Source organism: Centroberyx affinis, unplaced genomic scaffold (assembly GCF_046629955.1).
Source record: "Centroberyx affinis isolate AG114_WGS23_722 - 3 ecotype Tasmania unplaced genomic scaffold, CSIRO-AGI_Caff_v1 ptg002014l_1, whole genome shotgun sequence".
NCBI classification, from domain to species: domain Eukaryota; kingdom Metazoa; phylum Chordata; class Actinopteri; order Beryciformes; family Berycidae; genus Centroberyx; species Centroberyx affinis.
The window spans coordinates 306,388-440,000 of record NW_027280356.1 but is presented as its reverse complement, the minus strand read 5'-3'; the positions used below and the strand labels follow the sequence as shown (position 1 = coordinate 440,000).

The window sequence follows — 133,613 nt, the reverse complement described above, 5'->3', positions numbered from 1 at the left end:
GAGAGGGAGATATAGAAGGAGAGAAGGGGAGAGAGGGAGAGAGAGAAGTAGAAGGAGAGAGGGAGAGAGACAGAGAGAGAGAGAGACTGGAAGGCAGGGAGGAAAAGAGAGAGATGGAGACAGGCAGAGTGAATGAGAGATAAGAGAATAAGAGACACATAGAAGGGGAGGGAGAGGGAGAGAGGGAGATATAGAAGGAGAGAAGGGGAGAGAGGGAGAGAGAGATGTAGAAGGAGAGAGGGAGAGAGACAGACAGACAGAGAGAGAGAGACTGGAAGGCAGGGAGGAAAAGAGAGAGAGATGGAGACAGGCAGAGAGAATGAGAGATAAGAGAATAAGAGAGATATAGAAGGGGAGAGAGTGAGAGAGAGATGTAGAAGGAGAGAGGGAGAGAGAGAGACATAGAAGGAGAGAAGGAGAGAGAGGAGAGAGAGGGAGAGAGATATAGAAGGAGAGGGGGAGAGAAAGGGAGAGAGAGAGACTGGAAGGCAGGGAGGAAAAGAGAGAGATGGAGACAGGCAGAGAGAATGAGAGATAAGAGAATAAGAGAGATATAGAAGGGGAGGGAGAGGGAGAGAGGGAGATATAGAAGGAGAGAAGGGGAGAGAGGGAGAGAGAGAAGTAGAAGGAGAGAGGGAGAGAGACAGAGAGAGAGAGAGAGACTGGAAGGCAGGGAGGAAAAGAGAGAGATGGAGACAGGGGCAGGGAGAGAATGAGAAAGAGAGGGAGAGATATAGAAGTAGAGAAGGGGGGAGAGAGGGGAAGAGAGGGGGAGGGAGAGAGAGAGATAGAAGGAGAGAAGGGGAGAGAGATAGAAGGGGAGAGAGAGGGAGAGAGAGATAGAGGGAGAGAAGGGGAGAGATATAGAAGGGGAGAGAGAGAGGGTGAGAGGGAGATATAGAAGGAGAGAGAGGGAAAGAGAGATAGAATGGAGAGAGAGGGAGATATAGGAGCGAGAGGGAGAGAGATAGATGGGGAGAGAGAGAGATAGAAGGAAAGAGGGGGAGAGAGAGGGAGAGAAAGAGATTTAGAAAGAGAGAAGGGGAGAGGGGAAGAGAGAGGGAGAGATATATAGAAGGAGAGAATGGGAGAAAGAGATAGAAGGGGAGGGAGATATAGGAGAGAGAGGGAGAGAGATAGATGGGGAGAGAGAGATAGAAGGAAAGAGGGGGAGAGAGAGGGAGAGAAAGAGATATAGAAGGAGAGAAGGGGAGAGAGATGGAAGGGAAGAGAGAGGGAGAGAGATAGATAGAAGGAGAGAAGGGGAGAGAGATAGAAGGGGAGAGGGAGAGAGGGAGATATAGAAGGAGAGAGAGGGGGAGAGTGATAGAAGGGAGAGAGAGAGGGAGATATAGGAGAGAGAGGGAGAGAGATAGATGGGGAGAGAGAGATAGAAGGAAAGAGGGGGAGAGAGAGGGTGAGAAAGAGATAAAGAAGGAGAGCGGGGGAGACAGTGAAAGCAAAAAGAAAGAAAGAAAGAAAGATGGAGACAGAGCCAGGGAGATAATGAGAAAGGAGAGAGACATAGAAAGAAAGAAGGAGAGAGAGAGAGAGAGAGAGAGAGAGAGAGAGAGAGAGAGAGAAAAACAGACATGATAGTAAATTTGTATAGTATCCCATAAATCGTCTTGCGACCCCATAAAATCATGGCCTGGGGCTCGGGACCCCCTGAGGGGTCCCGAGCCCCAGGTTGAGAACCAGTGCTGTAAGGCACATTGTTGTCATCATGTGTAAACATTTGTTGCTCCAGTTTTGATGAAATTCATGCAAAGATGACATGCTCCTCCATGGGTTGAGCAGATTTTACGGCTATTTAGTTTATGAAACCCTTTCAAAACCTATTTCATAATACCCAACATGCATTGTCATCAGATGAAAACACAGCTGTCTCTCTTAGTTCCTGACATTTTAGACAAGTTGATATTTTGGAGATACAAGGTTTTCACCTGACAAGTCTCATTCTCATCTCAGATTCAGGTAGATAAATAACAAATTCATGAGAAATTTACATAATTATAATTAATAAAACATGACTATTAACATGTTCAAACCATAACTTCCATTGCACTTGCAATACGCGGCTAGGTTTCATTTTTCTCATTTTAACCACACTGAAAAATACAGAAAAATATGCAGGAATTATAATGAAATCAGGCGCCGAATGGAAAAAACAAAGCATAGAACAAAAGTAGAGTCTGAGTCATAGAACAAAAAGAGTCTGCACATTGAAAGCTGCTGCCAATAATATAAATATATCAATATATATGAAGCTATGTACTGGTGTTAATCAATTTTTACACCTTGGGAGCAGCTTTCACCGTGTGGACTCTACTTCTGTTCTAAACAAAACCAATTAACCATTAATTAACCAGTAATAAGGGAGGGCTGTTTCCATAAGTTTATATTATCTTATCTCATTTTTGTCATTTTCTTTCCAGCGTTAGCGTTTCAATTTAACATTTCAACCACATTTCAGCAGTTATAGCATCAGTGTTTTTCCAGTTTGCCGCAGTCCGGAGAACTGTGACATGAATACAAGTTGTGCTGCGTCATGAGGGGCTTCAGATTAAATTTACCGTGTGTCATCGGGTTCATTAGTTCCACAGACAGAGAGGGAACAGTGGGCGTGGAGGAGTCCAGGCACATCAGAGCAGAGCAGAGCGAGTTAACCGGCCAGCACATGTCTGCTGTGGTCAATTGATTCACTGGTGGAGCCAGGCAGACAAATCCAGAGAACTTGTGATCCAGCTGAAACTCATGATAATTTGCTTTTTTTTTTATGTCAGCAGAAGGGACTATGGGTGATAAGTGTTGTGTCTGGCTATCTTATGTGAGAGCTAAAGAAACAGAGGATCAATCCTATCCGGTTGTATTGTTATGTGACAAACAACTTCTAGTTTTGCATTACTTCCATATATGATTTCTACCAGTGGTTCTTAAACTGGGGTAGTTTCCAAAATGAGGAATAGTTTAATTTCACTAGAATTCAGTAGAAATTATCACAACCAGAGAAAAGTGACTGGCAATCACAGGTTTCACTCTCACACATTATTATCTCCCCATGAGAGGAAAGGAAAGGAAAGGAAAGGAAAGGAAAGGAAAGGAAAGGAAAGGAAAGGATGGAAAGGAAAGGAAAGGAAAGGAAAGGAAAGGAAAGGAAAGGAAAGGAAAGGAAAGGAAAGGAAAGGAAAGGAGGAACTTATCAAATCTTATCAAATCTTATCTAATTTTGGTGTGTTGACACAAAAATGAGAACCATTGCTTTATACTGTGTTTTACTAAGGGAAGGAACAATTCACTAAATATTTATTGTTTTATGTCTAAATTTGCTAGCTTTATGGTATCTTCTTAGCTGATAACAGAGCCCCAAGCCATATTCTCCACTTGCCTGTTCCCTGGCCTTGTATTCAATCTAAAATGTGCATATTCACCACCGTTAACAAGTTTTTTCTGTGTTAACCACAGTGAACAGCAACCTGCTCTTCATTCTGCCATGTGTGGCCGTGTTTGTAGCGACCTTCTCCTTCATCACGATCACTGCCTGCCGGCCTCGCCATCAGGACAAGCCACAGGTAAGGACCTACTACAACCTATAACCTAACCACACGAATATAAAGTAGTATTTTATATCATAATGCAAACTGTCATTGTCCTGGTTTTATTGGGATAAGCAGTGGTGCGCTGATTAAATGACATGAAACAGAAAATAAAGAAGTGCCACATTATAGTAAGAAACTGGGTTCAAATCCATGCTGTTGTGCTGTTTGATTCTCTAATCACCAGCATAATGCAATTCTCTACTAATGCTACATCCAAGTGCTGTTGGAAATATCATAATTATGAGTAGAGTACACATGAATGTCCTAACAAAGTGGTAAATACGACTGGAAAAGCCACTTGATGGCAGAGAGCATGGAAGCTGTGGCAAAAGTGATTAATTTTATCATCATACCCACAGCAATTGTTTGGCATTTCTTTGTAAATAATTAGTATTTCTGTTTCCATTTAGTTGTAACTTTTTGAGGTCACACATTTTTGTTTTTAGTAAATAAATAGAAAACATGAGTTCTCCTCTTCATTCTGCAGCTGCAGCACAAAGTAGCTCTGTGCTGCTTGTCTAAAATAAATCAACAGCCACAAAAAAAAAATGCTTTTGTTACAACATCCATTTTGTTATGATTTCCAACCAAAAAACACTTGAATGTGTGGTAAGTTGTAAATCATGAGGTTATGAGGAGCACTTGAAGGCAACCTATGACCACAAGGAGGTAGTCTGCGCTAAACAATAAACAGCTGAGGAACAAACATCCATGTGGCAGAAGGTTTTTTAATAGTATTTTCTAAGTATTTCAACACAGTTACAGGCATTGATGACTTAACTTTCATTAGCTAATGGAAATGTATTTAATTTCAATGCATTTGTTAAAAAAGAAGCAACGTTAAACTGATTGAATTTAATTGAACATAAGTGTTTGTCAATTTGCAGATTGCTGCTTCCAGTAATGCTATATTCCTGAAGAACGAAGACTGCGACGGTCCCAGCAATATTCATTTCAGCTTCTCCACCGCAGAGAGAGGAGAGAGCCAGCCGCTCCTCGTGCAGTATGGGACTCAGTACTCCACTTAACCCTCACATCGCTCCTCCTGCTCTCTCTCTCTTTCCCCGCTCTCCTCCTGTGCTCCAGCACACTTCAGTTTCTGCCCGTTTACTCTCAAAGGCCATAAGAGAGAATGTATGCATGTATGTACTTTACAAATTAAAATGTACAGGTATTTGCATGCAAGTGACAAAGACAATCAATCTTACATTATATCTTTGCAACTGTGAACTTGACAATATAGAGCCTTATCCATGATATTTGTGTAAAGTTTGTAATCAAGCTAGAAATTAAGTTTGCCCACTCAAACAGGGCAAGTGATTTTGGAAGTGGGTGAGTCCAGAAACAGAAGAACTAGCCCAGATAGCCCACAGTTCCACCTTAAAAAACAAGATATAAAACAGATGAGCACAGTTTCAGTGAGTAAATCACTGAATGCTCACTCACTTCACTTGTGTGCCATCAAACTTTGCCATAGTGTACAGCACAATCTTTTTCAACACATCATGTCCGTTCCATATTTAGCAGCGTCTAATTAATAAAAGGAAGTAAAAGTTATATTACTGTGAAAATTTAATATTAACTATGAATCTTCACACACACAGCAGTGAATTTTCACATAGCTCCCACAGTCCTCTAGGTGAAATTTGCACGATGTCTCACACTGCAAGAACTTGATGTGTGCCGATGTACATAGTTAAATGTTTAAATTAATTAAATGTTTTAATGACCGTAACACAACACATGCTCTGGAATTTTGTAATAAATCACATTGTTGTATAAAGAGTGCCATTATGTATCTAATGTGCTATAAGCTGAGCAAGCCAACCAGCCTGACGTTACTGTATTCTCCACAGAAGAGATGAAGTTCATCAAATAATGAGTCACAGAACTTAGACTCACATTCAAATAAACTTATAATCAATTATTAACACAATGATTAAACAATGAGTGTTAACTTATGTATGGAAATGCTTGCTGTCAGTACGCATAACGACTTAGAGAGAGGCTCTTGCAGTGAGTCAATTAGTAAAATGTGGTAAAGTTTATTTAATAATCCCCCCATCGCTTCATGTGAATGTAAAACACACAGACATGATGATGTGATGGCTGCCAGTCTTTCCCACATCCAGCATGAGACAGAAACACAGTCTCAGGTTTGTTTTGGTTCCTCTCTCTCTCTTTCTCTCTCTCTCTTTAGGCGATGCCCCAGGCCTGTCTTTGCGATTTTTCCTTGTTGGATTTACCAGACAGAAACAGAAAATCCTCAATCTGTTTCCTTTGGGGAACTTTTGCCTGCAGGCTCAAACACATTTTAATAACTGTATAAATGCATTGATTTTGTGCCTATATGAAGAAGAGGAGTGGAGTGGATTATTAGAACTGGGACTTTGTTTATTGCCCCACTGCTAAATTGAATGAATTATGAATTGTATAAAATTGAATTGTATAAAAGAAAAGTAACTTTGTGATGCTTTTTATATAAATATATCTGTTTATTCTTTCAAAGGATGGCCTGCCCTGTTTAACCCCAATATTACATTTTTAATATGAAGAAGATTCTCACTGTGAGGACAGCAGCTCCCAAAGACAGACTGCAACACTACTTCTCTTAAAATAACTCTCTTTATTGTTAAAAACTGTTTTGACATTTGGGAGTTCCTATCCTTACTGAGTGAGACTCTTCTTCAGGTTGTTGAGACTTTTTTGACGAGCACCCCTATCCCAAGAAAAGACGTTTTGTTGCGCAGGAACAATACTAGAAACTACATTTTTTTAACCAGGCTCATAACAATTTTGGAAAATGAGAACAACACACACATTGTTCTAAAATACGGAAAACATCCAAAGTGAGGCTTACATTGATGCAAAAAAATATTTATTAACAAATTGTGCTCCAATGCAAAAAAAGAGAGAAAAGAAAAAGTGAGATTAAGAGAAAATGATTCAGTGTTACATCGTCCTCAGTTCAGAGAGGCACACACACCTGAAACATGATGACTAATTAGTTGTAGTACAAAAGGCACTAAACAACAGGCACTAATGATTCAATGTGAGAGCTAGCAAGTATCAGGAGGAAAAAAATAATCATAAAAAACAATTCTGTTGCATTTTTTTTCATTGAGAACCAAAGGATGTAGAAAATCCCTTTACATTCTGCTTTCTCAGTACCTGACATCTGGATCTGCTCAGAATTGACACTTTACTCACAGTTTCAGTGAAGAGACAGATGGACCAGCCTCCCTAAATTATAGTTTGCAGTGGGAGATTTCTCATCATCTCGTCTAACTGTGATCTTATCCTCGGTAATATAAGGTTTCTTATAACAATTTGGCAATGCCTGTAGAAATTTAATTCTGCTAGCCCCAGGATCTAGTGCCCAAAATCCATAAATTCCACCGATGCTTTTAATCCCTCTCAGCAGTGAATGGCTGCATATGAAGAATCACATTTTTATTTTTTTGCATTTTAGCTTCATTTGATAGTTCACAGTAGAGTGGAAGGGAAAGTTTTTTAATTTTTCCAATAAAACAAGCTCGGCACTGACGTCCATGAGAATATTTTTATACCACTTAATAGCTTGACGGCGGTTCAATAACAGTGTTCTCCTGTGTTAGAGGTGTCACAGCGTTATTAAGTGTGTGTCTCCTGATGAATGCCAGCCGTCAGGGAGCCTGCGGTGAGCGCTGGGTGTTGGACGGCTGGCTGCTACACCTGAAGGCCGTCCCTGGAGGCAGCTGCAGCGGTGAATCCTCCACCCATCCACCTCCGTCAGGACCTTGAGCTCCAACAGAGGGACTGCTGTGTGGAACGTGGCCAACAGCTGTCCACATTTTGAAAGAAACTGAGTTGTGTGTGTGTGTGTGTGTGTGAGTTCCACAACTGTCTTTGTTTGACTTGCAGTGGTTCATTGTTTAAGGGAAAATCCACCATTGGATTCTGTTAAATCTCAACAATCTGTGATATTCAGTACATTCCAGGAGTTATTTTTTTTTTAAATCATGAAATGTTGTAATTTACATTTTTGGTGTACCTACTTTCCCTCAACCTGCGTCATCTACTTCTTCTTCAGTTAGTGAGTTCCTACGTTTCCCAGTATGCCTTTCAACAACTCCCAGAGAACGGGGGTGAACTTGTTGCATTCAGATGTGGGTTATACATGTAGAGAGAGTGATAGCAAGAGTGAAAGCAAGACTTTGGGGTCACAGCAATAACACACACACACACACACACACACACACACAAACCGTCCCACTCATTTCCAATTTCACTTCCCTTATGATTTCATTTTCTGCATCAAAGATTTTTTTTTTATTTTGATTTCCCTTGACAGTGGATGCATCTTTTTTCTTTTCCCATTTTCCACCACATTGTTATCCAATCCACTTGTGTCTCAGTTGACATCTTGTTTCTTTTTTTTGTTTTTTTTGTTTTTTTGTTTGAGATGAAGAATTTGAGATGCTTATGAGAATTCGTCATTGCATCTCTGCTTGTCTTGTCTACTAGTCTTTTATCACAGTATTTTATCATTGTATTTTTTTGCTTATATGTTTGTTGCTGTGCAAATAAGCAAAAGCAATGTCTCTGTTTTCCAGGAAACCAGATTTCTATATTTAACCATGTAGCTTGCCAGGGTTGAGGAATTAATTTAGCAGTAAAACCAGACAAACAGGACAAGCTGATAAAGAGTGAGCAGACACAGACAGGGCATGGCCATCTTCTTAGCAAATTTCAAAAATTCACGAATTTTTAACTCCAGCTCTGACTAGCTGCATGAAAACCTTTATGCTCTTTCTTTTCCTTTCAGCCCACATGAAAGGCTGCGACACACAGAACATCCTGTCTCTTTAGAGAATGATGTGCCACGGAGAGAAGGACAAAGACGCTTGTGGTGCTTGGGTCAGTTTACAATTCGCCTATTAATTAAAAAATCCTGGATGTGGAGTATAAAGTTTACACAGAGTGATAAGCAGCAGACTCTGAGGACTTGAAGCAAGGCCATGGCCAGCAGCTACAAACAAGAATCCGTCTGTCTTTCAGGGATTGGTCTCCAAAACCAACCAACCAGGTTTTGGGAGACAAATTATACAACTTCATTTGAGGACTTTACAGAAGAGTAGAGAAGTGTAAAGGATGCAACAACAAAACCAGATTCCTGTCTCTAGAGATGGGGGTTAGACCCATACATCGGTTTGCTGATAAATCAGGCTGATGTTGGAATTTTATTAAATCTTAGATATCAGTCAGCCATGTTGTCCATCTCCGATATGATTGAATTTCTCCCTGACCACAGCTACATAAAAACAGTCTGTAAAACATCAGCTCATTTTATTTATTCATTTAATTATATAACAGTTATGATTTTTGTTTGTTTGTAAGGTAATTGTTCATTTAAAGGTTTAATGTATCCCATATTTTACCTACCTATTGAATAGGTGCTTTAACAGCTTTAAAGAGCTGCTAACCTTAATATAATTTCATTTGTCTGGGTTTCAGTGGAGTCCCATGATGGTCTAAAAGCTGTTTCAGAGACTTTTCCACCCTGACAAGAAGAAAATTCTTAAAGAAACATGAATCCTTCTCATTTTTTGGCATGAAAACGATCAAATGGACAAACTTAACAGTATTGAATATTGGCACAAAATATCAACTATGAGCGACTTGAATCTGAATATATCTGTATCTGTAAAAGAAAATCAGTTGAACCCTACTAGAGCCTCGTTCAGACCGGTGTGTGGGTGGAAGGAGCTGTCGGTCTGTGTGACGTCACCTCCGACCTTTTGGCCTCTCTCATCCATTAAGCGTCGCTAATGCCACCAAGGACACCTGCTGTTGTGTTAGCTCAAGCCTTCTGAGTCAAAAGATCCTGAGCCTGTCGTAAACCGCTCCTGTCGCTCGTGATGTCACTCAGCGGGCGGACGGGTACAGCGGGCCGGAAACAGATGAGTTGATTTTTAAGTGATGTGGATCTGACAGTTCACCCTGATTTATTTCACAGGACCCTTAGTTCCCTAAGTGGAAATACAACATATAATCAAAAACTAATTTCACTGGAGGAATATAATGGTTAAAGATATGAACCACAGACATTTGTAAATTAAATTTGCAGCAGTTTATTTTTTTATTATTTTCCTTTATTTTCCACATTTTCATTCATTGGCAAAGCAAATAATCTGCAAATCTCAGAAAGCACTTAATGGCACTTTATTCTTCATTAGAAGGCCACATGATAAGGTGGAATTTGCCTCAAAAAGATACTACAACAACAGCATAATTGCACAAAGATTAAATATATATATGTAAAAAAAACTAGACAATGTGGTTTTCATGGACACTAAGTGATGGAAAAATACATTACACTTACAAGTACATCCACAAGAGATTTTTCGAAGGTTTTGACTTTAGAATAGCAGACAGGTCAACTAGTCTCTTACATTTCTCTCTTGAACGCTTGGTCAAAGTATCCGCTGCAACAAATTTACAAAGCAAGGCTAAAGTTATGCAACTAGAACGAAGCTACGAATAGACTTTCAGTGTGATTCTCCAGTTCACACAGGGTGTTGCTCTAATTTAAAAGGCAGAAAAAAAAAGCACTGTGATAGACTTTGGGTATTAAAAATAATATGAGCAAGCAAATAAAACCCTATTTTTTTGGTATTACTGGTGTTTGTTCTGCTTGCAAGGACTGTAGGTTTTCAGTCTCTCCTATACTGTATATCTAATTCAAAAGTGAGCAGTAGAATTAGATGAACGGCAGTATTTCTACAAGAGAAACGAGTTTAACCAACTTCTTCACTGCCATTACACATTCTACATCTACCAGCCAGTGCAACATAACTGGTAAAACCTCAAATGCTATTTTTCCCAGTTATTTCCCCCTGAAAAATAAGTGGATAACTACTTTCCGTGTGAAGAAAAGACCAAAGACGTCTGGATAAGGGGTTTGGGGTTGGCTCTAAGCCCATTCTCTAGTTAAGGAAGAGACACAACCTCAGACAGACTTTTAATCTGTGCCACGACTCACGCAACACCAGCTCACATGTCATCACCCAACTGCCGACTAGTCTAGCCCTCAGTGTGTGTGTGTGGTAGTAGCAGTCTATGTGTGTGTGTGTGTGTGTGTGTGTGTGTGTGTGTGCAAGCAAACGAGTGTTGAACCAGAGTGGATTTTTGTTATTTCACAGCTTCATACACAGCTTTAGGAGCTGTGTGTGGCTTCTGTGTGTGTGGGGACGGATTGATTTGCGAGGTAACGTGTATTGTGTGTGTGCGTGTGTGTGTGTGTGTGTGTGTGTGTGTGTGTGTGTGTGTGTGAAGTACGTCTTTACAATAGCAATAATACCTGAGAGGACATTCTTTCTGATTCTGATGTAGTAAGTAAGAGGCAGAAATGAATGCCGTCAGCGGCACTGAAGTACCCATAATCAAGGTTAAAAAAACACCCCTCCTGTGTATTATTAGCTTTTATACAATGCTTATCAGTGCATGTGTGTTGATTGAAAAGTGTTCTTCAAAGTAGCGAACACAGACAGGAACAAAAACCAGGAGGAAGCCAGAAAAATTGCTAACTAGCTCTCTGATTGCCACAGCAAGGGGAATTATTAGTACAGCTGGAAAATATCTTTGACCGCTTAGATTGCTTGGATGAAACTATCTGTTGTATAGCATGTATATGTGCATGTGAATGTTTGTGTGTATGATAGTGTGTATTTATACGCATCCACATAACAGTTTGCACTTTGGTGTGTTTCCACGTCCGATGCTACAAATCTATTACTGTGATTGTTAAAAGACAAAGTGAATGTCTACAACTGTAATATTCATTTTTGAGAGATCCCATTTCACAAAACGGATGAATCAGATTTCTCTCTGTGCAAAGCAGGCAAAACCACGGCTTTTTCTTTGATAGACACCCATACATAACACATAGTCCATAACAACCACTTTAAAGTCAGAGCACACAACTCAAAACACTGAATGGATAGAAATGACGAAGCTAAGCAGATGAGAGAGAGACAGACAGAAAGACAGATAGACAGACAGACAGACAGGCAGATAGACAAAGAGAGACAGACAGGCAGGCAGGCAGACAGAGAGAGAGAGAGAGAGAGAGAGAGAGAGAGAGAGAGAGAGAGAGACAGACAGGCAGGCAGACAGACAGACAGACAGACAGAGAGAGAGAGAGAGAGAGAGAGAGAGAGAGAGAGAGACAGACAGGCAGGCAGGCAGACAGACAGACAGAGAGAGAGAGACAGACAGACAGACAGGCAGGCAGAGAGAGAGAGAGAGACACAGACAGACAGAGAAAGAGAGACAGGCAGGCAGGCAGACAGAGAGAGAGAGAGAGAGGGAGACACAGACAGACAGAGAAAGAGAGACAGGCAGGCAGACAGAGAGAGAGAGAGAGAGAGGGAGACACAGACAGACAGAGAAAGAGAGACAGGCAGGCAGACAGACAGACAGACAGGCAGACAGAGAGAGAGAGACAGGCAGACAGACAGACAGACAGGCAGACAGACAGACAGACAGGCAGGCAGACAGGCAGACAGACCCTTTCTAAGCATTGGGCAGCCGGTCCTGACACATCTCCAGGGGCCGTTTGAAGGCTCCCCTCCCGAAAACCTCCACGTTGCTCGCCAGCCAGGAAACCACGTTCCCGGGGATGTAAGCGGTGCAGTTGGCCATGTTCTGGATCTCCACGGGCTTCAGCACCCGGTCCCAGATGTTCACCTGACTCAGCTCGCCCACGAAAGCCTGCCCGGCGTCAAAGCGCCCACCCACCACGTCCTGTAAGGGCCGTAAACAGCAGGCATTATTAAAAAGCAGCAACAACAACAACAACGCAATTAAAGGCAGTTATCTTTCTGAGGTGAAGGAGGCAACGTGCAACTCGAGCTGCTGCCGACGCTACGAAAAGAGTTCAGTCACGACTTCTTCTTTAAAAAAAAATACAAAAATATAATTTCTAAATTTCGTTTTTGTGTTTAGATTGCTCGCCATCATTCTCTAGTATCATTTTCTCTGCTTTTAGGTTTGGTTGTTTTTATTGTTTTCCTCTCTGCTGTTCTGTGAAGTGCTTTGTGACTTTGTCTGCAAATGTGCTCCATAACTAAAGTCTTTTGTTGTTATTATTATAAGTAGTAGCAGTATTACTTGGCCTTGCGATTTGAAGGGTTTGCTTGTGATTATGTGAGCTAAGCTATACATCCATCAAGGAAGACTCAGTGGTTGTACAGACAAATATTTTTCCACTTTCTATTACATTGTTACTGTACTTCACTGGCTGTACGGGTAAAAAAAAAAAATCAATACCACTTCACGAAGAAGAGAAGCACAGGATGATGCAACTGCTGATAAGTGGCTGTGTCCTTTAATCTTGCTAAAAGAGGAAGAGTAATGACTAAACCCACAGACGCAGGTATGTGGGATATGTGGGTACAGTAGTCTGATAAGATCGGCATGAAGGACACTTGCAACGCTCTTTTCCTCAGAGATTTGGGGTTCTACAGGGCTTCCCCACCTGCTCCTGCCCCAGGATGATGACTCCCCCAGGTTTGATGGGGTGCCAGGCTGCCAGGTTGTCCCCGGTTCCCAGCTTCTCCCCGTCCTGGTAAGCGTCCCATTGTCCGTCCCGCGTGGTCCAGGCGATGCAGACGTGGTGCCACCTCCCATCACGCACCGACAAGGGCAGCTGGGCCACCTAGACCCATGGTATGGTGTACTTAGTAGCGGTATAGTATAGTATGGTTACTGCATGAAAACATACTTAGAAATAGAAACAGTAGCGCGACCAGAGCATTGTCAGTGAGGAAAATATAGAGATAATGGGGTAAATATTGGACTTTTGGACCCATTGTGCAATCGTTTGGCTACAGAACAGTTGAATCATGCTGCATGAACTGTTCGGAGAAATTTAATGGACGTTTTGTGCTATTTTTGGGAGCTGTAAACAGATGGCTCCATTAACTTCAATAGCTTGGAAGAAGGCTGAGATGGAACCATGGGGGCTAAATTGCTGTGTGTTTGGTGATCCTACGAATTTCAAGTTTCGACTGACATGGGGGTGAGTAGATGACTGAATTTTCATTTTGGAGTGAACTGTTCCTTTAATATATAGATATGAAAGTTATCTAAGGGAGGGAGATTCAGGAAAACGACAGTTGTATTTCTGAGATTGTTCTTGCCTTGTCATTGATGAGCAACTCAATCGGGTTGTTGCCCCATTCGATGAGCACGATCTCGTTCGCTTGTCCCGGCACGCCGTAAGAGAAAGGTGTGCCGATGCCGGGGCTGGCGCTGGACTTGATCCACATGCAGAGGGTGAAGGCATACATCTCTGGCAGGCTCTTGGTGATGCGGCCATACAGGTAGTTGGTCCGCTGGGGGAGGGACAGCTTAAACTGCTCCGGGGACTTGAAGTCTCCTCCACCTGGAGTGAGGGAGACAGAGAGAGAGGGAGAGAAGAGACAGAGAGAGGGAGAGGGAGAGGTGAGAGGTGTCCCGTAAGGTCATGTCCTTTATTTAACTTGTTAATCACTGCCTGGAAAGTCAGGAAGGGAAACAAAACTCCTCTCCCTTTATAGTTAATCCACAGACAGTCGGGATGTGGGCTAAAAAGAGGCTCAACAAAGGGAAGACAGTCCCTTTTATGTATATGTGGAAGTGACAGTTCAATCAAACTCAAACTGTGTGTGTGTCTGTGCAGGTGTGCATGTGTGTAACCGCTGTTTCACTTTCTCTGATCCATAAAACCCCCTCACAGTGCCTTTGTCCTTCAGTCCTCCCCCTCTCTCCCTCTCTCCCCCTCCCTCTCTCACTCTCTCTCTCTCTCTGTGCTTCATATGTACCTCTCCCTGGCTCCACTCCATTAGTGTAGTGCAGGTACATTATGTTGCATGCTCCATGCACTGTTGTATGCTTTCAGCCTCTGTGTGCCATCCGCCATTTCACTCATCCTCTCCACTAGTGCTGTGTCTGTGACCTAACTCTATATATAGTGCTACAAACCTTTCTCCAATTCACTGTCAGTTGCTTAATCCTTTTAAAAAAATGTTCAAGCTCATCTTAACTTCACCTGTAAAGGTTAGATGATGTAAATCTAACACTGGAGCAGTTTCTGAACGAATACGCACTTTGTTACAGTGTTTTTGTGTCGATTCTGTACCCTCATCCTCCATTTAGGGCCCCGTACCTTTCTCCAGCTCACTGATCCTCTCCACCAGGGCGTTGAGCGTGCTTTCCGTCTTCATCCTGTAGGCGGCTGTGGCGTTGGACAGCATGCTCTTCTCCTCCTCCAGGTTGCTGACTTTCCTCAGCAGCTGTTTCTCCAGCTCCCCCAGCCGACGCTGCAGCAGGTTGCGCAGCTCGCTGGGGAACGAGGCGCCCGAGCTGTTGGCCCGCAGCTGCTGTTGCTAAGAGAGGAAGGACGGGAGGACAATGACAGGAATTGCTTTTACATTGCTGATCAACCAGCCATGATGTTACTGGATGATTGGTAGAAAGATATAATTTCAGGATTCATCTATCAGAAGAAGTCTTACAAAAGTGAATTCTTTGCATTGCTGGTCTTCTGTGTGTAGACTAGACAGCATTGGTCAGGTTTCTAAGCCTGTTATTAGTTAATGAGCTGCTTACTTTTGGCAATTGTGTTAATTAACTCTGGCAATAAGGCTGAAGGAACACAGTCAACTAGGCCTCCTACTGAACTCTTACTTACAGAACCAGAGTGGATTAACCATATGGTGGTTTACCATATGGTACTAGATTTTGGGATATAGGCCTACTTGTTGAGTCTAAGTAGTCCAGCACTGAAGTCTCCACTGAACCACAAACATGTTGAAAATCAAATGACTCATTTGCAGACTTTAGGACTGTGGAGAAGATATTATTGAGGCTAGCTAAGGCGCTCTGTTGATCGGACAAGCGCACTGAACACAGGCTACATAATCAGCGCTGCGTAATACAGTAGGTTGGCCAGTTAGAGTGTTAATCTCTTTCCCACCCATTACACCTCCGCGTAATCTCCAAAATACCCACATGATTCTCAGAATTGCTCGTCTACTGTTGAGCTGTGAACATGGGAACATGATCAAATTTAATTTGTTGAGAGCATAAAACCACACTGGCAACCAAGCATTACTTTTACGCATGCCTTTGGCACACTGGTTAAGCCTTGCGCAGTCGGTTGCCTTACCTCCAGGTTCTCCAGCCGGTCTTTCAGCCCCTGCATGGTTTTCCCAAGACTGTCAATGGTATCATTAGGATCTCTGGGAAGGTCCCCCATTGTGTTTTGCTTATCTTTGGTCCAGGAGACCCCATTCTCGTACTTCCCATCATCGGAGGCTGAGGCGCAGAGGGAGAGTTTAGTGGTCAGCTCGTTGATGGTACCGAGCTGGTTGGAAATCGTTTCTTTCTGCTGTAGGATTGTCTCCCGTAGCTGCATCACAGTGTTTCTCAGCTCCTCTTCCTGACCCCCGGTGTTTAGCTCGGGTAACAGAGTCACCGGGCAGCTGGCATCGCCGCTGATGGGGACGGCCCGGCAGATGTACCGCTTTCCGTCATCAGGCTGGCCGCTCGCAAGTTGACGACAGCCCAGCGAACAAAAGCACAGCAATCCGTACAAGAGTGAAAACATACCGGCGGCTATTTACCGTTGAGGACAATCTAGTGAAACGTGAAAATCCTGACACTTAAACCTGCCACTCGAGTCTCAAATTCGGTGCGTAAAGTGTTCCCCAAAAGTGGAGCGCTACACTAAATACCATCATGAATAACTATCGACAAAGCCGCGGCATGTCAAACAAACTAAATCAAGAAAATTCCAAACAGAAAATCCGATCAAGGGAGAGTTGTCGACCGTAAGCCCGGCTAATGTGGCTTGGTTAACGGGACTATTCCTGGCGCAAACTGAGTGCGCGGTGTGGTGCTGATCGGACAGCTCCCGTCAGGAAAGAGGATTACCAAAAAAGGTGTTTCTAGAAGCTACCGGATTGGTTGTAGTAGGTTGACGTCACCGATCAGCTAGGTCAAACCTGTTGTGTATTGTTTTTTTGTTTTTTGTTTTTTCAGAAGGCTAATTAAACCCAGTCAATTAAGAGTTAATCATTTCATAGCAATTATTCCAAGTACATCTTAACTTGTCAACAGGGTGCCATACATGCCATTTTATTGCCTCCTAGTAACATTTCATAACCACACATTAATTCACACTCCTATTTATTCCGATGATCTTCTTCTTGTTCCCTAATATGTTCAATGACTTAATTTCCCTTTCCTCTCCCTGGGTAGATATGTACTCTCCAAATACATCTCACTCTCTCTCTCCTTAATCTACTGTACATTTGTCTGTCTGTCTAACTGTCTGTCTGTCCAACTGTCTGTTCTCATGTTGGTCTGTCTTCCTCTGTCTGTCTATCTGCCCTTTTTTGCACTGGCCTAATAGCTATGAAGTTGTTTTTGGTGCAGCTTCAAATAATATATATATATATATATATATATTGTAATGCATAAGAATCAAGTTTTCCTCACGGGGCAGTGGTGGGCTAAAAAGAAAAACAAATCAGAGAGAGGCCTTCTTACAGGAGTTTAGTCATGGTGGATGAGTCTAAAAACACAGGATTTACACCACAGGACTTTCATCATTTCAACAAAGATCTACAGGTTTAACCATGCTCGTGAAAATGTGTGAGACAAGTTTAAGTCTTGCTGTGTCTATCTGGATCATGAATTAATAATAATTATACTAATAATAAACTTTATTCATACAGTGCTTTTCAATAACAGTTTACAAATTGGTCAGCAATCAAATTAAATGAAACAGCAGTATCATAAAAACAGATCAATCAAGTAAAAACAAGGCACCACAGGATAAAAGGTAAGAACACAGAGTAAGGAGGGTAAAAAAAAAAAAATTGGCAGAGGCATAGTGGGGTTAAGAAGTACTGAGATCTTTTACTTCAGTAAAAGTAGCAATACAACAATGTAAAGATACTCCATTACAAGTAAAAGTCCTGCATTCAAAATCTTACTTAAGTAAAAGTACATATTGCCAGCAAAATGTACTTAGAGTATCAAAGTAAACGTACTCATTATGCAACTGTCCCCATTTAGAGAGTTATATTTTTCATAAATTATTGGAATATTAATACTGATTTATTAACATACATGTACATGTAAGCAGCATTTTAAAGTTGTCGTGAAGCTAATCTTAACAATTTAGCTATACTTTTGGGTAGTCTAATCTATAACAATGCTATTTTATAGTTATTTTATAAAGATGATCAAATGTTTTAAATATAAAATATTGATCTGAAAAGTAACTAGTAACTATAGCTGTGAAATAAATGTAATGGAGTAAAAAGTACAATATTTCCCTCTAAAATGTGATGGAGTATAAGTACAAAGTACCTCAAAATTGTACTTAAGTACAGTACTTGAGTAAATGTACTTAGTTACTTTCCACCACTGCGGAGGCATTACATAAAAGTCTAATGATGGGTTTAAAGAGGTGATATAAAAGATTATTGCACCTAGACACAAGGCCAGACTTGAGATCATTTCCAGGCAGTAAAAAAACATGGATACAAATCATTCTCAACCCAAATGAGTCTTTTCCATAAACCAGGCGGTGAGGAGACGCAGGATGTGGCGGTAAACAATTAGCAACAGCTGCCTGCCTGGCTGTGAAAGGTCAATAAAGCGTGGTGCGCAGACCGGAAGGCATGCCACTGGGCTTTGAACATGGCCTCCCACGGCCCTCCCTAGGCACCTAAACACAGCTAATCAGGGCTTTTCTATGACACACAGGCATGATAAAGTAAACAGGAAAATGAGTTCTATTAAAGGCAAACACATGCTTCAGTTTTGGGATTTAAAATAACAATTCTCTGTTAAAGATGCCATATTCTAGGAATTCAAATGTGCCTCTATTCAGATACACATACGATCAAAGATGTTTAAAGAGGACATTGTTAAAATTTGATTTAGTTTGAGGCGTCAGATTTAATGTTATTGCATTTTCAAAAATTCATCCTTTTTCTTTTTACAGGCAGTTTCAGACTAATAGTCAACGCATCACAACTGGACTTGGCCCTGATTGGTTCCCTCACTAAAGAATGACTGAAATCCGTCCAATCAGGCCAGTTTGCAGCATTTCTACTGGAGAGCCTCCATTCAGCAGGTTTACCTCATTTGAATTAGAGGAGTTGCTGCTGTCAGCCAATCAGAATCCAGGATTGTGACTGATTCTGCCTTCATTCAATAAATTCCCCTTTATACTAATCAACATTTATTTGCAAAACATCATGAAGACCATTATTGTTATCCTGAGCCATAGTATCTTCGAAAACAAAATGAAAACTGAATAATATGGGACCCTGATTTCACTGATGCATAGTATTTAGGCATATCGTTTCAAATTTAACAATATTATACTCATGCACATAGACATTTCCTTCACTCTGTGATTAGGAGGGCAGCATGTTAATTAAATTCAAGCAGACTAAGCATTCAGTTTTATTGCTGTGATCATGAAATCCGCTATAGCCTCTGTTGACACTACATAAGCTGTTTAATGTCATTTTACATACAATATGTTTTTTTTTTGTGTGTTTTATGTGAAGCGTATTGAATTTTGTGTATGAAATGTGCTATACAAATAAAGTTTGCCTTGCCTTTGCCTTGCTTTGCATGCATACAACACAAAGACTCGACAACTGTAAATAAAATAAAATAAATTAAATTAATGAATAAATTCATTTTTTAGAGAGCACTAGAGCAGAGAGGTTGCATGAGTACTTAATTTTGAAAGAGAAGACATGGAAGAAAGAAAAAAGAAAGAAAGAAAGAAAGAAAGAAAGAAAGAAAGAACAAAAGGCGGGGAGTAAAGGAAATCGAAAATAATAATTGATAGGAGCAGGTTCTGGCCACAATGATTAACCATCAACACCTCCGGTTTGCTCAGTGTGAGTACGGGGCTCTGAGCCTGTTCAGGCCAATTACTGTCTGGCAGACTCCGACAGTCTCTGCCCCCCCCCCCCCAAGCCTCAAATACAATATCTGACTCTGACATCACACCTGCTTTCTGGTTACCAGGTGACACAGACAAAGTGGCCTGCCAGTCCACCTTACACTCTAATTGATTAAAAAAAAACAGCTCCTGGGAATGGAAAAATCAACTTTTATTAAATTGCAGGCATCATAAAACCCTCATCATAAAATTATAGTTTGTAGTAACAACCATTTTAATAAAGCTGGAAACCTGCCTCATGAGGAGAAGTGTTGACCTGTGGAGTGCATACAGTGTGAAAAGCATGGGAGCTTTATAGGCAAATGACTAGTTTTTCATGGTATTGTAAAAGATCCAGGCTTATAATCCCATAGAGAGTGCATTTCTCTTTATATTAGAAATAACGCAGCGCTGTCCAGGTTCATCGTCATCCAGGCATCGGCAGAGGCAGTGCACTAAGAGAACACAAATCTAATGGACAGACAAGTGGTTTTGGAGAACTAGTGCGACATCCGGCCTCTCCTCTCAGGGTAAAAAAACCCCCAAAACACTAATGAAATGAGCAGGAAAGTCCAATAAGCCTGAGAGACAAACATCTTTCAACAGATCATTATTACTCAGGGAACAGGGAGCGAGGCAGAATCAGAATATCACATTATATGTCACATTATCTGTTACATTATACGTGGCATTCGGTGAAAGAAATATTTAATTTTGCGAGTCTTTTGCCAGTCTATTCACTCTCCGTGGAAGAAGCAGGCTGTGAGGGAGGGAGAGAATCGTGAAGTAAAAGCCATTAGCAAAGCATGTGGGCAGGAGACAGGCAGCAGATAAATAATGAACATCTTTCAACAAGACAGCATCATTTCCAAAGCTATTAAAACAAGCGTAATTAAAAATGTATGTGTGTGTGTGTGTGGGTGGGGGGGGGAGTGATTTTGGGGGATCTGGATTGTGAGGCCTACTGCTCTTCACATGTGAAGTGAGATGTGACACCCCATGCTCAGGGTGATGAAGGCGGGATCGGCCCACAAACCAATCAAGCTGATACACAGATTGTTTTTGCTCATGCGGGTCATGTATTTTTTCACTCTCAAAGTTAGCTCTACCACTGAGGTGTTGAGATGTCTGTTACAGGGATAAGGGGAAAGAGAGCGAGGAGGTGGCGGGCGACCTAGACCTACCACTGAACACACTTCTTCTTCTTCTTCTTCTTTTTAATGGGTATAGTTTGCTGTGACCAGAAGGAAGCTGTGCTCAGATTTGTGAAGAATGACCGACTGATTACCTGCTGACTGAACCAACAAATTAAAGAAACAACACACCTTCAAGAGGATAGATAAGTAAAGCATGAGGGGCCAATGCAAATCTCATTACATCTACGAGTCCCAAGTCAGTCTCAAGTCTTGAGGCACAAGTCTCAAGTCAAGACCCAAGTCTAAATGTATTACCAAGTCAAGTCCAAGTCAAGTTCATGTCACTAATGTCAAGTCTCAAGTCTAAATGTAGAACACAAGTGAAGTCAGAACAAATCAAGAGTCCAGTATCAATTTAATATCTTAAAGAAAACTAAATATCAATGCAATACAATATGGTTTTAATAGGATAAAAACTTGGTAAGAGCATCATGAGTTTGATTTCTATAATCAGTTTCAACTTCAATAAATTAAATCATTCCATACAAATTCAGAAAACAGAATTTAAATTCAGTCGTCTGCTGGAACAAAGACTTTGGAAACCTTTTCAAGTCATCAGAGTACAAGTCAAAGTCAAGTCTCAAGTCTTCTCTTCATGCATCAAGTCAAGTCTCAAGCAATTAAAAATGTGACTCGAGTCTGACTCGAGTCCAAGTCATGTGACTCGAGTCTCCACCTCTGCTTCCTTCCGTCAACTGTGATGATTTTATGACATTTTTGATGGATGAGTGAATAAATAAATAGTAGAAAACATCAGAACATGACAATGCATCTTAACCGGGCCGGATCAGATAGTCTATCTCATTTTACTCAAATGCCGATGCAAGAGTCCCCCAAGCTGGTTATGTGATCTAAATTATCTATTTGTATTCTAGACACCATGCCCAGAAATTTATTGAAAACACTATACTCCCTGCCACAGGCTCATCTCTACTTAATGCTGTTAATAGTCTGATTCTGGTCCCATCGAAAGTCATCAAGCCGCTATTAAAGAATCCCAGCCTCAACTCGAAAGATCAGACTGATTTCCAATCATCTGTTCATCTCAAAAACATCAATTGAAGTTTTTAAACAGCATCCTAGACCTCCTCCAGTCCGGCCTCAAACCTTAACACAACACCGAGGCAGTTTGAATCAAAATAACAAACCCAATTTATTATTATCCTAGACCTGTGTTTTTCAGTCATGTGCCATGCAGGGCCAGGACTCTGCAGGCTTTCATTCCAAGCAAAAACTTCAGCAGCAAATTTCATTGATTTGCTCAACTTCAACCAGACAGAGGGGGAAATAATTAGTGTGAAATCAGCCGTTGTTGGGGCGGGGGTTCAGCTAATTTTCCAACATAACACCAGTCATCAGACATGAAGGTAATGTGTCAATGCAACATTTGCAGTGCAGCATCTCTGGCAGCCTGTAACACTTCTGCTCTAAACGGAAAAAAGGCCCATCCAGGATCTGTTCAGGAGATGAAACACTGCACTCAGATGCCATAAAAGAAACACATAGGGATTTTTTGTATTATTCTAAAGGGGATATCATCAAAGGCATGCTTTTCTTTTTGTTTTTTTGGGGGGGCTTTTTTTTTTTTTTTTTTTTTTTACAATACAAGGCCAAGGATAGGCTTCAGTGGGCTGCCATCTTGTGGTTAAAGCAAGCAACGCTCAGCAATTCATTTGAACACCATAATTAGTCCAAGTGGAAGGGCCTATCTTATAGACCAGTGGTTCTCAACGTGGGGTCCGGGGACCACCAGGGGTCCTTGAAGGGGTTCCCCCAGCAAATTGATGGATTGTTTAACTTAAGTTAACACAATTAGAGAATGTAGAAGAATAACTACTTTCAGAATCAGAATCAGGTTTATTGCCAAGTAAGTTTTCACAATACAAGGAATTTGCCTTGGTATGGAGGTGCATACAATAATAATAGGAAAATAATAGGGATAGGTTAAGAGGAAGTACTGCAAGTCAAAGTCATAAATATAAACATAAATAATACAGAATATTAAAAAGAATACAATAAAAATATAATAAAAAATGTGTGCAATATATCTGTTTTTTAAAGTGAATGAAAAAGATGTACAGTTTGTGCATCATAGTTTCACTGTTATCTCTCTACAATACAGATAGTCATGGAATTCTGGACAAAATCATATCAAACAATAAAAATATTCTCAGATTTGGGCCCGAGAGACAAAATCTCATCAATGGGGGTCCGTGGCCCTATGATAAGGAAGAGGTTGAGAATCACTGTTATAGACAGTGGTGAGTACTAGAATGCCCTACTCAAGTAGAAGTAGGCAGTTACTTTGCTGATATTTTACTTAAGTAGAAGTAAAAGTACTGGTGTAAAAATCTACTCAAGTAAAAGTTAAGTGTATTTTTTTTTTAGAAAAGAGTGATATTTGCCATGTAATTCTAAAATGATGAGAGTAGGCTACAGAGTCGCCTATATTATTTTAATTGGAAAAATTAGAAACCACAAAATAAAGCCAGATTCACTGGTTCACTGGCTTCACAATTTGCCAATTTAAGATTGTCCAGTTTCTTTTGCTTATGGAGAGCCACAAAATGTGTACTCTGTCATGGATGCGATTTAAAATGTAGCCTACAAAATTTAAGTAGTCTAAAAGTAAAATTACTGACTTTAAAAAATATTCCAAAAAGTACAAGTAGGCTACACAAAAAAGCTAACTAACTCCCACCCTTGATTATGGGCATAATGAAGTTGGCAAGGCGAAGTCAGTCTATTGGCCTGTGTAAATCCTTGCCTAATTGTTGATTGTTTTTTAATTGGAGCAAAGCAGATACAATCAAACAATATCTGTCTAGTCTACACATTTATTATATTTTCCATAGAAATAAAACAATATTGCGTTTCTACATGCACTGCTGCGCTCGACAGATGGCGCAGATCGCTTCGATTAACCCTCAAACTGTTCCTGAGCGGTGGGGCCGCCTGCGCAGCTACCCGCAAAATTACTTCGTCTACTAACAAGCCTTGGGGCCACAAGACCATCGAAAACGATGGTCTTATAACCATTGGATTATACTGTGTATCCTTCCACTGGTACTAGAATAAGACTATAAGCCATTAAAATACATTTTCACAACACTAAACGTTAATTTTGTCGTTCTAATGGATAGGCTCATGTAAATAAAATATATCCCTGCATTATCTATATATTCATAGAAAAAAGATGATGTGCATTACGCGGAGGGATATTGTACCTTTCTGATTGTCGCGAGCCCGGAGCAGCAGAGCGAGTGTTTCCTGTCTGTGGTGCTGGGTAAGTCCAACTGAAATGCTTTTTCTTATAAAGTATTGCTTATATATTCAGTAGTTGATGCTTTCCGCTACCCCTTGCGTGCATTTAACTTTTGAACAGGCCTATATCTGAGAAAAGTTGCCTTACCTCTGTGGTTAATGGGTTTTTTTTAAACTAGAGTTTAGGAGATGCGCGAGCGCTTTCTTTCTTTGGGAGTGCTAGCTTGTTAGCTTAGCTAACGGTAGCTAATGAAGTATACAGGACAAGATTTGTATCACGCTTGATTGTTTGGCTTTATGGATTAGGTGGATTATAGTTTAAGACCTTTTGGGTGATAGATAGGTTAAGACTTTGACGTCGGAAAAACAGTTTTTAATTTACAATTTGCACCGTGTTCTGCAAAAAATGTGCTAGCTGATGCTTCTAGTGATGTCATCATTATGCGCCCACTATGCGTTAGAGGCATGTTGGTGGATTTGTTGCCAATTTGTTTGCGAAACACCTGCCATTATGTAACCCCCCTGTAATAACACTGATTGCTGCCTAAGTTTTTAATAACATACAGTTTGTATTTAGACATTTGGGTGTTTAAAACTGCAAAACTACTCTCATTGCTTTCAGTGCCAGTGTTTTTCATGCCAGTTATTTCCTCTTTCCTGTCATGTGTGCAGTGCACATGAATTCCTTGTAAGAGCTGTGCAGACTGCTGTCTGCCCCTCGCCCATTGCAGCCCTGTCTCTCCCAGCCGGCACCATGGCCTTTGTGCCAACGCCCAGCCCCACTGTGGTGGACCAAACCACACTGATGAAGAAGTACCTGCAGTTTGTGGCAGCACTCACAGACACCAACACACGTACGTTCAGAGATTTTAAACTGTGTTGCCATGGAAAATGTTTAAGACAAGATTGCACTGTATTTATCCCCTGGGGGAAATTCAGGTAAAGTAGAAGTAGAGTAGTAGTAGTCCCATTTCACACTAACATTCACTAGAAGTCTTGACAAATTTCTGAAATATGTTATCCCAAAAAAGTTGCAATTATATCTGCTACACCTTCTGTTGCATTGACACCATGAAATGCAGGTATAGTAGTTGCAAAGATTACTATGTTAGTGTAAATAAACACTAAAGCAGTACTTGGTCCCTATCAGACTCACAATATGTCAATGTGCGTGCTGACAAAATGTATCTGATTCACTGATACGTTTTTATTCTAGGACTAATGGAAGGATACACAGTAAAACTGAATGGTTATGAGACCAAGAGTCCTATTTGGACTCTTGAAAATGTTGTCAGTCATTTCACATCACACATATAAAGACCATATTTCTCAGTGTAACATATTGATTAGTACACAAATCTTGCCATAACTAGTTTGAGTTTTTATCCACTCATTATCAACAAAATAAATTATGGTGTAGTTTCCAGGATAGGCAGCTTTGCTTAGCATGGGCGATGTGATGAGAGCGATATGCTTTAGTCCAGACAAAGGTACGTGTGTGTGGGAGAGTGCATGTCTGTGAGTGTGAGAGTGTTTGTTGTTGATGTACCTTTTGATCAATCTGGGCGCTGAAAGTAAAACTGATAAGATCTGAGAGTCCCTGCTGAGCAAAGCGAGATGGCCATGAAAAGAGAAACTGTATCATTAGCAACTCTGATTGATGACAACGCTCTGTCCTTCAACCTCCAGCTGATGAGACCAAGCTGAAGATGATGCAGGAGGTCAGCGAGAACTTTGAGGTGAGTTTGATGAATAGTACTCTGCCTGTAATGGACAGGAGTCATTTCCTTGATGGATTTTGAAGGCTTTTATGGATTTCAGCAATGTGCAGGGAGATCAGTTCTCTAGGATTACCTGACAGTTTTTTTTCACAGTAACTGAAATTAGGAAAAAGGTGAATGTAATGCATTGAAATAAACCTGTAGCAACAAAGAAAAAGACACAGTTGATATTCAGATTTGCAGAATATTGAAACACAACCTTAGTATACTCAGACTTGCTTTGTGCATGTGTCTTGCGGTTGTCCATTTCAGAATGTGACGTCGTCGCCCCAGTACTCCACCTTCTTGGAACACATCATCCCCCGCTTCCTTACGTTCCTTCAGGACGGAGAGGTGCAGTTCCTGCAGGAGAAACCTACACAGGTATGCAGCTAAAGCAAAACCTACTTTTCAGTCAAGTTTCAATAGAAAAATCCACCCTAAAAACTGTAACACTGTTTTTGGCGATGTACCCCTCATATCTTAGTCAGTTCAGCTACAATGTAGTTTGATAGCAGATAATTTTTCAGTGATCTGACATCAAACATCAAATGTCAGGTTTTGGTGTCAGTCGCTCCGAATCAAAGAGCGAGGGCTTCTTTCTAGAGCCACCATTTTGCACCAAGAGATGTTCAACAATCATACAGGGAGAAATCCATTGTAAAAGAGGAGAGAGACCAATTTCTCCATCAACAGTAGCTTCAATAGACCAGAATGCAATGCGGCAACAAGACATGTTGCATTTAGACATGTTCCAATGTTCACAAACTGGTCAGCTAGCTACCTATAATTATACGGCCATACACCCACCGTTGATTGAAAGCAACAAGTTCACACCCCTTCTCTGGGGGTTGTTGAACGGCATTATGGGAAATGTAGGAAGTCACTAACTGAAGTAGAAGTAGGGAAGGCAGGTTGAGGGAAAGTGGGACACCAAAAACAATAAATTACACAATTACAAAATAACTCCTGGAATGAATTGAGAATCACAAATTGATATCTAACAGTGTAAGAGTATCCTAGGGTGGATTCTTTGCTTTGAAAGGTGTACCCATGCTTCGTCAAAGGAAACTAATGAATATTGGATTGTTTCTTGTAGCAACTGAGGAAGCTAGTGCTGGAAATCATCCACCGTATCCCAACGAATGAGCACCTTCGCCCACACACCAAGAACATCCTGTCTGTGATGTTCCGCTTCCTGGAGGTACACACACTCTTCTCTTACAACGCCTCAGACACACTCTGTTACTTTGTGCTTTTTCACAACTTATGACTGTGCATTAGTGTGTTGCTAGTAGCTGAAATTGCCTTGCTTTCTAACCACTGAGCAGTTTCCAAAGCTTAGCATAGGTATAACAAAAGGGGTGGGAAATTAAAACCAGCCACCTGCCAAATGCTGCAAAATTTCCAATTTTCTACTTTATCAGCCACTTTGGCAGGTATATGTAACCTATGGGATTTATTTTCTGTTGTAAAAGCAAATTTGTATGGTAAAGTAGGTTGCTATTAACGGTTGGAATTTACAAACCACTTTGGGTAGTGGGCAAAAAAACGTAGTTCCCTGCACTGAATATAAATGCTTAGAGATACAGTTATTCCACATGTGTATAGCTGGAACTAATGTCTGCCTTCTTACCTTGTTTTTCCAGATTGAGAGTGAGGAGAATGTGCTGATATGCCTCCGCATTATTATTGAGCTGCACAAGCAGTTCCGCCCTCAGATCTCTCAAGAGGTGAGAATGTCAGCCTTATTGCTTAAACAGAATTATGTGTTTTGAAAGCGATATTGAATACTTGTTATGATGCTGTGACAGGGAATTTGTCCTCCTTGGCTTAACCAGGCTAAATTAAACTAAGGCATAGATGATTTTTCAATTTTCCTCTCATTCTTTATGCTAAAAAAAGAACGTTATCTTGAGTGTTGGATTAACATGTTTGCCATAATCCTCTATTCTCAGATTCATCACTTTCTGGACTTTGTGAAGCAGATTTACAAAGACCTTCCAAAAGTTGTTGTAAGTACGACCTCCTTACTGGAAGCTGATGACTCCTTGCACCATGTTCCTCACAATTTTTTTTTCTTTTCTCTTGCATTTGTTCTCCCATCTTTTTTTTTCTTCCATCTGCCTTTCTTCCTTTCCACTTACATCTGTGTCTTTCTCCCTCTCTTTCACACTCCCTTTCTCCTGTCCAACTTCTAATTGCTCTCTCTCAAATCCTAATTTTTCCTCTCTGTTCCATCTGTGCCCCACCAGGCTCGGTACTTTGAGAACCCCCAGGTGATAGCGGAGAACACGGTTCCCTCTCCAGAAATGGTGGGGATGATCACCTCGGTGCTGGTGAAGACGGCCCCCGAGAGGGAAGACAGCGAAACGCGAACAGTAAGCTAACCGGCAGATTGTAACAGTTTGTGTAATCACTGTTAAATCCCCGTACCTCACTGCATCCTATTACAATACTGTCTGTAACCACTGGATGGTAGTAGTGCACCTTGTTTTCACAGTTACAGAAGAAAGCAGAAAACTGCAACTCTTCTCAGACAGAAAATACATAATGTATTTTTTGCATTCTTTCAGCAATGCCCTGCTTCACATTCATAGATGCATACACATTCAGTCCAGAGAGCTGACCAGTGCAAATGCAGTCTCTACTGTTTGTCACTGAGCAGCTCCACTAGACCAAGTCAAGGTTCTTCCACAAGTCTGGAGTGGAAACGAAGAAGACAAAGCTGTTACAAGCACATGAACCTGACAGTGACACAATGGAAAACTGTACGTTTTTGCGGAGAACAGTCTTAGTGACCCTAAATACGGAAGGTGGTTGTTGAGGGAGGCTAAAATGGACAAAACAGCTAAATTGGACAAAATGGCATTTGGTAAATTGTGTAAGAAGACATTTGATATATCCATTGGGTCGTAATACCTCATTATATTCCAATCAAAAGACCAATGGCCAATGAGGTTAATGTTTCACTACCTGGGCTGGACAGGCAAAATAAACAGCTCAGAGTCAGTTAAAATTTCTATCCTCTGTGCGCTTTTGAGGTTTAAACATGATGCTGCAGTTCATTCTGTCCTATTGAGGAACTTGGTCCTCTATTGATCTGTCTTAGATAAGTTTCTATAGCAAACATTTTATTTTGAGAACCTTTTCTTAAAAATTACTTCTGGACTGTTTGAAAACTGATAATGCACTACTGCTATATAGCAACCATAGACTTAGATGGGGGGAAAATATCTGGAAAAGCCTGGAATTTTGAAGGGGAAAATGTGCAAGATCCCTGGCAGCTGGGGATAAAGTGCCTTACTCAAGGGCATCCCAACAGTGTTTTTTGAGGGAGAGAAGAGTTCCTCATTCACCCAGATTTTCCCAGCCTGACTGGGATTCAAACCAGTAACCTTACAGTCACAAGCCCACTTCTCTAACCTCTACGTTACTGGTTCCCATTGTACACCAGTGATATCTGTCTGTCAGAATCACTTTATTTGCCAAGTATAATATATGTGCCGGACTTTGTCTTGGTGGCCTTGATGCCGAGACATTTCCACGACTAATATAGTAGAATAAGCACACACAGGCACCGAGGTACAGGGATGTCACATTCAGTGCAAGAGGAAAGTGTAAAACATACAACAGATAATATATACAGTATATGTTGCATGCTATCACTGTGTATATCCAGGCATCATGTCAGACAATGTGGCTGCAGTTGTAGATGGGGATGCTGAGTGTCCGGCAGTTCAATCATTCAATCTTTGCTGTCGTGTTCATTTTGTTTGTGACTTTCTTTCTGCCTCCAGCACACCATCATCCCACGAGGGTCCTTGTCTCTCAAGGTGCTGGCAGAGCTGCCTATCATAGTAGTGCTGATGTACCAGGTTAGTGATTTACTCCCAGAGTACACCAAATAACAACTGCACACAGAGACGTATGGTAACGTATGGTTCAATAATTGTTGGAATAAGTTGAAGAGATTAATTATAAAAAATGAGATCTACAGGGATTCCACAAAGTTCTGGAAAGTATGGAAATGATTTAGAAAATTTCCATGTCTTGAAAGGTTTAGAAAAATACTTGGAAATGCAACATCACATTGCTTGAGCCTGTGATATATTATGTATATTATTAAGGATTGGTGTAGTCGGATATATAAAATGAGAGACAATGCTGCATTGTCTAAAAGTAAAGGTCTTGTGGCATTAAAAAGTGGAAAATGTGTCGGAACCCTATTAAAAAGTGACAACTGCTGCAAAAAATGAACCTCTTTTTGTGGGGAAAAACATGAAAGTTGTTGGCTATTTAAATATTTGCACACCAAGTGTTAACATTTTTATGGATTGACTCATCTGTATTTCTAAATGATGGGAGTCATGAATTTCTAGTAATATTTCTTTTCTAAAAATGCATGTAAAAAGTATGGAGTTTTGGAATTAATCCCTTCAGCTGTATAAATGTGGCCAAAATGAGAGTAGTTTATCATCAGTGGACATGATGTGTGTGCTCTGTCCCTTCAGCTGTACAAACTGAACATTCACAACGTGGTGTCAGAGTTTGTCCCGCTCATCATGAGCACCATCATGCTCCAGGTCTCTCCACAGGCCAGGTGAGATCCGTCTGTGTGTGTGTCTGTAAATGTATGTGTGTGTGTGTGTGAGTGTGACATTTTTCTGTGTGAGTGTGTCTGAAATAGCAGTGTGAGTGTGCCTCTAACAAATTTCATTTTCACTTTACAGCCTCCAAAATGAGTTTGGGCACGTTTAAGAGAATTGATTTTTTTTTTTCCTTCCTCCCTCGCAGTAAGTTTGTTGATGGTGTTGCTCGGCACTTTGCCTGCCAAAGCCCAAGTTAAAATCCATTTGGGGAAGTTAAAATTGTAGAAATTGGCTTAGCAGGAGGTGAAACCTCTCAGGGTAGGAAGAGGGTTGCGTTAAGCATTCCGAACAGGAAGGAAATGGAGCAGAGTTAATTTTAAAAAATGCCTCGGCAGGCGCTGGCAGGTATCGGGAAAGTTTTTTCCTGACGTGCGATAACAGCTCTGGCGCAAATAAACAAGTCAGCCATGTAGAATCGACTTCACTATGTATACACTCATAATTTCAACCTCATTAATTGCAGCCTAACTGCAAGTATACAAAATCATAATTGCATTTGATGGGACTCGCGAAATGGTTTTTGGATTTGAACAACACTGTTTCCATTGCAGACAACACAAGCTTTACAACAAGGAGCTGTATGCCGACTTCATCGCTGCTCAGATCAAGACTCTGTCCTTCCTCGCCTACATCATCCGCATCTACCAGGTAACCTATCTGACAGCTGAGTCGCTTCACTGATGCTCTTAAGCACAAGCTAGGGGCAGATTTGAGATTCTTGAGTTGAAATTGCCTTGAAAGTGTTTGCTTTCGGATTAGTCCGACATAATGTTTGGCCTTTTATTATATGGTGGATCTTGGCCAGTCAGTGTCGTCCACTGCTGATATGATGGAGGTTTATCCCTGACCTCTGTCTTTAAACCTGCAGTGAAGTTTTACTTTCTTTTATAATCTGCACATGTTATTTATTTGCTTAATTCTTAATTCTTCATTTAATGTCTGTAATCTATCCATTTCCACTACCATTGAACAGTTGTGGTGAGTCACCCTGCCTTAAATGAGAGTACTGGTGTCATTTAGAGTTACAGAATACTAAATACTGTCTATGTGTAGTTTCCCCAAACAGCATGCATTGCAAAATGTTTGGGTTTTAGTGTCACATGATGGTGCAAATGCTGTTTGTCACCCTGCCAAGAATAAAATTCTGGGGAAACGCTGAATATTTGAAATATTTGGCATTAAAGTGATCAAATAAAAAAAATGTATATATTGAGTATTGGCTCAAAATATCAGACATCAGCGGCTTTAGTTCTGTGTCGGCCTTTAAAAACCCATATTGGTCGAACCCTAATATGCTCTCATACTTTTTATGTACAGTAATTTTCAAAAGTAATTGCGCCTTTAATCATATTGTGTGTGTGTGTGTGTGTGTGTGTGCACGCCCTGTCAGGACCTGGTAGGGAAGTACTCTCAGCAGATGGTGAAGGGCATGCTGCAGCTGCTGTCCAACTGCCCTTCAGAGACCGCTCATCTCCGCAAGGAGCTGCTCATCGCAGCCAAGCACATCCTCACCACTGACCTCCGCAGCCGTACGTACACACACACACAAACTAGTGTGACACCGGGTAACAGTGGGGCTGGGTGATATAGCCAAAAATATTATCCCAAGTACATTTTTCATGTTGGTCGATAGGATAGTTATCATGATATACATCAGATACTTTTTTGAAGCTTTTTAAAGGCTGCTTTTTGGTCCTGAGTGAAAGCTGAAGAAACCAGAAGGTTAATTTTGGTTTTATGTATTCAGTCAAAACATGACAGACCTAGGTTTTCTTGCCTTCATTCTTCACATTTCACACTTTATCTGAAATAACATTTGTCAGCTCTCCAACTGTGCTGTAGAACCTCCATTTTGATTTGTTGACTCTGAGTGGTGAAAAGTGAGACATTGAATGAAACAATTAAAGCTTAACCATCCATCAGTGAGATCTAGAGGCGATGCTAGGTACTGTAGATTAATTTCTGCATGATTCTTTGACTTTCTTATAATTTCTGTGGCACAAATCATCATGTGATCAGCGATTCAACTCGTTTTCCGCAAAAATATTCCATGATCGAGAAATCACAGAAGACTGAGTGACTGTCTAACCATGATTGGCTGTTTGTATGACAGTTAGTAGCTTGTTGCCAAAGCCTGAAAAAGAAATATATATTTTTTGTAATTATACTGAAGAAAAGTAATTCTCATTAGAGTTGTATCGCCCACACCTAGGTAACTGTATTGAAAATGTACCGTGGCAACTGACCTGAGAAATGGTACTCGCACAATATTTACTATGGCCAGTTTCCATAAAATTGACACCAACACGTGCACATCTTGTTTAAAAACTTGTGCATTTACACACAGATTAATGTACTGTACATTGGGTGGAAGGCAGGGAGAGGGGAAAGTTATATGTGAGGAAAAAAAAAAAAAAAATATATATATATATATATATATATATATATGTGTCCCACAGGAAACACTCTTTGTAATTTCTCTTCCCTGACTTCAAAAGAGCTGTAAAAGCAACATTTACTTGTGCTTATTTTGCAGTCCAATTAACCTTAAGTATTATTTTATGTTACTTTATTATTCCCTTTTTTGCCGTGGTATTAATTTAGAAGTGAAACCTTATAGTGCTACAGCATGTTTTGCTACCAAAGTTTATTTCAGTATCGTGCCAACACTAAGTGCGCACGTTTTTAAAAGTTTTTTCTTTCTTGCCCGTCAACCTCTTTCTCACAGACATTTTAAAACATTTTTGAATCACGCCTTGAAAGTTTATCTCCCTGTTTTTTTGCAGAGTTCATACCTTGTATGGACAAACTTTTTGATGAATCCATCTTGATCGGCTCTGGCTACACCGCTCGGGAGACTCTCCGGTAAGTGTGTGTGTTCACGGTCACTTGATCTCATCGGTGTCAGCACCCCCTCTCCCCTGGTGGTTGATTGCTCTTCCAGGTGCAGGATAAATGACCTAGCATACTAATCAACCTGTTCTCGGTGCTGTTGAAGTGCTCAGGGAGACCGACTGGAACGCTGCACCACAGCTCAGGTTGTCATCCTGTCATATTCACCCTCATCTCCAGGGGGCAGGCTGATCGCACGTCCTCCCACAGGTTGAATTGAAAACCCCCTTGACCCTCCTCAGTTGCCAAACCCCCCCCCCCTCCCCGTCATCAACACAATAGCTGTCATTTCCTGTTAGTGCTACATGGGTAACGAGGCAGCAGGATGAGACCTGGCAGGACTATCAGTGTCAGTTATTAACTCACTCTCTCTCTCTCTCTCCCTCTCTCTCTCTCTCTCTTTCTCTCTCACATAAATCTGTTTGAATTGCATCCCAACGCTACTTTCCAAATCTGTCAAGCTGTTCCTGTCTTCTACTTTCCCCCTCTCTCTCTTCTCTCCATGTTTGTGAAAATGTTTGGTGGAGCACTGCCCAAGTTTTCAGCGCTATAAAGCAATGAAACTTGATGCACATTTTATTCTAACGTGACAGTCTTTTTAAAATCTCACCATGTCTCCCCTCCTGCCCAGACCCTTGGCCTACAGCACACTGGCAGACCTGGTGCACCACGTCCGTCAGAACCTGCCCCTGACGGATCTGTCCCTAGCTGTGCAGCTCTTTGCCAAGAATATTGATGACGAGTCGCTTCCCAGCAACATCCAGACCATGTCCTGCAAGCTGCTGCTCAACCTGGTGGACTGCATCCGCTCCAAGTCGGAGCAGGAGAACGGCAATGGACGGGACATCCTGATGAGGATGCTGGAAGTAAGTGACATAGAATTGGGGTATTTGGAAAAATTAGTGTAGGACGATGATGGAGTATAATTTTCTCTTTTCCCCTCCCTGTATAAAATCAGGTGTTTGTGCTGAAGTTCCACACCATTGCGCGCTACCAGCTTGTCACCATCTTCAAAAAGTGCAAGCCGCAGTCGGAGATGGGCGTGGTCGACCCGGGGGCGTTACCCGGGGTCCCGGCCACTCCCACCCCATCCACCACCCCTGCCCTCCCGCCTCCTGCTCCTCCCACACCCGTCGCCTCCACGCCTGCCCCCCCATCCACGCCCTTCGACCGGCAGGGGGAGAAGGAGGACAAGCAGACCTTCCAGGTGTCGGACTGCCGCAGCCTAGTCAAGACCCTGGTGTGTGGGGTGAAGACGATCACCTGGGGTATCACCTCCTGTAAAGCCCCTGGAGGTGAGAGCAGAGCACGGCTTCCCTGGTTCTATGTTATGAAAGTCCACATGAACTCTCAACATGTGGTTGGTGGTTTTGGTCCTGTGTAGATCAGTGAATAGAGCTGTGACACTGTCAAATGGCATATCCAGCATATAAAATGGCATATGTATCAGTGATCACCTGATGAAATCTAACTAACTCTAATTCTAACTTCTCTGTTCTCTGTTTGTTTTCAGAGGCGCAGTTCATTCCTAACAAGCAGCTCCAGCCCAAGGAGACGCAAATCTACATCAAGCTAGTAAAATACGCCATGCAGGCCTTGGACATCTACCAGGTACGGCCAGCAAAGAGCTACACTAAACCATCAGGGGCTTTCTCTAACAGAAATCGGCTCGCTTTGGACTTGTTGATTTTTCAAATAATTAGTTTTATTTATTTGTGCAGTCAGAAGTGAAATTATGAAGCATGATGATAAAACACAGAAATAAAATTACAAATTTGTGCAGGTGACTCATATGAAAAACCCTAACAGATACCATATGTCAGCAAGATGTGTCTCTGATAAACAGAATGGGTTTAGATCCAGTAACAGCCCGGTGTAACAGCGCCCCATCCCCCTCCTGGCTAGGTACAGGTTGCCAATAACCAACAGACGTACATCAGGGTGGCTAACTGCCAGACAGTGCGCATGAAGGAGGAGAAGGAGGTTCTGGAGCACTTTGCCGGGGTCTTCACCATGATGAACCCCCTCACCTTCAAAGAGATCTTCCAGACCACCGTGCCCTACATGGTGGAGCGGATCTCCAAGAACTACGCACTGCAGGTACATGCTAGCCCACATACAAGCAACAAGAAAATTGCTATCAGTTGACACATTTTTCTCACATATTTGAATGATGCAAGTCATTAAATAACAATTAAGTGCATACGATGTCTTCGGCTTTAATTCATTAGCTGTGCTCAAATTCCATTTCTGGTTCTCTGTTGTGTCCTAGATTGTGGCTAACTCTTTCCTGGCCAACCTGTCGACGTCCGCTCTTTTTGCCACCATCCTGGTGGAGTATCTTCTAGAGAGGCTGCCGGAGATGGGCTCCAATGTCGAGCTCTCGAACCTCTACCTCAAGCTCTTCAAACTGGTCTTCGGATCGGTGTCACTGTTCGCTGCTGAGAATGAGCAGATGCTCAAGGTAAATCTGCAAGTTATAAGACGGATATCTAGGTGTTAACTTTTTTTTGCAAGGCAATATTTTTTTCTTTACCTTTTTCACTCTTTAGTAATATTCCTCTCCCTGTTTCCCTAGCCTCACCTCCATAAGATAGTGAACAGCTCCATGGAGCTGGCCCAATCAGCTAAGGAGCCCTACAACTACTTTCTGCTTCTCCGGGCTCTCTTCCGCTCCATCGGTGGAGGCAGCCATGACCTGCTCTACCAGGAGTTCCTGCCCCTCTTACCCAACCTGCTGCAAGGTAAGACCTCACACTTCTCTTTGATTTAGAAAGAGGTGAGATGAGTTGTGTTTGACAAGCTGTGTGAGAGCGTGTACAACTCTATCACCTCCCAATCCCCTCAGCAGTGCCCCTCTGTAATTGTTTGAACTTCAGCCCAACTTTCACTCTTACCTTTTTTTGTCCAATCTCCCTTCATCCCCCCACTAGGTCTGAACATGCTGCAGAGTGGCCTTCACAAGCAGCACATGAAGGACCTGTTTGTGGAGCTGTGTCTGACAGTGCCGGTGCGTCTGAGCTCCCTGCTGCCCTACCTGCCCATGCTGATGGACCCGCTGGTGTCCGCCCTCAACGGCTCCCAGACCCTGGTCAGCCAGGGCCTTCGCACCCTGGAGCTGTGTGTGGACAACCTGCAGCCCGACTTCCTCTACGACCACATCCAGCCTGTCAGGGCTGAGCTCATGCAGGTAGGGGGGGGGGCTGCTTGTTTTGCAGTTCTCATTATTATGATCGGTCACCTGGCAACCCAATGCAAATACTGAACAGCTTAATAAAATCAACAACACAGAAATCATTGTAGTTGTATGAGACGATATACAGTCTCATATCACGATATCGATACTTTACGATATATCGCCCAGCCCTAGGCGGGACACAATTTTTTAATCCACTAGCCCATAATTAACAACCACTTTGACTGTTTCACCAGCCAAATTAATATAAATGAATATAAATGATGACTGCTTATCTACCAAAGTGGCTAGCAGCCTGGAGCAACTTACCAGCCACTGCCCAACTTTTTTGGCTGGTGGCTGTTGCTAATTTCCCACCCTGTGTAGCAGTAATGATTGTAATCGGTCATCGCAGTTTTGGCATTGATCAGCAGTTCTTTTAACTTAAGCCGCTTCATGGCCTGCTGCTCTTTCTTCCCTCCAACACTCAAACTAATTATCTGATCTCTCCTTCTCACCGTGTGCTCCAGGCCTTGTGGCGTACCCTGCGTAACCCAGCGGAGACCATCTCCCATGTGGCCTACCGGGTCCTGGGGAAGTTCGGTGGCAGCAACAGGAAGATGTTGAAGGAGTCCCAGAGGCTGCAGTACGTAGTGACTGAGGTCCAGGGGCCCAGCATCAAGGCCGAATTCACCGACTGCAAGGCGTCCATACAGCTACCCATGGAGAAGGTAGGACCAGTTAGTTGTGGCTTAGTTATTTAGCCTTTGACTTGCTGTTGAAGTAGCTGTTTGGAAAAAGTTTAGTATAGATGCATCTGAAACGGTGAACTCGTACTCGGCGTTCTCCATTTTATTCAGTCAGTTGCAGAGCTCTGAAGAGGAAAGTTTTGGGATGACATCACTCTGTAACACAGCTTGAACACCCTTTATCCATCCCCTTTTACCTTTGTATTTCAATTTGAGCAGGAAAGAAAGAATCGAACAGAAAAGAGCTAGATATTCCCTCGTTATTGTTCCCTAGAGAGAGCAATATATCCTTGTCATGGGTGTGTGTGTGTGTGTGTGTGTGTGAGAGAAGATGGTTTGTGAGGAGACGGTGTGTTCCTCAGGTAATTAAATTCATCTCCTGTTCCTCCTCCTCATCCCCAGTCAGTAATCATCAATCTAGTGCGGGCCGCCATGACGGCATTATTTACTCTCACTAATGGCTGCTCCTTCTTTTCTGGCTCTCCATCTGTGTGTTTGCCATCAACATGGACGCAGGCAACACACACACAAACACACACACACACTCAGGCATTCACACACACACGGTAACTGCAGTTAGATGCACACAAACACACCCCCTCAACCTGCAGCTACACACACACACACACACACACACACACACACACACTTACCATTGTCATGTCATTTCTGCAATTGTGTTTGCACTCCAAGATGGATGCCACTTACAGCATGCCTCCAACTTGACTTGCTCTCTCTCTCTCTCATTTCCTCCCTTCATGTCAAACTGAATGTGGCTTAATGTCATTAGCTTGTCATACACCTGTCCCCTCTCGCCTCTTTCTGTCACCTTAAATAACATTACAACTTATAGAAGCCTCACACACTCTCACTGTGCCTGTGTTGCATAGGACACAGGTGCATTGAGTTGACTTTGGGAATAGTATTCAAACTTGTTCTCTGCTTATGCACAAGAATGGAAGGAGATTCACATAAGAATATGTTTAGGATTGGAGTTTTTCCAAAATCTTTATCTTCCTCTGTCCTCCAAATATTCTCACCCCCTCCGTTTGAAAACAGAACTCTGTCCCTTTTCGACCTGGACTCTATTTTCCCGTCTTTTTCCATCAAAAATCTTATCGATTGCTTCTCTATAGCACTACTTGCTTGCCTGGGTGTATGGTTCTCCAGTATAGTCCTATAGTGAATAGAATGGGTACAGGTGTGATTCCTCGCAAAAGGCTACTTTATAGCTGGGTTCTAGATTTGAATGACCAGAGTGTTGACCAGTTTCAAATGCCCAGTTTCAAATGAAAAAAGCAGCACACAATATTATAATGAAAAAAGATGCAATCTCATTTTCACCAGTTTTTCACCGGTTTTGACCGTGTCCTACAATCCTATAGGAGCAATGGATAATGGCCAATATCACTCTAAAAACAAACCCTGAAAGCACCCAACGCAAAAATCTTATTCAGCTTATTGATTGGTCACTCTGTAATGGGACATGTTGGTAAAAAGATGTAAATGAAAATGGGCCCAAGTCTCGTCTTGCCTTTCTCATACAGTTTTGTTGCGGCCTTGATATTGGAGAATTGTGCACCCTTACAAGTAAGTCCTAAGTAGCTTTACAGTGTGAATTGACAAGATTTTTGTCAGAATTGTCGGTGTGATGGAAAATGGGGGTGAAATAAGGTCCAGGTTGTCAATTTCCCTGTTTGAAAGGTTGTTTGAGAAGTGACTGTTACAGAAAGGCCTCATCTAAGGGATTTGTGTGTGTGTGGGAGAGGGAGAGGTGTGCCTATGCGAGGGCTAGCACTGGACTTAATGGGTGAAGTCATACTGGCAGGCTCTTAATGCAGCCATACAGGTAGATGGTGCGGTGGGGCAGCGGCAGCTTAAACTGCAGTGACGTCGAAAGAGAGAGAAATCAAATGACACTGATTAGAATAAATTGCCTCTCTTCAAGGCAGTGCGGCGGTTAAAAACCCACTCAAATGGGAATCAAGCTACACAAATCTGAGATGAATTTTCTTGCCCCCTCACGTTTCTGCCTCTTTTTGCCTTTCATGTGCCTTTCCAACTCTTTGCATTTCCTTTTTAACTCTTCATCTTTTTATTCATACTGACCACCTTTAGAAATATTTTCCAGTAATACAGTGCTCTTCAAAGGGCGGAAGAAAGAAAGCTGTATTTGGTCAGCAGTGTACATTCAAAATCTTTTCTCTTTACCCTTCGATTTTATGTCCAAGTAGGTCCTGTTAGATTTACTGAGTACTTGTCAGAGGCCCAGTCCTTTTAATATCCTGACAGGTCTACAATTCAATTATGCAGTGGCCTCATCTCCTCTCTTCCTCGTCGTGCTCTTACCTCCTCCTCATCTTCTCCCTTCTGTTCTGAGTGGCGTTAATTAGTTCATTTTCTCCCTTTTTAAGTGCCTGGCTGCCGTGGCTTGTCAGCCCATAATCTGGCAATCATAATGGCCTTTGCTCGGCCAGATGGAGCTCAGTGTGCCTTCCTCTTAAGGCTGCAAATTAATCGTATATATACGTATATCGAGATTTTAGCCTCCACATTGATAGTGTTGATAGAATATCGGCATATCGCAATATTGAAACATTTAATTTCACAAAGAGTTCAAGCTGTATTTGAAAATGGTGAAGATATGAAGTCAGATTTAAAGTGCAAAAAAAATATGTTCCTCAACTGATCAATATTAATTATTCTGAATAGTCGGGATCACAATATCTAGCAAGATTATTGTCATTATTATCATAACTTTAGCTATAATCATGCATCATTTTCTTTCTAAAAGTCCCTCTGAAGCTTATCTTGGTGCAGCACTCAGCAGGCTCACAGAGATGTTAAAGCTGTTCTCTGCTCAGCATCAGGCTATAGAGGGACCTGGCTTTCTTGGTATGCTATCCTATAGCTGAAAGTGGTGACAGATTGTGTTATCATTTTGGGAAGGGGGGCCATGAGGTGGCCTCAGGCAGTTTTACGTATTTGCATATCTAATGGACAGCAAGATCCCCTTATGTTGGGATAGATTTTGCTTTGTGTGTGTTTTGTGAGCTGCAGGCTACACTGTTGCATCTGAAGAGTTTTATTCCAAAATTAGATATCCTCCATTTGAAAATATTGACACTTTACAAAATGATTGTTTGCATGACAAAAAGTACAGCACATTATGGCTTACTATTAAAACTGTGAGGCATCTTAAGACCTTTGCAGCTAATAATGTTTTTAAGGATAGAATCATGTGTGATTTTGAAGTATTTTGCTAAATGTTAGTTACATATTTGTGTTTCCATTCCTCTCAAGGCGATAGAGACAGCGCTGGACTGCCTGAAGAGCGCCAACACGGAGCCGTACTACAGGCGACAGGCCTGGGAGGTCATCAAGTGTTTCCTGGTGGCCATGACCAGTCTGGACGACAACAAGCACGCTCTCTACCAGCTTCTGTCTCATCCCAAGTAAGGAGACACATAAATTTGGATTATGACTCAAATATTGTTGAAAAATGTGATTGACCTCACAAAATATTTGAAATGCAATGCTCGAATAGTAGAAAATCAATGTGTTAGATTTTATGTCAGAACAAAACAATCAAATGTATTTTTTAATTGGGTCAGAGCTGCTACAATTAACCAACCTGCCAAGAGTGACATGCACATACAAACAAACATAAAATCCTTTCTAGAACTGATTTTCTCATATAAATCAGTTGGTTTCAGTACATTGATGCATTGTATTTACACACATTCAGTATAAAATTGTATCCAGGTTAAATACAGGACATAGTTTGACAGGGGAATTGGTTATTACCTCCGGCAAGGAGGTTATGTTTTCGGTGCCGTTTGTTTGTTGTCAGCAGGATTACGGAAAAACTACTGGGCCGATTTTCATGAAACTTCGTGGAAGGGTGTAGCATGGGGCAAGGAAGAATCCATTACATTTTTGAGCGGATCAGGATCCGACTCACAGAATTTGCATATCATAGCAGACTGGACTATTGGCCTTGGCGGAGGTCTGCGCTCTCCGAGTGCCCTTCTAGTTCAGTATAAAATTGGTTCTCTAGAACAAAACTTTTTTTGTAATTAAAAGGACCATGATGCTGCACCAGCATTGCTACACCGCACACCAATAATAAACACTCGCATACAAAACATCGGTGACATGAACTGCTCAAATTATGACTCACACCCTTCTTCCATCAGTCTCCCCCCTCCTACTGGACCACCACCCACCCACCCATGACCTCCACTGCTCCCCTCTCCCTCTCTCTTTCTACCTGGCATCTCCCCACCCCACCCCACCTCATCTGTGTATGTCGTCCCACTACCCCCCCCCCCCCCACACACACACACACACACACACACACACACACACACACACACACACACACACACCCCACACCACACCACACCACCCCGCCAACATGCCAGGCGCTCAGTGTCTCGCATCACAGCTTCCATACTCTCCCCACCACCCGCTGCCTCATCAACTCCGTCTCTAGAGTGGGAGCGGCTAATTACACACTCGCAGTCTCCCACCCTCTCAGGCTTCACTGCGAGGCTGAGACAGACACATGAACAGACAGACAGGGGGGTGGGGGTGGTGTTGGGGGGTGCTGTGGGGGGGGGTCGGGTGGGTTAGTCACATTACCATCATTGATCCCCGGGCAGGGGCTAATTGACTTTCCCCTGTCTGTTTACACTGCTCCATGCCCCTTCCACCCTCCTGTCGGTACACACCAACGCACGCACACACACAAACACACACACGCGTGCGCACATTTCTGCGGAGATAATGAAGTGTGTCAGTTATGATCGGGGGGGCTGCGCCTGCCGCCTGCTCTTGTCAGATGTCTTGATTCATGACGTCCCCTCTCCCTCAACAGACTTTTTCTCTCCTTTCCCTCTCACCTTCTCGCTCCCTCCCTCTCTCCTCTTCCCTTCCTCCCTCCCTCCATCTCTCTCTCCTCCTCCCACCACCTCTCTTTGTCTTGGCGTTCGGTCACTGTGAAAAGAGCCTTTCAGTAAAAAAAAAAAAAAAAGAAGTCTAGAGCGTTTCTTAATATCACCAAATGCCAAGCAGGCAGAATGGAGCTGCATTGGAGTGGCAGGCCCCTGAATGAGTGAAGGGCAATTGATCTGGCATTCTGTCAACCATCGCCCCCTCTCCTCCTAGCCCCCCTCCTCCTCCTCCTCCTCTTCCAAAGTGCAGTCTTTTAAATGGCGATAATGAAATGAAGCGATCCATCAGGTTGGCCCCTGGCGTGTGGCATTATAAAACACAAGCTCAAGCATGGAGAAAACAGCTGCTCAATCACACCATGGCCCAGTTGCCATCAGCCGCAGTAAATAACAAAAATACAAAGAGGGGGACGGAGAGGGAGGCAGAGGGACAGAGAGATAGAAGGAACGAGAGAGAGAGAGAGAGAGAGAGAGATGCACAAATAGTGTGGGGAGGGGAGAGGAACAGGGAAGGAGGGTGGCCGATTGCCAGGGTTTTAAATGTGTTTCAAAAGACAGATCACTGTCCATTGTCTGTCTGCAGAGGGAATAGGCTCACCAAAAGCAATTAAAGGCATATTATGCAGGATTTCCCCCATGCTACATGTTGTTTTGCCTCTGTGTGTCCATTCAAATTGCCACCGCCTCCCTGCACCCTCCCACCACCAGCGCGAAGGACATTCCTCCACAGGGATCAGTTGATAATTTGACACGGGGGCTAACAAGAAAACATTAGCTAACTAGCCATTTGGTTAACTTACCTGTCCAACAGAAAGGCAAACTCTGAATCACTCTAAATCCCCTTCTGCTATTTTAATTCTCGCCAGTGTGGAAAAGCCAAGTCAAAGTTGAGCTCTGTCTGCAGCTCTTTTTGCTTTACTTTGCTTTTTTTCGCTGTACGCTACACTGTTTCGAAGAAATGTGGTGTTAGATAGCCACACCTACACTAATACAGTTAATACAGGCACTGATCGACAGAAAAAGGTTACCACCCAGAAACGTCCCGAACACAATGAACATAGGCAGAGGAGGCAGGAGGAGAGACTCGGCAGTCATGGGTTTTTATAGACTGCCAGTCCAGTGAAGTTCTTATAAAATGTGTTCATTTAAAAAATATTTAAAAAAGTAAAATTTTACCATAAAATGTTGTCAGGCAATTTTTATCATCCAATTTATTGTTTTTTCTTGTTTGTGTTTGTCCCCATCAGCTTCACTGAGAAGTGGATCCCCAATGTCATAATCTCTCACCGCTACAAGGCGCAGGACACGCCTGCCCGCAGGACTTTTGAACAGGCCCTGACAGGGGCATTCATGTCTGCGGTGATAAAGGACCTGAGGCCCAGCGCGCTGCCCTTCGTAGCCAGCCTGATTCGCCATTACACCATGGTGGCTGTGGCCCAGCAGTGTGGTGAGGGACTGGCGCTCTCTGGCCTCTCCACATCTAATATTAGCTTTCTGTTTCGCCCTGGCATTGGCTCTCTTTTTCCCAGTTGTGCAAGAAACTCACAGGCATTTAAGTGCTTGGTTTTTAATGTTGCACAAAGCAAGACATTTTCAAAACAAAACATGTAAAAAATTGCCTGTATTACACAGCTGTAGTTCTCACCTCTCACACTTAATTCATATTAAACATAATTATTTTTCCTTTCTCCTGTGTCTCTTTCTGTCCTCCCTCCCAGGGCCGTTCCTGCTGCCATGCTACCAATTGGGCAGCCAGCCCAGCACAGCCATGTTCCACAGTGAGGAGAACGGCTCCAAGGGAATGGACCCGCTGGTTCTGATTGATGCCATCGCTATCTGCATGGCCTATGAGGAGAAGGAGCTGTGTAAGATCGGAGAGGTGGCCCTGGCCGTCATCTTCGACGTGGCCAGCATCATCCTGGGCTCCAAGGAGAGGGTCAGTGGCCTGGGGGACGGGGAGGGGAGGAGGGAGTTCAGTTATAAGTGGAAGTAATAACACATTGATGTTGTAATCCTCATCTCATCTCTCATCATTTCTTGTGTAATTGTGGTGATCTGCGCTGGCCATTAAGATCATTTAGGAAAGCTTTCACTGTCAATCTTAGGATTACTTTAGTATAAAATTGAACGGTTGCATTCCGACCACATGAAAGATCGACCATTTGAAAAATGGGGCAGCTACTCTGACAAAATGATTGCTTGCATGGACGATGAAGTTATTTGTCTAAGGTTATGGAACCCATTACTTACTAAAAATTGCTAAATAGTAAGTTAACAGAGAAAGCAAGCATCTGCATTTTGTACATATTCAGGTAGTAATTCTGTTTTCAAAATGGATATTTACTTTTGGAATTCAACTATTAAATTGTTTTGTTTTTTCTCTGTCAAAACATAAACAATTATGCCAAAATGTCAAAAGTTTCCTTAGGTGGTTTTATTGTCTATTTTTCTCTGTGTTTGCTTTAGTTGTATTATTTTTTAATAATTTTTCAAATGGGAACCAATTAATCATCCTGGTCTCTCCTCTCCACCTCCAGGCGTGCCAGCTGCCCTTGTTCTCCTACATTGTGGAGCGTCTGTGCGCCTGCTGCTATGAGCAGGCCTGGTACGCCAAGCTGGGCGGCGTGGTGTCCATCAAGTTCCTGATGGAGAGACTGCCTCTGATCTGGGTGCTGCAGAACCAGCTCACCTTCCTCAAGGCGCTGCTCTTTGTCATGATGGATCTCACAGGAGAGGTGAGGGGACATTAGTATCATGTAAATAATCCAGGAGAAGGAGTAGGAGTAATATTCACTCCCTTTAGTTGATGCAGTTGTTATTTAGTGCATCGATTCAAGGTCTGCCTGCTCCTATTTGTTTTTTGTCCTCCCTCTGTGTTTTACAAAGGGTTGCAGCAGGTGTAGTGAAAAAACTCGTCCGTTTTGTTGTCGTACCGCTGCACTCTCACTGCTATGACATGGTACTACCTGTCTTATTGATTTTCACATAGGTGTCTAACGGAGCGGTGGCCATGGCTAAGACCACGCTGGAGCAGCTGCTGGTGCGCTGCGCCACGCCTCTGAAAGATGAGGAAAAGACCGAGGAGCTGCTGGCCGCCCAGGACAAATCCTTCCACATGGTCACGCACGACCTGGTCCGAGAGGTGACCTCCCCCAACTCCACCGTCAGGAAGCAGGCCATGCACTCCCTGCAGGTCCTGGCCCAGGTCACCGGCAAGAGTGTCACCGTAATCATGGAGCCACACAAAGAGGTGGGGCCTCATAGAGCTGCACAATTACTGTTTTTTACACAATTAACCATTATAGACTTTGGCTATACTGAGAAATTTTGAATGTCTGCTGTAGTTGAAAGCAGTCAGGATATTGACTGTTGGAAAAAGTGGTAAAATAATACATGTGAGGCTATAGTTGTCACCCGTCTTTGTTCTCTCCAGGTTTTGCAGGACATGGTTCCCCCCAAGAAGCACCTGCTGCGTCACCAGCCGGCCAACGCCCAGATCGGTCTGATGGAGGGCAACACCTTCTGCACCACCCTGCAGCCCCGCCTCTTCACCATGGATCTCAACGTCATGGAGCACAAGGTCTTCTACACAGAGGTATGCAAGGCTCAGGAGACGCGGTTATTCCTTTAGTAGCTCCAGGGCCCCACATCTGGAAAATTGCCCCTAACAACTAGAAAAATGTAAATGTAACGATAATTCATTGTTTGGCCTTATTTCCTAGCCTGCCCCTCCAAAACACAATTACATTTGCAATTACAGTTGTCTATATATTATACTGCCCGCAGCATTTTGTAGCGTTATGTATTTATTTTTCTTTTAACCTATTGTTGAATGTTTTATTTTCATCTCAAATTTGATCTATTCTTGTTTTTATGCCTTCCTGTAAAGCACTTTGTAAACCTGCTTTTAGATGAGTTAGATGTTTGTTTGTTTTTTGTTTTTTTATGCGTTTAGATGACATCATACTGTACATTGCTATGCATATGGCACACAGGCATCTTAGATCTTAGGTTTAGATTTAGTGCATTTGCACTAGTGATAAAAACTTGGAGAGAGGAAAAGAAGAAGGCATCAAGCAGTGTGTCACCGAAAATAGAATCAAATGAATCCTGTCACTGTGACATTGCCTTCTATTTTGAGATGGCTGTGTGCTTCCCCCCTCAAAGTTTTATATGCACTGTGCTGCTTCAAGCCGAAATGTCGACACTTGTAGCAAACTGATTGTTGACCTCTGACCTGTATTGTTGTTCTCCTTTCCAGTTGCTGAACCTGTGTGAGGCAGAGGATGCTGCTCTGATGAAGCTGCCCTGTTACAAGAGCCTTCCCTCCCTGGTTCCCCTCCGCATCGCTGCCCTCAGTGAGTTGGCTACACAGGACCTGATATTGGTGCATTGTAATATTGGCATGCTACAAATTGATGCTTACTCTGCTTTTGTGCTCACTGCAAGTCATTCTGGATGAAAGGCTCAGCTAAATGCCTAAAAAGGCAAACTGAATGGTCCGTAACCCCATCTATAGGGAACACAAATATGACAAGTTTTGATTACATTTAACGGTCTTAAAGCTGTTGTTAGCACTGTCATGATCATTTTATCACTTCATGCCTTATTTTACACCTATATGAATTAACTAATTTACTAACATTTCAGTATTTCTATCATCTGACCTCTTTTCTGGTATTATTTCATAGATTTTTATCATTCCTTGTCTCCGACTTGTCAGGAAGAATTTCTTAAATGATATTCTGTCTCCTGGTTAGATGCCCTGGCAGCCTGTAACTACTTGCCCCAGTCCAGAGAGAAGATCATCGCTGCGCTGTTCAAAGCCCTCAACTCCACCAACAGTGAGCTGCAGGAGGCAGGAGAGGCTTGCATGAGGAAGGTCAGTGCTGCACTTTTCATCCTTATTTCTGTTGCTTCTGCCCCAAGCCTTTCTTCTCCCAACCTTCTCCCTCTTGTCTTATAGGCCCATTCCATTATAAAAATGCTGTAAAGCTTTCTGCTTGTTTGGGCTGTTGTATGGCCGAAACCTCAGCTTGCTCTTTGTGGTTTCATAATCGGTTTAGAATTGTGTGAAAGTGTATTTTATGTCGAGAATTACAGTGAATGTCATTGCATTTTTGTCCCACCTCTCCTAGTCCCCTCAAACGCATCATCCTCCTTTTCTTTGCGGGAGTGTTATTGTCTGTTTTGGTTGCAAACTAGATAGTTGAAGCGAATCATTTTCGGTACTGCCAAATCACTTATCAGACATGGCAGATAGTCATTGTTGTATACTATCAGCGTGTCAACCTGCACAAAGCCCAAGAGGAACATTTTCGGCGAGCTTGGCTATTTCATTGGCAAGTATCAGACTGCTCTGTTTAGATTCAGCATCCCTATGCAGTGGACTGCATTTTGAATTTGACTCGACACTCAGGAGTTCAGGTTTGCCAAAGTTTTGCTAGGTTGTCACCAGATGCCATTCCTTAAATCAGCTTAAGTAAGTAACTATCTGCAAGAAGCCACTGCTTTTTATTCACGGGAAATGTCAGTATAGTAGCGTCTCATATGCTAGCACCTGTCCAACATTGTTTACAAGTGGTTACCTCCAGTGTTTGATTGGCTGTCAAAATGTCGATCCAAGCTCTGTTGTTAACGGAAAGGTTATACACCCGGTTATCAAGACAGGCGCCAGATGAAGTGAAAACGTGGGTGAATGAAACCAGTATTTTTTGGTGAAAATTAAGGCAAAGATGTGAATTGATTTTAAGGAATTAATTTGCCAACAGTACAAACTGATTTGAAAGCCACCAACATAGGTCTTTAAATGTTAATCATCCCTCACCTGCCGTCATAGTTTTCTCTCCGTCTTTGGTGCTGTACCCTCTTTGTTTTCCTTCTCGCTCTTCCTCCCTCTCATCTCCTCAGTCCCTTCTCTATATCCCTCCCGTCATTTGCCATCTTAGAAGTCCTTTGTTAATCTCTCCCTCATGCGATGTCCCCCACCCAGTTATCTTCATACAGACCTCCCACTGCTTTATCACACTCTCCTCTGAAACAGCCCTGCCTCTATTTGTCAAACTATCCATACCTCCTTTGCCTCTATCCATCCACCCCAACCTCTTTGTCCCTTTTTCCCTCCATTTCTCTCTGTGTCCTTCATTTTCTTTCTTTACCACCGTCACTCCTTTTCACTATCCTCCCATTTTTTTCCCCCCTGCCTAGCCATTCTCTGCTCTCCCCATCCTTTCATCTCTGCCCTGCTAGCACTAATGAGCGTTGCCACGGGCCGATCGATACAGGATGGAGTGTTTGTTCTCAGCGCTGAGAGGAAAATGAATGTGGCTGCCATGCATCATCCCCTCCCGTCTGTGTGAGAATGTGGGTGTGCGTCGTCACTGTTTGGCGTTGGCATGTGTGCTTGTTTACGGCTGGCCATGCCCTCATTTGAGTGGCCTTAGTTCCTTAATGGAGACACAAGGGGTAGTGAGCTCTTCACAGGGCTGGGAGGCCCGACAAGGCCAGGTCTAATGCAGGCGGAAGATGATTTGTGGAAGGGGAATTAGAGTGATTCAGTTTTAGGCCTTGGGAAAAAAAAACCCCAGCCCTGCATATTTCTAGTTTTTGAATGCTGAGTGAGTTTGTTTCTGAAGCCTGAACTTGGCCTGGGATTTTGGGAGTTTTTACATAATGCAGGTCAAGGTTATCTTGCTTGTTAGATCCGTGAAAATTTTGCCTATTAAAAAAGATAGCATAGTGTGATACTTTACAATTTTAGTAGATTGTATTTCTATCATTATGGTACAGTATATCATCAGCATCTTTCCAACCTTTTGAGACATTTTTGGTTTACAGGGCCAATCTGTAGTATGCAGTATGGCGCCCCCTGCTGAACCATTGTCATTGTTGTTGTTATTGTTATTGTCTGACACAAGGTGTTCACTATGCAGCAGCTAAAAAAATTATGTGTGACGCTTCATTGGTCAGATTACCAACAGTGTTTTGAAGCTGTTTCTTAACAGCTTAATTAGTAAGGTATGGCAATATCGGAGCAGTTGAGTTAAGATTTTAAGAAATTTTTGTGAAAGCTTATTTTCTATCTACAAGTCAAACTCTTCAAGATTACTGTGATTAGATGGTTAGTTAAGTTTTAGATTGTATCTTTTAAGAATTCTAATGATATTGAGTATGAGTATTATAACAATTTCAAAGAAACGTCTTAGTACTGTAATTTATGCGTCCAATTCCTCTATTTTAGTTCCTGGAAGGCGCCACCATTGAAGTGGACCAGATCCACACGCACATGCGCCCCCTGTTGATGATGCTGGGCGACTACCGCAGCCTGACGCTCAACGTGGTGAACCGCCTGACCTCCGTCACGCGCCTCTTCCCCAACTCCTTCAACGACAAGTTCTGTGACCAGATGATGGTGAGAAACACATCGTTCTCTCTCCTCCTCCTCCTCTCTCATCTCATAACATTTGTCATTTGGTCATTTTTTTATGCCTTTTATCCAAAGCGTCTGGCAGCACAACATGCATTTTTATCATGGGTGTCTTCATGGCAGTCAAAGTTAGTCACCTCTAACTTTGGCAGTGTTGATGCCATGATCTACCCATTAAGGCATATAGTAACACACATACACTCTCACTCTCTCACAAACACACACACATAGTCTCAATCTTGTCTCTCTGACTCTGTCTCTCTCAGCAACACCTGAGGAAGTGGATGGAGGTGGTTGTAATAACCCACAAGGGAGGCCAGCGCAGCGATGGCAGCGTGAGTATAGACACATCACACACACACACACACACACACACACACACACACACACACACACACACACCTTTCAGCGCTGTGAAATTTGATATAAATGTGAAGCTTTCATCATTCATACCATGTAGAGGTGTCTTGTTACTTTCATCAACCTCAGTTCAATACCTCAGTTGAAAGCCTGAGTGAATGCAATACAGAAGCAGACATGGCCTGTAGGAACAGGTCAATACAGCTGTCTCCTGGCACCTTTTTTTTTGTTTTTTTGTTCAGTTGAGCTGTCCTGCTCCAGCCAAACGGCACACACACTGAAGTGGCAGAGAAATTGCCCCTTACACACACAAAGCCATAGTCGCACACAGTCAACACCTCCTCAGTGTGGCCTCCTCCCAGATGAGTCGTGAGTGGCCATATTACAATCAATGATTAATTAGGCGCCAGGCAGGCGGTGGTGGGCCCAGCGCTGCGTCTCCTCATTATCTCCCCGACAGATAACCTTGTAAAGGCAAAGAAAAGGTGAGAGAGAAAGAGGGGGAAAAATCCGCTGCCTCTCCCTCACAGAAATAGCACCCATTTTTTTTCCCTCTGTTCTCTTTTCTTTTTTTTCTTTTTTTTAGTTCATCGTTCTCCATCTCAAAACGGTGAGCGTAATTAGATGCAAATTGGCCCCTGTCTCCCCCCCTACCCCACCCCGCCTCCACTCCTAGTCTTTGTGCCTGTTGACAGCAAGGCTGGCAGTGACAATAAGGCCGGGGTCAACTAGCCAAGCTTGATAACGACAAAAACCGGAAAGAGAGCAAGATGGAGCAGGGCCGAGGAGGATGGAGGGGGGACACGGAGAGACTAGAGGAAGGTTAAGGGAGAGAGGAGGAGAAAGGAGATGGTAGAAAGGAACAAAGGGAAAAAAAAGAAAACAGGGGTAGGTTATATTAATTTGACTTTCACCTAAAAGGTTTGATGGAAGCAAAATGTCAGCGTCTATAGTGCTGAAGAGTATTGAGTGAATGACCTGAAATCTGTCATGACATTGTCAGAAAGAGTGTTTTCTCTCCAAATGCCATGGATTTTCTGTTGCCCGACTAACCTTCTGATATGCCCCTCCGCCCTGTTATTCGCCCAGATCGGAGAAAAGTTGTTCCAGAGGTCACGCTTAAAGGCCGTGGCTGTCTGCCCATTCATTTCATTGTTATCACCCTGTCTCATCTGCTCACCTTCCATATGGAACACACACACACACACACACACACACACACACACACACACACAAAACATGCACACTCGCACACACACTGCTCTGCTGACTCTCTGATCATTGTCTCCCGTTCCGGCACAGCCTGCGTTGGAGGGCGTTGAGGTGAGATGTGGCCCGGTGTTGCGCCCTCTGTTGGTGACTCCCTGTCAGTGATTGAAACTTTAGTCGAGCCGATGTCGTGCTGGTGAATTGAACCAATGTCGTGGTAGTGGTGATGGTGGACTTGCCCTGTATTTCTGTGTCCGTGTGTCTGTGGTCGTCTTTCAGAAACCTTACTGTCGTCTTCAGCCTCGCTCTAACCTCACATTTTGACTGTTATAAAGTGTCCAATCCCCCCCCCCCCCCCGCCCCCTTCCCTCCCTTCGTTTTGCACCTCCAGGATATCGGTAATACCGGGTTTATGAAAATTGTCATTTGTCTGTACCCTGTTCGTCTGTAATCCAAGAACTCATTCCAGTGTGCCACGTACTTTTCTTCCAGAAACTTATCTACCCCTAATGCGGCTCTGATTGCATTTTCACTAGTTTAACACGACTAAGATCCATCCTTGTCTTTCCGCAGTGGCTGTCCGTCGAGACTGTCTGTCAGAAATTATGTCCGTCTAGTGCCATCGTCTTTCCCAGACTTTCATGCGTCCTTCTCTTCCCTCCTCTCTCTGTCTCTCTCTCTCTCTCTGTCTAGGAAATGAAGATCTGTTCTGCCATCATCAACCTTTTCCACCTGATCCCAGCAGCACCTCAGACTCTGGTCAAACCTCTGCTGGAGGTGGTCATGAAGACGGAGAGGGCCATGCTCATAGAGGTAGGAACCAAACTCCACTCTTACGACTGATTATTTGAATGGGCTCGTCCAGTCTATGAGTCGAGTTTGGGGTAGTTTTGTAGGTGAAGCTCTTTCACTTTTAGGGATGGGACGATACGCTTATCTCACAATACGATTATTTCGGAGCCACAAATCTTTCTAGCAAAGGCATTGGCTTGCTAGAATATAAACAACAATTTAAAAATCTCATTACATCCGATCTCTACTCATTTTACCTAAATGTTAAAAATGTTCCTGCCTTAAAGTATAACTTTGGCCTTTTTCAGTCTTGACCCTATTTTCCCATCTTTTTCCATCATACCAATAGATTCTGACCAAAATGGACACTTCAAAAATCAAACCTACAAGCACACAAAACATGCTTTTCAACATATTGACACTGGACTGTATTGGAGAGCTGGGAGATGGGAAAATTTTGAGTTGAAAATGATCTGATACATACTTTAAAGGGTGCGCTAGCTTGAAGGAGATTTATTTCCTTTACCTTTTTAGAGTTTTATAGTTGAAGTAGGCTTTACGTTATGAATTTACAGCAAATCCTTCTGATATTAATTTCCTTGACCTGGGATAAGCCTCCTAATCCAGTTTGATCTAATCTGATTAGTGTGTATGAGACATTAAACTCCGCTGCTCCACTCAGAGCTTCACAGGGAAGTGATAGAATCTTGATTTGCTTTTAAGAAATCACTCCTATCTTTCCTCCTTTCTGCCTCTTTTCTCACCTTTTTCCTTCCCTTCCTTTCCCTTCTCCTTCCACGCTACTCCTCCTCCTCCTCCATCAGGCTGGCAGTCCGTTCAGGGAGCCTTTGATCAAGTTCCTGACGCGCCACCCATCTCAGACGGTGGAGCTGTTCATGATGGAAGCCACGCTGAACGACCCCCAGTGGAGCCGCATGTTCATGGTCAGACACGGGGAGCTCTAAAGACGCAATCCCCGCAGTCTTCTCGCAGACACATTTGCCATTGAAACAGCATTTACATTTTTTTTACTGCCTTAGTAATAGGCCATAATCAGGGCTATATTTAGTGTTTCGAGGCTCACTGGTCCCGTTAACACCAAATGGAGATGGATCACTCCCAGTATAAATTCTTAGTATTCTGTGCTGTTTGATTAGATTTTTTTTATAATACGTAATACCACAGTGATCCAAAACAGTGAACATGGCTTTCTCCCGTCTCTCCTCATTTTGTCTAATGCACACGGTATTGTATTTGTTCCTATACAGAGTTTCCTGAAGCACAAAGATGCCAAGCCTCTAAGAGACGTGCTGGCCTCTAACCCCAACCGCTTCGTCCCCCTGCTGGTTCCTGCTGGTACTGCGGCAACCGTCCGTCCCGGATCGCCCTCCACCACCACAGCCAGACTGGACCTGCAGTTTCAGGCTATCAAGGTACACACATTTTCATTACATCTCTATCAAGGTGTACTTTCTCTACACGCACAAAGACACCTGAAGATGCCCCTCTTTGGTGGCGGTGGTACTGTTTCCTTACCTGAATGCTGCTAAACTCTCATTAATTCCATAATTTAGTCTCCATCTGTTTTTCTTTCTTCATCCCCTGTGCTCAGATCATCAGCATCATCGTGAAGAATGATGAGGGCTGGCTGGCAGGGCAACACTCCCTGGTCAGCCAGCTGAGGCGAGTCTGGGTCAGTGAGGCCTTCCAGGAGAGACATCGCAAAGACAACATGGCCGCCACCAACTGGAAGGAGCCCAAGCTGCTGGCCTTCTGCCTGCTCAGCTACTGCAAGTGAGTACACTTAATTCAAGTTGCAATGGGGACGACAGTAGCCTGGAGGTTAGGCAAAGTGGGCTTCTGGGAAGTGGCCGGTTGGAATCCAGGATTGACAGGGAAAATCTGGGTTAGGGAGTGAATGAGAAACACTCTCCTCTTCCTCAGCAACTGCTGTGAGATGCCCTTGAGCAAGGCACTTAACCAGTGTCTGAAATTAACCTTTTGACTCTTCTGCCAAGGGCTGACACACTAGAAAACCTGTGTAGGATCAGGTACTGTGTGAAACATTCAATTAAAACAGATTAACACTTTTAATTTAAAACTCACTCACTTATACAGTGGATCTGGAACGTTTTGTTTCAGCTAACAGTATGGAGCTAACTATCCAGGTAATGGAGAAACAGGTAGAGCCACTGTAATAGCAGGCAATCAACAGTCTCTTTGATACAGACCCATTGTTTTGCTTTAATTTGATCAGTGGTTGTCCTAGTTACAACAACGCTACCACATCACTTTAGTGCTAACAGATGGAGTTTTTAAAGTCAGTGTAGTTTCACTTACTCCAATCATGCATACACCTTCACCCGAACACCTAAAAAGCGCTCACACACTTGTCGATTTATCCTCCAAAGACAATATCTACTGGTATTTGGCACTTACTGGGTGTTAATTTCAGACCCTGCACTTAACCCCCAACCTCTCCAGCCAACAGTGTGAGATCATACATTTCACACTTCCCTCGATTAACAAAGGTTTAAAAAGAACTTTGTAAATTGGATGAATAGTCCGAGTTCACATTATTAGCTAAAGGTTATTTGAAAGATATGGTAGTTAAAGTTCTCCCCACTGTACGAAGTTGGTGTTGCCCACAGTTGGACAACTGCCTTCCTACCTGCGCGCTGAACTTGACCCCGCTGTCTGTCCCTCCAGGCGCAACTACTCAGAGATCGAGCTGCTGTTCCAGCTTCTGCGGGCGTTCACGGGCCGCTTCCTGTGCAACATGACCTTCCTGAAGGAGTACATGGAGGAGGAGATCCCCAGGAACTACACCATCGCCCACAAACGGGCCCTCTTCTTCCGCTTCGTCGAGTTCAATGACCCACACTTCAACGACGAGCTCAAAGCGAAGGTATGCTCAGAGGCAATCACGGCAGGGAACTAACTTATGTCTACATGCCACAGGGGGCTGGAAAATCCCGAAATTCCCCAGCCAGTTTCACAGTTTTACCAGCCAGTTAGCCAGTTTTAGAATTGAATTGGACCTTCAAATGATGGTTGGTTACCTGCCAAAGTGGCTTTTAGAATAGACAGGATTCCCAGCCACACAGCCAACATTTACCGGTGCCTGGTGGCAGGTGTTCAGAGCTGTCCCTCAGCCTGGCTCAGACCACCAGCCCTCCGCTCACCAGCACCGTGTGACCTTGGCATGACAGTTGAATACACACACTCTTATCTGAGCTGAGATTTGAAAAGGATCCAATTCAAATGGTTAAACTAGGGGGGGGGGGGTTCAACTTAGGAATCAATTGGCCAAGCCATGCGTTATAAACCATGTTACATACATTCTGGGACCATCAAGCTTACTTGCTCTGCTGTAGTCCGCTCGCATACGTTAGTCTTTAGTGTGGGAAATGCAGCCATTTAGGGACCTAATCTGTGTGACTTTTATGGTTGGTGTGTTTTGTACCAGAAGTTCTTTGATAGAGTCAGGGAGGTCATTTTCCCTGGTTCTGGACCCTTAGAGGCTCACAGATGAATGCCTCTGTCCTCTCTACCTGACCTGCTGCTGCAAGCATTACAATCAGTCGTGTTGCTTTTTAATTAAGCTCACACACGCCCCACACACACACACACACACACACACACACACACACACACACACACACACTCACACACACGCGCACACACACACTGCACAGCTGTAACAGGCACACAACCTGGCACAGAGGAGCGACAGCACTGCTGTTAAGTACAAACGGGTCAGTGGGGAAGGCCTGGCCTGGCACAGCCTGAGACTGGCCGTGTGGCAAGAACACACACACACACACACGCACAATCACACACACACACACACACTCTGACCAAGATGCTGGCACGTGCACTTGGACCCCAAATACAAGGACAAACGCTGACTGGTGTTTGTGATGCCGCTCACTCGGCTCTGCCCTTTTCGCTCATGTTAGGGTTTGCATTGCTTCAGTGGCATATGGACGGAGAAAAACAAACAGACAAAGTAAGAAATGAACCCAGAGGAAGAGGAAGGCAGCGTATTCAGCCAACTCATTATGCTGCGTCTCTCCCGGCTGAAACGCTGCGTTTGAATTTTTAGCAGAGCAGAATCTAGTCTCTTAGCTCACAGCCCCCCCCACCCCCCCCTACTGAATTCTGCTCATATTGTTGTTTTCCCCTTAATTGTCCTCCTCTGGTGTGCAGCAGATGCTAGCTGTGTGTCTGTCTGTGTGTGTGTGAGCGGATGTGTTATTCAGTGTTAATATATGTTTGTGTTCATTGCTGTATGAGTGAGCAAGAGAGAGAGAGAGAGACAGAGAGTGTGGGGGTGTGTGTGTTACCTCCACTGACATTTAAATAATTGACTTAAGCATTTTCCTAGAAACCACGGGGAAGTGTGTGTGTGTGCCTTACTGTGTTTGTGTAGTGTGTGTGAGCGCGTGCACGCTCTCTATGCTTGTGTGTGGGAGAGAGGCTCATGTTCTTGTGTGGCATCACAGGGGTCTGGGAGAATATTTCAGTTTAAGCCAGAGACGGAGAAGAGAGTGTGTGTGAGAGAGAGAGAGAGAGAGAGAGAGAGAGAGAGTGTGCGACAGCGGCAATGAATCGTCTGTGATGGTGCAGCCTGACCTCACGCTGTTCTTGTATTGCTTCTCTTGTTTTATCCAAACAATCCTCTCAGAAAACTGCTTTTGTGCTGCGTTTTTGTTCACAAAAGCATTTGACTATTCATGGAACTACAGAGTAAATTCCAAACAGACAAGCAAACAAACAAGTCTATAAAATTTATGAGCCACAGCGCGCCTGTTTCACATTCAGCTAGTATTCTTCTTTTTTTTTTTTTTGTGCTCGACGTGACAGTAGAGACAGGTAGATGGCAAGCAGAAATTTCAGCAACATCAAAATGTATCTACGCGCTGTGCTGGTATCATTTCCCCGGAGAAGATTGAAATCAATGGTTGTGTTCGGTTCAAACAACAAATAGATGTTGTTTTTGTTAGTAGCTACACCTGTAATGTGCCTCTCCTGTCAGTGTGAACAAAAATAAAGTAGATTGAAATTCCACGTCAAATCCAAACCTGCAAGCAAAAGTGTTTCTTTGCATGAACCAACAGCTGTGTGTGTGTGTGTGTGTGTGAGTGTAATACTTATTCTGGGCCACACACACCACAATCTGCCTCCTAAGGTGGCTGGAGAGTAATGCTCGTGGCACTGCAACACACACACACACACACACACACACACTTATTATTTGTTTAGGGGTATAGGAATGGGATCCAAGATAATTAAGAGACACCTGCAGAATGAGATCTGGGCTACTAGCCTTGCGGTATTGCGCACACATACACACACACACACACACACACACACAAGCAAGCTGCAGGAACACACTAATCATCTAATGGCATTATAGAAATGTGCGGCGGTCCTCCAGTGATTGATATCAGAGAGGCTCAGAATTAATAGGAATAGATGAGACTGAAGAAGAGACTGGCGCTTCATGCATTTTCTTTGTGTCTTTATTTGGTGTGGGTGTGTGTGTGTGTATGTATGTGTGTTTCCTCGGTTGTTTGTGCGTGTGTGTGTGTGCGTGTGTGTGTGTGTGTGTGTGTCTATCAAGCATGCGTGTGCATTGTGCAGAACGTGTGTGAATAATGTGCTAATGGAGGAGCCGGAACATATGCTGCCACAGCTCGTTCTCCGCTGAGCGATGCCCTGTCCTCCCCCATGATGGATTGAATGGGGGGGTTCATTAGGAGATAGCAGCTTCTCTAATAAATGCAGTCGTTAGCTGTATTGTGGTGGGGGTTATTCTGCTTTTCACTGGCTAATCAAGCCTTTGTCTTCATTCAAAGCTCCCTGGTAACGTTCCCTCCCGGTTTCAGGGTGTTATTAAATAGCATTTTAAGTCTTGCCCCAGATATCGTAACGCCTCTGTATCCCTTTGGATTTCTTTGTTATCTAGGTTTATGTCTTAATTAAGAGTGTTTTATGGTTATTGAGCATTATTTCAGAGTATAAAATGTTCTCTTTTGCCATTCCTTTTCACCTCATCCCATTCATTAGCAGTGTCACAGGTCGTGTTTGTCATTGCCGTGCTCTAATACTTTCTTCATTCTCAATCCGAGCTTTTTTCTTTCCTCTCTGATGTGTTGCAAAGTTTTTTTGCTGTAATTTTTTAACCTGTGAAGGAGCTGTGTCCCTTCAGATTCTCAGGTGTTATGTAGATTTCTGCTTCATAACTCTCATCTGTGTCTTTCCTGATTCTGAGCATCCTTCCTGATTCTCAAGGTTTTTCGTATTTCTTATCACTGAAGACATTGTAGTGTGTGTTCCTCCTGGTTCTCAGGTGTTACAAAGCTTTCAATACAGAGAGTGTAACTTGTGTCCTTCCTGGTTCTCAGGTGTTACAAAGCTTTCAATACAGAGAGTGTAACTTGTGTCCTTCCTGGTTCTCAGGTGCTGCAGCACATCCTGAACCCGGCCTTCCTGTACAGCTTTGAGAAAGGCGAAGGTGAGCAGCTGCTTGGACCGCCCAACCCTGAAGGAGACAATCCCGAGAGCATCACCAGTGTCTTCATCACTAAGGTACACACACATACACACACACACACACACACACACACACACACACACACTCCTAACCACACACACTGGTTTCCCCTCTCATCAGTTTGTTTTCACATGCAGCCCCTCCTTTCTCCCCCTCCTTCCTTTCTTCATTAGGCTTTGTCTCTCCATCGCTCTGATTTCATTACCTGCTGCATTTCCTCTCATAATGTCTTATCAGTCCAGCATCTTTCCATTCTCTCTCCCTTCATCAACTACATCCCACTCAGTCTGATCCCTCTCGTCTCATGACCTACACTCATTACTTTATCACTTCATTGCTATCGTTCCATCTTGCTCTACTTCCTTTTCCCATCCTCTCCTCTCATCTCCTCCATCCGTCTTTCTCTCTCTCTTTCTCGCTCCCTCCTCTCATCCCACTGTCCTCTCCTCCCATCACACGTTTCATTCATCAGGCCCGACTATAATGCCTGGTGTAAATGTCACGGTGTGACCATGCTAAAGGTCAGTGTGTTTGTTTGTGCTGTGGCAGATCTCATCACTGACTAACACCAGTGCTAATGGCTGCTAATGGCTCCTCTCTGTGCTGGTTAAAACTCATTTCCTTGCTCCCCTCCCTCGCTCTGTGTCTTCTCCTCTCTGTGTCTGCTTTCCAGGGAATTCAAATGGTGATTTGGTGTTTTGAATGGGAGAGCTGTCTTTTTGTGAGAGGTTTTCAATGCGTGTGAAAGCGGATTGGGTTGTGCTGGGTTGTCATTCACATGGAATTTTGGGCTGCAAGCATGACTCAGATTTGCCATATCTTTTCAAAGAAACATAATTCAGGCAAAGAGTAAAGCACCTTCCTTTTATAGAATCCATTTCTCTTTTCTTATTCATTGAAATGTGCATTAAGTGGTCTGTGACTTCTGTTGACCTCGATCGGCGACCTCCATGAATTGCAGCAACATAGACAGCTCTCTGGCTCAGCCTCCCGCCCCTCTCAGCCCCTTGAGGGACGATGGCCTGTTCCTGACACAAACAATTAAGTCACATTTACACAGCACGGTGTGTAAGCTAGTTAATTAGAGCAGAGATCTAACAGAGAAACATCTAGTGAAGAGGTAATATATCAAAAATGCAAAATACTGTCATAAAAATACTGCTTTGGCAGCTCTTAGCACCATCCTCCATCGAGCAGGGAGTTTTTGCTCCAAAACAGAGTACCGGCCAGAAAGTTAGTTTTTTAAGTGAAAAATCTCAGCACTTGACAACAAAATGGTTCAGTCAGTGGTACTGATCAACAACCCTACCAATCCCTGCAGATATGGTCATTTTGTGCTATTCTCCCTTTAACCCCAAACATTAACTCCCCCCCCCCCCCCCCTCATCTCTCACTTCCTTCCCCAAGGTGCTGGACCCAGAGAAGCAGGCCGACCTGCTGGACTCCTTGCGGATCTACCTGCTGCAGTTCTCCACCCTGCTGGTGGAGCACGCCCCCCACCACATCCACGACAACAACAAGTCGCGCAACAGCAAGCTGCGGCGCCTCATGACCTTTGCCTGGCCCTGCCTGTTGCCCAAAGCCTGCGTGGATCCCGCCTGCAAGTACAGCGGGCACCTGCTTCTGGCCCACATCATCGCCAAGTTCGCCATCCACAAGAAGATCGTCCTGCAGGTGGGGAGGAGGATGAGAAAGGAGGCTCAAAGGAAAACAGGAGGAGGAAAACTGCTTTTGTCGAGTTTATTAATTTGCCCAGTGGTAAAAGATATAAGTGAAGTGCTACAAAACAGTAATACAATACAGTGTTGAGAAAACACAAAGGAAGAATCATGGCAAATTTGTGCAGGAGAGATTAAAAAAAAAAAACGAACCCAAGGGGCTAGTAAACCCAATCTGCCTAAAAACAAACAGAACATGCAAAACATCAAGATGACAAGCAAAGACACAACTGAATTGAAGTGAAACAGGGGACTACGTGGTGGAAAATGATAACAAGCTGCATACAATTAGAAAGGAACTAAAATATATTTAAGTAGCGCTGATGGAGAAAATGATGCCATACGGGAATTGAGCATGTGGTGGGGAGTGGGAAGGTGTGTGTATGTGAGCGGCAGTGTGGTAGCACATGGTTGTATTCCTTCTCATGTTCCATTGGATATGGAATATGAGAAGGGAGAGCTAAGGAGGGATATAAAGCGATTGAAGGGGTCAGAAGATGTGTGTGTGTGTGTGTGCTTTGTACAGGTCTTCCACAGCCTGCTGAAGGCCCACACGATGGAGGCTCGTGCCATCGTGCGGCAGGCCATGGCCATCCTGACCCCGGCCGTGCCCGCCCGCATGGAGGACGGCCACCAGATGTTGACCCACTGGACCCGCAAAATCATCGTGGAGGAGGGCCACACTGTTCCGCAGCTGGTCCACATACTGCATCTCATTGTGCAGCACTTCAGGGTGAGGAGCTATGGGAGAACACACACACACACACACACACACACACACACACACACACACACACACACACACACACACACACACACACACACACACACATATACAAACCAGGGTTGGGCAATGGGGTACTTCCTCCCATCAACCCATCGTCATTACATTTATTGATTTGTCCATGCCGGGTGAAATTCCTGTAACTGTAGCTAATCATGATGGATGCTCCATAATTTACCTTCTCTGGTGTTCATCCCAGTTAACACTTGAAGAAATGGCTGAATATGAGCATCAGACAACGCTACAGTTTTCCCTGAGTTAATTTTCTTCTGCTGGCTATCAGATGTCAACACCTGTCTACTTACACCCATGAAACCAAAAAAAAAACATAAAAACGAACCGAAGGAGTTAACGCTGCAGAGTTTGAATGTGTGTCCCAAAGACGTCTTTGGAGTCAAGGTAAAAACTGATGGAAGGGTATCCGGCCAAAATACATTCCCAATAGGAAGCAGTAGTACAAGACAGTCAAATGGGACAAAACCAGCACACCCTGAGGAAGGCTGTGTGGAAATGTCGGCTGTGTTCAGTCTATCTTCTGTGCTGGCTCTAAATACATTTTAAATCAACTTATGCCATATTTTTTTGTCCCTGCGTGTGCTTCCTCATTTGACTGGCAGCTTAAAATGTAGCCTAGTGCAAGAAAAAGATCCAGATAACTTCAGTGGACAAAAAAAAATCGGCAAGGGAATTTCCGACCCTTGTTGTATTTGTCCGGTCGTCACGCTAGCGATCAGCGGGGTCAAAGGGCGACTCTGCTGCGCACAAGTCAACACCAGCGAAGCATCTTAGACCTTTATGTTCGTCTTCATCCTTGAGCATCAAAGACCGCTTCTGCCCTTTCTGCTCCTTCAGCTGATGCTCGCCGCCCCGCCAGTCAGGGAGCGACAGTCTCCTAACGGAAGACTGACGTTTTCCTCAGCTCCCCTCTATATCTCACTGACAGGCTGCTCTCACTGGGCCAGATGACTAATCTAATGTAATCACATCAGCATAATTACACTGGGGAGTAGATAATGACAGGCAGATGAGAGAGACTTTGTGTGTGTGTGTGTGTATGTGTGTGTGTGTGCGCGATAGAGAAAGAGAGAGACCGTGTGTGTGTTTGTCTGTGTGCATACGTGATGGACAGGGCTTAGCCACTCTGTCCTTAAGGGGCTTTGAAGTCCTGCTCTATCGACTATAATTACCCTCAAAGTGAAAAGCTTTAATATTCTTTGACACTGGCGACAGCGACAGCCCTCAGATAGACATCTCATCTCTTGCTCTTTTGTGTGTGTGTGTGTGTGTGTGTGTGTGTGTGTGTGTGTTTTCAGAGTCCCACGTTCGGTTTGAGATGAGGCTAAGTGACTCTTGAGTGTGACGCTTGAGAGTGTCAGTGCTCGGGGCTAAGTGTGTGTCATCATGTCCTTGAGACTTAGTGGGAGTGCGACTTCACAGACTTTGCCTCTTCTGACTCAGTGTCTCAAAGTGATTGCGTTCAACTTAGCATGTGTTATTCCCCCAGAATCTAGAGCAAGGCATCGACAGTGCTGTAAAGTATTGTGTTAAGGAAATACACTTTTTCCATAAGTCGGTGTCATCGCGTTTGATCCCACTTTTAGCAACCTTCATCACAATGATCCTTGTCTTTTTGATTGTAGCGACATCTTTGGTGCTAAGCAGTCATTGCTGCCGTTTCTGCACTGCATTTCCCAGAGATCACCTGTCAATCAAACAGTGTGTCCAGTACTGTGACTTATTTTTCCTTGGATTTTCTGTCAATAAAGTTTGACTTTCTGTAGGTGGCGCTCTTCTTTTTTTTGTCTGTTCAGCCATGGTGGCTATTGCTGCTCATGCTGAACTGCCCAGTTCAGGGCCAGAGGATTTTTCCCAGGAAAGCCCAACCAGACACCGGGTGTTTAGAACAGCAAATATAAAAGCTTTCATGAACTGGCTGTATCTTGAATCCCTGTTATGTTGTATCAGTTGCTGATGGAGTAGCAAACGGACCTTTATTTACATGAAAATGTTGCAGGGTTTTACTTCAGTTCTACCTACCTTACCCTCTTACCCATTTCTCTTTCCAGGTGTACTACCCGGTGCGCCACCACCTGGTGCAGCACATGATCAGTGCCATGCAGCGTCTGGGCTTCACCCCCAGCGTCACCATCGAGCAGAGGAAGCTGGCCGTCGACCTGGCTGAGGTGGTCATCAAGTGGGAGTTACAGAGGATCAAAGACCAGCAGGTGTGTTCAGAGACGCCTCTACACACACACACACACACACACACACACACACACACACATGTAAATGCAGGCATAGAAGCACACTGAATTACACACAGGAAGCTTTTTAATGACTTAAAATAGTGTTCTTCAACCTTTTCAGCTTGAAAACAGCACTATGCCTCTGTAAGACCCACTGGTGCAGACATAAGTGTTCAGTGAACTTAACTTTTGCACCAAACGATCATTTCCGTTTTCCCCTTTTCAAGATATTTTACTTGATAAATTATTGGAAGAACGCTGGAGGCTGCAAATATTTATTATTTCACAAGAAAAAGGCATTCATCACCAAGATTAAAAACATATTTTTTGTCATATCCCATAAATACTCATGACTCCGGCGACTTAAACAAGATATAGCCACATTATGTTTCATGCCACAGACTGTAATTATGCTAATTGATGGACTCAGAGTCTCTCTTTCTCATCTCCACCCCACATCCTCTTATCTCCCGTTGTCTTCGGATGTGGCAGCTGGAGTCGGAGGCTGAGGCGGGGGCGAGTGGTGAGGGGACCAGCGGGGCGTCTGGAGTTGTGAAGCGAGGCCTGTCGGTGGACACCGCCGCTGCCGGGCAGGACGTCAAGAGGTTCCGCACCGCCACCGGAGCCGCCTCCACGGTGAGCTACGAAAGCCAAGTTCAAATGCCGGTAGATTCTGGCTGTGACTGGCGAGTGTGTCTACTGTCGTTCAGATATTCAGGCCTACTTCCTCTCCCTTTTCATTTGTATTTTGGAAGTGGTTGATGCATGCAGCAATTCTGAGGATTACAAGCCTCAAGCAAATCTTAAAAACAAAGACATTATTTTAATCCATAGCTATGGCACACCTGCTCCTAAAGGCTAATTGAATCAGAACCCCGGTTCCAAAAGTGACAAATTTTCTGCTTTCATTTAAGGAAAAATGGCCTTACTTGTACTCTGGCTATCTGTATTCTGGCTGCTTAATGCAGCTGCTGCTCTAGAATATTAAAATAAAATAACTCTGTGAGGAAGATGGCAGAGCATCTTCACAGTAAGTGTAAATCTGTTGCGTTTGCATTGGTGCATGTCGTGAGATACAGTATCTTAAGATTCAGTGTTTTTATTATGACACGTTAAGAAAATCTAACCCTAACCCTTAATCATTAAGTAAATTTAGTTTTATAACCACTGATTGATTGAATTTATTATGGGCAAAAAACAAATCAAACATGTTAAATGACTACAAAACACCATCTATTTCCAATGTGGTCCTCGATGGAAGACAAATAACACATAGCACACTAACTATAACTATAAAATCTTCAAATCATTTTCTCTCCAATCTATTCAAAAATTATCTGTCTAACAAATTGCAGTGAATTAATTCTTGTGTGTGTTTTTTTTAGGTGTTTGGCCGTAGCCAGTCCATGCCAGGAACAGAGACCCTGCTCACCAAGCCTGTAGAGAAACAACACACAGACACCGTGGTCAACTTCCTCATCAGGATTGCCTGCCAGGTAACACACACACACACACACACACACTAGGTACAGCTCTGCCATCCATATCGCCTGCCAGGTAGGACACTACTAACCTAAACCCCTCAGTGGTGAAGGTAGGACAAACCCGGTGGCTGTCCTAAACGTGTCCCTTAACACACACACACACACGCACACACACACACACACACACACACACTAACACACGCATGCACGCAGTCCTAGGTGTCTCCTCACACAGCTGTCCCCTGCTCTAGTGGCTGTGATGACCTTGGTTCCAGGCCTGAAATAGACTACTGAGATTTCACTCACCTTCCCTTTTTACCTTTTTCCTACTTCTTCTTTTTGGGCCAAACTCAATTTTCATTGTTCAACCAACCGTCTCTGTTGAATACAAGCTACTGTATAACCAGTAGGAATCACTCACTGCTCCTAGACCACAGTATAGAAACATAGTCTTGCATTGTGATTCTTTACTGATTCCTATAGGGACCCCCCCCCCCCCCCCACACACACACACACACACGGAGAGGCCAGAGGTCACTGTCAGCTACAGAGCAGCACACCTAGAGCTGGTAGGGATTCATTGTCTTGCTCAAGGACACTTCAGCGGGCTGGATGCGTGTTGACATCCATCTGGCTGAAGGGCGTTCTCCTGACTCACTAGGCCACATGAATGAAATTAAGATATATGGTGACGTTCCTTCCCTCTCCTTGCCCTGCGTGATTTCTTGCCCTGCCAGGACAGGACGGTGTTATGATATTGACGATGCGGCCCCGTTGTCGTTGATGATGATATGATAATGATACCCCTCCCCCTCCCCCTCCCCCTCCCATCTAGGTGAATGACAGCACCAACGTGGCCGGGTCTCCAGGAGAGCTGCTGTCTCGTCGGTGTGTTAGCCTGATGAAGACCGCCCTCAGGCCTGACATGTGGCCTCGCGCCGAGCTCAAGCTGCAGTGGTTCGACAAGCTGCTTATGACTGTGGTAAGATGGCGCGTGCGTTTAGGATGGCTCACTCACTTATTGTGTACCCTCTGTTTTTTGGGGTTTCATAGAGCCACATCTGCCTATAATGCTGAAAACGAATATGTAATGAACACGAGTCTTTAAAGTGTTCCTTCCTTGTCTTTTTTGTTGTTGTTTTGTCTCCATCTTTGCTGCTAAGCGCTCATTGCTGTGGTGTTTCTGCACTGCACTTCCCAGAGATCAATCACCTGTCAATCAAACAGTGTGGGCGGGACTGTGACGTCATTTTCCTTGGATTTTCTGTAGATAAAGTTTGAGTTTCTGTAGCTGGCGCTCTTTTCTTTGTCTGTTCAGCCATGGCGGCTATCGCTGCCCATGCTAACTACCCGGTTCTTCTTCTATTTATCCCAAATAAACAGCTGTTGCTGCCACCAGAAACATAATATGCACTTCATGTGTGGCAGAGGATTTTTCCCAGGAAAGACCTACCGCACTCCGGGTGTTTTAGAAATGTAAAATGTAAAAGCGTTTATGAACTGGATATAGGCTGAGTCGCTACTTTGTTATATCAGGACATTTATTTATATGAAAATGTCACAGATTATTTCTTTATGTTGGTAGTGCAAGTCTGCGGTCTCCACAGGGTTTTCAAGCGAACAAGTTGGAGGTAAAGCCCAAATGTTCAGACTTGTTATTGTCACGGCTCTGAGCAGTAAGTAGCAAACAATAAAGGACAACTAATGTGTCTCTGCCATCCGCCTCCCCAGAGACTGCAGAAGTTTCCCTGGCCCTGCTTAAGCTCTGTCTTGGTGTTTGCCCTAACGCTCCCGAGTCCTTTGTCTGTTATCAGTAAAACACGGAGTGAAGCGCCAACCGCCGTAATGACAAAATAATGACAGTGTGGAGATAACAGGAGTCTATCCAGGCTGGCCTGTGCCTTCCCGTTCACCCCCCCCCCCCCCCCCCCCCCGCCCCTCCCCTCTTCATCCTAAACTCTTCATCCTTGCCTTCTCTATCACCCCCTCCGCGCCTCTACATCTCCCCTCTCCTTTCCCTCTGTCTCTTGCCGCCACTTCCTACTCTCATCTCTTCGCCTCTCTTCATCCCCTTATCGCAGCCTCTCTTCATTTTTTATTTTTTTATTTTTTTTTTATCCTTCCCTTCTCTCCTCCTCTACTCATCTCCCTGGTCCGATTCGGCGCCACTGCTCAGACAAGGTTATCACCACGCGCCGCCAATTGTCACGCACTTTCTTTGTTCTCTTTTGTGGATCGCTGCGTCGACCGCGCCTTTCTCTCCGCCTACACACACACACACACACACACACACACACACACACACACACACACAAACCCAACCAACCCCTCCATGTCCCATGGGGATGGTCGGACAAACAAGGCGTTCTGTAGGTCTTAAGCAGATGCACACACACACACACGCACACACACTTCTCCCTTGGGAGCATGCAGTACCTGCCCAGCCGTCTTATCCAGACTAATGAACAATGCTCTAAATCGGATTTCCCTTTATCATCTCATTGTAAGCGCACAGCAGTGATTAAGAGTTGGGAGGAGTGGCATGAGGGGGCAAAGGAGGAGGGGAATGGGACACACACGCATAACACACACACACGTAACACACACACACACACATACATATGCCCTATCTGCATGGCTCCAGAGGCGCGGTCCCATTCTGGTAATACAGTGCCAGATCAATACTCCCCTAACTTCTACCAGGGGCCTTATCACCAGAGTCACCTTGTTCATTAGCTGAGATTAGTGCCATGGATCTGTTCCAGATTATCCTCTTGGCCCTGCCGTCATTGTAAGCCTCGATTGCAATTTAGACAAAATTAGGGCTTGATGTTGGCCATTGATCTTTGGTTTAGCAGTGATCATAACGCCTCGGCCCTTTTGTGTAAGAAATACCTCTGTGTGTGGAATATTGATTTCTGATTTGTCTGGAATTTGTATGGAACTTGCTGTGATTGATGTATCCTCTGAAGAATTTGTACTTTTGTTTTTTATTTTTTGCTTTGCTCTATGGTTGTACAATTATGGCAAAAAATATAATCCTGATTATTTTCCTAGATATTGTGATCACATTATTTGATCATGATTATTAGTGTTAATGATTGTAACATGTTTTACTGCATTTTTGTCACACCAACATCATGCTGTAAAGAAGATGTTTCAATATTGTTAATATGACAAGAAGAACAGAACTGCCGCTACCCCGCTGTACAGCCAGGGTGTGTGAATTAGAAAACGAAAGGAAGGAACAAATTCAGGCCCTCTTGGAGACCTTTGGATGTTTAAAAAAAGTCTCTGTTGGTACATAAAATATGAGTTTCGGCAGAAAGCCTTCATCAGGGTGCCAGAAGTCTACAATTAATAATTGTAGAAACAAAAATCGCAAAAGACTATACATGATTAATTGTGCCACCCTACTTTGTTCCACACACACACTCCCTTCCCTGACTCTCTGTACTCCATTGCCCTCCTTGTTCCACTCTTCTCCTCCACTTCCCTCCCTCCCTTCCTCCCTCCCTCCCTTCTTCCCTCCCTCTCAGGAGCAGCCGGCGCAGGCCAACTTCTCCAACATCTGCACGGGGCTGGAGATCCTCTGCTTCCTGCTGACGGTGCTCCAGTCCCCGGCCATCCTGGCCCACTTCAAGCCCCTCCAGCGGGGCATCGCCGCCTGTATGACCTGCGGCAACACCAAAGTCCTGCGGGCCGTGCACTCGCTCCTCTCTCGCCTCATGAGCATCTTCCCCACCGAGCCCAGTGAGTCAGGCCAGCTTCACACACAAACTTCCAAAAGCTCTAAGCACTTCTAAGAGGATCTATGCTCAAACTGTGGACAGTTTGCTGTAGCCATGTGTTTAAAGTGAGGCTTACATTTTCTGCTTTTGTTTGTTTGAAGCTAACATTACACTCCCTCCTCTTAGGCACATCAACAGTGGCATCTAAGTATGAGGAGCTGGAGTGTCTGTATGCTGCTGTGGGCAAGGTCATCTATGAGGGACTCACCAACTATGAAAAAGCCACAAGCAACGCCAACCCCACGCAGCTCTTTGGTAAGACATCCAGCTCTGCCTTCCTCATTTATCACTTTCTGCCCCCTTGTGCTCTGTTACTCTCACTTTGTTGCTCATAAACCCTGTAATTCTTTATTTTTCACACTCCCACTCTTTCCCCTACAAAATCAGGCTTACCTCTCAGACACTCTCAGCAATTAAGGCAGTGAGTGGGTCGTTAAAATGCAAACCGATGGGCCCTGCTGCTTGGGCTAACATCTGGTCTGTTTAAACGGAGGCCACAGTCCAGCGGTTTGGGAAAGGTTGTCTGGGGAAGGATTGCTGCTATTGGCCACACTCCCTGTACGAACATTACTTTTATCCACCCAGATGTCGGAGGGTATTTATGGAAAAAACCTTATATTTAATACATGAGGCTAAATTCTCATTTTACACAAAGACAGCGATTTATCTATGTATGTGTTTTTCTTTTTTTCAAATATCTTGAAGTATAGCTTTCCTAGTAAAGGGCCCTCAAGGTGACAAATGGCTATTGGAGAGCAATCTAAAGGTAACGCTATTTGATATGGTTTCCCAAAATGGCAGCAGTGGTCAATAAAAAGCCTTTGGTATCCTGCAGTGGCAGAGAGGTTGCGCTGGTGTGATGCATGCGTCTGGCCAGGGGGTGACATTTTAACATTTGTCTCCCCCCCCTCCAGGGAGCGGGGACAGAAGGGGACATTACTCATACCTATCCCTGCCTATCTGACTCCCTGCAACTTTTGTTAGATTCCCTCAAAAAAAAAAAGATAAAAAAAACGTCCTTGTTGTGCTGCGTGAATGAACACAGGCTGACTGCAGGTGTGTGTCTGTATTACATTGCCCCTCTGTGGTTTAGGTTCACGTCCGGATCATTGTATTTCCCGTTTTCTCCTCCCTTCATCCTCCTCCCCTCCCCTCCCTTCTCCTCGTCTTCCAGGAACTCTGATGATCCTGAAGTCAGCCTGCAGTTATAACGCCAGCTACATCGACCGCCTCATCTCGGTGTTCATGCGCTCGCTGCAGAAGATGGTGCGGGAACACCTGAGTCCTCAGCAGGCCAACCCCGGGGTCACCGAGACCAGCACAGGTACAGGGACACGAACGCATTGGAAAGATATGAAGCAGCCAGACTCCAGCAAGCATAACCCACACACAAATATATAAATAAACATATAAAGCATGAGCATACACACTTAGGCAAACGTTTAAGGTAGGGTTAGACTGATATCGGTCAGCTGATACTGTTGGGGTTTTATTAAATATCAGATATTGACCAGTCATGCTGTCCACTGCCAACATGAAGGAGATTCTGCCTGACCACAGCTACATAAAAAGGCAGTAATGCATTCCAGTTTCCCCCCACTATTGAACAAAACAGTCTCATTCAATTTTGTGAAATGAGCACAAACTCTGAAACGTAGATTGCGTGTTGTGGACACAAATTATGTGAACATTAAGTTCCTCCAATATCACAAATTGGATCATGTGACAATAGCTTGAATTGGACGCACTATATGCAGGTTAGGTTTAGGCAACTAAAACTTAGGGTAAGATTAGGCAGCTGAAACTATTTTTTTAGGGTGGGTTGGGGCACAAAATATTGGCAAACGGCAGCTTCAGTACAAAAATATCGGTCTTCAGTTACCTGTATTGGTCGAACCCTAATAAAAAGTATCAAACGCAGACACACAAAGATAAATCACAAACCACAGAAGCATCCACGCCCACACACACAAAGAACAACCACAGATCAAACAAACCCTTGCACACAGCCAATCCTGTCCCACTGTCCCCATTCCTCCCAGTGGATTTGTTCTCCAGTGGGACCGGCGTTGCGTTACCTCTCCCTGTGCGGCTCAATTATTGAACCCAATTCTTCAGTTCATCGTAACCCAGTCGCTGTCAGACCTCATAGATCCCCCCCCCAGATTGCGCGTGACACATAAACTACCGTTTCAGTTGACCTTATCCTGCAGGGCTGCAGTTACAGCGGGCTGACATTAGCCGGTAGGGTGGTCTGCGTACTTTCCCCGACCCGTACGCAACAAGGCGCTGACTGTGTGTGAGGTCACGCACACGCACACGCACACGCACACGCACACGCACACGCACACGCACACACACTTACGCGGTGACCCTCCTCGGTCTCTCTCAGGAATCAGATATCCCGTGTATCTCTGCGCTGCCTGGCCCCATACAAAGGCCAGAGTAGCTGTCCTGTATCAATGGCCCCAGCTGCGGTCTCAAAAGCTGTAGTGGTCAGGGGGAGATCCACTCCACAGATAGTTTGGTTTCACAGGGAATGTTCCTCAGCTCTGGTTCCCTGCCTGCATTGTGTCGTCGTCACTCTCTGATTAAAGCAAACAGGTGCTTTTTTTCACTGAACCTGGCCAAGGTTTGACCGTACGGGTTTGAAAGGTTAGGCTGTGTGTGACGCCTAAACTTGTGACAACTTGTATCCGTCAGCAAGAGTAAAATAGACAACGGGGGTTCACAAGTTTAGGTGCAGTTGTGAATATATTTGGGCTACATCAGGGCTTTACTTTGTTTAGTTTTCTCCTGATCTGTGCAAAATATGTGCTGGCTTGCTGCGCAGCTCTTTCTCAGAGCTTGGCTTCTGTAGGTTTATAGAAGTCAGGCAGTGTACGATTCCTGTTTCTGCCTCTCAGACGAGGGTAATGGCTGTAAGATGCTATCTGGGCTTTAAATTGGTCCTTAATGACTGTATCGGGAAACACACACATTTACCCTCCGCTAGCAGCAGTTATAGTCACCGAGACCAAAGGCTATCTGACCAACAAGACGATGGCCTCCGAAGATCTTTGTTCATATCTCACTCCGTCTCATTACCGTAACTGAAGTAGTTTTATCCTGCACTGAAGCTGTTTAGTTCTCCATTGGCTGCCATCACTCTAGGATTAAGCCACACTGCACAACTCACATAGAGGCTGTGGAGTTGGTGTTGTTCGGTTCAGCTCATTTGTTATGACCTCTCACTAGGGCAGGAAGCTAACTTTTGTCCGGCGGTCACAGCCCCTTGTAAACCCCCAAATTGACCTGCTACTTTCACTATTTTACTAGCCTGCTGGATTTGTAAAACAGAAAAAAACATTTAGTAAATCATTTTTGTTTGCCTGCCTGGTAGAGTAGGCAAACTGACAACATTTTGGTTTTGGCTGGTGGCTGGAAAGCGTGCACATGTGTAATTGTAGATCGCAATTTTAGTTTCCACAATTAATAATCTGAGAATATTGGCTCATGGTCAATATCTAAACAGTTAATTTCATTCAACAAACAAACTGATGTATGCAGGAAAAATGCACCCAACGCATTTCACCCTAACAGGTCTTCCTTGGGCAGTGCACTTAGTCCGCTATTACTTCATTAAAATTAAGTGAAGCTATTTTTTTTTTTACTATATGTTTTTCAACCCTTTGAGCTCTTTCCTTTTCTACACTTTTTTGTATATTTATCATTTTAACCACTAATATAATCAGAAAAAGCCCGCACACTGACAAAAACTATTGAGGCTCATTGGATGCAAAAATAGATGATTTATTTACATAGTGAAAAAAGGTGACTAAGTGAGAAAAAAGTTGAACGTTTCGGTCCTCAGACCATCAACAGCACTACTTCCGCCACTATCAACCACCATCATGCAGCCATTGTACCTTCCTCATTTCCCATCCTTCCTCTGACCCTTAACCTCTGCCCTTCAACCTTTCCGTTGTCATAGTGACCAGTGAGCTGGTGATGCTGAGCCTTGACCTGGTCAAGACCCGGCTGTCCGTCATGAGCATGGAGATGAGGAAGAACTTCATCCAGGTCATCCTCACCTCGCTGATCGAGAAGTCGCCCGACGCCAAGATCCTCCGTGCCGTCGTCAAGATCGTGGAGGAGTGGGTGAAAAACAACTCGCCCATGGCTGCCAACCAGGTAGGAGAGAGCTTTCACCCGGCCTCTTCATACAGAAAAAGAACGTTATCCCACTAAGACCATTCAGAATGTGACAAAAGTAAGGATATTAAAAAGTTGTACAAATAATACGTGCAAAATAAACAAATAAAAATGTGTATGATTCAGCACATCACAGCACTATTCCTTAGATACGAGCAGGTGTGAATCCCACAACTGAATCAGCAAAGCACATCTCAAAAGGTGTGAAACCCCCGGACAAACAACCAGCAAAGCACATTTCTAAACCCCGCCGAGGTTAACATTAGCATAATACCGACGGGGGTGTCTTTGGTTCTCTTTTTTCTTTCAAGCGGTAGAATCCACTCTAGAGAGGGAGGGAGAGAGCAAGTGATGAAGGGGCTGAGGTGGGCAGAGAGATGCAGTAATGAGAAATAAACTCAATAGATTGTCTGTTTTCTCTCCTTCTCCCCCATTTCACCCATTTGCTCCCTCCATCTCTTTAATTTTCACATCCCCTCTCCTGCATCTCTGTTTCTTGTTCTGTTTTGGCCTGTGTGCGTCCGGCTCTCTCTCTCTCTCTCTCTCTCTCTCTCTCTCTCTCTCTCTCTCTCTCTCTCTCTCTCTCTCTCTCTCGCTCTGTCTCTCTGTGTGTGTCTCTCTCTCTCTCTCTCTCTCTCTCTGTCTCTCTCGCTCTCATTCTCACTCTCTCTCACTCTCTGTCTCTCTTGCTCTCTCTCTCTCTCTCAATTCAATGAGCTTTATTAGCATGCCATATACAGTATATATTATTGCTAAAGCATTTAGATCACAGCACATTAAAACAGGAACAGTAATAACAATTGATATCAGTAATGAAAGTAGGAAGGATAATGAATAAACAACAATTATAATAACAGCAATAACAATAATAACAACAGTAAGTGATTATAAGATCATAACAATAAGATAGATATAGTAAAGCAGGGAGAGAAATTAAACTATACTAACACTCTCTCTCTCTCCCCATTTCTTTCTCTCTCTCTCTCCCTCCTTTCCTTCCAGATGCCCAACCTCCGCGAGAAGTCCATCCTGCTGGTGAAGATGATGACCTACATCGAGAAGCGTTTCCCTGACGACCTTGAGTTAAACGCCCAGTTCCTGGACCTCGTTAATTACGTCTACAGGTAATTACCGCCATTCATCACATGGCCGAGTGGCCGTGCTGCCGACGCCACGCCGTCCCCGCATCCATCTTAGCGGGAGGGAGGGAGGGAGGTCGGGAGGTTGAGGCAGGAGGAGAAGAGAGGGAGAAATGGGAGGTTGGGGCGAAGGAGAACGGAGATGGTTTGAAGCTTGGGCTTTATTCAAGAGGAGGAGATGGCGATGAGGGAAGAAAGAAAACATGAAATATAGACAGAGACAGTGGGAATCAATTGTGCTAATTGCGATTATTTGACAGAATATTGCAATTGCGATTTGAACTGCGATTTATATCATCAGTTTTTCTTGTCATAAATGTTTTAGAACTTTAAAATTGTATAAAGAAAAGTGATTCTCTTAAAAAAAACAAAAAACAGATGTCAGTGTGCAGGATTTACTGAGTTTGAGTATGATGAAAGGTTTTCATCAATATTGTAATTGATTCATGGACCAAAGATTACCTGGAGCTCTAAAAAACCTTGTTTAGAAATCCATTTTGGATGCTCCTCTCTCTTAAGCAAGTAATTGCAGTCTCTGCGATTTGGACATTCAGAAGTTCAAAGTTTTTCTTTCGCTTAATTGTTCAGCTTTAGATGAAAGCGGAGAAATGAATGAATGGAAATGGTAGCGGTAGATAGAAAGAGGGTGGGGAAGAGGCGGGCGGCGTTGTGCAGAGCGGGTCAGAGAGCCGGCAGATAGCGATAGAGATAGATAGCGTGCCAGGGTCTTGCACAGGGAGGCGGTAGTGCCGGGACCCAGCCAGTCCGTGACAGGACGCCCAGTGGGTGGGGGCCAGAGGGGAGAGACTGTCCTGCCGCCTGCTATTCATCAAACCACGGCTCTGTCTTTGTCTTTCTCTGTCTTATACACACACACATGCACACACATTTAATCAGCCAAACACACCCTTTATCCTTCTGCCCCATCTGCTCTTTGTGTCAAAAGACTTAAAACAAGCAGTAAAGCCATGATGGACAGCAAGTAATGATAATGGAATGACACTGCAGCTGTGCCAGAACACTGTATGTGATTAAGAGGATGGCGCAAATAGGTTTAATGTGCAGCTGTGGTAGTCTTGCCTTTGTTGTCTCTCCCTCTGTCTCCTTCCCTCCCTCCCTCCTCCTGTTTTGTGAATCGTACCCATGAGGCCCGTTCGCCAGTGCGGCAGGATGATCTAGGAATGATGACATTGGTTATTAAGGTGTTTTAATGCATGGCTGTTAGTGCTTTACCATCCCAGCAGTCTCTGCCCCATCAGAGATACTTAATTTCACCCAATATTCAGCGGTAACTGCCATTTCCTCACGCTTCAGTGACCCTCAGCGTCGCAGGACACGGTCGCTTAAATATGCTGGCACGCTGCATTTAAATGTTGCTATGAGACAACTTTCTGTGCTTGTAATATGTTGGGAATCTTACCATTATCATATTTGGAAAATAATAACCTAGTCCCAAGTGGGATTGAATTTCATTCTCCTAACTCATATTAGGGCTGTGCAATTATGTCTAAAATTATAATCCCAATTATTTTACTAGATGTGGACGTTCAAAGTGCAGTGAAATGTTTCAGTATTGCCGATATAATACAGTTATGAATTGTGGAAACTAAAATCGTAATTTAGGGCTGTAACTTTTTACTTGTGCAGCCATAACTCGACTTTTTTTTTTTGTCCATTATTCAGGGATGAGAGTCTTTCAGGAAGTGACATCACATCCAAGTTGGAGCCGGCCTTCCTGTCGGGGCTGCGCTGCGCCCAGCCGCTGATCAGAGCCAAGTTCTTCGAGGTGTTTGACTCCTCCATGAAGCGCCGCGTCTACGAGAGGCTCCTCTACATCTGCTGCTCTCAGAACTGGGAGGCCATGGGCAGCCACTTCTGGATCAAACAGTGCATAGAGGTAGACAGAGAGCCACTTCTGATCTTTTAGTGGATTCTAGGACATTAACAATAGGGATGGGACGGTATGCTTATTACACGATATGATTCGATATGCGATATGGGGTTCACAATTCAATACAACTAATAAGTAAAAGTTCAATGACAACAAAGTCTGAATTTTGTGCAGAATTATGTTTATGTCTGAGCCACAAATCTTTCTAGTAATGGCATTGTCTTACTAGAATGTAAACAACAATTTAAAAATGTAATTAGAAAGTGCAAATAATACAATTTCAATGGAGAGCTTGTGAAATTGTGATGCTCAAGCTGTCTCATTTGTGATTACTACAGCAGAATTAAATATTGCAATATATTGAACTTCGATATAGCATCCCATCCCTAATTAAAAAGAATGGGGTGTTGTGTTTATTTAGCATTAAAAACAATGAGTGTTTTTGTTGTTGTTGTTTTGGTTTCTCTCCACTTGTCCCTTACCGCCATTGATCTCTTCTGCATTTGTGTGTTTGTGCACCTCCTTCTGTGTGTGTGTGTGTGTGTGTGTGTGTGTGTGTGTGTTTGTGTGTTTGGTAGCTGCTGCTGGCAGTGTGTGAGCGTAACACCATCATCGGCACCAGCTGCCAGGGTTCCATGCTGCCGTCCATCACCAACGTCATCAACTTGGCCGACAGCCATGACCGCGCCGCCTTCGCCATGGCAACGCATGTCAAGCAGGAGCCGCGTGAGAGGGAGAACAGCGAGACCAAGGAGGAGGTGGGACACACACACACGACACATCAGGAGACGTGCTCTCTTGCATAAACTATCACATTATCCCACCAGGAGTGCGTTACATGCTGCGGTCCTCAGAAAAGATTGAAGTGTAGTATTCACATGGCTCATACTCTCTGTCTTTCTTTAAGATTGGTCTCTGCTCTTATCCCTCATCCTACCACCTTAAAGCTGTTGAAAGCTCATTTCACTCACACAAAGTGCCCTTTCAAAACAGCATGCTTGCGCCCAACGCTGCCCGTGAAATGTCAAAGCTGTCCTAATAGAGGATTGTTTTCGTTCCTGTCTCCTGTCGTCCCCGGCAGGATGTGGAGATAGACATTGAGCTAGCACCAGGCGACCAGACCGCCATCCCCAAGACGAAAGAGCAGGCCGAGAGAGACGCGGGCAACCAACTGCACATGCTTACCAACCGCCACGACAAGTTCCTGGACTCGCTGCGGGAGGTCAAGGTAAGGCGGGCCCTCCTGGAGTCGGCATGCTCTCTGATCACAGAGTGTAGCCGGGGGTTGACGAAACTGATTGGATTTTCACAAAACTTAGGGGAATGATGCATCTCACCACTGTGTTCAGGCATTTTCTGAATTATTTTGATTGGCCTGAGCGGGGGGAGCTACAATTACAGGTCAAAAAATGAAAAACAAAAAGGCACCCTGATTGGCCCAGAGCAGGACTATTATTTGTGTGCAGCAACATCTTTACTGTTGCTTTCTTTTACATTTTGAGTCATCACTACAGCTTGGGCCCGGGCCTGAAATTGTGATCCCAGACCAACCCAAACCCCCAAACCTTTCTGTCCTTAATGAGCCTGAGGGGTATAGTGTTTTTGTGAGTCAAAACCAGACTAAAAGTTGAAAATTGCGTACGCTTTTACTTATGTTCTAATAGTTAAAGTAACCAAATTAATTAAAGTAACAGTTAAGACTTGCTGTCCTTGGGGATTGAATGTAGTGTTTTAGATGTTGAACTTCAAAGTGGAGATATGCAATCCCTTATTGACCCCTTTTCCCTCATCTGTACTACGCAGAAGGTAGGAAATAATTGTGTTTTGTAATTAACTAGCTGGTAGAACAGAAGACGAGCAGTACTGAGGGATTGAGAACCGCTGCAATATTGAGTCAACGGCTGTCATTTCCTCTGCTCTTTGTGTCAGACGGGGGCGCTCCTGAACGCCCTGGTGCAGCTCTGTCACATCTCCACTCCGCTGGCTGAGAGGACCTGGGTCCAGCTCTTCCCTCGCCTCTGGAAGATCCTGTCTGACAGGCAGCAGCATGTGAGTATACTTTACTGGCCTTAATCTAGCTCTACCTGGAGCAGAGAAACTTGGAGTATAACATGAGGAAAGTGCTTGAACCGGCCAGGTTAAGTATTGGGAATGTACTGTGTATGTAGTGTAGTGAGTACAATTAGTTAAAAAGTACCACACTACCTAGTTTAAGATTTGGTGCTATACTCGACTTGCTCTGGAACTGGTAGTTTATTTTGCAGTGTTTCATATTTACCATTGTCAGCTTGCATGAAATTCACAATCACAAATGTAAATCCCTGTGAAGAAACGTGTTCATTTACACACATTAAATTTGCCTCACACATTACCAGAAATATTGTGACAATCATGTTCTCCATTTGCAAGACTGTGTTGTTTTGCTGCTGGCATCAGAGAGAAGGGGAAGTTGTGTGTCAGCACATTAGGACCTAGGGGAAACACTTTGCAATTTGTGTTTGCCTCTTAAAAAGAAATCAAGATCAGTAGGTACTTAATGGGAAAATCTAATATTGAATTTATTATAATTGCTGCATTTCAGATGTGTTTCCATATTATTTTAGGGTTTATGCATAATCTGGTATTGGTCATTAAGCCAAAATTGTGATATTGTGACATCACCAGCATATGGTGAACTCACCTTCGTTCTTCGTGGAAGTTTATGTCGTTAATATGCAATTAAGACTTGATCTTCGTCGTTTCGGAAACTCAACTGATGTGCGAGAAGCTTCAGTGTGCAAAAAAGAAACAGAAATGATAAAAAAAAACTAAGTAGAACTACGCTCGCTATAGGGGAGGGTGAAATCGGCAGCGCTGATATATCAGTATTTCCTGGAGTTGGTAGCTACCTGGCAGCAGGTCACCGGGACAGAGAGGTCAGACAGCGGTGGCTGAATGACTCATCGCTGCCCTGTGTCTTCAATCAGTCATCCAAACCGACCATCATGCTCCCAGACACGGGTCACTGGCTCTGGGCTGACCTGGCTGGCCAGGAGCGCACACGCAGCCAGGCACATGGACAGGAAAACTGGGCGGACACACACGCACACACACACACACACACACACTCATTTCCACTCTCTGCCCCTGATATTTTTTCAGACTCACTTGCCACATAGCCCATTTATTCTCACTCTGACACACAAACACACACACACACACACACACACACCCGCTCCCCTGCTCCTTTCCTGCATCTTATCAGTGACGTAAGCAAGCAGACAGTTGCTGTGACCTTGGCCATCCCATTTCTGTCTCAAAACGTGCAATTCCACTTAATGAGGACAGATTCATTTATGCTAAATATGGAAAGGATAGAGCGGAGGGAGAAAAAAAAAATGTAATGAGTTTAACGAACCAGATGCCTAGAGTATTTCGAGGCTCGTTGAAAGGCCTTGATTTGAAGTGATTGAGCTCTTAAATGTCTGAAAGGCTGTGGAAATGGAAAGACGCCATCCAAATGATGATGTTTTCTTTCTGTGACAGGCATGAAGTCACAAATGTGTCACATGTGTTTATTCTGATGCATATCTGAGCTCATAGCATTTCAGGCACCGATACAAGAAATCAATTTATGGTGAAAATGGACTGATTACTGTTGCTCAGGCTCTATGTCTGTAGGCTTATTATCACATGGAAGCGGGTGGAAAAGCAGTTTCTTCTTAGTAAGGGCTTGGTTGATACATTGGCCTTGTCCACCACCAGCCAAATTAAAGTGACCGTCAAGGCGTTAATTATCCCATGTTATCAGTGAGCAGTGAGAATGATATTCATCACCAAAGCATTCTGTCAATCATGATTATCGGATCACTAACCGTGCATTCACACTGCGAGCGACTTGGTTGATGTGTCGCTCTCATCTGACTGGCATCATGTCACGGTCTTGTGCAGCTGCAAAGTTTTGAAGAGGCAGATTTTTTTTTTTACTACTTTGGTATTGCCTTTCAAAACGATTTGAAGAGTTAACATAACATAGCTAGCAAGTACTAATTAGGTAGCATTAATCGAAAATTAGCATGAAAAAGCTCAGAAATTACCATCGACCCCAACGATGGATGCAAACGTGCTCCAAGCCTAATTTTTGAGAGGTTTATTCATGTCGTTTTTTTCTAAAGATTATTTCTGGGCATTTTCGCCTTTATTAGAGAGCTATAAGTGGAGAGAGACAGTAAAGATTGGGAAAGAGAGAGGGGGGTATGACATGTGACAAAGGTCCTGGGCCAGATTCGAACCCAGAACGTTGTGTTTACATGGTACGCGCCTTAGACCACTGAGCCACCAGGACACCCAGTTCCTGCAGTTTTTTCAGATAAAAGTTGTAGAGAACTTGTACGTGTTGACTGGCTGTAATCAACTTCTCATGCATTTTTGCACTTGCCAGGCAGAACTATTGTTCATGAAACAAAATCACATCTGTAGGGAAATAAGGAACTGCAGAAATCCAATCTTATCTCATCCGACCAGCTTGTTAAGTGTCCGCACAACAGCGGAGTCTCCCTGGTCGCTCAGCTCTATAGGAAATTCATGGAATTCCTGTGTTCTGTAGATCATGCACACCCTTTATTCCCCCCCCCCCTCTCTCCTCTCTCCCTTCCCAACCCTCTTACCTGTTTTCCCTTCCCTCTCCTCCCCTATGCATCTTCCTAACTCTCTTTTCCCGGAAAACGGATCATGTTGTATCCCTTCCGTGCAACAGAATGCCTTTATCAATACACTACATCGGTGCACTGCAGTTAAAGTGATTCTGGGTGGTTGATGATCTCTCTCTGCCCTCCTCGCTCTCCAGGCTCTCTCAGGAGAAATGAGTCCGTTCCTGTGCAGCGGCAGCCACCAGGCGCAGAGGGACTGCCAGCCCAGCGCCCTCAACTGCTTTGTGGAGGCCATGTCCCAGTGCGTGCCCCCTATTCCCATCCGGCCCTGCGTGCTCAAGTACCTGGGCAAGACGCACAACCTGTGGCTGCGCTCCACTCTGATGCTGGAGCAGCAGGCCTTCGAAAAGGGCCTCAGCCTGCACAGCAAGCCCAAGCAGAGCACCGAGTTTTACGAACAGGAGAGCATCACACCGCCTCAACAGGTAATGTGTCATGTTTTAAGCTGGGGCTTGACCTATATGGGTTTTTGAAGGTTGATACAGATGGTGTTATTTTTGTACTGGAGCTGCATATAGTCGAAGTTTTGTGCTAATATTCAATATCTTTAAATAGAGCTGCAACGATTAATCGATTAGTTGTCAACTATTAAATTAATCGCCAACTATTTTGATAATCGATTCATCGGTTTGAGTAATTTTTTAAGAAAAATAAGTCAAAATTCTCTGATTCCAGCTTCTTAAATGTGAACATTTCCTGGTTTCTTTACTCCTCTATGACAGTAAACTGAATATCTTTTGGTTGTGGACAAAACAAGACATTTGAGGACGTCATCTTGGGCTTTGGAAAACATTTTTCACCATTTTCTGACATTTTATAGACCAAACAACTAATCGATTAATGGAGAAAATAATCGACAGATTAATCGACAATGAAAATAATCGTTAGTTGCAGCCCTATCTTTAAATTTAGTGTTTAGTTTCCCCCAGAATGTTATTCTTGTCGGGGTAGAAAAAACAATAATAATGAAATTCTTTTAGGGTTAGCTGTTCCTTAACAAAAAATATTATTGAACAATTAAAAAATAAAATGCAAAGAAAATAAAATTTCATTGCAGGTTTTACAGACTGCTTTTATGTAGCTGTGATCAGGGAGGAACCGCCATCATATCGTCACTGCACTGGATGACATTGACTGCTCAATATCGACGAAATTTATCTTCAAATCAATAAATCAGTCAAACCCTAATTGAAGCACAAAACATAAACTCTAGGCTATAATTAGTGCACTTACTCACAGCAACTGCTAGGTGGTTGTAAACATCCAGGGTTCATAGAGTTTATTATATGATTAGTTCTTTTACAGCTCAGCAGTTATTTTTTATTTCCTCTTCCTTGTTTGGAGGGGCTGCAGATATAATTTGCCATGTGTCTGTTACAGCCTCATGGTTAAGTTGGCAAACTCTCGCCTCTTATCTTGTTTGAACTCGACTCATTAGCGAAGCGGCTCTCATCCTTTTTACAGTTTGATGACCTCCGTTTATCTGCTTTGTTCTGCTGCACTCTACTCAACTCTGCATTCTGTTCTGCTGCCCATCAGGAGATCCTGGACTCTCTGGCGGAGCTCTACTCTCTGCTGCAGGAGGAGGACATGTGGGCGGGGCTGTGGCAGAAGAGGTGCAAGTTCCCCGAGACCGCCACCGCCATCGCCTACGAGCAGCACGGCTTCTTTGAACAGGTGAGAGCTGCTTTTAAGGGTCACCAGACCGCTTTGTCAAGTTGAACTGTTTACGGTCTCGTGTTGTGTGTTCAGAGCACTTTCACTGGTCTGGAAAAACATGGAATATTAATTTGATAATTTCTTGAAAAGGAAAAGAGTTTATCAAAGTATGGAAAAATGACATACTATGCCATACATTGTACGTTGATGGTGTATTAGTCTCTGTACTTTCTATTTAAGCCTTGTGCAGCCTTGTCTTCACATTGTTAATTACTTAATAAGTGTTAATCACTCATGCTGATATGCTGCCCCACTTTTATATTGACTGTGAACGTTTGATTGACATTGCTAAAACCACCTATAAAAAATTATTCAGCCAAAAGAAAGTGTGGAAAAATAAAGCTCTTCAGTCCCAAAAACACATATACTTGTGGTTGTGAAGAGTAATCTTCATCTATACAATAATGACGGGCAAATAAATGTACATCATCTTGAAAAACGGACCAAAATCTTCAAATGTATCGAATAAATTATGGTCTGGAAAAAGTATGGAACCTTGAAATGGAAATTGTGTAAGAACCCTGAAGTTGAGAGGTTGTATCTTCTTGCCATGTAAGGAAACAGAATGTATTTATGTATTACCTGGGGGATCTGTTTATGTACAGACTTGGCCCAAAAAAGCTTGTACTGACAAATGAAGCCATGTGTCTCTCCAGGCCCAGGAAAGCTATGAGAAGGCGATGGAGAAGGCAAGGAAGGAGCACGAGAGGAGCAACGTCTCCCCGGCCATCTTCCCCGAGTACCAGCTCTGGGAGGACCACTGGATACGGTGAGATATCCAGAATAGAAAAGATGCTCATTATCCCTGAGGGGAGTCTGTCTTCCACATCCAGAGAGCCAGCAGAGCACAAAAACACACACGGATACATTCATACGTACTGCGCACAATACATCGCATGAGGTAGACAACAGTTAATCCATTTTTCACATGAATTATACAGCAGTTCATCCAGAAACCACAACCTTTTGAATGGCATAGTGGAAAAACAGAACGTCTATATAATCTGTATAATCTCTCTTTCAATCTCTCCATGTCACCATTGTTTGTGTAGGCCTGTAATATACTGTATTTTTTCCATATATGGATTTGGCAGAGGCACTGTAACCAGCGAAATATGTATTTGTCAACACTGAACTTTACATGTGATCCACTTGCTCTGCGATATACGTGAATTAATCGCCTTCATAAATGTTGAATTTCTGCAAATGATAAAAACTGAAAAAGAAAGAACGAAGAGGAAAAAAGTCACAATAGTAAACAGAATGGATTTAAAGCTGCTGTAGGCAACGTAACAGTGGAAACTCCAAATGGGTTAGGGTTAGTGAGTGGTAATGTTTGAAAAATGTGAACTTTAATACCCATAAATCATGTAACATGACGTCAGTAAACGTCACACAGGTCGCTCATGTTTACCAACCGGCTGGTCTGTGATGCTTTATACCAGGGGTACTCAAATACAAATCTTAAAGGTCCACAAAGAAAATTTTCAATTAGACAAAGGTCCGTTTATTAAGGTCAGTCAAGCTTTTAACGAATTATAATTAAATTATTAAATTAATAATATAAAATTAAATATAAAATATATATAATATAAATTTAAATTATATAAAATTAAATTAAATAAAACATAAAATTACATATAAAATTAAATTAAATTAAAGCTACAAATCACCATTTCCCCATTATCCCCATCCCCCAAACCCGGTTCACACACCCAGCCACCAGAGGTGAATCAAACCATCCTAAGAATCAAAGTCCAAATAAGTCCAGAACTATTGTACATTGTGTCAAACACTGTTGCTTAATGAGAGAAGTGGCACCTTTGGTCTGCTGCCAAGACTTTGAACTTTGGCACAAAAGGTGTGATGACCAGGCAGAGACACTGATGCAAGTGTTCATTGGTGAGTTGGCTGCGGTACTTGTTCTTCACCGTGTTCATTGTTGAGAATGCAGACTCACTGCAGGCTGGCCACCTTTGAACACGCCATTTTAGATTGATTCACGTTCCAAATCTAGGCTAGTAGCTAACAGCTGACGAAACGAGCTGCGCTGTCAACTTCATTACACCGGTCTTTGTTCTCTTCTCTTGTAAAAATAAAGTTTGAAAAAAAAAGTGCGGCTCTACAGTATGACGTCGCGTCCGCGACTCACCGCTGTCATGGAGATGACGGGACGCTGAATGTGATTGGACCAAACCAAAGCAGAGTAGACGTCCTCACACAGACAGTGGAGCAGTCGGACATTCAGAGCGCTGCTTGCAGTGGAGAAAGCGGATCATTTTGACTCGTTGCGTTGCGGCGAAGTCTCGCAGATAATACAAATAATACATATGAAAAGTATAATTTGCTCAGAGTCCGGAGACAGTTGTGGTTCGGTCCGGATCCGGACCGGAGTCCGGACTTTGAGGATGACTGCTTTATACCAAAGGAAACCAAGATATTAGAGAGTTGGTGCATTAGTGAGTCCAGCTTTCTCTGGATGGAGTGTTGCTATTTAGGAGACAGTACTTTGCTCAGTTTTGATTTGTTGCTTCCTGTGGGTACATACTCGACACCAGAATTTCATTTGGGCAAGAAGGGTGAATCTGTGGCCTTTCAATTAGGGAGACGGGGCACACCGCCCTGTTGCAGCTCCACTTTGTGATTTTAGGCTGATTAAAAAGGGTAAACATAAAAACATTGCCTAGTGCAGCTGTAATGGACTTAAAAGCACACATAATTACTTGAACTTTTTGTCTCCCTTGTCTCCCTCATGTCCAGCTGTTCCAAGGAGCTGAACCAGTGGGAGCCACTGACAGAGTACGGCCAGTCTAAAGGCCACTCCAACCCCTACCTGGTGCTGGAGTGTGCCTGGAGGGTCTCCAACTGGGCCGCCATGAAGGAGGCTCTGGTTCAGGTGTGGAGCGCTCACTCATATCCAAAAATATATGCCTGCGTGGATCCGTACACACTCATACATACTCTGATACACATGCACGCACACGCAGGCGTGCTCGCTCGCTCACTCACGAGGGGTGCAACAGCCCCAAACAGTTTGACAGAAAAAAAAGAAACTATAACCACAAGTTCTCACTAACACAATCACAGACCCGGTGGAGCCTCTAGGCTTCAACCCAATGAACCAGAGACTGCGATAAAAACATTCTACTCCGAGTTCAACTTTCTCATTTTATTGCTGGTTTCCGGTACAGTGCCGTATATAAGCCCAGGCCTTGTGTCAGTGTGAAGTATAGTAACTTGATATTTGGACAGTCCGGCCTCCTCCACCCCCCCCCCCACACCCCGAGGGAGAGCGAGAGAGTCGGCCGTAAAGCTGTGGAAATGCAGTTCGGCTGTTTGGTCGGCTAATTTATTGGCCTCATGTTTCCTAAAACAAAGTGTAGGCGGGTGGCGAGAGCGTGATAGTACCTGACACATAACAAATACTCCTGCTTTGCTCTTTCAAGGAGACTTGGAACCAATCCATTGAGCCGCTCCGTCCTAAGGTGACACCTAATTAAATTGTCTGGATGGCAACGGCAGCTCCACTACCTCCCTCCCTCCTTGCTTTCTTCCTTCCTTCCTTCCCTCCTCCTTCGCTTTACCCATTTTTTTTTTTCTTTCTCCTGTCTTGCTTCCCCAACTTCTCTTCTTTACTTGCTCTTACTTTTTTTTTTTTTTTTGCCTCCCTCTCTACTCCCACTCCCATCTCCCGCTCTCCTCTTCCCTCCCTCTGCGCGGCTCGGGGTTTTGCAGCTAATATTTACGACAGCTCCTCGCGTGAATAATTACCCCGGCATCTGCTGCGGGGTGATTTGTTTTATGGCAGAGAGGAGCGAGGCATTTCAGCTGCCTGCCTGCCCACAGCTCGCCCGCTCAGAGGCGAAGTCCAAATGTCCCCGCTTTCAATTAAAGCTGGCCCTTGATAAGGGCGGCCCTGTCTCCAGGATATTCATCACGCGTCACCCCTGATAAGTGCGCGTTGACCGATCACTGTAATTTTCTCCGGCGTCGGAAGAGCTCCCACACAGACGCACACCTATGCTTTCTCGCTCTTTCACTCATCCTCGCTTTTGTCTTCTCTCATCCTGTCTCTTTCTCTCACTTCACTCACTTATAAACACACACACACACACACACACACACACACAGCGGCACACCGAGCCACAGGTTTTTGACGTGGCAGGCTCCCCAGGGCTATTGTTTTGTGTAGCTGTTAATGCACTCAGCGTTTTAATCAATAGCGGGGCCTTTTCCTCTTCTCCACCTCCGTGTCAGACGCGACAGGTTGATTAGTCATTAGCACAAAAGCCCTGCTGAAACTGCTCACAAAATGAATAGGAAACAACAGCGTCGTGTATTTGTCCAAGCGCTTCATTATGCGAGAAAAGTGTCGTAGGCCTTTTCCCCTCGGATGTTTTCATTTAATTAAAACTGCAACATTCACAGCGCTCTGAAACTGTGTGTGTGTGTGGTATTTTGCTTGACGACATGGGGACAAACACACAGAGAAAAGCAACATGGCGCATATACCAAGTGAGCTATTCTTGGCGAGTATGTCACCAATATCCAACTTACCGAAGAGTTCTTTTTCAAAATTATGTATATCCGTTTTGGGAGGAAAAAAACACAATAACATCACCTGAAGTTCATCATTCAATATATGTGAAATCTAGAGGACCCAGTCTAGAAAGGGGTGTCATTTTGTCAACTCAAGAACGTAAAGAATTTTAACATCAATCAATCATTACCACTTTAATTTCGAGACATTATTAATGATAAATAGTCATTTGTGCTCCTATTTCTTTAGGCCTGTCTCACTGAAACGTCTATTTAACTGCATTATGTATATTCTGATCCATGATGACGTGTTTATGTTGATTAAGATTTTTCCGTTTGGTTGTTTTGTCTGTGTGTACGTAAACATACATAAAGTTAAAAAAGAATTACTGTGTAATTACGGTAAACAAACAAGACCATTGGTAAGAAGATTGGCAACCTCTATCGGCCTCTACACTGCATTTTACATTTTGTGCTATCAGGTCAGATTTTTGCAGGAAATCTGCTGTATTGCTTTACAGCACAAAACAAAAAGAGGGCGCCATTTTTCCACCGCCAACAGCGCTAAAGTTTTTTGTTTCTGGCAAACGGCAGATGGTGGAAGGAGTGAAAGGCCGATGGAGAAATCAATACCAACATGTTTATCCTCTTCAGTAAAGACAAGGAGAAAACCTTTGACCGGAAAAGCAAAGATTGTTTTTGGATTAGAAACCAACAGGGATTATGTGGTCTTAACTTTGAGAAACACTAGCACTAACAATCCCACTGGTATGAGATAGAGGCTACCAATCATCTCAACTGTGAATGATGTATTGATGTTTAAAAATGCTACACATTATTTTAAATATCACTCATTTTGTAAATCATTTTTTTGAAGTGGTGGATAACGAATTCTGGAACCAAACTCTTCTGCTGCTACATATTTTGTGTGTAAATATGGATGTCTGTCTGTGTGTCTGCAGGTGGAGCTGAGCTGTCCCAAGGAGATGGCGTGGAAGGTGAACATGCACCGCGGCTACCTGGCCATCTGCCACCCCGAGGAGCAGCAGCTCAACTACATCGAGAGGCTGGTGGAGATGGCCTCCAGCCTGGCCATCCGCGAGTGGAGGAGGCTGCCGCACATCGTCTCCCACGTCCACACGCCGCTGCTGCAGGTCAGAAACACGAAAACGCCTCTTTTTTTGAACGGCTCCATCTAGAGTGAAGCATCAGTCAGGAAGCCAGGGAGAGTATCGAAGGGAAGTTGGTTTATTGTGATAAGCTCTTCAAGATGCGTGTCAAGAGATACTTCATCAGTGGCCCTGAGACATAACGCTGTTGAGTGACACTGATAACGGCCTCTATCTCTTTCTCACTCCATTCAGTAAAATTGAGATGGATGATTAAAAAAAAAAAAAAAAAACCCCGAAAAAACCCTTAAGCCTCTTTGACTCCACTAAGAGAGATTACAATAGACAGGGGCAAAGATGAAAATAAAATGGAGAAAAAGAAAAGAGGGGAGAATGCGGAGATGGAAATTGAAAAAGGTGGAGAGGGAGCGAAGAAAGAGAGAGAGAAAGAGAGGGGGGAAGAAAGAGAGTTAGTTGAGAATGGCTGTAATTACTTCCCTGCCATCAGATAGCATTTGATTAAATACCTGCAGCAGAATTACATTTACATGATGAATGGGACAGTCTGAATGAAGGTTAGAAATGGGCCATCAGCTGATATTAACAGATAATTGTGAAAAATATTGTATTGGCTAATTTATTTTGTTTTGGGAGGATTTGATTTGGGGAGGGGGGGGGGGAGTCTTCAGCACAGCTCTGATTCAGTACATTTATCTTTTCAAAATGGGTATTTGAATTGGGTGACTACTTTCTTTGTTAATGTGTGTGTGTGTGTCTGCGCGTGTGTTTTAGTGTGCGTGTGCTCGCATATGTGCGGTCCAATTATTTACCCTAGCTGAGGGAAAACAAGCTATTTATTCCCCTGCCCAGCCAAGCGGCCTGTTGTAAATCTCCATTCCAAACTCTATATCTCACACTCACGACTCCATGAGCCTAGCAGAATGAGAAGCCCAGACTCTGCGAATACAGGAGGGTTCAAATACCATTTGAATCAAGCCATCATCAAATCCCAGCTCTCAGCAGTGACTGACGATCAATGGATTATCACCTGCGAAATATTGATCAGGAGGGTTGGTATTAATATTGATTGATGGGTAGCTATAATGAAATGATTGATTATGTGTTCACAAAGCGGCTTTGGACCAATCGATGAGGCTGCTTTTCACAGAATGAGATGGAAGACCTCGCTTATCATTTTCACATTTTCCCCATCTCTCTGTTCTTTTTATTCCTGTGCCAGAAAGGAGCCGATTAGCTATTGAAGTAATGTCCTTCTCTGGGGGGATGATTTTTGGGGGCAAGGTGATTTTGGGGGTATCGCAAAATAAAAAAAAGAATGTATTCCTAAATGGAGAAATTAATTATCATGTTTTACTCTGTGATAAATGGTTTAACCTGTGACATATTCAATGTTTGCAGGCCTCCAGGCTTCTTCCGCTAATTAATCAAGCAAAATTGCCTGAAAAGGGCAAATAAAAATCTGCATTGTGGTATTAAAAGTTCACCATTTTGTTTAGCACCTGCAACAAGGGGGCTGCGAGTAGGCATTGCTTTGTTCTTTGGGGTCGCGAGCCGAAAATATTATGAACCGCAGATCTAGCTGTCCCGAAAGGTAAATACATGCTCCGTCACTTTGATCCATCTACTTTGCGGCGGCTTTTTAGCCCCCGTGTTTTTCCACTACGAGTCCTAAGCCAGTGATGCGGTGGTGTAATGGCCGGGGGTTTGGACAGGCTGGGCGTTAATGGCCACCGAGGAGGACAGCCTCATCTTTGTCTTTTGTCTTTTATATCTGTTCATACCCGAACAGTAACAGTCCTCTTTTTCTGTTTCTCTGTCTGTCTTTATCTCCTTCTTTACCAACTTTCTCCTGGCTGCTTTTATTTTTTTTTACCCTCCATTCTTTTACTTTATTCTCTCTGTCACACACACGCACTCTCGCTCGTTTTCTCGCATTATCACAACCCTCTCATTCCCACTCTCACACTCTCCTGCCGTCACCTCCCCTCCTGTTGTTTATCTCCACCTATCTTCCCATCTCTTCCTTTCTCAAGCAGCAACAGCCCTTATAATGTTTCATCTCCACAGTGCCTCCATCCATTTCTTGACCCTTGTTCTCTGTGTCTCCCTTTCTCTCTTTTTTCCTCTTAACTAAACTCAGATCTCCAAAGACTCCAGATCCCTACTTTGTAACCATGGTATCTCCTTCTCTTCTAACTCTTTCCTCCCCTTCCTACTCCGCCTTTCTCTTCGTCAAATCATTCATGAGGATATTTCTTGGCATTTCTGCCTTTATTACACACCACACACTGGAGAAAGACAGGCAAGGATGGGAGGGAGATGAGTCAGAAATGCACTGGAAACGCCAGATGTGTTTCAGTGGCCCAACAAGCACCAGAAGCAAAATGCCCTGCAGCGTCTGCTCCAAACTCTGTTTGATTTTGGAGCATCAACAGAAAACCAAAACAGATGTTTTTCATGAGATTTCTGGAACTGCAATGACCACTTGCTTATTTCAAGGCAGGGTGTTCTTGTGGAGAAACAGGCTGCAGTACACATGGATGAGGAAAGGCTAATTAACAAAATCTAAAATGCAAAGTCTAGCTGGTGTACTATCTGGACTCTAACTATATGAATCGGACTGTAGAGCAGGCCCTGGAACAGAAAATATTAAGTAGTAATGTTGCCCATTGCGATTGTGAAATGCATTTCCCGTTACTGTCGATGCTTCAAATCTGCTGCCAGCAGTGCACCATAGAGGTTTCAATTTAAGAGGGTCAAATGAGTGCGATCAAGCCTATTATAGGGTATGAAAGGTGTAAAAGGTCTGGAGCCACCGGTACACTCCGTCCGTGTGAGTTTAAACTTCTTATTTCTCCCCCTCTCTTCTCCCCAGGCGGCGCAGCAGATCATTGAGCTCCAGGAAGCGGCCCAAATCAACGCAGGGCTCCAGCCAGCCACCCTGGGCCGCAACACCAGCCTGCATGACATGAAGACCGTGGTGAAGACCTGGAGGAACCGGCTGCCCATCGTCTCGGATGACCTGTCGCACTGGAGCAGCATCTTCATGTGGCGCCAGCACCACTACCAAGGTACGACACACTCATACACTCACTGGCTCAGTGGTGCCTCTGAGTTTGAAACCAGTGAACTCAAAACTGCTTTCACAAACATGACGCGTTACACATGATACACGTGACACACAATGATACACACATGCATGCTTACTAATATGTGCATGTACGTACACACACTGTCTCAGATTCCTCCTTAGGTTTCCACTAGTTCCAGGAAGGGGTCTTCTGTGAAAGGCCACGGTGTGCAGAACCCCCTCAGGGTCTCTGTACATTTCCAAATGTCAGCTCAGTAAAGCACTCTCTCTCTCACTGCAGGACATAACACACACACACACACACACACACACTCCTACCTTGCTCGGTGCTCAGCTCTCTCCCGCGGTGACTTTGAAACCATTCAGAGAGGCAGCCACTGCAAAATGTGATGTCTCAAGCAAGTTGAGCCCCGACTCACACTGCGAGGCCCTGAAATAATGATAGCGCTGGTTCTGCAGCGACACGCCAATAAAATCCACTTCATTTATACATGACAGGCTTCAAACTTAAGTTAAAGTGAAATGGAATTTTCTCGGTGAAATTCGTTGCCATGGCCCATTTACTGTTCAATACGTGTAGTGTCCCCAGTGCCCTCCTCTCCGTCATGACCGTTGAGCCTTTAGAGCGCTAGAAGATCCACAATATTCATACCTCTATATATGCTTTCAGACTCTCACTCACTTGTTCAACTCTTTGACCTTTATACTGAGAGAAAACTGTCATATTTTTAACTGTTCTGTCTCATCTCTTCACAGCCATAGTGACGGCGTATGAGACGCACACACAGCATGATCCCAACAATAACAACGCCATGTTGGGCGTTCATGCCTCGGCCTCTGCTATCATTCAGTATGGCAAGATTGGACGCAAACAGGTACTGTCAGAATTTGACCTAAAAGCCAGTTTTGATCAGATAAAATTGAAATGAGTATACTTGGATTAGAAAATAGCTGTAACAGATATATTATAACTCAAAGGTTTTGGATTACAGCCTATTTAACAATGAAAAGCCTGTTTTTTATTTTAGGACCATGTTGAGCATTTGTTTTTTCAGGTTATTCTGAACATTACTGATCATCTGAACACACTAAATTGTTGTTTCCCAAGGGTTTGGTGAACGTGGCGTTGGACATCCTGAGTCGTATCCATACCATCCCCACGGTGCCCATCGTCGACTGCTTCCAGAAGATCAGACAGCAGGTCAAATGTTACCTGCAGCTGGCTGGAGTTATGGGCAAGAACGAATGCATGCAGGTAAGATGGAGAGTCTCTGTATCCTTCTGTCCCTTCTGTGTCTTACCCTCTAGTCTAAACTACTACAAGTCTCTGGAAGGAAGTCCATTGCTACAACCGGAGAAACATCAGTCAGTGTTAACCACAGTTGCCTTTTTGTTTCTGTTTGCCGGCACAGAAAAGCCGGCTCCGGCTGACCTTTTTGGTGACATCACTCTATCAATCAACCTATAACATACTAGTGTCACTGAATATTGCTGCAACACCATTGCCGCTGTAGTTAACAATCAGCTACAGTAAGACAGCAGTGTGGTTGCTGGTGGTGTGAACACAGACCTTACCATTTGTTAGTTGCTGTGTTGATATTCGATACCGACCAATTGCTCTGACTTTTTCTTATTCCGCTTTTCTGCAGCATATATTTCTTGCCCCTTGACCACACACTGAGACAGAAGACCAGACCAGACAGAAGTTAATCTATTTCAAATGAGAGAATCCGTTACTTTGCATGTATTTATTCTACTTATGCGTTGATTATGGATGCATATGCAGGCGCAATGTTTTATTGATGAAAACATTTCTTCAGGAAATCAAAGTTGCAATGAACGTTAATCTGGTAATACTGTAATCAATAATCCCACTTAATCAGTTTAATCTCAATACATTTGCGCCGCAGGATCTTTGGTAGAGCTCTGCACATAGCAGTGCCATGAATACTTAACAGATGAAGTGTGATTGGAGCGTTAGCCGTGTGTTACTCCGATGGTCAGTACTGCAACAGTAAGATTATGCCACAATCACACTTGATTATAGTATTAACAACATACATTTTCATTGCAACTTTGTATTTACATTTTTAAATCGCAAAACATCGCAAAGAAATGGCAAAAAACTACTTTAGGCAATATTTCATCTAATTATGTGTAATCAATGCATAAGTTGAATAAATGGTATGTTTGCAACACCTGCTTCACAATACAATGCATCAGCAAGAGATTCAGATAGTGTTAATAGATTCTCTCATTTGAAATTGACTTCCAGTGAAGAGCAACACTTTGAATGCATTAAGTGTGATTTGGGGGTTTGGTTGATTTTATTGCTGTCAGTACTAGCTGGAGGCGTAGTTAGCAGTACTCTGAGTGGGAAGAGAAGCGCAAGAAGCAAGAAGAGTTTGGAGTGGCTCTAGGTGACAAGTTATAGCACAGAGACTTATAAGAGAGTGTAACTCAGGAGCTTGCTCTTAAGCCTGTGGAGCACTCTGATTAATAGAAGCAGTTCAGCACACCACAAGTCATTAAAGTGCTAGTGGACACTCTTCTCTCTCTCTTTCTCTCTCTCTTTTTCTCTCTCTCTCTCTCTCTCTCTCTCTCTCTCTCTCTCTCTCTCTCTCTCTCTCTCTCTCTCTCTCTCTCTCTTCTCTCTCTCTCTTCTCTCGCTCTCTTTTCTCTCTCTCTTTTCTATCTCATCTCCTCTGGTTCTCTCTGTCTCTCTCTCGCGCTACACATCGTTTGTCACAGCGGTACATAGGGGACACCTAATCAGAGCCTCACCATAATGGAAGTTTAGTTCCCTTAACGCCTCTTTTCTTACTTCCTAATGAACACCTTGCAGCTTGTTTGTTTTTCACCTGTGATTATAGCCTTGTCTCAGACTGAATATTGTGTTATCCGCTTCCCGGTTCTTTTCCCCAGCGTGGCTGAAAGTTTCTTTTCTACAGTTTTGTTTGAAGTTAAGCATCTGCTGTTTTCCTTCTCTCTCGGTGTGTGTGTGTGTGTGTGTGGGACCAGGGTTTGGAGGTGATAGAGTCGACCAACCTGAAGTATTTCACCAAGGAGATGACTGCTGAGTTCTACGCTCTCAAGGGAATGTTCCTGGCTCAGATCAACAAGTATGGCTACCAGAGCTTTTGACTACCTTTCTGGCTCAGTTTGTCTTTTGTTCTCCTCTTTCACCTTTTTGTTAATTTCAGCCTTTTGTTTCCATCTCTCTCCCTCTGTCTCTCTCCTCTGTTCCTAATCACGTTGTTGTCAAACTGTATCAGAGGTCCTTTACCTCTGCGTGGGCATTGTATCCTGTCATAATGTGGCATTCATCTTTAATCGGAGCTTCTTGCCTCTAGCTAACAGAACCTCTGAAGTTCTGTTACTAGGTGACCCCCCCCTGATGTGGCCTAGATGTTCATTTACGTCCGTGCCGTCGACGTGTGACAGTGTCAATAACGTGCTCTTGCTGCGGGGTTTGCCTCTGGAGCACACAACCGTCCTCAATGCTTTGCTGGGCCACGCACACACACACACTTACACAGCCCTCGCCTTTCGGCGCCCCCTCTTCCTCATCATCCTTGACGTGACATGGCGTCCTGAGGGGTGAAAGACAAATTGGGGAAGGCTTATTAAATGTATATGCAGCTGAATAATTAACTCGAGGCAATTTGCAGGAATCTCTGGGATCAGCAGAACTTGCCTCCACCTCAGCAGGGTTTATTGCAATCATTAAGTTCCCCCCACACCGGGGGAGAATTAACAGCATAGTGGAGGTTAGGGGTTGAGAGAGCGTGTGTGTGTGTGGGGGCGCGTGTGCGAGCGTGCGCAGCCAAGGATTTTGGGATCATTCAATTAAACGGGTGTCAGAGATTTGACAGTCTGCTGGGTGTCTGCGCTCCTGTTGAGCTGGGTAGTAGAAACTGTTAATGTACTTTAACACGGGCAAAGTGACGGAGGCAACCCCATTAAGTATTACTGGAGGGTCCTCGGCTCCGACTCCCATAGCAATCAAGCTCCCATTTCTTAATCACATGCCAAAATGTCTTTTATAATAACACATTTTAATTGATTGGCTTGGGAGACATTTCACTGTAAGTAAGCGGGAGAGTAGTTTTGGAAAGCACTCCTAAAATGGAGGTCCATTTACAAACTGTAGCGAGGCTTTCTCATTGACATGCCTGTCTTTATTTTGACTGCAGGGTAGAGCTTCCTGGGGTGCCCCTTGCATCTTATTTATTAATCAAAGCCTGAAAGGGGTGTAAAAATTATTCAAACGACGTGCCAACGGGTGGTTAGAAGTCTGCTTGGCGTGGTGAAAACAGCTGATGATTCAGAATATACTTCCCTGTCAGCATAAATGGTGCAGTCAAAACGCGGGTCTCCTGCCAGATTTCACCTGTCTACCTCTCTGCCTGCTATTTAACAGTTTCTAAATGGAATACTGAAAGTGTGACTGCTAGATTGCAGCACCAGGATAAAAAAAAATCCAAGGATTCTCAAGTTTATCAGCCTCCGGATTTCTCTAAGCTCCAGCAATGCTCTTCACGGTCAATGTATTTATATACAGATAAATATAGCCATTACACCCAGGTTTTTACCTTGCTGTGGCTCTCTGTCATTTCTGATGAAATAGGAAGATGTTAAGCTGGAATGTCACCCAGTATTAAATGCATTGATCTGCACAGCGTGATAGGGTTGAGCCAGACTCATATTACATTATAGCAAAATGCCTGAACCCTTGGTGACTTTAATTCATGCTGGGTTAAATGCTTACTCTGTAATGCCAAGGGAAAGGCCTTGAAGATTACAGCGAATGAAATATGGTGCTTATTGATGTGTAGTACATAATTCAGAAAATGATCATCATAATCTGTTTCTTGCACACTCCATCTTTCTCCTTTTCTCTCTCTCTCTCTCTCTCCTCCCTCACCACCCTTGTCTCCGACTGTCGTTTTCCTCTTCCTTGCCCTTCCCCCTCACCCTCTTCTCCCCTCCTCCCACTCCCTCAACCTGCCGTATCCCCGCTTCATTCTAACACCCCTTTCACCCACTATCTCACTCTCTCACCTTCCCCTTCTGCTGCCTCCCTTTGCCTCGCTTGCCCTCTGTCCTTCATCTTACCCTTAAATCCTTCCTTCACTCTATAATTCTCTCCTCTCTCCCTCCCTCCCTCCCTCCCTCGCTCCAGGTCAGAGGAGGCCAACAAGGCCTTTTCGGCGGCAGTGCAGATGCACGACGTCCTGGTGAAGGCCTGGGCCATGTGGGGCGACTATCTGGAGAACATCTTCGTCAAGGACCGCCAGCTCCACCTGGGCGTCTCCGCCATCACCTGCTACCTCCATGCCTGCCGCCACCAGAACGAGAGCAAGTCCCGCAAGTACCTAGCAAAGGTGAGGAGCTGGGGAAGGAGGCTTTCGTCTGTGTGTGTGTGTGTGTGTGCATGTTCATGTGTGTTTTAGGCCTCCAATTAGGCAAAATGGGAAGAATGCCGGTCAAGGGTTGATATCAGCAACATAATCAATGCTGCTGGTTTATCGCCTGTCCTCTGTTGCTGAGGATAAACGAGGGAAAGTGCTTTTTCTTTGTTTGGATCAACCACGTCAGCAACCTAACCGCCCGTTTCTATACAATCAGCTGCCTCAATCAGGCCTTTTTCCAAATGGGGTCACCGTTAATTCCCTCGTTTCCTGACCCCATCTAGCCCATACATTATTGGCGCTGATGAGAAGAAAGGCCCCTTCGTCCCCCCCCCCCCCCCCCCCCCCCCAGTCTCTGCCACAATTACAAGCAGAGGGTGGTGATTTGATCGATTAGGGTCCAGCGGTAGCGAGCGTGGATGTGTTCCCACGGCAGAGGGATGGTGGAGTGAAGGCCGTCCTCTGGCTCAGAGGTTAACAGACTAATGGTCTCCCCTGACACTCCAATCTCAAAACCTTCTGCCTGGAGCGACCTTTCACTAACAGGCAGACGGGCGCTACTGTACCTAACAGTTACAGTGAGTGTGTGGGAGGTGAAGAGGAGCCTCGCTAACAAGCCCCCCCACCTACACACACACACACACACATATACAGAGAGAGCTCCAACACCTTCACTTCTCTTCTAATCCCTGTCCCTCCAGAGGTTAACACTCGTAATATAGCAGCACCCGCTATCTGCTTGGACAATAGTTGCCTTACTGTGCCTCACCGCCATACTGTACTGAGAGAGACGGACGGTGTGCAGGTCAGGTGGTGCTCTCTATCAGAAAATGAGGCAACGTGAGATCAGATAACGCCGGATTGATCTCGGAGAAGGAACAGGATGGGGTGAAGTAATCAGACCCCTGATATGAGACGCAGTAGTGGCCTTGTCGTGGTGGATGATACCCTCAAACAGGGGGCGATTCACTCAAGATAAAATGATATGGGGAGTGTGACGGGTCAGTACGAGGGCGATGGCTGTTGCGCTGGAATACCACCCAGTTGTATGTTGATATGAAGAGTTTTGTTCCAGAATGAGATTTACATGCTCTTACAAAATGACACACAAAATTAAAGCAATTATGGTACTTTAAGGTAACTTCATGGCAACCTAAGTCCTGGGTTGACCAGGACTTTTACAAACTGGAACCTCCATATAGGGATGGGACGATATGCTTGCTTATCTCACAATGCGATTTCATATGCGAAATGGGGTTCACGTTTCGATAAAACCATGATACGATGTAATAAATAAAAGGCCAATGACCATAAAGTATGACTGTGCGGAACTGTGTTTACTTCTGAGCCACAAATCTTTCCTGTAATGACATTGGCTTGCTAGAACAATTTAAAAATGCAAATACTACAATTTCAATGAAGAGCTTGTGAAATTGTGATGGGCGAGCCGTCACATTTGTGATTACTACAGCGAAATAAAATGGAGCTAATATGATTCATTTTTCTGCCCCACGAATACGTATTGTCACATTTTTGTATTGCGGATATATTGAATTTCGATATATATCATCCCATTCTTGCCTCTATATTTTAGGGATTTTGAATAATTAAAATCATGAAATGGATATATAGCGTTTTGGAATAAAACTTCACATTCTCTTACATACTGTGGTGTATTTTCTCACAACCTCTTCTTTTTAATAGATATCTCACTTGTTCTATCACATCACCTTACAGCGGGGTGAGTGTGTGTGTGTGTGTGTGTGTGTGTGTGTGTGGGGGGGAGCTGACGGAGGATTAAAACTTTCCATAACTGCCCGCTGGATCTCTGCTTTCAAATGGCCACAAGAGAGTCAGACATGAGAGGATCATCCAGAGAGCTAATTACCACCCACCTCTGTCTGTCATGTCGGATAAATAGTAAATACGGTCTTTCTAGTTCACTGTTCACATCATTATCACCATTATCCATTCTAATAATGGCTGCTACTAGCTTCAAATTCCAATTAGCCGTTTTCCTGGCGCGGGGGAGGCAGAGTCTGGTGACCCCTGGTATTGTGCTGCGTGCCGTGCCAAGCTGGTTTGGCAATGCTTAGTCCTGATGGATGAAGCGAGATGACCAGTCATTATCAGTAATTATACACAAGCTGTGTAGGCTGGTTGGCTCGCTGAAGAGGGCCAGGGGGAGTCGAGAGGGGTTAATGTCTTCATCATCATCACACACACACACACACGGGGGAGGAGAGATCACCTCCACATTGGCTCGGCTTTGATCATAGCGAGGATTGCCAAGATCTGGTTGTTCATTCCTCTGCGGCTCCTCTCCCGCTGTGAGCTGCCAGAAAAAAAGCGATGGTCTGATTAATGATAGAGACCTTACCGCTCACTTCTCCGTGCCTTACAGTAGTTATTTTATTGTATAATTCATGGAATATTTTAATGTTGCTGCCTCGGTAGAATAACCGGAATGTTAACGTTTAATCTAATTTCGTGTTTTTTTTTTTCTTTTCTTGACCCGTCTTCCCTCCTTTCCTCGCCTCCTTCTCTGTCTCTTTCCTTTTTTTTTTTTTGTTCTCTTTATCTTTGTTCGTCGCTAGGTGTTGTGGCTGCTCAGCTTCGATGACAAGAACACACTGGCGGACGCCGTGGATAAGTACTGCATCGGAGTCCCGCCCATCCAGTGGTTGGCATGGATACCGCAGCTGCTCACCTGCTTGGTGGGGTCGGAGGGCAAACCGCTGCTCAACCTAATCAGCCAGGTGAGGCCTTTACAAACCCGCCTGTCACATGTCTGTTTCTAGGCCAAAATCCTCTTGTTATCAGCTTTTTATCAATGAAAACAGCTGTCAAATAGCTTAAGCTGTCAAATAAGTCAGAGAAGAATCTACTTTACCCTCCACTTCTCCTTGTGGTTTTTTAGTTTTGTCCTCCTCCCTTCACTTTCCTGTCTGGATTTTTGCCCCGCCCATCAGTCATTCATTTTTTTTTTCCTCCCCTGCTTCTTCCATCCTTTAGCGGAAGCACATCTGGCTGGTGTGTTACCATTAGTGCTCATGCACGTCTTTCTAATCAAGATAAATTAACTGCATTCACGCCAAAGTGGCCTCTCTCCAGCATTCTATTTACCAAATTAAGCATTCAGATTCCTCCGCCATCCCTTTTACGGCAATTTATTGGCTTTCACCGGTCCCTAGCGAGATGGTTTTTAAATTATTTGTTCAAGGAATGATTATAAAGTTAATATCGCGCACATCCGCACTGCGGGAACAGAGCTAGTAATTAAACGGAGGACTAATTTGCTTTGGTTAATGGAGTATTATTTCCGCACAATTTGAAGAGGGTGATCTTCAAAGAGTAGTCTGCTATAACAAACAGCCTTCCTCTCAGCAGAGCAGAAATATTAAATAGAGGATATGAAAGAGAGGAGGAAGAGATGAGGAAGAGAGAGAGAGTTTGGAAAGACAAGTGGGCAGCGTGAGAGATAGATGTAGAAACTTGGAAAGACTGAGCGTGATGAAGCGACGACTGCTTTGGGAATCCCCTCCATTTCATGTTTTAGCACACAGAAGAAGAGAAAACGACTGATAGCTGATGGTTAGTTGAGCTTATGACAGGCGGGCCTAATGGAACAGAAATGGTAGCCAAGTTAGCTGTTCAATAGTGCTGAAACGACAAGAAAATGAATCAATTATAATTTTGATAATTGATTAATCATTCTAGTCTTTTATCATGTAGACTCTAGAAGAAGATCACCGCACACTGGACTACTGTTTTATGCTAAGGTGCTAGAGGTCAAAAAACAACAAAGCTTTCGGTCAAGTAGACCTTCTTCAGGGCATACCAGCCATTTATTAAGTAGAAATACCAAACATTTGCTGGTTTACGGCTTCACAAATCCTAAGATTTCCTTGCTTTTTTCCCGTTTATATCATTATAAAGTGAACATTTTGGGACATTTTGTAACATTTTTGGCTGCTGGTCAGAGTAAGTAATTTGAAGAATCACTTTGGGCTCTGGGAACTTGTGATGGACATTTGTCATTATTTTTGACATTTTATAGACTAAATGATTAATCGATTAATTTAAAAAATAATCGATAATGAAAATAATCGTTAGTTGCAGCCCTAGAAGTGGTAATGTACTGTATATCATTTTCATTTACGGTCTTATCCTGGGTGAATTATAATGGGTGAGCCGCTAAGTGTTTAGTATTTTGCTTAAGGACACTTAAACAGGATACATGGTTGTTAAGAGGATCAAACCTGTGACCTCTTAGTGACGGTGCGGCCACTCTAACCCGTAGGTCTGCGTCTTGCATGTTTATGAATGGATGTCAGTGGGTTACTGTAGGGATTTGCCATCTGAGGAGCTGCAAACCTCCCTTTGGTCCGCCTCGTCCGCCTGTAATGACTGAAGGGTAAAAGGTTGACGCACTTTCTTCTTCCCGTTCCTTTTTTATGTAAAGAGAAGAGCACCTTTTAATGCATGGCAGGCTTTATCTCTGCCGCTCTGCCGCCTGAATTATTTAGAGTTTCTCTGCGGCGGCGGGATGTTTAAAAAACGCACGGTGAAATATTGATGAAGGTGAGGAGAAGAGCGCCCAGGGGCAGGCGGGGAGATGAATCAGAAGTTAACAGAGAGTCTTAACACCCCCCTACCCCCCCGTCCCCTCCTCCCCCTCCCCTCCTCCCCCTCCCTTCCCCGCGCTCCTCCACCCTCCGCTCGCCACCTCCTGCTCGTCTACCGCTCACCCTCTTCCCCTCAGCCCACCTCAGCCTCGCCAAAATATGACATTTCTTATCTTCCCATTAGCGCGTTGATCTCTGGTTCCTCCTCTTCCTCGCTGCCCTCCTTCCTCCTCTTTCATGTTTAATGTTGCTGTTAACTGCCACTTACAACTTCCCTCTTCCCTCTTCCTTTTTACCCCTGACTCCAGCACCTCACTTCTCATCTACGCAGTGTATTTTTCTCTCTAAATCTCTCTCTTCTCTGTCTCTCTGCATTATGAAATAAGTGGAGAATCATGGAAATTAGAAAATATCAGTATTTATGCAATATGTAACGGTGAGGGGAATGTGAGAGTATTAGAAAAGATTACAGAATATGATATATATACAGGGTGCGCAAAAATGTGTCTGCAGGGGGCCGTTAATAATCTATAAAAGTGACATTGAGAGAACTATACACTTTCCAGATATATTCACTTTACAGATATAGATAACATGTACAGCTGTGAAACTTGCAGATGGAGGAACCCTACAGCTGTACAGAAAAGGTGCAAGGCACATGTAAATTGAATACTCTAATAATCTGAACCTGTTATATACATGTACTGAAGACACAAACTGTGCAAACAATGCTGTATAGATTAGTCCAGAGCATAGGTAGTTCAGGATATTTTGTATAGACTCTTAGATGGCTGAAGCGTGGTACAAAAAGCAGATAAATCCTTTAAGGGGGGGGTTGAGGCGGAGGCTGACGGCGCTCCGAAGCTGCATTATTCCACCACAGAGAGGGTGGGAAGTGTTTTTCAGGATGGAGTTCAGTTTAGTTATCGTTACTCCCTCCTCTACTGCCTCCAGGCTGTCCAGGCTGAGCCCCGACAACACAACCAGCCTCTTTTCACCAGTTTGTTAATCCTGCCTGTCTCCCCGGCCTTGGTACTGCCTCCACAGCAAAGAACAGTGTACTGGCCTCCGCTGATTAGTCAAACATGTAAAGTAGACCTGAACCTCCTCAAACTGTCCGCTCTGCCCTTTCTTGTACATTGCCTCCAGGGGTCCAAACTGAAGAGTCCAGTACAGTTTGTTGGTGTGCATCCCTAGATTTGACCTGAGGTTATTTTATGTTTTGCCATGCTCCAGAACAGTCCATAGTCCTTAGTCCAAGGCTAACTACATTCTAATGACTTTTTGACCCAAGCCAGCTTTAACACCTAAGGTAGTTTATGTGTAAGCTTGATTTGTGCAGTGTGAGAATCCCACTCTAAAGTCCCTGGGCTAAAAAGTCGGAGGAATGTGGATCTAGTCAGAGAAAGCTTAGAGGTTCTCAAATCCATTTAGCCCTAGGCTAAGTGTGAAAAAGAGCTTCCTTCTCATTCTTTCTCTGTCTCTCTCTCCTGTACCGCCCCTCCGCCCCCCATCCTCGCCCCACCTTCAGTGGTATTGAGCCCAGTCTGGTCGGCAGGGTGTGGAGGTATCCCTTTCTGCCCTGCAGGCGTATAGCGGGCCTAGAGGGGATCAGGTAGCTTTCTAATGGCAGCCCAGGAAATTGTGCTCCGAGACCTGAGAGAACCTTGTGGTTTGGGCTTCCACCAACACTCCACGGGCCTAAAGCCAGACTCGGAGATCTGTCCCACCTGGAATTCAAGCCCTCTGGAAATGTTTTTTAAAAAAAAAAAGGAAAAAGCTGTGATATTGACTTGGGGCAGTGATTGTTTTACCTCACCATGTGCTTTTTAAAAGAATTACAAATATCCGTTCCTGCCTCCCTAGCGTTTTGGGGGAGAGATGTCACAGCTCATGTTCTACCTTTAGGCGTTAGCTTTGTGCAGTCACAGTGATAGCCCGGTGTCACACGCACAAATATATCAGTGTCGACTTGAGTTTATCTCTCATTCAATGGGTGATTCCTTTACAATTTCTGTCTGTGATTTGTCACAGCGGCCGCCTTCTTATGTATTAGGATGTCAAGTGGTGACGAGGTAAGTGTGGAATTAGGATGATGGACACAGGAAGGAGGTGTTGGAGAATTTGTTCCGGGCTTTTACAGTATGTTAGAGAAATGATTTAAGCTTTTAGAGTAGGCAGTGTATGAGGGAAATGTGTATTTCTATATCTCTATCTGACCTTGCAGATGGATAAAACGCAGCAGATCTACCATGGCAAGTAGGGTACAGCGACATGTAAATACAACAATACATTGATTAAAAAAAATACAACATACCCATTATCAAACACAAAAATAATCCTATTGTAATTGGCCTTTGAGCCATTTCTTGAGCGCACATTTGAAACCTCCTAGACCTTTAATTGTTCTTCATATTTCTTGGCAACCTATTCCTCAAACTTACTGCTGCATATATAAAAGTTTCCTCTCCCAGATTAGTCTTCAATCTGGGATGAAGAAACTGAATGTGCCTCTACTTATCAAGGGTTGAAGGTGTTGATTTGGGCATCATTCTCTTGTGGAAGTATTAAGTGGATCATGTAAATGAAGCATTTTTGATGCAGAGTATAAAACACTTGAGCAAAATTAGTACAGCAGCAAGGAAGAAGAATATCTTGCAAGCTGGTTAACTTCATATTTAGTCCTGAGGTAGCTTGCCAATGTTTTTTGGATAGATTTTCACTCTGTTTCTTGGCTTTGTGGCAGGTATTTTCAATGAATGTAGCATTTTGATGCCAGCAAGCTATCCAGGATGCTGGTTAAAGTAGGCTACCTAGCTAACTGATCCTGCCTGGTGCAACGAGCTGTGGCACTGACGCCAGAGACGCCAGAGTTACACTATGCAGACAGTAGACACTGTAATGCACCTGCTGCATTACTTATCAAAGGAATCCAACTGCACTAAGTTTGGGGTGAATTTGCTCTTTGTTTAAAACTTGAAACCTCTTATATCCTAACTTCAACCATTAAACCTGCCAATGTTGTCAGTGACTTCTGTTGAAAGTCTGGAGGGCAATTTCATCATCAGTCACATTCAGTTTTGTAATTCAGCCATGAAGTGTTTTAACTTCCCCTAACTCCCCCGACTCAAAGCTTCAAACACTCGCTATGTTACAGCAGAGGTCTCTGGCTCTATCAGTATGATCACACACACACACATACACACTCACAGAGTCAGTCTCTCTCTGTCTCCTCTCTCTCTCTCTCTGCCTCTGTCTGCCTCCTCTCTCTCCTCTGCGGTCCTGAGGGGGAGTCTTTGAAATGTAATCTGTGACCCTCTTTTATCTGCTAGGTGGGACGAGTGTACCCCCAGGCTGTCTACTTCCCCATCCGCACCCTTTACCTGACGCTCAAGATCGAGCAGAGGGAGCGCTACAAAAGTGGTAAGTAAACATGGCTGGCTGCAATGTGCTGCCTCTTAACCACACTCTGAAAATTCAAAGCTCCTTTCTGCCGCTACCCTGCTGAGTTATTCAAATTGAAAGTACATATAGTGTGTGTTTAGGAGCCTTTGCTGATATTATATCCAATATGCTCTGTATGCTGTACATACAAGATCTGCAGTGTTGTTGGTTTGACGCATTATATACCAAGTCTGAGATTTGTTTGTGCTTCAAAACTGTTTGTCCTTGAAGGCACAGTTTAAAATTTGTTTTTGCTTGTTTTGTTTTTTTTCTTCTGTTTGCCGTTTCCAACCCTGACTACCATCTGCTTTTATGTCTCTCCTTTCTTCAATCATTCCTCTCACATCCCATCCTTCCCCCCCAATCCTCCCGACCTCCTCTCCACCTCCCTCCTGTTTTCCTCCTCATATCTCTCACATCTTATCTCTTTCTTCACCACTCTTCTCTCTTCATCCTCTCCTCTCCTCATCCCTTCTCTTGTCTCTTCTCTTCTTTCTGTCTTCATCCTCTCCTCTCCTCTCCTCATCCCTTCCCTTGTCTCTTCTCTTCTCTCTTCATCCTCTCCTCTCCTCTCCTCTCCTCTCCTCTCCTCTCCTCTCCTCTCCTCTCCTCTCCTCTCCCCCAGATGCATCTGGACAGCAGCAGCCCAGTTCAGTTGGATCCCAGCCTCATTCAGGAGCCTCGGACCCGGGTCCTATCCGGGCCACGGCCCCCATGTGGCGCTGCAGCCGCATCATGCACATGCAGCGGGAGCTCCACCCCACCCTGCTCTCCTCCCTGGAGGGAATCGTGGACCAGATGGTCTGGTTCAGGGAGAACTGGCACGAGGAGGTGAGAAGAACAAAGGCGTTGGTGTTGCGTGTGTCTGTGTTTGTTGGTATGTGTGTGTCCTCAGTAGATCAGATGGTGAGAAAACAGTGCAGGTGGTTGAGTGTATTCTCATGCATCTGCGCATATGTGAGAAAGCAAGTTTGTGTGCACATCTTGCGTATATGTGTGTGTGCGCCACCTGGTCAACCAGATGACCAGAGTTTGGCACAGCCTGCCTCCCTGGTGGGCTGACACATCTGTTTAGTCTAAGGCGTTAGCCTGACTCGTCTGGAGCCGTGACGAGGTCATCGCTCTCTCCTGTTCCTTATCTGAACCGATGTGTTGCCGTAAACAATCCAGAGCCGCGAGACTTGGCCACCATATTTAGAGATGACATTTAAGACGGAATAGCCAGTAGAGCCATGTGCATTTCCCGGACAGTAGATTGCACCTCAGCTGGTACTTTCTCAAATCCCTTTTTAAGTCGAAGCACATGTCGACCAAAATCACCCATTCACCCAGAAGGTTTTTTTTTACCCCCTCGAGCTAATTCTGTGTAGATGTCAGCAGAGAGAGCCGGCCTGACAGGAGCGTCCAAATTGAACTTGGCGGTGCTGCAAAGTGTTTTAGCCATGTGAGGGAGCATCCATGCACTGTAGCTGGTCCGTGGGTGGAGGGGAAGACTGGGAGAAAAGAGCGGCGGAGGGGGGGGGGGAGAAAAGACCAAGACAGGTGATGGATGGGTGCGGTGAGCGTGTAGAATGGGGCAAGGGATTTAGGGCCGGAAATTTGTTGGTGTGTGTGTGAGATTATCGGTGATGGTTTGGGGCACTCAGCAGCAGCTGCAGGCTCTATGCTTCGTTCCACTGGGCAGGCAGGGACAGAGGCACGATATCCCATCACCACCTATCTCTCCCTCTCCCTTCCTGTGGGTTTGACGTCACCTTGCTGCACCTATTGCCATTCTGAAGAGTGTTTGTGTGTCTGTGTGTACTTGGATGCGTGTTTGTAGTGGACCTTGAGCTTTATTGTGTGTCCATTTTTAAGAGCAAAAGGAAGTAGTTTCCTAGAGCCACATCACCTCCAGAGGTACACACCCTGATCACAGCAGCATCACTGAAGAACCTTTTTGGGTTATAGAAGAGAATTACATTTTCAAACATCCAAGTATCTGGCAGAAAAGACAAGGCCCCATTTTGCAGCTGGCATTAACATGCACGTCATCTCCAGATTCTGTCTAGATATAATTGAGTCAGATTATATTTACCCCCTGTATTAAAATAGGTCTCCTTTGTCCACATGAAATCAAATTGCTCTCTCCCTCATAAAACATAAATTGCTGGGCAGGTCACATTCCCTCTTAATCTTTATATCCTTGAGAAAAATGGCAAGCACTCAGGAAATCATGTTATTAAATGCACTTTTTCTTACTTTTCAAAACGGATGAAGACGTTGACTTGAAAAACAGGGATACAGTAGGCAACAGCTAAAGATAAGGCAGTTTTTTGAAGCCATAGTATACCGACTATCCTCATAAGAAAAATCCCACATGGTAGGAAGAAAGCAATTACCAAGAATAGACTGCAAACACAATCCTGTTTTTCAATTCATAGTGCTCATTTTATTGTAAACTGACAGGTTTCAAGATTGTGTCAAAGCATGAATGTCAAAACATGCCAGTTTTGTGAGCACTATGCATCGAAAAGAAGAAGATTATGGTTGCAGTCTATTATCTGGAGTTGCTGTCTTCCTACCATGTGGGAATTGTAATCTAGATTATTTATTATTATTTTTGACACTGTCCCACACCTCCCCCCCGTCTCTCTGCAGGTCTTGAGGCAGCTCCAGCAGGGTTTGGCTAAATGCTACTCGGTGGCCTTCGAGAAGAGCGGCACCGTGTCCGACGCCAAGATCACGCCGCACACGCTCAACTTTGTCAAGAAGCTGGTCAGCACCTTTGGCGTCGGTCTGGAGAACGTCTCCAACGTCTCCACCATGTTCTCCAGCGCCGCCTCAGAGTCGCTGGCCCGCCGAGCCCAAGCCACGGCCCAGGACCCCGTGTTCCAGAAGATGAAGGGACAGTTCACAACAGGTTGGTTGGCTTTAAGAACCTCACAACTGGCTTGTGTAGTCGTTGTACCAGACAGAACAAAAACAACACACACAACACCCGCCTTCTTTCTTCTGTATTTACTTTTTGAACTTCCTCTTTAGTTCACTTTAGTCTCATGACTCTTGGTCTTGTTAACTTTCACCATCGCTGGTTTTGCGCATTGAAATTGCATCTCACACATGAAAATTTGAAGAGACACAAAGTGCCAAGCATTGTTGTTGTTTTCAGGCAACAAAATAAAGCTTTTTTGTGTGTATTTGACATGATGAAGTGTGACAAACAGGCAGGTATCGAACTCAAAACAAGCAACACCTCCTCGCTCTTCTCCCTTGGGCCCTGCATCAGAGGTGACATCAACCACCTTTCAGCACACAGGAGCGACCTGCGTGCTGCAGCGTGTCCACACCGGTCCAAATGATGAGACAGTGGGACTGTGGCTGCCTGGCTGTGTTATATCTGCACAGAGAGCCATGTGTCTCATATCAGGGCTGCACAGGATGGACTGGACTGTTGCTCTGAGCAGCTGGAACAGTGGTGTTCAGCAACGTAATTAAGGTTCCCAACCAGATGATTTGATTTTAGGGAGGGGGGTGGGGCTGGTGACTGGTCAGAAATGAGTGTATGGCTGTGTGTTTGTTTGTGTCTATTAGACTGTCAGTGTGTGTGTGTGCCCATACAGTACTTGTGTGTAATAGTGGTTTTGATTATAGTCACTGAAGTCACTGCCATAACCTTAAGCCAGTGCAGCGCCCCAGTGATCATCTCAAAAATACACTGTTGCAGGGAAAATCACCAGCTAACCCACTGCTGCAGTTTGCTGACACATAGCTCCTGGAGAGTGTGGCGTTAAAACGGCTCCAGATTGAACAGTAAAATAAAATGTGTACTTTTTTTTTTTTTGTGGGGGGGGTTAAATCAAGTTTTAGAACAATATTAAGTTGGAACCATGAACAGAGAAGTGTTGCAGTGTCATTTACTCATTTTTAACTGACAGTCAATGTCAGGAGTACAATACAAGTTTCTGAAGGCTGATACCGATACCAATATCCTTCAAATTGAAGCTGCTCATAGGCTCATTGGCAAGAATATGTTTTAATTTGACCATATTCTTGCCAAAAAATGTTTAAAACATATAAGGATTTAGTGTTTCTCCCAGAGTTTTAGTCTTGGTGGGATTTAAAAGCCTCTGAAACAGTATTTAAACCATGTTACTCTAAAACTCTCCACTAAAACCCATACTAATGAAATTATTAGGTTAGTTGGCAGCACCTTAAGCCAGGGTGAGGCAGGTTTTAATGCAGGTTTTACAGCCTGCACCGCCTGAAGCTGTTGAGTAAAATCGTTTCATATCTGCAGTGGGCAACACTGATTGGCCGATATTTGATTTTTATTGAAAGGCCAATATTGTCTAAGCCCAGTCAGGGAAATTACCACCTGCCACCAGTCAAATGCTGGTAAATTTTAACTGGTAGGTTTGCCTGTTGTGTCATCCTCTTTGGCAGGTAACCAGTCATTGTTCAGATATTCCTCACTGTACCAAAAGTGAATTTAGCTGTTAAATACAAGAAATGGCCGGTGAATTTTGGAATCCACCATCCTACTGTGGCAGGTAGGCAAAGCTGTTATTCTCCTGCCCTGCTTGCTTCATATTAGTCTAAAACACTACCTCAGTGGCAATCATGTTCTCATTACAGAGAAAAACACTCATTCCCAGGAGAGTCCAATTAGCATTCGTAAACATAAACAACCCCCCTCCAATGCTAGACTAGAAAAGTAAGAATAATGTATAATGCCATGGTGATATACAGCCTGGAGCCATGTGACGGTGTGAGTTACAGACTGACAGTGGAGTCAATATTTATATCAGCATGTATTTCCAAATCAGCTGTATATTATCAAGGCTGTAACTGCAGAACATTCCTGTTGGCACCTTTTCCGTCTCTTCCAATCTGTTCTCTATGGCGCTGTACATTGACATCACAGATTAGGGGTTGGAAGAAACTCTTCTGTTTCTGCCGATGGGAAGACAGTAGCAAACGTTCTTTGATCCCTCCGCAGCTTTGGATTAACATATTTCAAATCTGAAATTCTCTTTTATTGATAGGCGTATTCATGTGAGGCAGCGATGAGGCACCCAGTCATTCAGCGCTTCATATTCAGATTCAGATTCAGGCGGTGGAATCCAACAGGACAGGTGCAGCTCGAGCTCCGCCAAGGCCCCTACTGAGACATTTTCCTCAAAACAATCATTCCCCTGTTTTTGGAAGCCGCGTGTCTGTTTTCCTACATTACATAAGGGAGTTGAACCACAGTTCACTGGACCCCAGTTTAAACAAGGAATGTCTGCTACTGCTCCCCCAGCTCTCGGCGTTCAAATAAACCTCTCCGCTGGCTCCTCTCCACTCCCTAGGTCTGACACACACACACACACATGTACACCCGCATAGACTCAGACTGAACTGCCCAGTCTCTCCTTCTCAGTCCACCTCAACACCGCCTCTCCCTCCTCTCCTCCCGCCTGCCCCTCTCTGCTCTCCCCAGTTCCCCCTGCGCTTTTCCCCTCCACTGGTCCTGAGAGTGGCCAATAGAGCTAATGTGTTTGGCCCTGGGATAGAGGAGGACTAGGAGAGGGAGAGAATGAGAAGCAGCTAGGGAGAAAACGAGCGCCTGACTCAGGAAGAAGGGAGCCAGAACAGAGGAGGATAGAAAATTACAGCGAAAGGAGCGTAAAAGATGGAGGAACGGGAGATCAACAGATAGAAAACAATAGGTGAGGAGGAAATAGGTGTGAGGAAAAACAAGAGGACAGGTGTGGTGGAATTAGCAAGCGAAAGCATGAGAGAACGGCAGAGCGAATGAGTGAATGAACAAGCAAACGAGAGCCAGTGTAAGCGCTGCGCTGATGAATCGTACCAGATGTTGGGGTGCCAGCTGTGTTGGCGCAGCCAGGCGTCACCAGGGCTTCTGCCTCGCAGGGTGCCTGGCGACCGTCGCTGCCCAGCTGTACGCACGGCGGCGGGGGAACGGGGCCGACGGAGGGAGAAACCACACAAGCCTTCTGGAGCGGAACAAACAGGGTTTACAGAGCTGCTGAGCAGCCAAGCTCCCCTTCCCCGCACCACGTTAGTGGCTCACTCGCTTTCACAGGGTTTGTGGGCCGGAAAATATGGGTTTATGTGTGCACACATAACATTTGGCAGTGGGGAGGCATTCAAATCCAATTACGGCGAATGCTATTTGCATGAGTTACTGTTTTAGGAGTGGATCTGTTCCAGAGACCTTTGTCAGAAGAGCCTTCTCTGAAAAAAATTGCATAAGTTTCCTGGCTTGTTTATTCTTTCCTCATGGAAGAGTCATGAAAGCCTTGCTGAAATTAAGTTTTGCTGAAATGACATTTAGCATCGTTAAATTCAACTCAATTTAATTTTGCATAGTAGTTTGATTTAGTTTATACAGCCTTTAATTAGTCTTCAGACATCAGTCTTAAGCTTTTACTGCTATTTGAAGCTGGAAACCCCTCCGCTGCTGTCGACCTCTGAATGGCTCAGCAGTGCAGCCCGCCAATCAGATAGAAGAGAGTCAAGTGAACTCCATCCCAACACACACATTCACACACTCAATCCCACACTGAGTCAGGAACAAGGCAGTGCATGAGGGGAGGATAGTCCTATATATAGAGGCAGCCCACCTCCTGGGTCTGGGTCCATAATTTTGGTGCAGCAGTGCTGCTGCTCTGCTGCGGTCTGTCAGGCGGGCCGGAGCTGGATCCTGTTCACAGGTCAGAGAACGGCCTGGCTAGTTTTCCACGCAGCACTCTTTTTCTCAGTAGCCCCGCTCCCCCGCTAGCTGACAGAGCGGAGGTCAAATATGGGTTCAGGGCGACTGAAAATAACCTCTCTGCTACTCTCTTGTGGTCTCGCTGGCTCTGATGTACTTTCTGCGCCACACTCCAGTTTCTCTCAGCAACTGTGAAGAGTTTTAATCATGTCACAAACCAAGATTCTCATTGGCAAACTAATTTAAAAAATGTAGTCAACGATGAGCATAATGAGTAGAAATTCTGTACTATGACAACATTAAAAATAGTTATTTAGTTCAGTTATATAATCTATTGTTGGCAAAAATGAAAGGAGAAACATTTTGAAAGGATGCTCGTCATGTCATGATTTTCATAACTGTCCTTGGAGAAGAAAAGTTACTGGTTTGTCAAGAAAACAGAGCACAGTGCCTGTTCTTAAATATCAGATAGCTCCCAGATCAGTAGATATATTGGGGAACCGTCTTAATTTTGCAAATGTAATCTACTGTAGTGCAGCGGTGCCAATTTTTCGAATGTAGATTTAAAGAGCTGCTGCAGTAGACGCCTTTTCGCTGACTGTGATTTTGAATAAAATCTTGTCAATGCAGTCGGTGAATAATAGAATAAACTGAATCAAAATGACAAACCTGCCTAAATTGTAAGGACCTTTTCGTTAAAAGACTTACATTATACACTGTATTTTACACTTCATTAAATATTAAGGCATTTTTTATGAGTTGCATTAACATAATACACTGTATCTTATGTGCAGTTGTCTGCTGTTAAACGGGTAATAGGCTTTATACCCGATAAAGATGGAATGGCATTACTGCATAGCCTCATGGCTTGAAAGGACCGGAGCATGTCTCTTTTATTCTATTTGGAGGCATTATACACTTTTATGATCCTGAATTGTTGTCGGGTTGCAATTTCTCAGGACTGTTTCAATTTTACCTCTGCTATTGAGGCAGGTGAATTGCAGGCAGACGGGTAGCGAAATAGGGCTGCTACGAAAAGAACATTGGCTGTTTTAAAGGGCTTATTTAAAGTATTAGGAGGTCTCACTCTGGGAGAGATTGAACGGGTTTGAAATGGCAAGGCCTTGCCGTTTCATGGCTTCATTATAACAGGCGGCACAACAGGGTGTACTGAAATAGGAGAGGTGTGTGTGCGTGTGTGTGTGTGCATCCGTGTTACAGAGATGTCCTGGGGGCTTTACTCTAAAATGGAAAACCTGCCTGCCTCACTTCTCCCACTTCCGTTGTTATTGCTACAGCTCATCACAATATGTTAGGCGCAATATGAGTTGTGACTTGAATCAGGAATTTAATACTTTAAGACTCTCATTTTTATAGCTCTGATTTAATCAGCTCTCAGCCTCCGCGAGGGAGTTTTAAGTAGAAAGAGCAAACAGCTCTCTTGTGCTGCCAGCCTGCCATGAATAACTTATTCTTGAAGTGCCCTTAAGCAAGGCACTGTACCCCCACTGCTCCACTTTAGTGCCCAGCAGTGCAACATAGTGTTTATAATGGGCAGTTGCCAGATGTAAGTTTGTGTAAGCACAACCCCCCCAGGCCGTCACTGACTAACAAGGTGTTCTTAGTCCATGTTCCTGGGTAAATAAGGGTTAAATAAATAAAATCGTAGCCTTACGCTCTTGTTGACTCCCCTCTCGGCCTATAGTGTATAGCCAGATCTCACTTTCATTAATCTTAGCTGTTTGCTGTTTCAAATAGGCTTTTCCACGTGACCATTGAAATCTCATGTGACCCAAAACCTTTAAAACATCTTCTACTTGACTCTAAGTTGAGTAGCATCCCTTTTTATACTGTATGCGTGGGTTTTTAAACCCTTATTTAACTTGGCAAGGTAACTTAAGAACACATTTAAAACATTCTGCAGTCTTGTACTATTGGCTGCTGAGACCAGCTCCATTTGAGCAGTTGGGGCTTTAGTTTTCTTGCTCATTTCAATCGCCCATCCAGATTTTCTCAGTCAGCCCGAGGATTTCAACTGTCCGCCATCCAATCCCTTGCAACCTGCTTCTCTAACTGACAGGCTATTGCTGCTCTTGATCTGTGTATCTCCCTTCCTTTGGTTTTCAAGTTTCATTCAAAATTTAAACTACTAGCACTAACACATGCTTGGGCTTTGGGGGGAGTAGTGAGTGCAGATTGTGTCTCTATTTGTTGCCAAGCTCTTGAAAACCTTTTTGAAGTGAAGCATCTTTTTTGAGATTTATTTTTTTTTAGCATTTCTGCTTTATTGGATAGTCGCAGTGAAAAGAGACAGAAAGAATGGGAGAGAGAGAGGAGGATGACATGCAACAAATGTCCTGGGCCAGATTCAGAGACATTGCTGGTATATGGTATGCGCCTTAGCCAGCTGAGCCACTAGGTCACACAGCACTCTTTTGCTGTTGAACTATTTTTACCTAATAGCTCTCAGGTGTTCTGAGCACTAAAATCAGCTAAACTCTCTGTTTATTCACTATCAGAAACATGCAAGAGGTCATCCTTCCTATAGGGGAAATAAGGAAATAAAGAGGCCAGACCTGTAAAGTGAGGTTCCTGTTGGGACACGTAACCTTAACCCTTTATTTTCTCTCCTCTCCTCCCCTACCAGACTTTGACTTCAGTGTGCCAGGCTCCATGAAGCTTCACAACTTGATCTCCAAGCTGAAGAAGTGGATCAAGATACTGGAGGCCAAGACCAAGCAGCTGCCCAAGTTCTTCCTCATCGAGGAGAAGTGCCGCTTCCTCAGCAACTTCTCGGCGCAGACAGCCGAGGTGGAGATCCCCGGGGAGTTCCTCATGCCCAAACCTACGCACTACTATATCAAAATTGCCAGGTAGAGGACTCGCCCACACATGCACACTTGGGTCCAGTAAACGGGGAAGGAAATTAACACCAGCCACCAGCCAAATGCTGATAAACTTTGGAGCCTAAGTTTGTCTGCTCTACCAGCCACGTTAGCAGGTTTTAGAGGTCTTGTTCTTTTAAAACTAGTTGTGAAAGTAGCTGAATTCAGAGATTTACCAGCTACTTTCCTCCCCCGCTAGTCACTTCTACAAAGACTCAGTTAGACCTTAACCACGAAACCCTGACCGAAACCCCAAAAAGTTTGTTCCAAACCCAAACTTTGCCTGAGGGGTATATCTTTTTGTGAGCCCAAACCCAACTAAAGCTCAAAAAAAGTGTTGATCATTTGCTAATAATAAATTGCTTATTTATTAAAGCCAGGTCCTTTGGGTTCAGACTTAATGTGAAGTTTTCACTCAACCGTCACGCTTCTATAAATGCTAGACAAAACAAACAAATGCGCACGTAAACACACACAAGGAGAAACACACACATTTCATTTCCTCCCCACACCTCTTCCTCGGTTCAATTTCTGTTTTCTGTGCGTCTCTCTCCAGGTTCATGCCCAGAGTGGAGATCGTTCAGAAACACAACACGGCGGCACGGCGCCTCTACATCCGCGGCCACAACGGCAAGATCTACCCCTACCTGGTGATGAACGACGCCTGCCTGACCGAGTCGCGGCGGGAGGAGAGGGTCCTGCAGCTGCTGCGGCTCCTCAACCCCTGTCTGGAGAAGAGGAAGGAGACCACCAAGAGGCACCTCTTCTTCACTGGTAGGACCGGGGACACGAGGCGTGGGCGCGTGCGTGAATCAGAGTCCGAAATTAACGGGGACTTGGCGGCAAAAATGCCCTTGAATGTTCTTAAAAGCCTGTGAAATTAAAAATGAGGTGAAAGAAGTGCCTTTTTTTGCCTTTCACCCTGTTGTTTTTTTTTCATTGAGCTGTCATATACTCAATTGTCTACTGTCCCCCCTGGGCCACCATAGGTGATTTGTGGGAGCTTATGGCTGAGCGATTCTTTCTAGTACATTCTGGGCGAGAAAAACAGAGCGTTTTTTGATCAAGAAACAACCGGGCGCGCTTTCTTTCTCTTATTACACCTATTTGTCCCTCACAGGTCTGATCAGAGCTCTGTGTCCTTGGAGATCAGAAAGTAACGCATGACCTCCACCGCTACTGTGCACTCAGAACAATTGGCAATGACCCTCTCCTTTCATTTTTCTTCGCTCTCTTTCTCTCTCTGTCACACACACACGCACAATTTCTTTTCTCTTTCAAGCACAATTTCCTCTCCTGTCATCCCCTGGAGGTTTGCCTCCACCCAGATGTTTGCCCACTCTCCATTTCTGCACTTGATTGGTTTGTTTAAGGGGAAATATGGATGGGGAATTCAGCGGTCCCATCCAACCCATCTCCTCCCAACTGGAATGGCTGGTATTGATTCGCTGGGTGCCAGCATATGTAAATGTTTAGACTGCTTTCATTGCGCGTCCCAAGTGCTGCATTTTGCCCCCTTTGACCCAGCTTGGTGTTGAGCGATGGCACCTCATATTGCAGCTATTTCCCAACTTGGAGTATTTTAGTTGTAGGTTTAGATTTGTGGTTTACACGGTGGTAACACGGGGACTGTTTGTTAGCGAGTGTAACCAAATGTTTACAGTCGTCCTGTCACTGACTTGGTTGTTTTCCCCTTTCCCTACCTCCTTCCTTCCTGCCACCTCCTCCTCTTCCCTTTTCCCTCGGGCTTCTCTCCATCTTATTTCCTCCCTCTGTCCTTCTCCTCACCCCTCCCATTTCCCTCTGCTGTCCTGTCTTTTCCTCTCCCTCCCTCCATCCCTCCCTCCCTCCCTCCCTCTCTCTCTCCAGTGCCCCGGGTGGTGGCAGTGTCGCCTCAGATGCGGCTGGTAGAGGACAACCCCTCGTCTCTGTCCCTGGTGGAAATCTACAAGCAGCGCTGTGCCAAGAAGGGCATTGAGCACGACAACCCCATTTCCCGTTACTACGACCGCCTGGCCACCGTACAGGCCAGAGGCACACAGGCCAGCCACCAGGTAGGGACACAAAATAGATTCAAATAAACACATCTGCACACACACACACACAGATAACATGGTAGACACATAATACATTTACAGCTTGATTCAACTATGACCCCCTTTATTTCATTGTGTATACCAGAGATGCATTTTAAAGAAAAAATCCAAATTGGGATACTCTTGCAATGTTAGGTGTTATTATCAGGACCAGGAGAATGAAGTTTTCTAATTAACTTTTTTTGGTGGACCCACTTTCCCTGAAACCTGCCTTCTCTACTTCTACTTCAGTTAGTGATTTCCTAAATTTCCGACAATGACTTTCGGTAAACCCCCAGAGAACGTGCCGGAACTCGTTGCTTAATTGTCATGCTCATCAAAAAACAGAGCCATAATCTAAAAGTTGCACATGAATTGAAAGTCACGAAACAGCGTAGATAATCAGATTAAGGAAAACTGGTGTTCCAAGTATTTTAGCCAGTGAGTGTATATTGTACAGCATCACAAGACGGGGGATTGAGTTCCATTGTGATGAACAAACTGGGCCTGACTTTGACTCCTGATTTTAGTTGGACCACAGCCATCCATCAGCCACCGGCCTAACCTAAACCTTCCTCCTCCCTCCTCCCTCCTCCCTCCTCCTCCTCTCTCTCTCTCTCTCTCTCTCTCTCTCTCTCTCTCTCTCTCTCTCTCTCTCTCTCTCTCTCTCTCTCTCTCTCTACCAGGTCCTGCGGGACATCCTGAAGGAGGTGCAGGGCAACATGGTGCCTCGCAGCATGCTGAAGGAGTGGGCCCTCCACACCTTCCCCAACGCCACCGACTACTGGACCTTCCGCAAGATGTTCACCATCCAGCTGGCCCTCATTGGCCTGGCCGAGTTCATGCTCCACCTCAACAGGCTCAACCCCGAGATGCTGCAGATAGCACAGGTTGGCCACACACACACACACGTACACACACACACGTACACACACACACACATCTTGGACTGTCAAGGGCAAGTGGGAGCCATGTGACGGGAGGGGGGGGGCTAATTCAATATGTATACGCTCTCATAGATGCATTAAGAGATCACCATTACCCTCTCCATATCTGGCCGTATGAATTACCATTCTCCCCCATGACATTCACGCTAGGCCTATCAGTCAGCCAGCCGCTGTCAGTGCGAAGGATGTTTTGACAGAACGTTATATTCAGTCCCTCTGCTCTACAGCTATCAAAGACGTTTCAATTTGAAGAGGCAGTGTGTGCATTTGTTTGTGTGTGTGTGTGTGTGTGCCCGAGTCCTCGTGCATCCGTCTGGCGCTCGGGGTCCGCAGACAGCTTTCTCAAAGTCATTATTAAAGATGATTGTGTCAGTCGGCCACCCCTCCCCTCTGATCCTAATCGGCCTTTGCTGACAGGCGTTCCTCCGGGCAGCTAAGCGCTGGTATTAAGCCCCCTCTCTGCCTGTTCCACTCCGCAGATCCCATTAGACACAGGAGGATTACGGTGCGGAGAGCGTACACACACAAACACACACACACACACACACAAGCAGAGAGAGAGAGCAAGGACAAGACATCACAGCCATAACATCGTGCCCCACCCCGTCTAAATGGAGACCCCCTTCTCATATTTTTTTATAGTTGTCTATGTAAAGCCTATTGATACTGCAAGGCTTCAACAAAAGAAATGGCAGTGCAGCTAGGGCTGGGCGATATATCGTATAATATCGATATTGTGATATGAGACTAGATATCGTCTGGGATTTTGGTTATTGTAATATTGTGAAATAACTTAAATGTTTCTTCTTTCTGGTCTTAGACACAATTTTCTGAACTTATCAGCCTGTTCTGATAAGTAAAATCAACAATGATTGGCTTTATCTGCTCATCATATCCACATTACTTATTACTGATTACATATTACTGATTACTAATGATCATTACTAATATTCTAAATTTTCTTGTGTGTAAATATCTTATGAAAGCACAAATACTCATCAGATATCATCACGTTATCGATATCGAGGTATTCAGTGTAAAATATTGTGATATTTGATTTTGTCAATATTGCCCAACCCAGTGCAGTGCTGTGTCATCGGGCCCTAAGTCAGTTATAGACATAAAGAAGATAATTATTTCAACACCTATCTTCTTCTTCATAAGCAGAGTTCTCAGGCACCACATCGTCTCTTCAGAACTTGTTGAAATGCCCTTTTGTTATTTTCCTCTCCATCCCCTCTGACTCCATTGACGTTTTTCAAAAGATTACCCAGTATCCATTATTGCTCACGGTCAAGTTCATGATCCCGAATTGCTCCATGCGACGGGTTTATTTGGAGTCATCCCATTTGACACGAGCCCCAGAATGGAGCCGTCGCTGGTCACTAGTCTGGCGATTAGCATTCTGAGCGCTGCCTCCTCAGCCAACTGTCTGCGGGCTTATCACAGCCTCCTGGGGGTTGCTGGTGTCTCAGCCCACTGCCTTGAGGCCCTTTGCCGGGGCCTGGAGGAGCAAATGACACAGAGAGAGAGAGAGAGAGAGAGAGGGAGGGGGAGGAGGGGGAGGAGGGAGGGGAAGAGGCGAGACGGAGGAGGAGGAGAAGGGAGTAAGAGTTGGAATGAAATGCGCTGCTATAAAGCTGTCAGGGCCACTCACCTTTTCATATAAGGGAGCTTATCTCCCCGGAATGGCTGCTCGTGCGGCGGCCCTCTCGCACATAAACGCAGGCTTAAAGATGAAAACTTGGCTGTATATATTAAACGCAGCGGGGAGCGAGGGGGGGGGGGGAGGAAGAGCGGGGGGTGAACTGAGGATTATAGATGTCCTGCTGCTGATAGTTTGACGTTTTACTGTGTCTGGGGCACCCAGATCAATAACGGCAGCCATTTCGTTGTTGCGTGCTTGTTGTTTTGTAACTCCCCTAGCCTTTGTGGAGACGAGTCATTTTCTTCCATGGCTTATATGGTCTAAGAGGACTACGGAGAACACTGCAGAAAGGAATATTTATTGCTAACCTTTCTTGTTTCTTAGTGGTTATAAACTGGTGCATCTGAACAATAGTATTGCTTTACTGCTTTATATAAAATGTCCCTCACACACTCCCTCCCTCCCACATGCTTGTTTATATGATGACTGAGTTGTACCCTAACCTTTACCTTTACCTCTGTCCTCCGCCTCCAGGACACCGGGAAGCTGAACGTCTCCTACTTCCGCTTCGACATAAACGACGCCACGGGCGACCTGGACGCTAACCGGCCCGTCCCGTTCCGCCTGACGCCCAACATCTCCGAGTTCCTCACCACCATCGGCGTCTCCGGCCCGCTCACCGCCTCCATGATCGCCGTGGCACGATGCTTCGCACAGCCAAACTTCAAGGTAGTTTGTCTGGAAAGGCTTGATCTTAAAAGTCCTGTATTATTCTGTGTTTCAAATATACTACGGCACAGGATAAAAGTAATGTTCTCCATGATGTTTTGCAAATAAATGTAGTTAAAAGGGTTTTTATTGAATGAATTTGAAGACTACCAAGTCCTCATACACAGAACAGTCACAATACTGGACCCTGATTGTCCGACAATACCAGCTCCTGTTACTCAAATGATGCAAACTTGTTTCTAGTTCAAATGCTGGAAACTTGGCGTGATTTTAATGATTTTAGCAATAGCAATTTTTGATCTTTTGAAAATGCAATAACCCTAACTTAAGCAATGTCTTCATTAAACAGCTCTGATAATATATGTACATAAATAGAGGAAAATTGGAATTGTAAGAGGATCACTTTAAGGAATATATCTTTTGAGTCAAAGTTTTGTAAAAATGGCTTGTGTTTTGTCATATGCATACTTGCAAAATGGCGATACTTGCACAACTTGATGCAAATGATGAATTGATAGAAGTGCGTGAGGGGTTTTTAGGACAAGGTTTTATAAGATGTGAGGTTCAGTCAGCTGGCGAGTATATATTTCATTCTGACAATATCATGAGGATTCTGCAATAACAGTCCTCTGTAATAACAGAATAGCACTCCTCGGTCCTCGCGCTGTCAAAATCTTTGGCTCCTGCGAAACTCTCCAGCCATTGTTTAGCTCTCCGACTTACAAAGATAAACCCAGAGAGGAAGCCCACTAAGGCACAACCAAACAAAAACAATACAATGAAAATATGAGCAGTCGGAGGCTTTGTATAGTTTATCTACAGCAGAGCCGTAATGACAGGCGTGTGGTGTCTATGTATAGGTCTCCCCTGTACTTTGAGCCTGAGTGATGTGGAGGGACCGGGAGTGAAGACGCAAATAAACAAAACACTCGGCTAAGTTGAACTAGCTCAGGCCGCATCCCAGAGTCCTCTGTTTCTTGTGGTCAAGGAAAATGGAAGTTTCCAGGGAACAGCAACACACAAACAAACACGTAACATTCATCCACTCAAATATAGTGGAGCCTAAAACCATATAAACACTTTAGGTAAGGGAAGAGAACAGTGTGTGCCTAGTTAGGTGATGATTGCTGGTGTTGCGGCCCCGCCGTGGTTTAGATGGTTATGTATTTCAGTTCTTCGCCACCATAATAAGCACCTAACAACACAGAGAAATTGCTCTGTGGAAGATTGATGCACCCTAAATTGGAGTTAACAGTTTTGTTTTATGTGTATGTTTTAGATCGGCTATGATTTTATATAAATTGAACTTTTATCACATTTCATTGACCTTATTCACACAGTGGCCATTTTGAACACTCGGGGTGGGAAACTTTACCAGTGAGAGTAAGAGTGAGAGAGAGAGAGAGAGAGACACACACACACAAGCGAGGACTTCAGATAAACCTAACAGTTATCAAATTAGCTCGCAACCTCAAGAACAACAACTATAACAACTGCTTGAATTTAGCAGGGAAGTTTGCTAGTTTACTTGCTAGTTAGCTACTAAGCTTAAAATGTGAACCTATATCCCTCCAGATTCTTGAGACCCATTCATTTCTAATATGTTTTTCAGTTGGGAATCTGTGAAATAAACGTCTGATTCCTGATGTTTTTTGTGATGTGCATCTTGGTCCACAACACTAGGATTTAGCTGGGCTGTACTTGCTCTTCTGGGTAGAGTTCCTCACCCCAAGTGTGATGCAAGTTAAAAATGGCCGCTCTGGGATTGTGGTCTACTACCAAACAAACTTCCAATTAAAAAAAATGCCTTGCCCCATTTTCACTTCCTTATTTCCTCTGTCTCCGATAGGTGGATGGCATCCTGAAGGCGGTCCTTCGCGACGAGATCATCGCTTGGCACAAGAAGACCCAGGAAGACACGTCCATGCCCCTGTCCCCCGCCGGCCAACCAGAGAACATGGACTCCCAGCAGTTGGTCTCATTGGTCCAGAAGGCGGTCACGGCCATCATGACCCGCCTGCACAATTTGGCTCAGTTCGAGGGAGGAGAGAGCAAGGTCAACACCCTGGTGGCTGCAGCCAACAGCCTGGACAACCTCTGTCGCATGGATCCTGCCTGGCATCCCTGGCTCTGAGGAACCAGACAGGAGACACTGACAGAAGATAAATCAGCATTATTTTAGCACAGGAGAGCAAAGATGATGATGACAAAATGCTGCAAGGCCTTGATAAGAATGACGAGATAAGATGTGGAACAAGAAAGTGTTTTTGTATCTGACAGACAGACAGGTGTTTTAAATGTATGTTGCACATGACAGAAGCCTAGTGTCAGATTGTTTTTTCCACTGATGAAAGCACACTGAAATAGTTTGCAAAGTGGAATGGAGTTGAAACAAAGGCTTCATGTGTCACATTTCAATGGTTTGTCAGTTTGTTAGTTTGAAGAGGGCTTCCTAATATCAGATGCCTAATACTAATGCCTGAACTGATACAGCTCTTTTAGGAAATCTGATGATTTCTCCTCCAACCCTCAAGCAATCTCGCTTATTTATTGTGACAGGAGAACTACTTACCCATGATGCCATGATGTCTTTGTGAGCCGCAGTCACCCCGTCTCAAACATGACAAGGTGACAGGGTGTTGTTGTTGTCATCATCATCATTAGCTATCCTTTAAAGCTGACAGGACATTGTTGTTTTATGGGAGGGGAAAAGGCCTACGTTGTTCGCTTTGCCTCCATCTGCACCGTTGTATTTCACCCATTACAAAAAAGGAGCAGCAATTATGTTGGATAATGTTTAATATAATTGAATATTGGTTTCTGTGGAGGTTTGTTCCTGCTTCAAGAGCTTACAATGTTTCTACTCTGAAGCTGCTGAATCTTTCCTCAAAATTACCATTTGTCCTCTTGAATTTGTATTTTTATTTAAACTGAAAAATGTGTAGCTTCTCTTTTCTATCCGTACAGAATGTAGAGTATTGTGCTCCTGTGAATAACAGATTATGCTGTATGATGGTTTTTTTTTTTCTACCCACTGCCTGTACTATGTTAAGATGTCTGAACTACTCCAAAAGCCATTTTACTTTAGATTTTTCTTGTCTGGTGTCCAAAAAGTTCTGTGTAAAGGATTTTTTGTTAGTCTTGTTGAAAGACTTACGAAAATTCTACAAATTCAAACTTCAGGGTGATAGTGACACTGTAATAAGCTATAAGTGCTATGATGCATATATGGCATTCCCAAGCTGGTTTTGTATGCATATTCCTCCCCATTTTGTATAGGTACAGTGCTTTTTTCCAACCGAAGGATTATCTCTTGCCTTGTAAATATGCATTTTGTTTTAATAAAATGCTCTTTTTAAAAAAGTGCAGAAGTTGTGCTGGCTTTCTTGTGCAACAGCCCCCAGGTTTTTATATATACTTCATTGTTTAAACTGAAGAGTCTGCCTTTCTTTATTTTCACCCAAGGAACCTCAAAAAAACGAGTTCCAACTGTGCTGACGATTTCACAGCTATCACAGTTTTCCTCCTGAGCCTTTTTCTATTATATTGTACTTTAGAGAAAACTTCTCAGTCACTGCACATGCGTTGGTAACTGTTGTAAAATGGCAATAATACCCAATAATACTCAGCTGCGCCTCGAATCTACTGCATCACTGTCGTACCCATAATCACATTGAAGGACGCACTCTGGGGTATTATTGCTGTAATAACTCATACTGTGAAATGACTCCAGACATGCCATTCTCTGACGCTAAAAAGTCTTCGGTTCAGTTGTGTAGACATTTATGAAGAAGTAGTCGAGTGAAATCAAAGTGCTGCTCTGTCTCCTGGAGGTGGAATAACCTTGCGGTCGTTGCCTTTCCGTCCCCGGGCCTCTCTCTGGCTGGAAAGCCCTGCGGAGGTGTGCGGAGCCGCTCTCCCCTCCCCTGGTGGTTGATTAATGCATGCCAGTAGATCTCCGAGTGGGCCGGCCTCTGTTGACTTACACACACTGTCAGCTGGCCCGCCCATGCTCATAAACAACGGTTATATCTCTGTTCGCCTCTATAGGATCCACACGCACAGCCTCTCCCTTTCAAAGCATTTACACAGCTTCTCTCCAACTCTTCTCTCTCTCTCTCCACCTCTCTTTCTGACACATTAAGGGAAGGAAACCTTTTTTTGTCTGCTGGTAGGTTCCAACATTCACCAGCCACTTGCATTTTTCCCAACCAACTGGGTTTGTTTGCCCTTCTGGCAAGCATCTACAAGTGCTGATGCCACTAAGAGACTGTAGTATTTTCATTAGGTCCTTGTTGAAATGTGTATGTGCATGAAATGCCTGAGGTAGTTCATGCAGTTGCGTGAAAGATTGCTTTTTCCATTTCACATTTCTCTACAATTCAAATTGCTTGTGGAAGCAAGCAATTTTGCAAGCTAGTAGAGGATTCATTTCCAGCACCCTGGTTTCCTGATAAGGTCAGTCATGTCATTTTACATTTTGATTCAGGTTTTGCATATTGTTTGCTGGACTTCCTCACTGTAAGGTGGCGTAATCCTTTGTTGAGGATGTAGCTGTACCCTCGTAGGCCTAGTGGTGAGCTGATTGATTTCATTGTTATTTTTCATTTGCCAAGACGCTCACAGCTGGCATGTAAAGGCTAAGCTAGCTTTCACTTTTTAGAATAGCGTCTCCAAACGATAGCTGGTTACCTACCAACATGGCTGGTGGAGAGGGAAAACTTGTGAGCCAAAGACATTTGGCTGGTGGCATCTCCCCACCCTGCACACAACACAATCTGCTCTTCCTAATGTCTCCCAACATAAAGAAGCAGCTCAGCCTCGCAGGGTTCCCTGTGCTTTATCATGTTTCTAGATGCATCATTTCCCCAGCCAAACACAAACTGGCCTCACCAGCAGCCAGGCTGCCATGGTGACCCGGGGCTGATGCCTCTTCACAAACAAGAGGGATATCCATGTCAAGCACAGGCCAAAACATGATGGAGAGATTTCATTTCAGTCTCTCAATGGAAGCAGACGGAGACAGACACACATCCAGGCCGTTTTGTTCAGAGTCCCTTTGAACGATTGTGTTTGAAGTTCTGGGTGCCCTCTGTTGGGAAAGGCATCCATTTCACGCCTCAGGTGTCTGCTCCGATTTGAGAGAGATGAGGTGAAATATGAAATCCACAACAGCAGAACACACGTGTACACACACACACACACACACACACACACTCCAGCAGAGATGTGTCGTAGCTTGCCTGCTGGGGTATTGTCTTGGCATCTGCCGACTGATATCAGAGGAGCGGAGGTGATGGCTGCAGCAGCAACCCCACTCTCCTTCTTTTCTTCCCCTTTTCTCTCCGTCTGACATGAGCGGAGTGGAGGTGATGGCTTCAGCACCTCCTCTCCTCCCTCCCCCTCCCATCTCTCTCTCTCTCTCTCTCTCTCTCTCTCTCTCTCTAGTATGAGTGGAGTGGAGGTGATTGATGTGCTCCGGTGGGAGTGGAGGTGTAGAGCCTGGATCATCATCAGCTCTGGCAGAGAGCAGAGATCTCCGAGGACACACCAAGGCAGGAATGGATCCTGGCAGGACCAGATGATGAAATCTTCCCCCCTTCAATGATCTCATCCCCGCCGAGGACGAGGCAGAGCGAGGAAGGGCTTGGGGTGGGGAAAGGAGAGAAGGAACTATCCGTCTGTTTGGTTTATACGGCAACTTGGCTGTCATAATATTTCTGCAGAGTCGCGTTTGGATACTCCGTAATGAAAAGTTAGACACACCGTCCTCCTGGTTCACACAGTGTCGTTTCACATCACCACTCATTGTTCAGCATATCTTTACACGGATCAGTGGCTGTAACACTGAGGCCACTGAAGCACAGGAGGCATGGATGAAGCCATTGAGAACAGAGGCGTTGAAGAGGGAAAATGCTGCACCAGGCCCCACCCCCACCTCACCCCTCACCCCCCCCCCCCCCAAACCCCCCCAAAACCTGCTCCTTTGCTTCTCTACAGCAATTCATCACTCAAGATCAGGATGCGTCCCGCTCGGCTTATACAGCCAGCATCTAATTATATATCGCATTGTATCGGGCCTTGCTGTGGAGGGGGGGATCTTTTTTGTATTTTCCTGTAAACAAACAGTATTAATCAAATAGGAGATTGTGTGTTGATCTGCAGTCTCAGAAGCAAATCTCATATCTAGCAGGATTTGTTTTGTGACTCGGCGAAGGAGCCCCATTAAGACTTCTAATGGCATTTTCACTCGGAGGAGTTGAGCTCATTTGTTTTGGTGTCTGAAAATCCGCCATTATGATTTTAATTGCCCACGTTATACGCAGTACTATGGAAAGCAATCAGAATCAGAATCACTTTATTCACCGAGTATTATACAAGTTATTATACAAGAGAATTTGTCTTGGTGACAGTGGGGCAGGAGCGCAGATAGTGATAGTGATATAAGATACAGATAGTGATATAAACACATTCACTACCAGTCAAAAGTTTGGACCCAACTGATTGAATGTACTCTGTTTTTCATTCTCTTCAAGCCATTTTGATCTAAAGACTTATGCTTAAATGCCTGAAATTAGTTTATTAGACAAATATAAATAGTGAAGTTGATCCTATGTATGAATTTCTTTCCAAAGCCTTTGCCTTTCCATCAAGGCAAAGGGCGGCTACTTTAAAGAATCTAAAATATAGACAGTTTTGATTTGTTTAACACTTTTTTGGTCACTGCATCATTCCATTTGTGTTATTTCATAGTTTTGATGTCTTAACTAAACATCGCACAAAAAGTTCGGAACTTTGTGTTTGGTAGATTATTTCTCTGTTGTAACAATGCTTCTTGGCAATACATTTTATACCGTTGGAAAGCCTGTTTATTTCCCTTTTAAATGGTGCCTCATTTGTAAGGAACATGCATTTGTGGGATGAGCAGCACAGCTGAGTATGTGGGTTGCGTTCATGTAAAATTTGCCAAATCTTCTCTGCCAATGCCAAACAGCTTATTCTGCTGTTGCTATTGACTCTTGTTTGGTGTTGTTTGGTGGATTGGATGATTGAAGTCTATCAGTAACAAGGAAGAAACAAGACATATTGGCAATTTTACAATTTATTCATTTAACAAACAGTCAGGAGCCTCAGTAGCGTGTGGAAGAACCATACACAGCCACAACAGCCTGGCACCTCCTCCTCATGCTGGTCACCAGCCTGGTCACACACTGCTGTGGGATGGCATTCCACTCCTCATCCAGGATTTGTCGCAAGTCAGCCGACGTGGTTGTGTTGGTCACTCTAGCACGAACAGCAAGCCCAAGCTGATCCCATAAGTGTTCAATTGGGTTGAGGTCAGGACTGTTGGCAGGCCATTCCATTCTCTCTACTCCCAAATTCTGGAGGTAGTCTCTGATAAACCCCGCTCTGTGGGGGCGAGCGTTGTCATCTTGGAGGATGGAGTTCGGTCCCAGACTGTGGAGATATGGGATCGCCACCGGTTGCAGAATCTCATCTCGATATCTCTCTGCATTGAGATTGCCTCCAATGATGACAAGCCTCGTTTTTCCAGTGATGGAGATGCCGCCCCACACCATCACACCGCCTCCACCAAAAGGTGTTACTCTATCGGTGCAGCGATCAGCATAGCGTTCTCCCCGTCTTCTCCGCACTTTGACCCTACGATCCAACTTCCGTAGGCAGAATCTGGACTCATCGCTGAACATAACGTTCCTCCACATGTTCAGGTTCCAGTGCAGGTGCCAATCAGGTACCTGATTGTCAGCACCTGGGGGTACCGGAAGCTCAAAACAAGAGTCAATAGCAACAGCAGAATAAGCTGTTTGGCATTGGCAGAGAAGATTTGGCAAATTTTTCATGAGCGCAACCCACATACTCAGCTGTGCTGCTCATCCCACAAATGCATGTTCCTTACAAATGAGGCACCATTTAAAAGGGAAATAAACAGGCTTTCCAACGGTATAAAATGTATTGCCAAGAAGCATTGTTACAACAGAGAAATAATCTACCAAACACAAAGTTCCGAACTTTTTGTTCAATGTTTATTATTCTAAACGTGAAAAATAGTAAAAAATAAAGAGAAATGCGTGTGTCCAAACTTTTGACTGGTAGTGTATACACACACACACACACACACACACACACACACAGTACAGGGACAACATGAGGGTTAGGAACAAAAGGGGTGGAAGTGACATTTTCATAATTTTATAGCAGAGCAAAAACAAACCTTTAAATGATTGCATCTTTTTTTATATTCAAAACATAACATACAAATCATTCATACTTCAAGAGATTAACATTCAGAAAATTGATAACCTATAAAAAACTATTGTGTGCAGTTATGCCCTTTTTTCGAACCAATTTCACTTGACTCTTTTGGTCAGATAAAGCTCAACAAGTGCTTTCCAATGATATATTACATATATATTTCACCCCAAACCCTCAAACAGGACATCAGTTAGTACAAAGGGACAGTGCAGAACATATAGTAGACAATAGACTATACTTATTACTGTATACATGTGGAAAGAAACATTAAAACACTACATGTGCACTCATACAGAGTCATATACACAGTTTGCAGCTGGAGAGAGAAATGGTAAGAGTCAAGCAGTGCAACAGAACATTACACTGAGTACTGCAGTACTGAGTAGGATGGAAATACATGAAATAAGAATGACCTGATTTCTGTTTCACTATCCTGGCTCATTTTGTTCTAAAACACCGGTGTTTGCTCAGTCCTTCACTTGTTCTCTTGAATGCGTCTTTATGTTATCCACTGGCCATTTCCCATTCTTAAATACAGTCCCTTTAATTTCCAGGTTTAGAGAGCTCATTTGCTGCTCAGATCAAACTTATCCTCATTACACCGGTGGCTAGCGGCGAGGTGTTCACATGATTCCTGCTACAGAACGCTATTTAGCACATCACAGTCTACAGTAATCAATTCTTGAGCGGTAGAGGCTCAGTGTGAACCTTTCTGCTCCTGCTGCACACATTGATTCAGTGCTACCTATCTGGGAACTTGCTGGCAGTTGTCAGTGTTATTGCCTGAAATGAACTGGGAGGCTCTGCACCCAGCTGAACGGCCCGAGTGAAGTCCCAACGATGGGTTATGGATTTGAATGAAGCAGGGTGTTTGTCAGCGGGGGCATCTGACGCTGCTTCAGTCTGAATGGACTCCTGTGAGCAGTTGTGAGGCTTTGAACTGTTCATCTCATAATGAATTCTGTGCAATGATGAACAATTTAGGCGGGGCAGAAGGAGAAGGGCTGCACAGATGTAACCATGTTGTTTACTGCATGCTTTCTGAACTACGGCTGCACTTTGGCTCGATCCCTGTGAGTGGAAATGCATGGAAACAAATGAGGTTTTGCTCTTTTCAGCTGTCAGAAATGGGGAGGAATGGTCTAGTAACAAGTTGGCAGTAATACTAGAGCGCAGAATAAATGCAGGATACGGTAGATGCATGAAGTGGGGCAAACACAACGGCTGCCACTGTAGTAGAGATGAGAGAAAAAACGTATCAGTAGTGTTTTCCTTTAATTTCCCAAACTCTCTCTTGGCTAAATACCACAGCGCCTGTTAATCCTGTTCAACTGTATTCACTGATATGACAACTTATTGGCTACCATACAGTGGTGTGTGCAGTAAATAACTGAGGTACTAGCAATCTTGTTTCAGTTGCCAGTCCGCTTCGTTCTCCTTTGGTAAATACAGCACAGTAAATACAATTCTGTGCTGGCTAATTTACAATCTTACCTCCGTTCGGGAAGCAATTTGTAAAATGAAAATTCACTTCTATTGCAGAGAAATGTCTTCACGGCGTGCGTGCTGTCTCCGGGAGACAAGCTCATCTGACTCATGACCAGATTTTTAGTAACAAAGGAACATCTTATTCCATTATTTTCCCATTAGCCTTTCGTAGCAAAGAGTACAGTCGTCTAATAAGATTTAAAGCGCCTGAAAGTTCACTGAGTGAGTACTTGACAGCGCCGCAGCATCAAGTTCATCCTTTATGTTCCTAAAATAGTCAGGTAACTTTCACAGGCGGTTGAGAAAACATACATAGCTCTCGGTGACAACTGGGAAAATAACCCAATAACCCCATTCACCCCCTTCTATGTAAGAGAGCGTTGAAGTAGTGCCAGCAGGAATAAGTCAGCCAACCATTTTTATTAAAGGAAAATTCCAACCTCAGATTCTCTTACTCTGTTATATATAATCAATCTGTGATGTTCAGTGCGTTCCAGGGGTTATTTTGTGATAAAGTGTGCAATTTACTTTTTTTGGTGCACCCACTTTCTCTCAACCTGCCTCATCTACCTTTACTTCAGTTAGTGATATTCTACATTTCCCAGAATGCCTTTAGACAACCCGCCTCCCAACGTGCCTGAAGTTGTTGTAGCCTATTTAGCTGTGGGTTATACATGTAGGTGGAGCGCGCAAAAGCGACAGTGATCCAGTCAAGAAAAAGAGAGTCGTGCCCCTTACTCAAAACACAACACTTCTTGCTGCTGCATTGCATTCTGGGTGCGGTTCCAAACCTCTGCACTGCTGGTTTTCTATTTGTCCTACCAGCTAGTTAATTGCATTCACCTGGCGTCCTAGGTCTAAATCAGTCCCTATTAGACAGCTAGAATGAAAAGCAGCAGTGCACTTTTGGAAACTCTGTTGGCTCAATTTGGGAACCATTCCATTCTGGTCTATTGAGGCTACTGCCAGTGGAGAAATTGGCATCTGTGCTTCTTCTATGATGGATTTCTCCCTGTATGATTGTTGAACATCGGGGAGTCTAGAAAGAAGCCCTCGCCCTTTGATTCTGAGGGACTGACACCAAAACCTGACGTTTACCGCTGATGTTTTACGTAGCTGAAACTTTTTCTGCTATTAAACTCCGTTGCTGGAAATATCTCCGCTGCTGGAAATATCTTGACATGATGTGACATTGAAAAATACACTAACAATCGCCCCAAACGTGCCCAGAAATGCAAGGTACATCCCTAATAGTTGTTTGTTTAACGGTGTTCAAGTGTTTTAGGGTGGATTTTTCCTTTAAGCATGACTGGTGGGATTCCTACTTCACCTGCAGCTGCGGTGGCTGCCACATCCCTGATAAGGCCTTTAATTGCCAGCCATCATGGCTTTGTCATGGTCCTGGCCAGCAGCAGCAGCAGCAGGGCCGGCTCCCACTCGCTCTCCCTCTCCATCCTGAGCCAATTAACAATTCTCCTCCTAGGATGTCCTGATCAGGCCAGGCAGAGAGCTGCTCAGCCCGGTTGACAACTGCTCCCCCCCCTCCCCTCCCCTCCCCTCCCTCCCCTCTCCTCTTCTCTCTCCTCCACCCATCCATCCCACCTTCCTCAGCACTCTCTCTCTCTCTCTCTCTCCCCCGCGCCCAACCGCGTGATTTAATTTGTTTGGTAATATCAGGATTGGCATGTTCAGCCCAGCTTCACTCCAAAGTGAAATTGGACAAGGGCATTGGAGCCTCACCATGTAAAACCGCCTCACCTTGACAGCTGCTTGAGTGGGCAGCGGATTGCGGTGGAGAGGAGAGGAGGAGGAGGGAAGAGGAGAAGAGAGGGGGAGTGAAGGATGTACCTGAGAGGAAGGCAGACACCAATTCACTTCTCTCTTTTCCACAGGGGAGTTTTCTGTCAGGAAGGGAGCCAGCTATGAAGACGGAAGCTGTTTAAAGTGGAGACAAAGCACCAGGTGCTACTGGGGACCAATCTGCCCGACGACAACATGCTGGAGCTCATCCAATCTGTCCAATCAGCTTCCGAGGAGACTCCGGCAAGACAGCTCGGCTTGTAGTGTGTGATGGCTTTTGTTGTAATTTGTCGCACTTATTTTGTCAATTCAGATCTTCAAACCCTGTCTGTGTTTTGATCAGCGGCATCACAGATACGTGTACAGCAGAGCCGCTCATCTAGAGTTTTGTCTTGGGCCTCTGTTCAAATGTTCTACATCCACTCAAAATTTACATCGCCGTTTGATGGCAAAAAATGTTAAAACCACTTCCAAGCACTCTAAAAGCATGACAGGTTTCCATAGTAACGTATTTCCTGTGAGAGATGCGAGTCCATTGTAAGAGTAGACAAAAAGCTTGGCTGAGGATTACAAAGTTAAAGGAAAAATCCATCCTGAAACACTTTAACACTGCTAAAAAAAACAAAAAAACAGCTATTAGTCATGTACCTTGCGTTTCTGGGCCTCGTTTTGTTGTTTGGTGTATTTTTCTTATTCCTGTGGATAACTGGCCAAAATGCAGGCAATGTGACATCATGTTGAGAGTTTGATAGCAGAAAAATTTCCACTATCTAAAACATCAGCGGTAAACGTCAAGTTTTGGCGCCAGGCCCTCAGAATCAAAGAGCGAGGGCTTCTTTCTAGAGCCGCCATTTTGCAACGACAATGGATTTCTATGAGAGATTCATCATAGAAGAGGAGCAGATACCAATTTCTCCACTGACAGTAGCCTCGATAGATATATTTAAATGCCCTGCACCCACCTTTGACTGAAAGTAACAGGTTCATGCTCAGCTGACTGAAGTAGAAGTAGATGAGGCAGGTTGAGGGAAAGTGGGTTCGCCCAAAAAATAGTAAATGATAACACTTCATCACAAAATAACTCCTGGAATGCATCACAAATTGATATCTACCAATGTAAGAGTATTGGAGGGTGGATTTATCTTTTAAACTAAGCGATGATGAAGAAAAAAGTCAAAAACTCACCTTCGTACAGGATTTGTAATAATTGCGGAGGTCGTCTGTGATCTTAATCCCGTGCGAATCTGCCATGTCCGTAATTTCTAAAGTAAAAATTCCACCGCAAATTACCTACCATATTTCACCAAACACAGAGCTCATTTGATAATATTAGTCCCGTGCGAATCGGCATCTTGGTGATTTGGGGTCGTATATTTTTTAGGTTTATAGGTTTTTTTGTTTTCTCCGCGCCTTTTTTCTGCCTCTTTTCCGCCTCTTTTCCGGTCGAGAATTACGGAGGCTGCGTTGGCAATTATAAATGAAAGTTTTGACAGCATTTTGGGTGCAAATTCAGGAGGCTCATCTCGCTACACAGCATGGAGACCCATTCGCAGAAAGAGCAAGCTCAAATCCATCAGGAGAGCGAAATCTCGAAAGATGACGAGATGGATGACATGCATGGCAGCATGCGGCATAATTTTCTCAACAGTTATTATGTGGTAGCCTATTAATAGTAACGTTAGGCCTATAGCTAGCGACCAGACACTTTCCAATCAATATTGCTCCAAAAATAGTGCACAAACAAGCCAGGTGATTCATATCATAATTCAAGGTTAATATATCCGGGGGATAATGTCAGTAAATTCGAGTAAAATACAGACTTGCATCACTTATCCTGTGCGAATGTGCCACACGAAACACAGACGTGGGGGGGTAATATCTAAATCACATGAGGTCCTCAGGTAATACTAGTTCCGTGCGAATAGGGCTTTTGTCATGTTTCCTTTGTGTTTGAATAGCAGCTTGATTTTAGCCAATCCCAGGAAGCAGAAATGTGGTCCAGCGTTCGCTCACAGCCGCCCCGAACATCTACATTGTTGTGAGCGATACCAACAACTTGGATTAACCTTGTAATCCTCGATGCAGGCACACAGCGATCTTCCTGAAGAAGGTTTAATACAACAGAAGCAGAAGCTGAGAGCAGCAGCCATGTACATGTCTAGTGTGACAGCTTAACAACCCAGCAGACAGACAAGACAAGCCGCGAACCTTATTATATATATATATGGAAAACCCCACATCTCTCACTCCCACAGTAACTTAAACAGTAGCAGCTCCTGGACTAGAAACATGCTGAGGCAGCGAGGAGAGATGGTAATCAGGTTAGTTTTCCCCCCCAAACTTTCATACGAGGCAGATGGACATCATTTGTGACGATGTCACTCTGTCAGGGCCTCTGTTGTTCCTGATAAGTCATGACAGTTTGACAGACAGTGATGCACACCAGGAGAAATGAGAGTCCCTGTGTGTTTAGCTGACTCCGCTGCTTTAGAGCATCGGATCGGCGAGGGAGGAATCAAACAGCCACAGGTAATTGGATTCAATAAAACCGTGCTGTAATTGATCAT

At 44.1% G+C, this 133,613-nt stretch overlaps 3 protein-coding genes across 7 annotated transcripts in view; 2 read left to right on the top strand and 1 right to left on the bottom strand.

Annotated features, from left to right (window-relative positions):
- The window catches only part of tmem130 (transmembrane protein 130), an 8,036-nt gene extending 3,409 nt beyond the window's left edge, over positions 1-4,627 (top strand). Inside the window, exons 7-8 of the mRNA XM_071530995.1 lie at positions 3,473-3,572; positions 4,487-4,627. Of these exons, the coding sequence (XP_071387096.1) occupies positions 3,473-3,572; positions 4,487-4,627 (241 nt within the window). The remainder of the gene's footprint in view (positions 1-3,472; positions 3,573-4,486) is intronic.
- A 7,528-nt stretch (positions 4,628-12,155) lies between these two features.
- nptx2b (neuronal pentraxin IIb) lies at positions 12,156-16,233 on the bottom strand. The gene is made up of 5 exons (XM_071530989.1): positions 15,793-16,233; positions 14,791-15,010; positions 13,784-14,028; positions 13,120-13,299; positions 12,156-12,386 (listed from the first exon to the last, which is right to left on the bottom strand). Exons 1-5 carry the CDS (start codon positions 16,231-16,233, stop codon positions 12,156-12,158), a joined length of 1,317 nt encoding a protein of 438 aa, XP_071387090.1.
- An 8,586-nt stretch (positions 16,234-24,819) lies between these two features.
- Positions 24,820-122,808, top strand: trrap (transformation/transcription domain-associated protein). Of its 5 annotated transcripts, XM_071530973.1 has the most exons (73): positions 24,820-24,919; positions 25,755-25,804; positions 26,099-26,209; positions 26,925-27,029; positions 27,475-27,558; positions 27,784-27,840; positions 28,081-28,206; positions 29,626-29,703; positions 30,340-30,428; positions 31,029-31,125; positions 31,868-32,006; positions 33,264-33,342; positions 34,001-34,235; positions 34,328-34,664; positions 34,883-34,980; positions 35,275-35,469; positions 35,642-35,833; positions 35,948-36,113; positions 36,303-36,559; positions 37,075-37,275; positions 40,597-40,748; positions 43,499-43,698; positions 43,970-44,187; positions 44,789-44,986; positions 45,241-45,501; positions 45,685-45,846; positions 46,513-46,609; positions 47,012-47,133; positions 49,492-49,662; positions 49,944-50,016; positions 50,140-50,141; positions 51,340-51,360; positions 51,940-52,059; positions 52,863-52,982; positions 53,307-53,471; positions 53,651-53,832; positions 54,748-54,946; positions 58,507-58,635; positions 60,008-60,274; positions 60,845-61,051; positions 63,169-63,327; positions 63,841-63,984; positions 64,734-64,844; positions 65,668-65,814; positions 68,372-68,585; positions 68,750-68,878; positions 69,798-69,947; positions 72,597-72,796; positions 73,820-73,941; positions 75,640-75,853; positions 76,426-76,605; positions 76,929-77,075; positions 77,777-77,896; positions 80,673-80,960; positions 82,075-82,212; positions 82,911-83,023; positions 85,015-85,150; positions 87,756-87,947; positions 90,799-90,994; positions 91,771-91,889; positions 92,123-92,269; positions 94,036-94,136; positions 96,200-96,401; positions 99,026-99,187; positions 104,389-104,479; positions 105,126-105,331; positions 107,141-107,402; positions 113,848-114,073; positions 114,642-114,859; positions 115,955-116,139; positions 116,847-117,050; positions 119,290-119,484; positions 121,334-122,808. In XM_071530973.1, exons 1-73 carry the CDS (start codon positions 24,820-24,822, stop codon positions 121,616-121,618), a joined length of 11,565 nt encoding a protein of 3,854 aa, XP_071387074.1. In that variant the 3' UTR covers positions 121,619-122,808. The 5 variants fall into 5 exon arrangements, with proteins under 5 accessions (XP_071387074.1, XP_071387072.1, XP_071387073.1 ...); XM_071530971.1 differs by lacking the exon at positions 50,140-50,141 and having other exon boundaries at positions 35,281-35,469; positions 49,944-50,012; XM_071530972.1 differs by lacking the exon at positions 50,140-50,141 and having other exon boundaries at positions 49,944-50,012.
- Positions 122,809-133,613: the final 10,805 nt, after the last annotated feature.

Coding starts and splice junctions, on each gene's coding strand:
- nptx2b (XM_071530989.1), bottom strand. CDS start 16,233: ATGTTTTCACTCTTGTACGGATTGCTGTGCTTTTGTTCGCTGGGCTGT. Junction 14,029..14,790: donor GATCAGTGAGCTGGAGAAAG/GTACGGGGCCCT, acceptor CCCTCACTCCAG/GTGGAGGAGACTTCAAGTCC. Junction 12,387..13,119: donor TCATCCTGGGGCAGGAGCAG/GTGGGGAAGCCC, acceptor CGGCCCTTACAG/GACGTGGTGGGTGGGCGCTT.
- trrap (XM_071530973.1), top strand. CDS start 24,820: ATGGCCTTTGTGCCAACGCCCAGCCCCACTGTGGTGGACCAAACCACA. Junction 116,140..116,846: donor GCACACAGGCCAGCCACCAG/GTAGGGACACAA, acceptor TCTCTCTACCAG/GTCCTGCGGGACATCCTGAA. Junction 119,485..121,333: donor TCGCACAGCCAAACTTCAAG/GTAGTTTGTCTG, acceptor TGTCTCCGATAG/GTGGATGGCATCCTGAAGGC.